The sequence below is a fragment of the Marmota monax genome, unplaced genomic scaffold (genome assembly GCF_021218885.2).
Source record: "Marmota monax isolate L192 unplaced genomic scaffold, Marmota_monax_Labrador192_F-V1.1 WCK01_AAM20220418_F8-fsc00038, whole genome shotgun sequence".
Lineage (NCBI taxonomy): Eukaryota > Metazoa > Chordata > Mammalia > Rodentia > Sciuridae > Marmota > Marmota monax.
Window position 1 is genome coordinate 12,734,226 of NW_026692498.1, and position 144,179 is coordinate 12,878,404.

At 39.3% G+C, this 144,179-nt stretch overlaps 7 protein-coding genes and 2 pseudogenes across 7 annotated transcripts; 2 read left to right on the forward strand and 7 right to left on the reverse strand.

Annotated features, from left to right (window-relative positions):
* Positions 1-6,499: 6,499 nt before the first annotated feature.
* LOC124092846 (olfactory receptor 4D10) lies at positions 6,500-7,435 on the reverse strand. Its single transcript, XM_046444656.1, has one exon. It carries the CDS (start codon positions 7,433-7,435, stop codon positions 6,500-6,502), a length of 936 nt encoding a protein of 311 aa, XP_046300612.1.
* Positions 7,436-14,235: 6,800 nt separating this feature from the next.
* On the reverse strand, positions 14,236-15,171 carry LOC124092840 (olfactory receptor 4D9-like). Its single transcript, XM_046444649.1, has one exon. It carries the CDS (start codon positions 15,169-15,171, stop codon positions 14,236-14,238), a length of 936 nt encoding a protein of 311 aa, XP_046300605.1.
* Positions 15,172-21,098: 5,927 nt separating this feature from the next.
* On the reverse strand, positions 21,099-22,043 carry LOC124092841 (olfactory receptor 4D6). Its single transcript, XM_046444650.1, has one exon. The coding sequence runs from the start codon at positions 22,041-22,043 to the stop codon at positions 21,099-21,101; it is 945 nt and encodes a 314-aa protein (XP_046300606.1).
* Positions 22,044-33,480: 11,437 nt separating this feature from the next.
* Positions 33,481-34,428, reverse strand: LOC124093357 (olfactory receptor 5A1). Its single transcript, XM_046445793.1, has one exon. It carries the CDS (start codon positions 34,426-34,428, stop codon positions 33,481-33,483), a length of 948 nt encoding a protein of 315 aa, XP_046301749.1.
* Positions 34,429-51,945: 17,517 nt separating this feature from the next.
* Positions 51,946-52,905, forward strand: LOC124093296 (olfactory receptor 5A2). Its single transcript, XM_046445698.1, has one exon. It carries the CDS (start codon positions 51,946-51,948, stop codon positions 52,903-52,905), a length of 960 nt encoding a protein of 319 aa, XP_046301654.1.
* A 15,106-nt stretch (positions 52,906-68,011) lies between these two features.
* On the forward strand, positions 68,012-69,883 carry LOC124092717 (olfactory receptor 5A1-like; annotated as a pseudogene).
* Positions 69,884-91,014: 21,131 nt separating this feature from the next.
* LOC124093074 (olfactory receptor 5AN1-like) lies at positions 91,015-92,713 on the reverse strand. The gene has a single exon (XM_046445235.2). The coding sequence runs from the start codon at positions 92,711-92,713 to the stop codon at positions 91,775-91,777; it is 939 nt and encodes a 312-aa protein (XP_046301191.1). The 3' UTR covers positions 91,015-91,774.
* A 32,585-nt stretch (positions 92,714-125,298) lies between these two features.
* On the reverse strand, positions 125,299-126,237 carry LOC124092997 (olfactory receptor 5AN1-like). The gene has a single exon (XM_046445057.1). It carries the CDS (start codon positions 126,235-126,237, stop codon positions 125,299-125,301), a length of 939 nt encoding a protein of 312 aa, XP_046301013.1.
* A 10,265-nt stretch (positions 126,238-136,502) lies between these two features.
* Positions 136,503-143,713, reverse strand: LOC124092718 (olfactory receptor 5A1-like; annotated as a pseudogene).
* Between the last annotated feature and the right edge of the window lie 466 nt (positions 143,714-144,179).

The following is a 144,179-nucleotide window of genomic DNA, read 5'->3' on the forward strand; positions in this document are numbered from 1 at the left end:
TTTGCTGCTTTTAACAAACTTTGAGCATTAGGACTTGTCCTCTAATACCCAGCAATATTAACTAAAATGCACATATAACAAGGGCTAGAAAATCTCAAGTAATCTAAGGTGCACAGATTGCGTCTTTATGCATACTTTCTCCACCCCACCCTCCCACCAGTGAACCTTCAACCTAATTTCCAAGACATCAAGTTCAACAATTCCATTCCCCTAAATGGCAACCATTTCGATGTAGTAATGAAAATTCTTAAAGGGCATTACTTTAACTCTACTTTTACCAGGTGTTGTGCCCTTTTAAACATCTGGAAAGACAAGATGTTTCCAACAAGGACTTAAAATATCACTAAATAGACTATACACACTTACTTAACAAAAGCTAGACATGGAAGCAAAAGCCCCCCTTTTTAAAGGCTAGAATTTGAAAGTGTCTTCCAAAGAGAAACATTCGGGTCTAGAATACTTCTCTTTGTCATCTCTTATCAACCCACAGGTTGGATATATGCATATAATGCTTAGAGATGGCTTTGACAATTTCACTTCCTAAGTGGTTTTAAGAACAGTCTTTCCTAAAAATTTTAGCACACAGTGTACTCCATGTGTTAGTTTACTAACTCTACTTTCGCCATACATTGGCAACCTCTTTAACATCTAGTTAGACCAGGTGTCCATTAGGACCCGATTTGTCTTTATATACATTATTTACACAGCATAGTAAAACAAAACCCACAGACATGAAGGACAATGGTCATTCTTGCTTAACAGAAAACACATTGGTATAAAGCCCTTTATAATTTCTTTTCCTTCTTCCTCCCTGAATTAGCAAACTATGACATACACTGCTCAGAGAAGTGTTTTGATCATCATTCTATTTCCAAAAGATAGTTATTCCATTATGAATTTTAACAAAAAGATATCTACAAAATGTTTTATTTACTACATCTACTTTAATATATAATATTAAATATATAATACGTCTACTATGCACATCTAAACATCCGGAAAGACTAGATGTTTCAAATAAGGACTTAAGTTTGTTCACTATGTACATATTAGTGTTGAATCAACTACATACATGTCACAATGGTTATATATGAAAGTCTCTTTTAAGTAGGATCATTCTGGCCTGGAATCCTTCATTTCTTCCACATCTTTTCCCCATGTCTCTTGTGATATAAGCACATGTGTCACTCAGATATGATGTTACAATTTCACTTCCAAAAGTCCTTCTCAGAAGACTGCCTTTTCATGAATTTTAACACAAACTGTACAAAATGTGTTGGTTTATTAACTTTACTTTTGTCATACATTGGCCACCTCTTTAATATCTAGAGACCAGATATTATAAAATTATGACTCCTTTGTCCAGCAGATACACAATATATACAGCACAGCAAAGTTAATGAAATGCATGTTACAGGGCAATAAGTAAGCTGAAAATTTCTAGCACACTCTAACCAAATGCCTTTTGCAAATTCTTTCCTCCCACCTCTCTTGACCCAATGAACAAGTATAGACAATATTCTGTTCAGAGGTGGTTTAATAATTCCAAACACAGTATTTCCCATCAGTTTTAAAAAGCTATTTACTAAAAGTTTTATCCTACTACTTCTACTTTTAAATATATCAAGCACTACTAAATATATAGAAAGACTAGATATCCCACATAGGTAAGAACCTGTCCACTATACACACAGCACTGGTAAATAAAATGGCACACGTAACAATGGTTATAATCTGAGGCATCTCCTAACTTGACCATTTTGTCCTTGAACTTTTCCCTTCTCACTTTCTTCTCTTTACTTTCAGTTAAGAGAACAAGTATAGGCATGTACTGCTTAGATATGGTTTTCGTATCCAAAAGTCATTTACAGAGGACATACTTTCCTACGAATTTTCAACACAAAACGTACAAAATGTGCCAATTTTACTAACTACTTGCTCACGCAGTGGCAATTTCTTTAACATCTAGAGACTAGATATTGAAAAATTGGGACTAATTTGCCCATTATATCCACTATATACACAGGAAAACAAAATGCATAAAACATTAAAACATGTATAACTGATATCAGAAGATGTGCAGTTATGAACCCACTAATATATTACCTTTTGCAATTGCCTCTCTCCCACCTCCTCCATATCACCAAGTACAAATAGTACTATACTGTTCATAGGGATGAAATCTCAGTGTAGTTTTGATTTGCATTTCCCTAATTGCCAATAATTTTGAACATTTTTCCATATATTTATTGTCCATTTTTATTTCTTCTTTTGAGATATGTGTTTTTAATTCATTGACCCATTTATTAATTAGGTTATTTAATATTTTGGTGTAAAGTGTTTTATAGATATTCTAGATATTATCCTCTGTCAGAAGAGTAGCTAACAAAATTTTTCTTCCTTCTGTAGGATGTCTCTTTGCATTCCTTTTTTTTTTTTGGTGTGCAGAAGCTTTTTAATTTGATGCCATCCCGTTTATGAACTCTTGGCATTACTTCCTGAGCTATGTGTCCTATTGAGAAAGTCATTGCTTGGGTCTAAAAGCTGGAGTGTTGATCCTACATTTTCTTCCAGGAGTTACATAGTTTCTGGCTTAATTCCTAATTCTTTGATCCTTTTTGAGTTGATTTTTGTGCAGGGTGAGAAATAAGGGTCTATTTTCGTTCTTCTACATAAAAATAACCAGTTTTCCCAGGACTACTTGTTAAAGAGGCTGCATTTCCAATGTATGTTTTTGGTATTTTTGTTAAGGATTACATGACTTTAGATGAGTAGGTTTGTCTCTGTCTTCTATTCTGCACCATTGGCCTATGTGTTTTTATGTTAGTATAAGACAGTTTCTGTTACTGTAGCTCTGTAGTATAAAGTTGAAGTCAGATGTTGTGATGCCTCCAGCATTTTTTTTTTTTTTTGGCTTAAAATTCCTTTTGCTATTCTGGGTCCTTTATTTTTCTGAAATAAATTTTAGGACTTTTTTTTTTTTTTAGTTCTGAGAAAAATGTCATTGGTAGTATTTTAGACCATTTATATGCAGTCTTGTTATGGATATGTATTTGTAGTTTCCCACCTTATTTTTTTCCTATATTTATTTCTGTCTCCATTTTCATTTAGTTAGTTGGTCTTATATTGATCTTTATTTATTTGGGAGAATTGGGGTTTGTTTTGGGGTTCGTCTGTGTGTAGTTTATCTTTGAATATTCTTTGTACTGCCAACTGGGTGGTCATGAATTCTTTGAGTTTATTCTTGTCATGGAAAGTTTTTTTAATCTCTCCATTGATTTTGAAAGACAGCTTTGCTGGATATAATGACCTTGGCTGGCAATTGTTTTCTTTTAGAGCTTGGGATATCTCATTCTAGGCCCTCTTTGATTTTAGGATCTGCGTCAAGAAGTCAGAGAAGTGGGACTTATTTGTTTGCCTCTAAATGTGAGCTGATGTTTCTCTCTTGCAACTTTTTTTAAAAAAATATATTCTTAGTTGTAGATGGACATTTATTTATTTATTTTTATGTGGTGCTGAGGATTGAACCCAGTGCTTCACACATGCGAGGCAAGCACTCTACCCCTGAGCCCCAGCCCCAGCCCCTCTCTTGTAACTTTTAATATTCTTTCCATCTTTTCTGTTAGGCATTTTAATTGTGATGTGTCTTGAAGAGATTCTATTCTTATATTGTCTAGATTGAAGTTCTGTATGACTCCTGTATGTGGATGTCTAGCTCACTTTTACTATGCAGAAAATTATCTGTTACTATCAGACAGAAGATATTCTTAAAGCCATTTGCTTGTATCTCCATGTTCTTTTCTATCCCAGTGACTCTCAGGTTTGTTCTCTTGCTGCTGTCCCAGAGTTCTTGTATATTCTGATCATGGTCTTTCCACCTGGCCCGCCCCTCTTTATTGCATACTGAGTATTCAGGTTCACATACACTGCTTTCAAGTCCTGAACTTCTATTTTTTTTAATGCAATGTAATCTTTTGGTGATGCTTTCAAGTGAATTTTTAATTTGATTTATTATGTCTTTAATTTCCAGGAGTTCTGATTGGTTTCCTTTCATTATCTCTATTTCTTTATTGAACTGGACTCTCATCTCCTGCATTTTCTCTTAATTCCTTAGATCTTCTTTTAGTTCATTGAACATAATATTAAATTCAATATATTAGTATTTGTTGAGGCTCAGTTAAGGCTAGAGTGTGTGTGGGGTGAGATCTGCTGTTATTGACTGAGTTGTGAGTATTGCTTGGCAGCAGGAATTTTACTCTTTGATCATGAAATATCTGAAATGTACCAATCAGTTTCCAGAACCTCTTAGAGAATGCAGGGAGCCAGGAATAGCACTAGCGCATAGCCTTAAGAAAAATGTCTAGTGTCTGCTTTGACATCTGTAACACTAATTGTTATAGTGTTAACTTGGAATTACAGTTAACATCAGCATCAACAATCAAAAACTGTTACTAGAGTAGGCATTGAACAGCAGGTGTCTACTACATCATCCACTGTGTTAATCATCACAATATGAATGACGTAGGTATCACATGTACTATATAATTCTGTTAGATATTGGGATTACAATTTCTCAACTATGGGGTAGGAAGGCACAAAATTTTGAAATATTTAAAAAAGGGAAGAGAAGAGAGGAAGGATATAGGTAGCAGATGATGGCTGTAAAGACGGGGAATAAAAATGAAGTAGAAGGTAGAAAATGAAAGAAAGGAGGAAGGAACAGGAAAATTTGGCTATTTGTGGTGGGAGAGAGTGAGGAAGAGGACAAAAACCAAGGTTTAAACAAACAAAGAAACAGGATCAAAACAACTCAAACCCACATATAATTATACCTTACCCAAGTCAAACCATGATTAAATAGTAAACAGGTGCAGAAAATAATCAATTAAAATATAAGTAAATTTATATGAATATTTGCATACCCATATCTATCTATCTTATAAACCTATTTGTGCAGTAAGCATTAACACTCCCCCCCAAAAAAATCTCATAGAACCAAAAAAACCAAAATATAATAATTGTTGAAAAAATATTAAAAAAATTAAAATAAGACAGGCAAAAAAGGGGAGATACAGAAAAGAAAGAATAAAAAAGAAAAGAAATGAGAGAGAAAAAAGAAAACATCTTAATGGGAAATAAAATGCTTTTTTCCATTGGTGGTCAAAATTGTTGGCAGGGATGGATTTTCATTCTTTCTGTTCATTGTTGACTCTGTAACCCTGGCTCAAGGGCTGGTGTTTGTGAAGTCTGATGTCTTTGTGTTCCTCACCCAGCTGCCAGCCACTGTGGCTAGGAGGCAAAGCTGGATGTGGTAGCTCTCAGTCTCCTGTCTTTCAGCACACGGTGCGTAGACAGGTGCATGCTGACAGATGGTGTAATCCTGCAGTGTGAGTGGTGCAGAGTTTGAACTGGAAGTTCCAGTAGTTGGGGTTTAGCTTTAGCTGATCTTTGGAACTCTGTTGGTGGTTATTTCGAATTTGATCCATGTCCTCCATTGCTGGGGAGATGCTGGTTTCTAATGGATCTCTGAAAGCCAGAGACCTCCAGTAAAATCCAGTTTTAGGGCATAAGGACTAAACCTCCAGAGGCTTCATATTTACCTCCATGGATGTGAATTGCCCAGTACCCACCCTGGAGTGCAACCTTTCCTGTGTGGCTGCTATAGGCATCTTCCCAATAGTTCTGATGGGGAGTCAGCAGCAAAGGGAGCTCTCTTTCCTTGGTATCTGGAATGTGTATTCTCCAGGCAGAATTTTCCATGTGCCTATTTCAGTCACTCTGGTTCAGGCACACTCTGGGAATCACAAATAGGCAACTGCTGGGTGCACCTGCAACTTCCTTTATGAGTTCCCGATTTCCTGACTCTGCTCATTGCTGTGCTGCAGTTATAAATAGTTCCTGTCAGACTGTCTGCTGTGGGCTGAGTGATTTCAGTTGATTTTCCCTGAACCACTTGTCCCACCAGCTCTGGGTCCATTAAGATTAACATGTGTCTCTATGCCACAGGTTCCTCCCCACCAAGCCAATATTTTAAATTCCATCAGCTTTTCTGTCTCTCTGCCTGTGGTCTCCTCCCCTCAGCAGCTGAGGCTCCCCCAGGAGCCAGTCAAGCTGGTGCATCTCTGATGCATTATTTCTTTTATAGTAAAAGTTTCTGACTTTCTGTGTCTCTGTGGTTTCTTTTGCCATCCAGTATTGGATTTCAGTGAATTCCCTTAGTGAGCCACCTCACTGATAGCACGGTTTCTGCTGTTTAAGTCTGGTGCTGAGCATTCTGGGAAGTGTATCCTTCCTCTAATCCACCATTTAGATTGTATTTCTAGACCTTAGTTGTTTACTTTCTTCTGGGACACGAAGCACATCTGTTTACTTTGGGGGCATGCTGATCAGAATCTTTGAAAGTCATGCTTATCTTAGTAGAAATAGAAAACTTAGAAATCAGGTAGCAAAGAGAGTCTACCTGATGTTCAACATTCTCAAAGGTGGGGACAGGAGGGAACTACTGGTCCATTCTGTCAGAAGGCCCAAGTCTTTTCCTGAGTCTCCCCATGGCTGACTTCATCTCATGGTTCCTCAGAGTGTAGATCAAGGGGTTCAGCAGAGGGGAGATGACAGTGAAGGTGACAGAGATGGCCTTATCTGTTGGGAGGGCAGTGAAGGGCCGGGCATAGACATAGATGCAGGGCACAAAGTGCAGGGTCACCACAGTGATGTGGGAGGTGCAGGTGGAGATGGCTTTCCTCCTGCCCTCTCCTGCCTGAGACCTTATTAATAATAATATGACCAAATAGGACACCAGGAGCAGGAAAAACCACAGTGTGGTGAGCATCCCATTGTTGGAAATCATGAGCAGTTCAAGTACAAAAATGTCAGTACAGGCGAGTTTGAGGACCTGGGGGACGTCACAGTAGAAAGTGTCAAGGACATTGGGTCCACAGAAGGGCAGTGGGAGCAAGAGGGAGATCTGCACAATGGAGTGGACGAAGCCCCCCAGCCAAGAGCCCACTATTAACCCAATGCATCGGCTTCTGTTCATGATGGTCACATAGTGCAGGGGCTTGGAGATGGCCACATATCGATCTAGAGCCATCACTGACAGAGAAAATACATCCACCCCCCCAATAAGGTGGAAGAAGAACATCTGAGTGAGGCAGCCATTGAAGGAGATGGTCTTCTTGTCAGAGAGAAGGTCCACCAGCACCTTGGGAGCTGTGATGGAGGAAAAGCAGATGTCGGCAATCGACAAATTACGGAGCAAAAAATACATGGGGGTGTGTAGGCGTGACTCCCAGGTCACAGTGACCATGATGAGAAGGTTTCCCAGCAGAGTCGTCAGGTATACCAGAAGTAGAAAAAGGAACAAGACAAAGCTCACGTCTTGATTCTGGGTGAGGCCAAGGAAAACAAATTCTTTTACCCTGGTGCAGTTCTCCATCTCTATGGAGTCATCCTCCTTTTGCTCTTTGGTTCCAAGGTGTGTCGTATGAAGAAAGGGCTATTTATTTTGCTGTCCTCTCAAGCTTCCCTGCATGGCTGCAGTGTATGCAGTTTGTTAAGCTTTCCATATTTTAAACATTGCAGTCAGATTGTTGAGCAAATCACATTTCACACACAGTACCATTCATTCCTTTTCCTATAGAACTATTTTGGGAAAGAAAGTCTGTTAAGTAGTGACATTTACATAGCACATGTAAAACATGAAATCACCAAGGTTGAAATTGATGCTTTGGGTACCAGCTTCCAATATCATAAAACTTTTTTGCATTTATTCTGCTTTAATAAAAAGACAATGCATGATAAAAAGGGAGATATGTTTTTTTTTAGAGAAGTAAAGGGAGATTTGGATAGCCAAGGAGAGAGGGTAGATGATAAAATCATTTCTAGCAGTAATAAAAGCTACTGTTTTCTGAGTGCTTTGTATGCCAGTGTGGCACAGAATGTTGATGTCTTTAATTCTTACCTTCACCCATTAGGTCAGAAATAGTGTTATTCCTGTTTTTCATGACATAGCAGGGATATCTTTTGGATTCAAGGAAGGATGCTGAAAATGGAAGAAAAGAAAGAGGATGGAAGGCAGTGCTATCTTCTTCCACATTTCCCCACTTCAATCCATGTAGGTTAAGATCTCACATTGCAAGGACATTTGAAAAAGTCCATCTGAAGAAACGCACTTGGCAGAAACCCTTCTTCCATTAAATTAGTCTGAGGAAACGTCACCAAGAAGCAACTCAAAGGTTCTTGGTAAATGCATGATGACTTTGCTCACACCCAGACTGTATTCTGCATCCTTCTTAACACACCCTCCCTCTTCCCAATGTTTGACACCCACCGTTTTGCTTGTCAGTGAGATGATCATCTTGGCTCTGCAGCATTTGCTATACCTGGAATATATTCAAGTCAAATTAGTGATACCTAATCAATAACAGCATCTTGATTTCAGTATGCATGCCTCCGCCTTAACTAGAAGTCCTATTTCCTTCAATCCAACTCCAACTAAAAGTTGTATGCTGTTAGGTACAGTGTGTAACAAACAGTAGCATTAATTCTTGAAAAAATTGTTTCCAAATGTAAAGTTCAATGGGGGATTAAACATCTTCTTGTCCTTGCTCCTTTTTCAGGAAATAAAGGACAGACTCCAAGAATCACATCTTTAAGTTTTTTTGCACTGTGTCCCAGGGTCATGTTCAAGCCCTTCAGCCTCAGGCTCAGTATGAGAATGGCAAAGGGAATATATTGGAAAAAAAAAGTTCAAGTCACATGGCTGATGGCAGTTTGTTGGTGTGGTTTCAGTGGGACTTATTAAAATGTTACCAAAACATGCGTGTGTGTGTGTATGTGTGTGTGTGTGTGTGTGCGCGTGTGCATACACAGAAGGACACATTTTTGTTGGTGTCCAAATTGTTTAGAGACAATAGAAACCAACCTGGTTTTTGGCTTCAATTTGTTCCACTGTGTCCCTGCCTCCGGTACTAGTCCCTTACTCCCAGGCCTATTAGGAGAGCTAGGGAGAGGGATATTTTTGGACAAGGGAGTGGAAAGCAAGTGGCTAGCTCTGGTGGTGATGGGTTTCTGTGGGAGTTATTAAGTTGTTGCTAATACGTTTGCAAACAATCCATTTACTGGAAAAAGTCCTTTTGGTCTATGTCCATGTTATCAATGGCAAGAGAGAAAAATCAATCCCCTTACCTTCCGCTCCATCAGTTATTTGTCAAAGCAGGTCGATGTACCTAAAATCTTTCCAACGTCCATTTGTATGTTTTGAAAAGTATAAAAGATGATGTGGTCGAACTAGATATATTTGTGAATAAGCTTGAAAAAAAGAACTGGACTTCAAGCCCTTTCATTGCCCTTTGTTTTCTCATCCAGCAGAGAAGTTGTGGCTCCTTACCTGGATGTCCCTTTGCACAGCATGTCGTAGGTGACAATTAGAAATGTACGCATGTTGACTGCTTCTCACATGATGTCATACAGGATCCTTTACTGTGGGGAGAGTTAAGTAAATACATAGCTAGATAAAGATCAGTTGGTAAATTGCTTACACAGTACCATTTGATTTTTTATATTAACTCGATTATCCATGGAACAGCAAGAGTGTGAAGTAACATCGTTGCACCTGGAATAGGAATTTTTGGTTATTGGTATTTCTAGGGTCATGGAGTCCGGTCCAGGAGATCCAGAATTCAGTGGATCCTTAGTTCTACTCTTTCCATCTCAGCCATTATTTACCACTTTAAATGAAAATCAGCAGACATAAAGAAAGGAATAGACCTACACATGGAAGGGACAAATATGTATTGTATGAGAAGAATCTCAGGTTGTCAACCCTGACATATTAAATATGCAAAGGAACTGAGTGGGGTCTTTGAACTGTGCCATGAGTTTTGCCGAAGAGAATTCTGAATCTATATTGGACTTCTTTTTTTTTAAATGAAGATGGAATTTAAAGGGTAAAATTAAATCAGAACAAGAATGCCAGCAAATGACATCATTTCATTTTTCTTTATAGCTGAGGAGAACTGCATTGTATATTTATATATTGCATTTTCTTTATATATACACAGTGGAGATTTACTTAGCCATAAAGATGTGTGAACTTTGGCATTTTTAATATATTTTAAACATACAGAATAATTTAAAAAAGCTAATACTCACTAAATAATGTTACTGAGTGGCTGCCATATACCAGGCAAACATCTGTAGGTACCAGAAATGTGAGACAGTAAATGTTCACATTCTTGCCTTCATGGCACTGACATCCTAGTGGGAAGATGTATGTGTATATGCATGTATTTTTTTCATTTTTTAAAAAATTATTTCTTTGTACCAGGGATTGAACCCAAAGGCACTTAACAACAGAGCCTCATCCCCAGCCCTTCTTATTTTTTTAAAGATAGAGAAGAGAGAATTTTTTAAAGAGAGAGAGAGAGAGACAAAGAGAGAGAGAGAGAGACAGAGAGAGAGAGAGAATATTTTTTTCTTAGTTTTCGGCAGACACAACATCTTTGTATGTGGTGCTGAGGATCGAACCCGGGCTGCACGCATGCCAAGTGAGCGCGCTACCGCTTGAGCCACATCCCCAGGCCGAGAGAGAGAATTTTTTAATATTTATTTTTCAGTTTTCAGTGGACACAACATCTTTTATTTTATTTTTATGTGGTGCTGAGGATCAAACCCAGTGCCCCGCACATGCCAGGCAAGCACATTACCGCTTGAGCCATATCCCCAGTCCTTATTTTTTATTTTGAGACAAGGTCTTGCTGAGTTGTTTAGGGCCTTGCTAAGTTGCTGAGGCTGGCTTTGAACCTGCCACCCTCCTGCCTCAGCCTCATGAGTTGCTGGAATACAGGCATGCCATACCGTGCCCAGCCAGGAAGACAGATATTTGGTAGAAGACAGATATGAGGATGGTGTCTCCATGACCTCCAAAGTAAGGGACTAGAGACAGCACATTTTTTTTTCTTTTAAAATGAAGCAAAATCTGAGTTTCAATCTTTCTTTTAATATCAGGCAACTGATGAACTGCATATAAATAATGTAGTGTGAGTTGTAGATGACCAGAACTTGTCTATGAGTGGTCTGCTTCTTACTAGTGAGTTAATGGTTGTCTTAGGTGGGTCTACATTCCTAGAACACAGAGATGACAAAATAAAACTTGTTTGTTTTCATTTATCTCTTTTTGGAAAGTGTGTTTTGTGTGTGTGTGTGTGTGTGTGTGTGTGTGTCACAGTGGCCAATTACCTTGTATCTTAAGTTCTAAGATGGAGTACATCTTTCCTTCATATTTTAATGTTCCTGAAATTAAGATGTGTTTAAAAGTCAATGAGTACATGTAATATATCTCATGAAAATGTTTCATCTTTATCACGTCTTAGTAAAAGTGACAAATTCATCTTACAGTGGATGGCATTTTCTATTTAAATTAGAAGGTAATTTGCTGTGTGAATACTGGAAATGCTGTTTCTGTTTGTCTTTCATAAAGTCTGGGAGTGGTTTGCTTGGTATCAAATAAATCAATCACATATGAAGTTTCAGAGTGTATGACCGACACGTCATATTCAAGCGCTCTGTTCCTTCCCATGTGGAGTCCATAAAATAGTGACAGCATGAGACTGGCTGCTCCAGCCCATGGCACTGCTGCTTGAGATTTGTGCCTGGGAACAGTGCACATTCCTGGACTCTCAGGCCACCCTTCTGGGTTGGCAGAGAGCTGCCCGCCCACCCCTGGCCCCTGCTGCTTTCATCTTTCTTTCTCTTCCTTTCCCTACTCACTTCCTGCTGCCTTTCGGCCTTCAACTGAAGCACAATCCTCCTGTTAGTTTTCTCTTGCCTCTGTATCACAATCATCACAAAATGAGGGGCTTAGAACAACAGTAACGACTTATTGTCTTACAGAAACCTGACACTGGGCTAAAGTCAAGGTGTCAACAGGCTGCTCTTTTTTATTTTATTTTATTTTTTTCTGGTGGAATCCATCTCCTTTCTTTTTCTAGCTTCTAGAAATTTACTCAGATTCCCGTCCCTCGTCAAGGTCAGCAATGGCAAGTCAAGCACTTGTCACATTGTAACACCCTGACATGGGACATTGTCTTCTAATTTGACCACTCTTAAGGACACTTTTGACCTTGGGTTCACATTAGGATAACCATCCTAATTTTATCCACTAGCAACATTAATTCCCCTTTGCTATGCAATATAACACGTTTGAAGAGACTGGGGATTGGGATGTGAGTACCTTTACAGGGGATTGTTCTGCCTACCACATACTACGCCCTCTTTTCCAGTCTCTGCCTGTGTTGCCAGTCATTCTGATATCTTCAGATGCTGAGTGTTGAAAGATTTTTAGGAAGTCATGAAGTAGTAGAGCTGGATTTGATCTGAACTAATTTTGAGTCAGTATTCGGTCTGAATTAATGTTTTGTTCATTGCACTTGGTCAGAGTATGTACACATTTTCCTTTGGAAATGAGTATGGGTATCAGCTGCTCCTTATTGGAGAAATAATTGTCATATATAATAATGCACTGTTCTGTCTTTCTAAAATCTAAGAAATTTAACTTCCAAAACCTATCTGGTCCCACTAAATTATATAGGGAATATGATTCTGTAATATTATCATTATTAGAAGTGGTTTTTAATTACATTTCAGTGAATGCCTTATCTGGATCTTGCTAGATTTGATGCTTTAGAAGGAGGAAAGAGGTGACCTATTCCATCCCTGTACATGACTCCCTTTAGTTCAGGTGTACTGGGGTTGTCTGTACATCCTTGGAGTACAGGCTGGTTGGAACTCTGGATGCATGAGCATCTGTGTGCACACTCATTTGGTCTAGGATATTCCTCTTCTTTTGTGTACATGGTCCGAACAAAGCTTTTGAATGTAGCCCTTAATTTGGTGGCCTCATGAAGACACACACAAGGATGTTGTATTCTTGAATAAAATATCACAATATGGGCTGGGGATGTGGCTCAAGCGGAACGCGCTCACCTGGCATGCGTGGGGCGCTGGGTTCGATCCTTAGCACCACATAAAATAAAATAAAGTTGTTGTGTCCACTGAAAACTGAAAAATAAATATTAAAAATTCTCTCTCTCTCTCTTCTTTCTCTCTCTCTCTTTTAAAAAAAATCACAGTACACTCTGATTTAGTCATTTCTATTTCATTTGGGTTCCATGAAGAAGTATCTAAATATTGATGTGGGGGATCAAACCCAGGGCCTCATGCATGAAAAGCAGGCTCTCTACCACTGAACACCCCCAAATCAAGTTAGTTTTAAATAGTAAAAGCTAAAGACTATAGTTTGGTATCATCTTCTACATGCATCATTTTGTTTCTTTCCATAGAGTCAACTAACATTGACTTAAAGCTTCTTATGGATCAAGAGTCCTTCTAGAGACTGGAAATAGAAAGGAGAAATAGGCTACCAACTTGGCATTTTAATACACCACAGGAAGGGAAATGACAAGGAAGTACATATATGAAAAATAAAAACATTATTGGGTGATAGGTTTTATTTCTTCAATGAGTTAAACTCGTTTATGGCTAAGGTATAGCTGGTATGAACGGTGGGGTAGATAGCCCCAGATCCTTGCCATTTCTGTAGTTATATATTGGGGATTTATAAAATTAGTCTTTATAAGTCCCAGGTCGGACTCAATTCTGACAAGGTCACAAGGAGCGAAAGACGATAGGAAATCCTTAAGAGTTAGGATTGTTTAACCAAATGGTTCTGGGGCTTGTGCTAGTACATGTCATAGGTGAGTTAATTTTAAAAAGGACTCCAAACTTACTGACAAAGCACAAGTGATAGAGAAGAATGTTTTCCAACAGTGTTGGGTACGTATTAAGTGCTGAGAAGTAGCTACAGAATTACTAGTGAAGAACTGGGAGCTAGCTGCTGGAGCCTTACTATGTTGAGACAGTTGTAGCACTGCCTGAACATCATCACAACACTAACCTTTATCCCATTGCCTTAACACCAAGAACTCCTCTTATATTTCAGGATTATGACCTGCTTGTTGTCAGTTGGTCTTCAAGGGCTGCATTTTTCCTGTTAAACTTTCTACTGGTATATATTTTTTTTAAAACCAGTGTTCCAAGTCACTGATCCTTTGTGTGTGTGCAATACTCTGCTAAAGTTAATCTGTGTGTGGCTGAGTCTCAACCTTCAATAGCTACTATTGTAAGAAAAGAATTCAATGATGTTACTCCCACCTTGGTCTGCAACCAATAAGTAGGCTATTCTCTTTCAGAGAGCAAGAGTCTTTTCTTTAGTCTCCTCATGGCTGACTTCATCTCCTGGTTCCTCAGGGTGTAGATCATGGGGTTCAGGACAGGGATGATGACAGTGAAGGTGATGGAGACAGCTCTGTCCATGGGGAGGGCAGTGAAGGGTCGGGCATAGACATAGATGCAGGGCACAAAATGCAGGGTCACCACAGTGATGTGGGCTGTGCAGGTGGAGATAGCTTTCCTCCTTCCCTCTCCAGTGTGTGACCTCAGCATGGTCAGGATGACTGTGTAGGACACAAGGAGAAGGACAAACCACAGGGTAGTGACCAGGCCATTGTTGGAAATCATCAGGAGCTCCAGAACAAAAGTGTCAGTGCAGGCGAGTTTGAGGACCTGGGGGACGTCACAGTAGAAGCCATCAACAACACTGGGTCCACAGAAGGGCAGCGGGAGCAAGAGGGAGATCTGCACGATGGAGTGGACGAAGCCCCCCACCCAGGAGGCCAGGATGAGGGCAGTGCATCTCCCCCGACTCATGATGGTCACGTAGTGCAGGGGCTTGGAGATGGCCATGTAGCGGTCAAACGCCATGACAGAGAGGGAGAAAATGTCTGCCCCACCAAGGAGGTGGAAGAAAAACATCTGGGTGATGCACCCATTGAAGGAGATGGCCTTTCTCCTTGACAGAAGGTCCACCAAGACCTTAGGAGCCGTGATGGAGGAGAAGCAGATGTCCAAGACAGAGAGATTGCGGAGCAGGAAGTACATGGGGGTGTGAAGGCGGGACTCCCAGGTCACAGTGACCATGATGGCTACATTTGCTAACACAGTTGTTGTGTAAACTATAGATAAAAAGAAAAATAAGAGCAAGCTCAGCTCTCGGGACTGGGTCAATCCTTGAAAAATAAATTCAGTCACCCTGGTGTGATTTTTCAGAGCCATTGAATGATGCTTTTTCCTCCATGGACACCTTTGAAGGAAATATTAATGAGATGGTGAAATCAAGCATGGTTTATCTCTTACACAGAAACAGAGCATGCATATACGTCTGGTTTTGTCATTGCCCCATGTCCTCCGGAACTGGCTGTATCACCTGGGAAAATCACTTGCTTCCCCTCCCCTTAGCTCCGTGGTTAGTGCACCTCATGGTTTGGAGTAGATCTCTTGTTTTCTTGCTGTACTAGGAGGGAGGGGGCCCATGGTTCTGCTAAAACCAACTTCTGGAATTTACTAAGGAAGGAACCTGAAGAAAGGCCTTGTGGAAGGGGCTCTGGGTTTCCTGAATCTTCCTGAATCAGAGCGGCTCCGATTTGATGCACTTTCTATTTTCTTTCTATGGCTTAAAAGCCATTGGAATGAAATAACACCCACCAACAACATGATGGGGATCCTTTTGAAAAGCACATGATAGTTTTTAAAAAGTAACTGCATTCTGAAATACAATAGCATCCCTCTGTGGTCTGAGGAAAGACACTATTATTCCCACTTCCGTAATACCAGAACTGAACACAGTAAGAGTAAGTCAATTTTCTAAGGCCATAGAGAAAATCAGTGAAGGAGAAAAAAATAAGACAAATTTCCTCCTGACTCTTCATTCTAGGATCTTTCTACTATCCCACACTGCCTGCCAATTTCAGATGCATAAATCAAAGAATAGTTTTTACAAAAAAGTCTTAAAATAACTTTTTTTTTTTGTGGTGCTGGGGATTGAACCCAGGGCCTTCTGCATGCTAGGCAAGCACTCTACCAACTGAGCTATATCCCTAGCCCTTAAAAAATTTAAATTTTTTAAAAAATTGTAGTTGTTGATGGACCATTATTTATTTATTTATTTATTTATTTATTTATTTATATGCAGTGCTGAGAATCAAACTCAGTGCCTCACACATGCTAGGCAAACCCTCTACCACTGAGCCACAATCCCAACCCTTAAATACATTTTAATGGTGGATTTCACCACTCCTTCAATTTTCTTTCTCAATCACAGTAGAAGTTTATGCCAGTGCCCTTCTATGAGCTTCACATAATATGTCGTGCAAATGACGTCTCTTCTCTTTGCTTTTTATTTCATTTCATGGCTACCCAGTTGTTTACATAAATGGTTTAACACAAAGAAGATGAGGTGGATGGTCAGAGAGAGGAGGCAGACAGCTCTGTTCATGAAGAAAGTTGCATGCAGATATGGAGGAATGACATGAAATGCAAGAATATCAGTGAGATAGGCAGTCAGGTCAAGATAGGCTTCCTTCCGCTCCCCTCCTATCTATGGTAAGCTGTGTTTGTTCAGCCTTGGACTTGCCTTTCCTGGCCCAGTGCAGATCTGCCCATTCACTCCAGCTCAACATGGAAACAAACACTGCCCACGAAGCATGTACATTTACATATTATGAACTCTTGGGTGGGGAGGAAGGGGCAGATGCAGCAGAGAGAATCATAAATCCCTTTTATTCCTCCATTTGAGTCAGTTTGGAGAGATCTCTTGTGGCTTCAGTGACATATAGAGAACAAGATAGCAAACTAATGGTGACATCAGTCTTTGACTTTCAGCCCAGGGCATTTTATATGCATGTCACTTCAAGAATTTCTTGAGGAGACTTAGGAGAGTGGCAGCATCACATAAGTTAACTCAGAGAAAAAAAGCCACGCTCAGCCTGAGCATCTGTCTGAGTCGTCTGTCACCATCACAGATAGAAACCTCCCCGGTCAGTGTCCATCTGGGAGGCATCGTGCGTGGACTGTGTCAAAGTAAGCTTTGGAGGATGATAACCTTGAGAAACCAAGTAGATAAACACACTGAGGCTACTTGTCTTATTCTCCGGTTCATTCAGATGTGAGGCACAGTCGTCTCCACCGTCTGTACTGACAGGTGGCACAGTTCATACAAGAGACTTGCCCTGAGCTACTCACGTTGCAAAGAACCAGGATCCCGTGCAAAATTAACACTTGCCTTGATTTGTTCCTTCTTCTTTATCCTCAGTTAAACCCTTATATTCTCTCTTTAGACTAGAGTGGGAGTTCCCTGACTGGTCTCCTTTTCCTGGGTCTACATCTTTAATCCATCCTCTCTGTTGTTTCCAGAAATATCTTGATGCCATAAATGGATCACTTTATTCCTTTATTTGAGAATTTTCAATGGTTCGCTGTTGCCTGCTGAACCAAGGTTAACTTCTTTTATAAGAGCATTCCTGAATTTCCTCCATCTTTGACCTGTTTCTTTTGATTTTCGGTTTTAATGGCTCAAACTTCATGCAACTTTTTGCAGTCTACTCCTTTGAATCTGTGTTCCTCTGGCTCCCTCTGTCCACCATCTCCTGCCCACTTTCAGACTCTCATTTTTCTGCCTTGGCAAACACCCATGTTCATATTCAAGTTCATGGTGTTTTCCTCTGTGAAAATTTTCATGACACCCCTTAACTAGATCCCGTCTGGGTATTCCTTTTTTATTCCCCGAACCCACTTCTCTTCTGCTACCTGTGACAATTTACTGTGACTGACTTCTTATATGCCTAGCACTATTTAATTCAGTGTCATTTCCCTATTAGACTCCAGATTCCTCCAGTCTCTTCAAAGTGTTGTCTATCCTAATGTTGTCAAAGGTTTGCCTAGTCTGAGGCACGTGTGAGGGTTCAATACATGCTTTTCAAATTAATGAATAAACCTGGGTAATAAATGCATCTCATGAATTTTAAACATTGACATTGGAGTCTGGATGAGAAAGATTAGAACAAGCACAGACGAGGAATCTATTCTGCTTATATTTTTGATTGGGTCTCAGGGATGCCAGGGAATTTTAATTTTTATTCTTTTTTTCCTGATGCAGGCTATAAATTAGCTCGTTGGCTTTGAGGTATCTGCTTTGCCTCTCTGTACCTCAGAACCTCAGTTGTGACACTTGGGAGCCATTCATTGTGAGGGAGTGTTGGACAATGTGAAGAGCTTTGAAAGGGCACAGCTGGGTTGGAATTCTGACTCTTGCTCCTTTGTTACCTGGAACAAATCCTTCACTTCCCTCCATAAGTCGGGAAGCACAATCCTTACTTTACTAGGTGACATAAGGAGGAAATATGACAATGTTTATGAAATACCTGACCTGTAGTAGACTTTCAATTAAATTGGTTCCTTTCCCTTTCTGAAAAACATCTTCCTTGCCGAACACAAAGCATTATGAAGATGTTTGCAAAATGTAAGATACTGCTCTATAAAAGAACAGTTGGTTTTCTTTGAACCAACTTGCTTATTTTTGTTTGAATGAATCTGCGTAAATTTACCAAGTGAAACAAAGGCTTTAGGACTGGGTCTGTGGGTTTGAGAATAGAGCTATCTCTAGATGAAAGGGAAAGGTGACTTGGTGAGCCCTGGGCATAGTATGCCTATAGAGTAGCCTTTGAAACCTCCATGGGTTTTAAGGGAACTTGGATTTTTTTTTTTTAAGAAACATGTATTTTGTAGACAGAGGCTTCATGATCCCTGCAGACAAATTCTAAACTGGAACAAAATCTTTTCTTTTTATGTAACTCATTTTGTTTTTTTTCACAGATGGGATATAATTCCTCATTTTTCTGAGTGTACGTGTTGTAGAATCACATTGGTCATGCAGTCATATACATACATAAAGTAATACGGTCTCAATTTTCCTATCAAAATCTGCCTTCTCTTTTACTGTGCTGACCCCATCTCTGTGGCTTCTTCTTTAGAAGACATTTTTCACTTCCCAATATTTGACATCTACTTCTCTATAGCCTGTGTTAAAGTTTTCCACTATTTCTGCAGAGTCTTAAGATATCTGGCACATTTTAGTGCTCATGATATTCATGTATAATATCTATAATATTAGATACTATAATATCTAATAATATCTCAGACCCAGAGTGTCCAGTCTCCTTACCCACATTCTTCAGTGTCCAACCGGTGCACATGATGGAGGGGAACTCTTGTGTTTGAGGGTGAAGTACTTCTGAAGAGTAGTTCTACCAGACTTCAGTGGCACCTCTTCACCTTGGGAAGGCAGACTCAGGGAGCCACATCATCATGACTCTTCTGCCTGCTCCCACCTGTCCCTGCCACGTGCTCTATTCTCTCAGGTCTAAGCCTAATGTAAGAATTAGCAAAGGGGATTTGGAAGTGAGTGTGGAAATGGAGTGGACATTCTTCTGAGAGTCAGTTCCAGAGGGAGGTAGTTAACAGTTTCCAAACGGTTACTGCAAGCAAGTCCACACACACACACACACACACACACACACACACACATGTTCACATTTCTCTACTTTCCAAATTTTTACAAGGCCCCAGAAGACATAAATCTACCTTGTGATTCTCTGGATTTTAAGGAAACATTGGTCTAAGAAACATGTAATGTGACATTATTATTAATTCTCAATGGGGACAGTATGTCCAAAGGGACAACCGGTTCTTGGTGAAAGCAAAAATATCTTGGCTTTTTCAATGACGTGTGGCCTTTAAAAGGGCCTCAGTACATAAAAAGATGCATGCTATATCTTTGGTATTAAATTTTGGGACAATTCAGAAAGCATATTTAATAAAGCTCCTTGAAGGGGTTATAGACTAAGAAAGACTGAGAAGGACTCTCATGTGATTGAGTCTTGGCTCAATGTGTCTGTCTTCTAGTATTCAGGGAGGATCAGAGATGTGTGTCACCTACCAGGACCTTCTTGGCCAAATATAAGTATATTATAACAGTCAAAATAACTGTTCAATGTGTTGCAATTTTCTGAGTTTTCTTACTTCTCTTGGCTTACATTTGAATGACTATTGGAGATTGAGGGGTGGGATCTGAGGCAAGCACAGAGGAGAAGGGAGATCCGTCATCCCTCTACATACCCACTCCACTGCAATCCTTCCCACTGGGAGAGAGGTGGCTTCCAACACAGGCCCAGTGGTCATTCATCAATGACCCTGTATACAAAGTGCTTCTTTTCTCTCCTGGTACCAAAAATAGGCCTCAAGGGCAGAAGGTATTTTTTGGTAGTTTTTTTTTTTTTTTAAATTTACAAGTACTTGTCTTGGATTGTCTATGCATACATTGACAAAACTTGTAGTTTTACTCCAGTTATAAAAGCTCTGGGGATAAAATGTGAAGTGGAGAGAGAGGGGAAAAGGAGGTGCAGGTTAACATAAAAGAAATTGTCATTGGGGATTTTATGCAGATATGCAGATATTTTATGCAGATAGTTTATACAAGTAATTTTGAGATTAATTTCAGGAGGCAGATCAATAGAACGGACCTGAGAATAGGAAACCATTAGTTTATGTATACATTTGTTCATGTTTGTATCTGACCTGGCACAGCTTAAAACATTCCTTCTCTTTCCACTAGTTGACAAAATATATTTAAGATACTGTACTCAAAATATAAAACCAACAAGTGATTTTAATAATTGACTGGAAATAACAGAGTTATCAGAAGATGCATGTGTGTAATGGACATGTCTATATGCTGTGTGCATGCATATTTGGGAGTAGAGGGAAAGGTAATTGGGAACATTCATTGAATGCTTGATTAGTGAGGGGAACGGTAACCTCCACAACTATCGTCCTCGTAATGATCATATTTCATTCTCAGGACATTTTATGAGTAGCTATTTATTTATAATAGGTGGTAAAAGGGAGGTCAGTGTCAGCAAAAGAGCAATAGGTAACACAAATATAATATCCAGGTTATTGATTTCAATCTTCTTCCCAGGCCACAAACCAGATGGCCCACATAGTTCAGTCTCATCTCTTCCTTGTTGAGTGGCTATAAAAGTATACAGTGGAATGATGATGAGAAAAGAGACAGCTCTCTCTTACTCTTGGGCTCGCAGTTGGAGGAAACTAAACCAGTCTTGGATTTCCAGCCTCCACGCACCTGCTCACCCCAGTTTACTGTTCACTGAAGGCACAAGCCTTCTCTGCAGTCTCCTCATGGCTGACTTCATCTCTTGGTTCCTCAGGGTGTAGATCATGGGGTTCAGCATGGGAGTGATGACCGTGTTGTTGATGGATATGGCCGTGTCCATGGGCAGGGTAGTGAAGGGCCGGCAGTAAATGTAAACACAAGGCACAAAGTGCAGGGTCACCACCAGGATGTGGGAGGTGCAGGTGGAGAGGGCCTTGTTCCGTCCCTCCCCAGAGTGGGATCTTAGCATCACCAGAATGATGGTGTAGGAACCCAGGAGCAGGAAGAACCACAGCAGGGTCACCAGTCCATTGTTAGAGATCATGAGAAGCTCCAAAACCAAGGTGTCAGTGCAGGCCAGCTTCACAACCTGGGGCACATCGCAGTAGAAGGCATCCAAGATGTTGGGTCCACAGAAGGGGAGAGGAAGCATCAGAATTATCTGGACAATTGAATGCAAACCACCACCCACCCAGGAAGCCACCACTAAGGCCACCCATACCTCTCTCCTCATGATGGTCACATAATGCAGGGGCTTGGCGATAGCAAGGTATCTGTCATAGGCCATCACAGAGAGGAAGAAAATATCTGCCCCACCAGCAAAGTGGAAGAAAAAGATCTGTGTCATGCAGCCGTTGTATGAGATGGTTTTCCTCTGTGATAAAAGATCCACCAGGAACTTGGGGACCGTGATCGATGAAAAGACAATATCCAGGACTGATTTATTCCTCAGGAGAAAATACATGGGAGTGTGGAGGCGGGGCTCAGAGGTGATGGTGACCACGATGAGAGCATTTCCCAGCACAGTTGTTAGATATACAAGAAGGAAAACCACAAATAAAAGGAACTCAAGCTCCCGGAATTTAGTGAGTTCCAGGAAAACAAACTCCTTCACATTGGTGTGGTTGATCTGGTCCATCGTAGGGGTGGCCCTCTTCCAAGTCTACCTAGGGAGAGGATGAGTTCGGGTTTGGAATGTGGCATCATGAAGTGGCAACATCATTTATCACATATGTTATAAGTCTCCCTCAAGCATTCGGATAATCCTGACTACTCAGGAAATCTGGGCTGGAGTCTTCCCTCTGTGCTCGGGAAATTCTTTATCCTTATGGTCCTTCTTTCCTGTTAAAAATACTCTGGGTTTACAGGCAGAATCGTCAGACTCTTACCTGTTCACTGGCTACAGAGAGATGAATGGACTATGGTCATTTGCCTGTGGTTTATCTTCTGACCTGCAAGGGTCTTTTCATATGTGCTAAGCTTTATACTTTACTAAGCGCGTTCACCTGCAAATGCAATCTTATCTTGACTGCTTCTCATGAAGGCTCTGTGAATGGTTATGATTACATAACCATTCAGAATGGTTATGATTACACCTACTTTGTGTATAGGGAAGCTGAGGCTTAGAGCAGTTAAAGACTTACTCACACACCTGCATAACTGCAGATGCATACCTTCTACGTGGTGGATGGCAACTCAAGGACTCAACTCAAGGACTCAAATCTAAATCATTTTTTGGCAAAGACTTCCTCCTTGTCCAAATTTTGGTTAACTTCCTCTGAACTTCTCAACGTGAGCTCAACCTTGATCTTCCACGTCTTTCCTTGCCAAGCCCAGTTTCCGCTAGAGTCCTGCTAAGTCAGTTTAGTGAGAATTCCCCACCCTTGGTATCTAGCCAAATTCTTCACCCTCCATCATTGATATGAAAACCCTGTATCCAAGTCCTTGGCCACTGTTAGCAAGAGTCCATTTAAGCCAGTTTAATAAACAACATCTTACTCTTAGTTTCTCCTCTTAGTGACTTCCTCTCCACTGACTCTCTCACCTTGCTTACTGGCTACAAATCTCCCCTTGTCCTTGTTATATTTGGAGTTGAGCTCCATCTCTCTTGTTGCAATAGTTGTGATAGCTTTTGCAATAGTTTTGAATAAAGTCTACTTTCGTGTATTTAATAAGTGGTCCAGTGAATAGTTTTCCATTAAGCTCTAGTAGTTTTCCACCATACCCCTCTTCCAAAGTCTGGATCTTATGTTGGTTTAATCTAAACACAGATAAGGCTTAAACCCCTTACTGAGTGGCCTCATTTATTTATTTCTCATCCCCTGACATAGAGGAAGAAAAGAACCAGACTCTCGTCAGAACTCCTGTTTGACACTTTGGGAAACCTGGATCTCATGGGGGCATGAGGGCTTTTGGTAGATTTGTTACCTACAATGATTGTTCAGGGCATGTTGAAATGTCATAGAAAAATTGATCATTAAAACCTCACAAGACTTTGGAGATGACAACCCACACTTTTAGTTTAGGAATGAATAGAGGAGGATACTGATTTGTCCGGAACCAAATTTGAGTCAGTAAACGATAAAGAATTTTAGCAAGATTCACTGACTTGTATTCCAAGGATTTTCTCCTATTACTATACCATGTCAAAAATAGCCTTTTCAAATCAGAAACCAGCCATCAGAGGACAAAATCATTTTCAATAAGAATATCTTTATGTCTAAGAACTCATATTCCAGATAATTTTTAAAAATTCAAATAGTTGAGATGACCAAAATCCATTTCAACAGTAGAAAGCAGACAACTGTATTTGAAGCAATGGAATCATGTCTGAAAGAGGCAGAATCACAATGAAGAGATTCTACCAGATTGAAGGAAAAAAAAAAAGCCCTTTCTCTGAAATAAAGCAGAGTACAGCAGTCCATAAACAACTTATTAATAACTGCATAGGTATTTATTTTTCTCAGTCCTGTCTATTTTATGGTCTAATTTGAAAGGCAGGGCATACAGAAAACCTCTTAAATAAAAACCTTGTGAGCTCTCAAGGTCCCTGATGTTCTTTCCGTGAACATGAGTTCACTCCTGTAAAAAATGAATTGCTGCTTTTGTCTTTCTTTTTCTTTCTTTCTTTTAATTTTAAAACTTTACAATTTTTGGTGTATATTTAAGGTATACGATGCACTTCTAGTTTAATATGCCAGCACCCAGTAATACATTATGTAAAGCTGGTTCTTTGGAGTTTTCATTCTTTTCTTTCCTTCCCTCCCATCTTCCCTCCCTCCCTCCCTTTCTCCTCTCTTCTCTCCTTCCCTTTCCTCTTTCTCTTCTCCTTCCCCCCTTCCTTTCTTCCTCCCCCTGCCCTCAATTCTTTCTTTCTTTTTCATTCTTTTACTGCCACCTAACAAGTAGCAGAGAGAATAAATTTGGAACATATTTATCAAGGGTATCTATAAGGGTGAACGCCCATCTTATGATTGTGTTGAGGGCAGGATCTATTCAATTTTCTCCATAAGAAATTTCATTTATTTTTTCATTTTATTGTAGACCCATGTACTGGGGACTCTCCTGGGACACCAATAAGATTCATTTTCTTAGAAAATGAGGATATTCTGACTAACTACATATCTCTGCTTTGCCTTCCATGCACTCAAGAGCATGTGTGGCTTCATTTCCTACTCTCTCTCTCTCTCTTTTTTTTTCCCCTGTGGGTGGCCTCTTTACAGTGTCTCATTTACATTATATTGTTTTATTGTGTGTTTGTCCTTGTTGCTATAAAGTCTCCCAATCCTTTGTGGGATGCGATGGTAATACGAGGCTTACTGAGGTGAGACAGGTTTTCATAGGGATATGGGATCCAGGCTGGTCTGACTGGCATTGGTGGGGAAGGCTAGAGTGGAATGAGCACCAGCAGGAGAATAGCAGTCCTGGGAGGAGGAGTCAGACTTTCTGAATATGCAGGTGGGAGGGGCCACAAAACTAGTATTAACCCCTTTAGTTTGCCTGGTTGAGCCCTAATTAGTGTTTTAAAATAATGTTGCACTAAACATTTTATAAATGCATTTTTGTGTGCATTTATGATTTTTTTTTCTTTCTTTTTTGTACCAGGGATTGAACCCAGGGCACTTAATCACTGAGCCACATCCTCAGCCCTTTTTATATTTTATTTTGAGACAGGATCTCACTAAGTTGTTTAGCACCTTGCTAAGTTGCTGAGGCTGGCTTTGAACTCACAGTCCTCCTGCTTCAGCCTCCTGAGCCACTGGGATTATAGGCATGTGCCACCATGCCTGGCTCATCTATGATTTCCTTAAGAAAAATTCCTAGAAATGGACTTACAAAATCAAATGATATGTCAGTTTTCTAATTTTAACTGATGATTAAGATACTATAAGGGGCCTAATTCTAATAGAGTTTACTTGATTTCTTTTTATAGATATTATGAACTGAAATAAATTGCCACACTTTTAAATTTCTCACAGAAAAGGGAAACTAAGGGTTTTTTCACTTAATAATAGATTCTTCCGTAATGATGGATTGATAAAGGTTAAGAAAAGTGGTCCTACCTTATTAGGACATAAAACATTGTGAGTTACAGATGGGTTTTCAATTTAGAATAACTGTATAGATAACCAGTGAAATAAGAAAACTATGATTTATTTATTATGGCTTCCCCATTTTATTTCATGTGTTTATTCATTTATCATTGTATTATGTATTCAATAAATATTATCAACTAATGATAAATTTTCAGGAAAAAATATAAATATAAACAATCAAAGCAAGGAAAATATTAGGAAAAAATTTCAGTAAATGTTTTCATAATTTTTAGAGTAAAAGAGCATTACACTAAAGATTATTATATTTAACTAAGTAAAAATATGAAACTTATGTTTCAAAAGCACTGTAAATAAGTTAACAACTAAATATACTTGAACCCTAGTGCTACAAAACAAAAATGCACTCAATATAAATGAAAAACTTGGCAAAATATCTGTTAAAAAACACAATATAAAACAAGCTTAATGTTTTTGATATAAAAGGGCTCTCATAAATCAATAAGAAACTGACAAATACTTGAAAACAAAAATGTATCATGAGTCACATAGAGTAATCATTGAACCTGCGGCCTTGAACATACTAGGCAAGTGCTCTATCACTGAGCTATAACCCCAGCCCTCTGTAAAATTATTCTAAGATGATTGACTTATTAAGGAAAGAGTTGTGGGAGGGAAACTATACCAGTTTTTCTCTTCATATGTTATGGAGCCATGAGTCATTGGCTTGAGGCCTTCTGTAGAGACCTGGGACCAGCCAACTTTGGTCTTTGAGAACTGGTTAAAACTAATTATTATTGGCTTCTCTTTTGAATTAATATTATTCTACTTGCTCTTCTGGTCAATTACCTTAGAAAGTTCTAGACTATTAGACTCAATAACAGGTCCGGATCAAATGGTGACATTTCTATAATTGCACTATCAAAACTAGAGGCAGTTTGATCAAAAGAGTTCAACCTTTGAAGTCAGGTGCAGGTGTTTGAAACTTGACTCCATGACCTGGGTCTACTTAACCATTATACTCTTCAGAATCTTTTTGCATGAAATGAGGAACATTGGACTTTCTTTGCAGTGGGATTTGCTTGAGATAATCTAGCTTTTTATTCCTCCTCCTATCACAATGTCTCTGTTTCTGTCCTTTCCTCCAGACGTAAGTTCCCTGAAGGCAGAACTTATTTTGTCACTATTGAATCTGTAGCTCCTACCTGGCATATATCAGTTATTCAATAATTCTTTTTGCACATGTGAATGAATGAATGGGTGTCGGTGTCTGATATGCAGTAGATCCCAACAAGGGTTTGCTTTGCTTTACCCCATTTTCAACCTCCTGCTACATCTACTATTCATTGGTGTTGTGTAAATCACCTAAATGCTTTAATGCATATGAGCACCATTGTAGACTTCAAAGCATTATATAAATATAGGCTATTAATATCACCATAATGTTATCATTGTTATATACTTGTGTTTCTTTCCTTGATACCAAGACACTTTCAATTTCTGTTTCAGAAAGGTCCCATGTCAGTTATTGGCCTATACATCATAGGTACTTAGTAAATGTTTATGGGATAAGTTTAAATATAAAAATTACCTTTTAATTTAAACATGTCTTAAGAAGCCCAATATTTTACATAAGAGGCAGAAGAATGTAATCATCCTAAAGCTGTTAGTTGAAATTGGATACATTTAAAGAGTTGCCCATGGCTATTTTACATTTCAGGAACTGAAAGCCAAACACAATCAAGATCATAATTTTTGATGTGTGCTGAAGTTGCCTACAGACCGTCTTCAGGATGCCCTCACCTACCTGTGCATTAGAAGGATGAGCTTGCCAGTTCCTCCATCTTCACTGAACACAGGCCCAGCTTAATGTTCCCACAGACAGGGAATTAGGAGTCTAATATAGTGTCATCACAGGGAATTAGGGTGGATATTTGTAGGAAATGCAATTTTCAATGGCAAAATTTGCAGATGCAATGGGAGGTATTAAAAAGTTACTAAGCAACACGTACATGTGCTCTCTCTCTCTCTCTCTCTCTCTCTCTCTCTCTCTCTCTCACACACACACACACACACCCATTATTATGGTAAGACATCTAATGAGGATGTGATGAAACTGTACAGGAAGCCTTAGGAATCCCCAAAGGCTGCTCCCCTAGGCTACCTCAACAATGAACTTTATGCAAAGTCCTCATATCATTCATACCCATTACAGCCAATTTTATCAACAATATTTAAGTCAATTCCATAGGACAAATGTGACAATGGTCACAACTGGATCACATAATTGATTTCCTTCAAAAGGATCAATTATAATCATCAATCAAAACATTTCTTTAGTGTTTTCTGTGCATCAAATGAACAAATATGGTCTCCCTTGTGGAGTTTGCCGTCTGGTGGAGAAACAGGGGTTATGTCATGTGTAATCGTAACTGGGGTGTCATGAGAATGGGGAGAGAAGAGCACAGGGGTTTAGCACAGTCCTGAGCGCCTGAGAATGTTTCCTTGGGGAAATGTTATTTGATAATAAGAATCCCTAACATTTATAGGTTTTTAATTTTTTTTCTGGGATATTTTAAAGAATCCATTCTGTTTTTTGGGCTCATAATAATCCTGAAAAGATCCAGGTTTGAATATGACCATCTTCATTATTCAGAAGCCTGAACTGAGACTATGGCAAACTGGGTTCCATTAGATTGGACCCCTGGCCCGGAGGCCTCTGGGGTCATGGGTGAGATGTCAGTGCAGACCTTGGTGGATGAGGCTGGAGGAATCCCAAACTCAGCACCTATGTGCAATCCTATGCCCTTCTGCTCTCAGAGGAGTAGCTTAGGCTGACGTGGCACCCCTGGTCTGTGCTCCCTCCTCCACTCAGCCTCTTCTAGGAAGGCAGGCAAGGCTCAGAGGGTGGCTGAGCTTGGGGAAAAAAATCAGGCAATGTAGCTGGGTCCCCTGATCTTTCTTCCATTTCTTTGGGATCTGCCTCTCTTTCAAAAGCATGTCAAATGTTTATTCTCAGTTACCTAATAAGCCCAGCAATGCAGGGCTGCTCCTGCTGGGTTAGCCTGACTAATTTGGGGTACAGAATTATAGGGTAGCCATTAGGCCAAATCAAATTTGTGTCTTTCAATAGAACATTATCAATAACTAAGCTGATATTTTGATTTTCATTTGCTTGTCTCAGGCTATTCTGAAACTTGTTAGAGTACAAGAAGAGAACTATGAGTTCCCTTACATTCCAAAGATCTCATTTCAGATGACATATGTTTTTTAATGTGTTTGTCATCTCCACTAGACCAACTCCTCAGAGGGCAGGAATCACCTCTCACTGATGGCCCTAGTGGACCTCAGTGAACCCAGGTGGATGTGCATGGTCCAAGTGAGGTGAGCCCTCAGGCACACTGGTGATTGCTTGCATTTTCTAAAGCTCCTCTCTTCCTCCTGCCACTGCTTCTCTGAAGTAAAATAAGAACAGAAACACAAGGTATCTATTTAAACTGCACCTATTTAAGACTTTCCTACATTATTCATTTTTTCCTCCATAGTCATTTCCTGCTGCTACCTGAATATATCCCAGGAATGTAAGGTATCCATGTCACCTCAGTGCTAATATCATTTATAAACGTGTGTTTCCAAGACATCGGGAGGAGGGAGAGTGCTGTTCTGTGAGGCAGGGGCAGGAAAGACAAGCCGGAGGAACATAGGGACAGATGACTGAAAGAGGAAAAGGGCCAAATTCTGCCCCCTCTATCCTAACCCCCGCAAGCCCTGATAATAATCTTTCCTTTATCTCCATAGTTTCCAGGATGTCATACAGCCAGACTGTGCAGTGGGTAGCCTTGGCAGACTGGCTGTTTTCATTTAGCAATATACACTTAAGTTTCCTTTTTTTTCCTTTTTTTTTTTACTTGATAGCTCCTTTCCTTGAATAACATTGAATTGTACATATGGAACACTGTTTAGCCATTCACCCATTGAAGGACATCTTGGTTCCTTCTAGTGTTTGGTGAGTATGGAAAGATACTATTATAAAGAGGGTCTTTGGCCAGGTGCGGTGGCACATGCCTGTAATACTAGCAGTTTGGGAGGCTGAGGCAGGAGGATCGCAATTTCAAAGCCAGCCTCAGCAATTTAGCAAGACCCTAAGCCACTCAGTGAGACCCTGTCTCAAAATGAAGCATAGGAAAGGGCTGGGGATGTGGTTCAGAGTTTAAGCACCTCTGGGTTCAATACTGATACCCCCCCCCAAAAAAAAAAAACCCACCCCCAAATAGATTCTTTTGGTACCTAAGATATTCATGTGTCAGTTCAAGGACACATTCTTGACTCACTTCAGAGTGTGTGATTGTTCCTCCTCCTCCTCCTCCTCCTCCTCCTCCTCTTCCTTCTTCTAATGGTTGGGGACTGAGCAGGGAAGTGATGTGGGGGTTTGGCAGGTATGAGTGTAAGTTATGACAGCCAAGTCTAAGGAATGATGTGACACTAGTCAACCTTTAATAAATAGGTGCACTGAGAAGAGATGTTAAAAAAATTCAAAGACATATTCTAGGTAAGTGTGATTTAAAAACACTTTCATAGAACTTGAGAGAGGAATAGTGGTTCCAAAGAGACTGAGGAGAAGGAAGGAACAGGGAAGGGGGAGCCCATCAATGGGTAGCTAGGAAGAGCAAGCTCTGGTGCTCTGTGTCACAGCAGGGTGAATGTAATTAGCGATAATACATCAAAGATCTCAAAATAATTAGAAGAGAGGAATTTGAATGCATTCACTACAAAGAAAGGATAAAAGTTTAAGGTGATAGCTATGTTAATTTTCCTGAGTTCGTCACTACCCAATGTATACATGAATCAAAACATCACAATGTGCCTCATACATATGAATACATATTATATGTCAATCAAAAGAAAACTAAAAAAAAATATGCAAGGACATGGGGCGATTTAGTTCAAAGAAGAGAAGATTTCACAAAGATTTGATCTTGTAATTTAAAGACTTCCTTTTTATTCTGACTTCCTCATGATGCTTTCAAGATTTGACTGCTAAATGATTAAGGTTACCAAAAATAAACTATTACTCTCTAAGGATCCAAACATCTGAGTCTTAAATTTTAAGAACGTTTGGGTTCTACTTCCCTAAGGTCTCTCCTGTACCATTTGCCCATTGCTGGTAGATGGAGGCAAGAAAACTTCAGAAAGAAAACCCATAGTAAATCTACACAAAAAGAAGGAAACAGAAGTTGGAACACACTGGGTGGCGTATTTTAAAACTGTGCTGAAAATTTAACCTGAAGCCCTCACCTGCCAAGATTGTGAAATGTTGCAGGTCAGACACTCTCTTGTCTGCATCTCCTTCTTTCTTGCACTGTCTGATATGTACCAGGTGCTTAATAGCTGTTGATTGAATTGCTACTGTTACTACTGCTGCTGCTTCCTCTACCTTCACCTCCATTTTTATTAGCTACCATTTTTTGAGTGCTTATGTGCTGACATGGTGATAATAATTTTTGAGCATTATGATTAACACTCTGATTTTAGCCCTGTTAGACATGATGAGCTCCTAATTCTGGATGACTAGGGAACAAAGGGGCTAGGTGTGAACTTATGCTGCTCTGACTCCAAAGTACTTCCTAATGATGCCTGAATAAACCAATGAAATAATTCAAAACCAAGTGCAGTGAAGATTAGAGAATTTTCCTTTCTTATATTCTTTTTTTTTTTTTTTTGGTGGTACTCAGGATTGAACCCAGGGCTTTATGCATGCAAGGCAAGCACTCTACCAACTGAGCTATATCCTCAGCCCCCTTCCTGTATTCTTTCTTAAATTTCCCCTCTGATGTTAAAACACCTGTAAGTTTGGGATAAAATCACTTAAATTTCTGTAAGCAATTATCTCAATCTACAGACTCATTATGGATTTCATTCTTTGCAGTCTCATATACCACTCTAATAGCAGTTGTTCTTTAGTTCTAGTCCTAACTACAAGTCCCAAACTACAAGCCAGCACTAACTATGGCCACTGCACATGGGCCTGCACTAGGGAAGGTGGCCATGGAAAGATGGAGGGGTGAAGGACTGTAATTGGAGAGGAGGAACCAGGAGGTGAGTTTCTCTTGTATTTTCCTTGGATGGTATATTTGGCTGCCACCAGAAAACATCCACCATCAACCTAACCATGGGCTCATTGGAAGGCAAGGTAACAAAGTGTTGAAGAATTTTTGTCATGGAGTCATATTGTTTGAATCTGAAGTCATATTTTACTCACTGGCTGTGTATTTGGGGAATCAAAGGGTTAATGTATGTAAAAGTATTTAGAATAGGGCTTGGAACACAGTAGGCACTCAAATGTTAATGCTCTTCTCTGTGTGCACACACTCACACTCACACACACACAGACAGTTGTCCCTTGCTATCCATTGATTCCACATCCTTGCACTTAACCAATCATGGAATTGAAATATTCAGAAAGAACTGCATCTTTACTGAACATGTTCAGACTTTTTTCTTGTCATTATTCCCTAGACAATACAGTACAACAATTATTTACATGGCATTTACATTATATTAGGTATTATAAGTAGTCTAAGAGTCATTTAAAGTATATGAGAGGTGAGTATAAGTTATAGTCATATACTATGCCATTTTATGTAATGGACTTAAACATCTGTATTGGGGTTTTTTGGTCCTGAAACAATTCCTCATGGATACAACAGGATGACTATATGATCTGTAGATCTTATTCTAAGTTTTCATGGTCTTGGATGGGAATGAATTTAGGATACTAAAGAATCCAGAACACCTGAGACATGCATGGTCTCTCTCTTCATGCATGGTTTATGCTCTTCCAGAAATAATTGATTTTTTATATGAACAATAAAATCAAATAACATCTCTGCATATCCACTAGATGTACTCTCATGGAAAAGTGAGTGTGTTGGTAGCAGCTAGAACTACAAAGGATAGACAGGAGGGTTTACCAGGAGAGAGAGATCTGTGTTGGACAAATCCACCATGGAGGAGTAATCCTCTGGAGGTGAGGGCTGAGATAGGCCTTCCTGAGATGATGGTGAATAAATAATGTCTGATGTGGGGCTGCAAGTGTTAATCCATTCGGGTGAAGAAACAGGGATTATATTGGAGCCATGGGTTCAGACAGAAGAGAGTAAGAGGGAGTTCAGGATGTGCTCATCAAAACAGACACTGACTGGGAAATGGAGCCTTTTCTCAGTGCCAAACAGCTGAAGGATCAGTAGGGTTAAAATCAAGGAGCTACCTGTTAATTAGGTGACCAAGATTGATAAGAGACAAATACTGGTGTGATATCACCAGACTCAAATTTGCCAGGCCCTTGCAGAGCTGAGATAAAGAGAAATCACAGCAAAGGGTACTGTCCTTCAGCATCTGCTTAGCAGATTATTCAGTTGCCATTAAGGGAATCCAGCTGAGTCTTTGACTCAGCTAGACACAGTGGATCTTTTCAAGTTTTACCAAATGCTAGTAACAAGAATTATACCCTAGTACACATTTAGGGCTGCTATCTGTTGAATGTGGAGTGCTACAGCATTTGGGCAGAGCGTGGTCTCTGGAGTCAGGAAGACCTGGACTGGATCAGAGTTGTGTCCCCTGTATGGTGTTGAGCAAGTCAGTTTTCCTGCTGACACCTTGTTTCCTCATTTTGTGACATAAAATAGTGCAATGGGTATTGTAGCATTGCAATGGATATTTGATTAATGGTTTTTCTGCTTGGTATATATCAAGTGTCTGATAAAGCCTAGTTGTGATTATTATAACTTTATTCTGTTATTATTATTATTTTTTTCCTGAAGAAATTCATTTTTATCTTTGGCCACAAATAGTGGCATCTATAGGCAACTGACCAGAAAGAACAATGAGAGGTATCTGGTGGGGGGAGCCTCCGTTGTCAAATAAGAACATAGGAATGTCTCCCTTGGCTAAGGCCCAGGTGGAGGTGATACCATGGATACTGAAAGTCTCCAGTGTGGGGGGAAATATGTTTCCATTCAGGACCTAAGAAAATACTTTCTTCCTCCCCATCACCTTCCACAGGGCGTCCTTGATCTCTCTGTTCCTCAGACTGTAAATGAGGGGGTTCAGCATGGGGATCACCAGGGAGTAAAACACAGACACCACCTTGTCTCTGCCAAGGGAGTAACTGGAACTGGGTCGCAGGTACATGAACAGGGCCGTCCCGAACAACAGCGTGACCACTATCAGGTGCGAGGCACACGTGTTGAAGGCTTTCCACCGGCCTTCCACCGAGCGGATCTTCAAGACAGCAGATACTATATAGCTGTAGGAGACCAAGAGGATGAGAAACGACGTTCCTCCAACTGCAACCACCACGAGGAAATTCAGCACCTGAGTGAGGAAGGTGTTGGAGCAAGAGAGTGCCAGGATTGGTGGGAGGTCACAGAAGAAGTGGTTGATGACATTTGGTCCACAGAAATGGAGCCGAAATATGGAGCAGGCTTGGATCAGGGAGCTCAGGAAGCCACCCATATATGCCCCGACCACCATGCGTGCACAGAGGCCCTGGGACATGATGGTGGTGTACAGAAGGGGGCTGGAGATGGCTGCATACCTGTCGTACGCCATCGCTGTCAGAAGGAAGCACTCGGTTAGACCCATGCCAACAAAGAAGAAAAACTGAGCAGCACAACCCATGAACGATATGGTCTTTTGCTCCTGGAAGAAGTCAGTGAGCATCTTGGGAGCCACAGTGGAAGAGTAGCAGATGTCAATGAAGGACAGGTTGCTGAGGAAGAAGTACATGGGTGTGTGCAGATGAGTGTCTCCTCTGATCAGAAAGATGAGGGCCAGGTTCCAGGCCAGGGTCACGAGATAGATGCTCAGGAAAGTCACGTAGAGGAAGTCTTGGAGTTCTGGATGGTCTGTGAATCCCAGAAGGATGAACATGGTCACAGATGAGCTGTTCCAGGCCTGCGTCATCAACATGCTTCCCATGGACCACAAAGTCCAGATGTGGACCTGGGCTGGGGATAATCCACATCACAAGTGGTGTCAAAAAACAAGCACAGGGGCTGGGCTTGTGGCTCAGTGATAGAGTGCTCGCCTAGCATGTGTGAGGCACTGGGTTCGATCCTCAGCACCACATAAAAATGAAATAAAGATATTGTGTCCACCACGTACAACTAAAAATTAATATAAAACAAAACAAGCAAACATACAAACAAAAAAACAAGCACAAATGTATGAGAGAGAAGGCAGAGAACTGTAGACTTACACAGGACTTACACAAAGATTCTCTTTCTCTGAAGGCAATTGCAGTCATTGTTTTAAATATCTGGGCATTAACTATTGTATAGCCGATGTGATTTTAGACTTTGAGTTCAGACTCTCTAGAATCAACACCTTCCTTTGACATTCACTATTTGTGTCCCTTTGAACGAGATACCAACATCCATTTATTTAAAAGTTCACTTATTTATTTGCAGTACTGAGGATTGAACCCAGGGTGTCATGCATGTTAGGCAAGTGCTCTACCACTGAGCTACAGTCCCTGATCAATACCTAACACCTCTTGCTTCATTTTTTCCCCTTTAAACTGGATGTTAGTAATTGCCTCACAGATTTGTTTTAAGAACTGAATAAGGCAACATATGTAGAATGCCTGGCACACAGTAGCTCACCCAGAACACCTGGAGCTGTCTACCACCTGTCAACACGGGGATGTTAGCAGCTCATCCAGCTTTACTGAGCTTCCATTTCTCCACTCGTAAAAGAGCAGTAACAGTGTCTACCAACAGAGTGTGAGATTATTTAGGACAGTGTGTAAAATGCTCTTGGGTGTTGAGATAAAATGTTGGTTTAATGAAATTGAGACTGTGGTTATTTATTTATTTTTTTTGGCAGCAATTACTCCTTAAAGAATTATTTAGAGAACTGACCCTTATTTTGGAAATACTTCCTCCCCGTGTTGGAGGTGGAAGTGTGCTTATCTTATGGAAATGAGAATTCACTGATGCACTCCACAGGATTGTAAGGGGCGTTTGGAATATGCTTGAGGAATTTAATGATTCAGGGAATTAGTGGATCAATTGAATCTGTTTTAAAGGGTGCCAGGAATTTTTTTTTTTTTTGGAAGTGGGAATTAAACACAGGGGTAATTGGCTACGGGGCTACATTCCCAGTACTTTTTATTTTTTTGTTTTGAGTCAGGTTCTCACTAAGTTCCTGAAAGCCTCAGCATGTTGCCCTGGCTGGCCTTGAACTGGTAATCCTCCTGCCTCATCAGCTTTCAAGTCAGTGGGATTAGATTACAGGCACATGAAGAGAGTTAGTTTAAGGGAATGGAAGGGAATGGAAAACTTTATGTTGCTGAATCCTGCTCATGTGGAGGCATTACTTGCCTTAAGAGAGAAAGGAAATTCTCTTCCCTCTTGCAAGTAACCTCAGGGAGGCTCAGTTTGGTTTGAGTCTGAACTCCCTAAAGTTTTGTCATGGTTTGAATGTGTTTTTTTCCTCACCAAAATTTGTTACAATTTGGTGGCCAATGCAGCACTGTTGGTAGGTGGGACTTTTTTTTTTAATTTTTTTTTATTTATATATGACAGCGGAATGCATTACAATTCTTATTACACATAGAGAGCACATTTTTTCACATCTCTGGTTGTATACACAGTATATTCACACCAATTCGTGTCTTTATACATGTACTTTGGATAATAATGATCATCACATTCCACCATCATTTCTAACCCCATGCCTTCTCCCTTTCCCTCCCGCCCCTCTGCCCTATCTAGAGTTCATCTATTCGTCCCATGCTCCTGCTCCCTACCCCACTATGAATCAGCCTCCTTATATCAAAGAAAACATTCGGCATTTGGTTTTTTGGGATTGGCTAACTTCACTTAGCATTATCTTCTCTAATTCCATCCATTTATCTGCCAATGCTATGATTTTATTCTCTTTTAATGCAGACTAATATTCCATTATGTATATAAGCCACATTTTTTTTATCCATTCATCTACTGAAGGGCATCTAGGTTGGTTCCACAGTTTAGCTATAGTGAATTGTGCTGCTAATAATATATCTATACTCAAAGGACTTAAAAACAGCATACTATAGAGACACAGCCACATCAATGTTTATAGCAGTACAATTCACAATAGCTAAACTGGTAGGTGGGACTTTTAAGAGGACTCGTATCTTTCTTGGGAGATCGAATTAGTTCTCACAGGACTGGATTGCTTCTGGCAAAAGTGGGTTGTTATAAAGTACCTCTCTCCTTTGTCCCTTCCATTCCATGCAGGCTGGCACATTTTACTTTCCCCTCCACATTATGAAGTAGCATGAGGCCCTTGCCAGATGTAGGTGCTCAATCTTGGATTTAAAGCCTCTGGAACTGTGAACTGAATTTTGTAAACCTATTTTTGTTACACATTATTTGGATCTCAGGTATTCTGTTATAGCAACATTAAATGGACTAAGACAAATCCCATGATTTAGGCAAATCAACCAATTTTACACAATTGAAGAGGCAGAATCTGAGAGACACAGTGACCTCACTGGATTCCCAGATGCCGGAACTGCATCTTTTGCAAATAATGTGAAAATTTAAGAATACAGTAAAATTAAGCCTCTAGCACAGCATCTTGCCCATAGAAGATACTCAGTAATTGATGGAGACTGATAGAGTCTATTTAGAGTCAGTTCCATCAATATCTGCAACAAGGCATTAAGCTTTATAATCAAATTTGCCTGGTTTAAACTTAGATCAAGCGGGCAACAGAGGATGACATGGATTAATGACAAGGCCAACCTCAGTCAAATTGTGGAGTTGGCAGTGTTCTGTGATTTCCCTGTCTGTCCTGATCTGGGCTCCACCCTTCTCTCATCATGCATCCTCCCCTACCCTGCAGGTTCCTGGGTCCCTCAAGGGCTTGCTCTTGCAGGGCTTTCTTTCATCTAAATGTACACATGACTGATGAAACAGAAGGAGTCTCTCAATGTGGGGAGACAGTTCAAAAGGGGCCAAGGCTTTAATCCAGGAATTAAGACTCAGATGGTCAAATTCAAAGCATCCATCAGAAAAGAGAAGGAGGATTTGAGAGATTAGGGATTTCTGCAGTGTTTAGAAAATCTCCTGTATGACCTCAGTCTGGATTGTAGCCCTTCCAAACTAATTTTCAGACTACTTCTTAATAATCAAGGCTGTGTTCAAGGGCATAGAAGTTCCTTCTGAAATTTCACTGCCTCTTAATCCTCTTTCTAATGGCAAGAGCTCAAATAGATTTCAGAAGCCCATCGAAGAAGCAGTAAAGCAGAATCAAAATTGAGCTGTGATTGTAGAATCAGACTCTTAAATGCCAACTCTGCAATCTTTCTCAGATTATTGTGATGAGAACATTTTTCTGTTTGGAGTAAACTTGGTTTTGGAAAGATTGTTTTCATAATTTGTTTCATGTTAGCATGCCAATTTGTTTGTCACAAAATTTCTTTTTTTCATTATAGATGAACACAATATCTTTATTTTGTTTGTTTTTATGTGGTGCTGAGGATTGAATCTCGAACCCAGTGCCTCACATATGTGAGGCAAGCGCTCTGCCTGAGCTACAAACCCAGCCCTGTTTTTCACAGAATTTCTAATGAACAACTTGTGCATTAATAAAATTAGTGATTCAACTCATGATTTTCTGAACTTTTAAAAATGCTACTGAATATTTATTAATCAACTAATTACCAGTTGAAGAAAATGTGTTTCTTTTTGCTCTCTTAGTGACCTTGCCTCTAAAGACATGATATAGAATGGTGTTCAGCTTATATGCACATATTAATTAATAGGAAAACTATTCCACTATTAACTGAATTATTTGAGAATTATCTCAGAATTACCTGAGATAGAGAAGAGAATTTAATTACACAATGAATTTCTCTATCTTATTCTGAATTTCAATATTGCATTGAATCCAAGAAAGCTCAAATTTGAGAAAAATAAAAATAAAAATAGCATGAGTTTTTTAAGGTTTTGCAAGAATAGTCCATAAATTCAATTTTTCCAGATTGTCCTTAAGAACACAAATGATGTTTGGGAACCCTTGAAAAAAAAACATATAGATTAGACATTTTGAAAAGTGACACTTAAAAAGAAAATAATTATCTAACTATGAAAAAATATGAAGGTACCTTGATGTGTATTGCTAAGTGAAAGAAACCTATATGAAAATATGACGTGATATGTAATTCCAAATTTATGACATTCTGAAAACTGCAAAACTATGAAAACATTAAAAATATCAGTGATTGCCAAAGCTTAGAGGGAGGGATAATAATAGGGAGGAAATGAATGAGGTATATGGGAAATCTCTACCTTCTACTCAGCTTTGCTGGGAACTTAAAACTGCTCTAAAAAATAAAGTCTATTCCTAAAATAGTACCACCCCCTCAAACAGATTAGTTTAAATGTGAGAAAAAGCAGAGAGAATTGAGAGGTACCAAGAGGAAAACTATAAGCCAAAGTACTGCTTGGATTTGTAGATCTGGGGTGCTCTATAAGTGACAGTAATCTGGGCATAAAGAATAAAAATAGAAGATGAAAGACTACGCTTACCTTCTTTCTCCTGTTCTGCTTGCTTTTAGCTGACACCTGTCTCGAGTTGTCCTGCTTTGGAGAGTTTAATCAGATTTCAGCTGCTGCTTCCAATTCCCAAGGTAGAGTAAGTTTGAAGAGGGAACTTGGGGATGGTTTGTCAAGAATCAAAACATCTTCGTGGTGCATAGAAAGCATGTTTGTGGATAGAGTAAAAGAGGGCAAAGATAGGCAGAGAAAGGAGGGGGCTGTCATCTTTGGTATCCACTAATACTTCTGTTTGGGGTTCCTTTTGGAAAAGTTGTTTCAAAACTGGGGTAGCGGGTGAATGTCGAAGAGGAATTTTTCCCCTCTCTCCTTGGAGATGTTTTATTGCATTTGCCCTGGAGGAGCTTTACAAAAGAGGAAGAAATGCATTTCCCAAACTTCACAGCTTTGTGGTTAATTGCTCTCTGGGGCTGTCTATAACATAAACTCATAAAATGCTCCAAAGACAATGCTTATTAAACTTGGTCTCTTTGGCCAGGTCCTCCAATCCCCTAAGGCTAATCAAGATATCTTCTGGTAGTACATCACCAAGCCCAGGAGCACAGTGGAATGTAAAAACAGGATGAACACTTACTCCACTGAAGAAGCAAGATTGCCCATACATAAGTATCTATTATACTAATCCTCTCTTGTTTTGCCTAGAACCTGCTTAACCTGAAATATGCTTAGTTGATGGGAGTTTACTGAGCTCCTACTGTGTGCTAAGCACTGTACTTCATGCTTTTTTTGTGTTAACTCATGAAATTCTCTAAAATCCCCCCTTGCAGAGAAGAAAACAGAAATTCAGAGAAACTAAATAAGTTGCTCAAACTTTTACAACTAATAAGTCATTGAGTCCATTTCTTGGTTCCATTATCTCAGCAAGGTTAAAAATAACCCTGCAGAGCTGGGGGTTGTCACTCAGTGGTACAGCGTGTGCCTAGCATGCATGAGGCACTGGGTTCAATCCTCAGCTCCACATATAAATAAATAAAATAAAGGTATTGTCTCCATCTAAACAAAATTAAATAACCCTGTAGCCTCTCTATATTTTGCTTAGACATTTCCTCTGTCAGATATGTTAGTTAATGACAGTTTGACGTCAAAATCTGCATATGAATATATAGCACTCATATTTATTTTGGAACTCAATTGCACATAATTGTGTTGATGTGGTCAATCATATCTCTCAATTTATAAATCTAATTTCTTTTCACAGAAACCTACTATCTTGAAGGGAGATGATTCTATAAAAGGAAGGGATTCAGGGAGAAGGAGAGGGAGAGAGTAGGGTAAGGGAGGACAATTGAGGGTAGATACGATCCAAGTATGTGACATTCATGTACAAATATCCCATTATGAAGCCCATTATTTTGTGTAGTTAATGTGCACTTAAAAAAAAAGACAAGAAAAGAAACCTACCATCTTCCTCCAGGAGAAAGATATTAGGCATGGGGCCTTTTCTTCTTAAAAAAAGTTTTAAAAAACTTATTCTGATATGGCATGATGAAATGTAAAGATGTAAGACTTTTTTCTACAGAGGGCCACATACAAATAAAAAATAATATCAGTCCATAATTCAACAGAAGGCAAGTCATTAATGCACATGCTTGGGGGTGAAAAGGAAGAAGAAAATGATTTGGTTCACTCATTTATTAAACTGATAATACTGAATTAAGGTCTTTTTAAAAATAGCCACAATGAATAGTGGCTGATTAATCTTAATACCATGACCAGTTAAGAGAAAGAAGTTATTTAACCAGACAGAAAAATGGAGGAAGAGACAATCAGGGTAGTGAAGGAATAGGATTAAAGATAAAAATATAGAAAAGGAGAAATCATTCATCCTTTTTCTCTGTACGTATATATTTATTTATTGGAGTTAGGTTTTTTCATGAACACATTCATTTATTTACTTTAATTGACAAATGGCAAACTGTGTATATTTATGGACACAGGTGATGTTCTGATGCATATACACATAGTAAAATAATTAAATTAGGCCTGTTAACATATCCTTCATCTCCCCTACTTATCATCTCCTAATAACCTGAGGACCTCTCTTTAGATCCACCTCCTGAAGGTTCTATTGCACACACTTTCCTTTCCAATAGTGGGGCCCAGCCTTTTAACATACAATCTTTGGGGTGACTTCATTCAAATTGTAGCAGGTTGTATTATGCCTCCAACTTTGTTCTTATTCAAGATTGCATTGACTATCTATGGTATTTTGTGGTTTTTTAGAATGCTTTCTTTCTATTTCTGTTAAAAATACCTTTGGAATTTTTATAAGAATTGTATTGAGTCTGGTTATAACTTTGGGGAATATGGATATTTTTACAATGTTAATTCTTCTAATCCATATTTCCATTTATTTGTATCTTCTTCAATTTATTTTATCAACATTGTATAGTTTTCAGTATACAGATTTTTCACTTTGTTAAATTTACTGTTAAGTTTTTTTGGTATGCAACTTATTATAAATAAGATTGTTTTCCTAGTTTCATGTTTGGATAGTTCACTTTTAGTGTATAGAAATAGTACTATTTTTTTTTGGTGTTGATTTTGTATCCTAAAAAATCCTGAATTTGTTAGTTCTAATGGCTTTTTTTGGTGGAGTCATTATAATTTTCTAAATATAAGATCATATCATCTGCAAACAGGGACAGTGTAACTTCTTCCTTTCTGCCTTGAATATCTTATTTCTTTTCCTTGCTTAATTGCTGTGACTGGGATTTAAAGTACTATGTTGACTAGAAGTAGGAGCGGGCATCTTTGTTTCATTCTTAATTTTAGCAGGAATGTTTTCTTCTTTTCACCATTGAGTATGGCTTCGGGCTTGCGTTACGTGCACTTTATTGTGTTTTGTTACATTCCTTCTATATGTAACTGCATGAGAGTTTTATTATGAAAGAACATTAAATTTTGTCAAATGTCTTTCTACATTTATTAAAATGATCATATAGTTTTTGACCTTCATTCCATTATTGTGGGTGTATCACATTTATGGATTTGTTTATGTTGAACCATCCTTACATTCCAGGGATAATTCCATTTGACGGTGGTGAGTGATTCTTCCAAAATACTATTGAATTCACTTTGCTACTATTTCATTGAGCGTTCTGTAATTATTTATTTATGACTATTCTTGGCTAGGTATTGTGTAATTCACTAGAGACATGTAAGAACTTTGCATGTGGGAATGAAGGGAAAGGAAGAGGGATTGGATAGGGAAAGACACTGAAATGAATCTGACCTAACTTTCCAATGTATATATTTGAATATACCACAGTGACTCTCACCATCATGTACATCCACAAGACAAAAATTAAAAAAAAACTATAGCAAAAAGCAGAAATATCAGTAGAGTAGAAGGGGAAAAAGAGGAGGGTGGAGGGGAGGAGAAGGGAAAGTGCTGAGGACTGAATTAGAATACATTATATTCCATGCTTTTGTAATTATGTCAAAATGAATCCTACTGCCATGTATAACTAAAAAGAACCAATAAAAATAATTTGCTCATATGATGCTTACACGATAATTAAGTTTCTTAAAATGAAATTCTCATTAAAGACAATCCTTGGAAAATCAAGCAACTGCTACACCTGATCATTATAGTAGTAATGATGATACCATAACTCTTAGATGGCTGGATATTTCTGACTTTACTGGAGCACTTAAAGAAATAAAGTAAAAAATTGGGATTTTAAACTCAGTCACTTCCCAATTAGACAACTATAGAGCCTCTATTGAATCTCCAAAATGAATATTTTATTTTTTGTAGGTTCAGAGTTGGTAAGATGTAAAACAAGCTCAATTTTTTATGGTGCAAGTCACAGAGCCTATTACATTAAATTTATGACATGTTTGAAAATATTAAGATCCTGAGATTTGGAATGAGGATGTTTAGGTAGACCCAAAGAAAGATGATCACCTTAAACCCTCAAGTGACTGATCCTTCCTAGCCATGGAAACAGTCTCTCTTGACCTGAGAAGAGGAAACCATTCCTTCCTTGATGATTATTTCTTAAATTCATATGAAGCAATTTCTTTACAAAGAGATACCTATTGATCTCAAGATCCACTAAACCAGCCCTGGTTGTCGCTGAACCATAATTAGGTTCAAATATCAGCATGTTCCAGGAGGACAAGAGTATGACCTTTGAGAAGAGAAATTATTTCTCCCAAGCTTGAAAGATATTGCAAAATTATTTGGGGAGTATCTTGGGAGAACATGTCCAGCAGGCTATAAAAATGTTAGCAAGAAGGACATTTTCTAACATTAGTTTGGGTACAATTTATTTATATACTCTGTATTTTGTATTTAATGTCTTAAATCATCTGGGAGTGGCTGTAGCACGGTATTTACTGGATTACATAGTAACCACTGCTGAATAGATCATTATGCCTGATATTTCCTAGTATAAGTCAGTGGAAAGAATCCAAAGTTTTAGGGAAATAAGCATATTAATTTGAGTTTATTATGCATAGTCTCCATACTATTTCCCCTCCAAACCATGTCTACCTACAGGACTAAGAGTAGGGCATTGAGGGGAAAGTGAGAGAAAGGAGAAGCAACATTTTTTTAAATTAGATCATTATAATTATAATTGGATTTATTTATTTATTTGGGAACCAGGGATTGAACTCAGGGAGACATTGCTACTGAGCCACATCCCCAGCCCTATTTTGTATTTTATTTAGAGACAAGGTGTCCCTGAGTTGCTTAGCTCCTCGCTTTTGCTGAGGCTGGCTTTGAACTTGTGATCCTCCTGCCTCAGCCTCCCAAGCCACTGGGATTACAGGCGTGTGCCTCCAAGCCTGACTAGGTTTGTTTTGAAAAAATTATACATCGAGGGAATTTAATATCAATCTCCATTCCCTTTTTCCCCCTCCCTTCCTCCTCCCCCTATTCTTCCTCCTCTGCTCTACTAAACTTCCTTTCTTTTACATATACATAAAGATGAAATTCCCTTTGGTACCTTTATATATGCATATAATGTGGTTTTATTAAATTCGTCCCCCATTTCCTCCTCTCTTACTTTCGTTCTCCTTCTTCTACTCCACTGATCTTCCTTGTATCTCTATGATATCCAATCTCATCCCCACTTTCTTTCCCTTGTGTTGCTCTAGCTTGGGCATATGAGAGAAAATACCGGACCCTTGATTTTTCTGAGTCTGGCTTATTTCACTCAGCATGATTGACAGCCCACATTTTTGAGAAGCACTGTGGTGGGAGGACAGTAACAGATGCTGTTATTTAGAAGGTTCCCTGATTTTGCTGAAGACAAGTGTCAGAGATGGGTGGACAAAATTAATATTGGAAAGCAGGAAAAGCTGTCTGAGTCTGTTTTTGTTTTCCACTTAGTAGCATGCATTTGAAATTCTCTCATACTGTTCTTGTGTGTCATTAGCAAGAATGAGTCCACTCATTTTTATTGTTTTATAAAATTCTATTGTATAGATAGAACACAATTTGTTTAATCATTCTGCAGTTTAGGGACATGAATGGTTTTTAGTTTGGGACCATTATGAACATAACCATAAAAACACTTTCAAACAGGTTTACTTGAGATATAGATTTTTATTTTTCTTGGGTAAATATCTAGAAATGAGATTGCTGGGTCATATGGCAAGGTTTTCCAGAGTGGTTGTATCATTTTCCATCCCATTCCTGTGTATGTGTGTGTGTGTGTGTGTGTGTGTGTGTGTTAGGGAAACAGAATGAGCATGAAATAATTAATTGTATTTTTCAATGATTCTCCCTTCCTCCCCCCCCGCCCCCATACATGTAGCTGGTATTCCTCAAAGTCTTGTCTCTAGTCCTCCATTTTCCACCCTCTGTACCCTCTATATCCTCTTTGCTCAGAATTGAAGTTAATAATGCAGTGTTAATCAATGTTCTTGCCCACAACAAGTGGAATACTAAAACATGACCATAAAAGTAGTCACAAAAGACATTTTCCAGGATCTTAAATTTGAATTCCAGATTCCTTTGAATTTCTTTTATTACCTTATATTCCTCTAAATTTCTTTTAGTGCTAGGAACCATTGGGGGTCTCTCGAATGCCTTTGTATAATTATCTACCATTGCAATATCTACCATTTTGCTTCTTTCCTGGTGTGGACTGGGATGGATTTCTACAGATACCCATCATATCACTAACACACCTTCAGTTTCAAGGCTGAGATGCTGGCATTGAAGACACAGGCATCTGCTCTGAGAGCATCATCCCCTGGTTCTGTCCAATTGGCCAGTATCAGCACTATTAGCAATTCAGTATCGCCAACACTCCTCAGTCTCTTCTCTCCACCATTCTTTTTCCAGTCCCTTTGTGTCAGGACTCAGGGATGTGAATCTGGGCTGGGCTGGAGGTGATTGAAGTGGTAGAAAACTGGCTCTTCCTAGAATCTCTTCTCCTTTGAAGCATGACCATCATCTTGAAACCAGAAGAGTTTCCTTTGGAATGCTCCCTTTGACTGTTCCCAAGGGAAATTCAGACCTGGGGACATGTAGTTGGAGGTAATGTTCAAAGATTTCTCAGAAAATTCATACTCAAGAATTGATTTAGAGGGAAAGGGAGAGAGAAGGGAAATTGCATGGTAATGGAAGGAGACCCTCAGGGTTATACAGTGGAGGGGGTAGAGAGAGAGGAGGGGAGGGGAGGGGAGAGGTGGGGAGGGGGGAGGGTGGAGGATGGGAAAGGCAGCGGAGCACAACAGACACTAGTATGGCAATATGTAAATCAATGGATGTGTAACTGATGTGATTCTGCAATCTGTGTATGGGGTGAAGGTGGGAGTTCATAACCCACTTGAATCAAAGTGTGGAATATGATATGTCAAGAAATTTGTAATGTTTTGAACAACCCACAATAAAAAATTTAAAAAAAAAAGAAAAAAGGAAAAAAAAAAGAATTGATTTATATGTGTCTCCAAATGACTCAATCTGTAGGAAAAATTTTGCACTAAAATTATCTTAAATCTTTATTACAATGTTTACTATAGCACTGATTAAGGGTGTTTTCATTTGATTTAGGAATCAACACCTAAAATATCCTAATGTTTCCTTTTCAGTTTAAGTCTTAGCTGGCAATTCCAAAAGAATCTAATCTCTTAAGTGCTTTTCAGGAGCATAACATTTACATTATTCACAAACAACTAGTTCTCATGAGATAATTAGGTATTTGAATAATAAAAACAACAAGTATAGCAAAAGTGTTATAAAAATAGTAAGATTCACTAAACCTCAAAGTCTTTTTAAAACCTCATTCAAGTTAGATGGCATTTTAATTAAAATATAGAGTTAGCTGGTATTTAATAAAAACGTATATATTAGCTTGGAACAGCAATTATATATTACCATCACCTTTATCTAAACATATTTTCTTATTATTTCAATGCACCATTTTCATTATGTTCAATAAGTTGCCCATCTCCCTGGTTTGGTATCTTCCTTGAAATTTAATTGCACAATCATATTGAGTTCAAGTGCTCAAGGAGCATCCGAACGGTTGTTGGAGCACAGTGAGCACATTATGGGTTTGGAGATGGTTTGATCCCTATTTGAGATGCTGGGATCTTAAGTTTTAATTAAAACTGACTACAATTTAGGAACACTTCCAATAGGTGGCAGCAGCATTCCACAGGGATCTAAACCAGCAGGGCTTTGTGCAGATAATAGTTTGCTAATATAGTTATCTTAGATATAATCATACTGTTTGGGATTTTTAGAGGTCATTGCTTTACCTCTTCAGAGTCAAAAAGAAGCCCAGAGAAATCAATAGCCCAATTTGTTACAGTATAATGGGGAATAGAATTCACATCCTCTGATTTCTAGGATGTGAATGTTTTCCTCTTTGCATATATATTTAAAAGATTTCTAAAACTTGTAAATTCACTTTTATCTTGGATTTAGTAGGGCTGCCTGGTAAAAGACTCTGGATCTACGTTGATCTGAAGTTTTTACTAGTTGCTAGTGGAAGAAATACAAACTGAGATTACGTTTCAAATTCCAATTTGAGAATGAAGATAGCATTTTACTGCTAAGCATCTCTGGAGTTTTCTGTGGTCTTTGCTTCAAAGCAACTCAAATAAACTCATTAAAACAACTACTCTAAAATGTTAAATGAACATAAAAGCAAATCATCTTTTAGGAGAATCTGCCAGAGAACATATTCTAAAGTACATGGAATCTTAGCAAGATAAATTTTGAGCTCAATCTTGAAGCACTGTTTTTTTTTTTTTTAATTTTTTTTACTGCTAAACATTTATAATTCTATGGGGAAAGTATTTGCCTTCATTTGCTGTTTGTCTTGATGCTCATTTTCCTATGATAAAACCACATAACATTAAATTAACACAAGGATTAGTCAGAGTTCTCTGGAAAGAACAACTTGGCTGTGTGTGGACGAATGGATAGATAGATAGATGATGGGATTTATTAGGGGATTTGACTTATGATTATGGGATGTTAGACAGTCCCACATCAGGTTGTCTGGAAACTGGAGAACCTGGAGGCAGTGGTTTATTCCAAGCCTGGACGCCCCACAACCAGGGAAACTGATGGTTACCTCTTAAGTCTGAGGCAAAGGCCTGAGAACCAGGGTTGGGGTTGGGCTGCTAATGCAAACTGCTGAGTCTGCAGGCTGGAGAACCTGGAGTTCTGATGTTCAAGGGTGTCTCAGCTCCAGAGGAGATATATAGAGAGAATTCACCTTTCCTCTGCTTTTTTTGTTCATCCTCAGCTGGTCGAATTATATCCACTCTCATTGGTGAGAGCAGATGCCCCTCATTTTGTTTAATGACTGCAATGTCACTCTTTTCCAGAACACCCTCACAGATGAACCCAGAAATAATGCTTTACCACCTATGTGGGCATCTCTTAACCCAGTCAAGTTGCCGCCCCAAATTCACCATGACACCATCTGAATCATTTTCAGGACACACTGAATAATGTTAAGTATACATGATGTTTTGCAATAGACTTGCTTTGCTACTTTTTGATATTTACTGAAACTTCTGTTATTTTAATCAAATTGGATTTTTTTTAAATAAAAGTATGCTGAGTTTATAGTTTTGTTCAGGGAGATTTAATAAGGTGACTTTCTTCCTCATTCTCAAATTTCTTATAGGATGGGTTGACAAATACATTGCATGTTTCTACTCTTCATTTACACATCTAATGGGAACATTGTTATATTTACAGATTGCTTTATAGTCTTAGGAGTCTTCAACTTTTATCTATTTTGCCATGACAGATTAAACCTATTGCTATTCTTTCTTATTAGCTTTTTCTAATCCTAAGAAAATGTCCAAATAAAAATTATGGGGTTCACTTTTAAATTTCTCAGATCTTAATTAACTTTTCATTGTTGGCTTCACCCTCTCAGCCTTGGGATCTCCTGGGCAATTTATCTCTAATCCTGGATAAGAAAGTTTATTTTGGCAAAGTTGCATGTTCATGTTCACAGTTGATTTGGGAAGTCATTGACCTCTTTTTATTTTAATGATCTCAGTTACTCAATTTCTTTCCATAAGTTAGCACTATTATCTTGTATATCAAAGGTCTCAGGAATGGTATTCCTTTGTAGAGAGTATTTTTGTCATTTATTCTTATCTTTTCAGACTAAGGATGGCTAATTTGATTTGCATGAAACAGAATAATTTTTTTGGGGGGAGAAAATGTTATTCCTGAAGAAAATACTTATCAAAACACAAAACTGATGTTTTAAAATATCAGACTTTCAGAGCTTCACAGGTCCTTGGAAAATGAGCACAATCTGCTCAGCCCAGAGGAGCTAATTCACTTTCCCGTAGTGACATGTGCAGGTTGTGACAGTGCCTGGAGCAGCACCCAAACCTTCAGGAGAAAGTGCATCATTGTCATCACATGGCCAATGAGTCACCATAAAACGTGAACTGCAAGAAAGATGCTTCTTGGCCAGACCCAACAGATGAAGTTAATGACACGTTTACATTCTTTCCATTATGAGTTAAGCCTTTCTTTTTTTTTTAAAAAAAGTTTTATTTGTAAAAAAATTTTATTGGTTCTTTTTAGTTATCCACCACAGTAGCATCCATTCTGACGTAATTGTACAAGGATGGAATATATTTTGTTATTCTTATCCACATCTTATTTAATTGTCACAACAACCCTCCTGGGGTAGTCATTATTATTATACCAGTTTTTGAAATGAAGAAGTTGATATGAAAGATTAAGCAACTTCACACGTTTATATTGATAAGATAGCAGCTTCTCAGTTAAAATTGAGATTTATATTGACAAGATAGCAACTTTCACACGTTTATATTGATAAGATAGCAATTTTCTCAGTTAAAAATCGGTGTCATTAACCACTGTTTTAGTACAGTGTGTGTTTTGTTTTTTTTTTAACTTCCAAGAAAAGGGATCATAAAGTAGAAGATTGCCCACTAACATGAAAGGAAGTAGGAAGTCTTTCTGAATCCAAATCAGTGAAAACTCAAAGGAGAATAAGACAGAGGACTGGAAAGAAGGTTCTGGTGGTTGGCCCCTTTCACCATCGCTCTAGAGAACAATTAGTCTTCTAACGATTGCTGGGATTTTTGCATTGGACCCTGGAGTGAGTGACAGAGGGTAGCCTCTTGGAGAAAGAGTGTGGTGACCTCTGCCCATTAAAAATAATGAACTCCCATAGGTCATTAGGAAGGCTTGGTAACAAGGATCCTGGATTCTACAAGCAGGTGTTTAAACAGAGGCCAGTATATAAAACATCGGCAGAACCAAAAAGCAGGCATAGAGCAGAAAGAAATGCAGATTAACTAAAGTTTTCAAAAGATGTGAAGGTTGCAAAGCAACCGATATATTTTTTTTTCTCTTGTAGCACAAGATCTCAGGACACTTCTGTCTAAAATAATCCCGTAAGTCCAGTTTATTTTCTCCTACCTCATTCATCCAACAAATGACAACTATAAATTCTCAGTCTATTCCACCTCTTATTTTTTTTTGAATTTGTTAATTTTTTTTATTATTGGTTGTTCAAAACATTACAAAGCTCTTGACATATCATATTTCATACATTAGATTCAAGTTGGTTATGAACTCCCAATTTTACCCCAAATACAGATTGCAGAATCACATCAGTTACACATTCACATTTTTACATAATGCCCTATTAGTAACTGTTGTATTCTGCAACCTTTCCTTTCCTCTACTATCCCCCCTCCCCTCCCCTCCCATCTTCTCTCTCTACCCCCTCTTCTGTAATTCATTTCTCTCCTTGTTTATTTTCCCATTCCCCTCACAACCTCCTCTTATTTTGTAAAAGGAGAAGAGTAGTTGCCACTTCCTGAAGCTGTGTGGAGAGGTAAATGGGTTTGTATAAATTGAGTCAGAACAGTGTCTGATACACCATAAGTACTAAATAAGTGTTCGTATTTAATTATGATTATTATATTATTATTTTTGTATTATATATTTTATTATTATAACAGATTAAATATAATAATCCATAGCCACTCTATTAAACTCTGAGAAAAAGCAATGAAAAGAATTAATTCATTCAATAAATATTTATTGGATTCATACATCCAAGACACTGTTACAGGTAGATAGATCCATAAACAGAACAGACAAAACTTTCTGAGAGAAGATTTCATTAACATAAGAAACACCAAACTCATCTTCTTTTCTTTCTTTTTTTTTATGGTCACAATAGATTGATGTCATGGTGAAGAACAGTCTTGGCTTTTTTCAGCTTTGACATTCAATCGGTGATTTATAGAGAACTTTCAAAGTTTTAGAAACTACAAAGTGAGAAGCAGTTTTTAATATGATGAGTGATGGAGAAACACAATCAAACAGTTACACTCAACCAAGCACGCATGGCCAAATTCCATACAAATGAAATACCAGCAAATTCCATTTTACCAATGAGTCCTCCCAGGGTACTTCTGCCTTTTTACACCCATTTATATTTCCTCATTTTGATCTCACATCAGGCCTTGCCCTGTCTTTCTCAATTGTCAAATGCAATGGGCTCACCTCATGTTTTCAAAGTGATAATCTGATGTGGCCTTCTAACATCAAAGTGGTCTTCCGCCGATCATTGTCCTTAACTATTTAACAAACCCTCTCTTCCCCCAGCTTTTCTTGTTAAGGAAATATAAGTTCTTGACCACCATGGTCAGCCCATTTCAATCAGCTCTGGGATGGCTCCCCATCTCTAACTCCATGATGGAAGCCAACTGGGCCAGTCCAAGTTTTATCTTTCTATGAATTTTATGTGAATTTTATTGTAAATTTGTCTAGTCCTTACCATATACACACAGATATACATATTTTTTTTTCTTTTCATTTTGCAGTGTAGAAGAATGATTTGGATGATTGGATTTCCTTTCCCCAAATGGAATACGTTAAAGATTATAGGCCATTGGAGTTCTTATATTGAAGATGTATAAAGCATAATTTTTTTAATCTTAATTTGGTTTATATTTTTAAGTCAGAAAGTCTAAGAGAGCCCCTAGGAAATCCAGTTCTAAAAGGAAATTGAAACTCCTCTGACTCAACCCTGCCATCTTGAGAAGTGAGGCTTTTAAGGGATGCGTGGCTTTCCACCGTCCTCACCTATGTAGGAATGGAGCTGAGGACAAAATCATCTTTCTGATCCTGGCCACTTTCTACTTCATTCATCAGAATCTTTTTTTTTTTCCAAGAAGACATATAACATAAAAATTTAAAATAACACCAAGGTATTATTTAACCCTGGCTTGCTCTGGGAAGATTTTTCTTGGAAGTTGGCGGGAATTGAAACGGGGTATTGACTGTACAATCTTCTAGGACATTTCTGTTCTTGTAATAATGAACACAATTGATCTGACACAAGGTTTCTTCTTTTCTTCATGCAGGACACCTATGGTGATACAAAGGAACAACACAGTTGTGACAAAATTCATCCTTCTAGGGTTCTCAGATCATCCTCAAATGAAGACTTCCCTTTTTGTGTTATTTCTGGGGATCTACCTCCTGACTGTGGCCTGGAACTTGAGTCTTATTGTCCTCATCAGGATGGACTCTCACCTGCACATACCCATGTACTTCTTCCTCAGTAACTTGTCCTTCCTGGACATCTGCTATGTGTCCGCTACAAGCCCCAAGATGCTTTCTGATATCATCACAGAGCAGAAAACCATCTCCTTTGTGGGCTGTGCCACACAGTACTTTGTCTTCTGTGGCATGGGGCTGACTGAATGCTTTCTCTTGGCCGCCATGGCCTATGACCGCTATGCTGCCATTTGCAACCCGCTGCTGTATGCGGCCCTCATCTCCCACACGCTTTGCTTAAAGATGGTGGCTGGCGCCTATGTGGGTGGGTTCCTTAGCTCTTTGATTGAGACATCCTCTGTCTATCACCATGATTTCTGTGGGCCCAACATGATCGACCATTTCTTCTGTGACCTTCCTCCGGTCCTGGCTCTGTCCTGCTCTGACACCTTCACCAGCCAGGTGGTGAACTTTATTGTGGGTGTTGTCGTTGGAGTGATATCTGTCCTTGTGATCCTCATTTCTTACGGTTATATTGTTGCTGCTGTCCTGAGAATTAGCTCAGCTAAAGGTAGGACCAAGGCCTTCAGTACCTGTGCCTCTCACCTGACGGCTGTGACCCTCTTCTATGGTTCTGGTCTCTTTGTGTACATGCGACCTAGTTCCAGCTACTCCCTGAACAGGGACAAGGTGGTATCCATATTCTATGCTGTGGTGATACCAATGATGAATCCCATCATCTACAGTTTTAGGAATAAGGACATTAAAAGTGCCATAAAGAAAGCTGTTCATATGGACAATGGGCTTTCTCAAAGGCATTCATTTTTTTGACTTTGGGCTAATATTCACAATAAAGCCATGAGCTGGGTCAGTGGTGCAGACATTTATGTGGTTTTGGACTATTGAATCTATGTAGTGATTTGTGTGGATCAAGCTCTTTTCCCCCTAAGACTCTATTAACCAATTTATCTATTGGTGATTAGAAAATAATTTGTCCATCGTTGGTTTCCAGAATTAACAGTGTTGCATAGCACAGTGTTTCCTGTGCTTGAGAATCATGGTGACGGTGAGCCAGTGTGTCTGATGGGGCTGTGTTAATGCTCTTTAGAGGTATTAAGGCAGCCAATCTGGTTTGAGCCTTACTGACTGAACATGTGGGGCAATTTCTTGATCAATTCAATCAACTACACAAGAAAGTAGTCACTCTAATCTAAATTTGAAAAATAAAACCAAGGAACTATTGTTTAACTCCAAAGTGACAGTTTTCTAACTAACATTCAAAGTTTGCTGAGGATTCTAAAGAGAAGCACATCCCCATTTAGGATGAAAAGCTCTCTGTTTTTACCAAGTTTGTGATCAATTCTATTTTATTTACTTACATTTTATGTGGTGCTAAGGATCAAACCCAGTGCCTCACGTGTCTAGGCAAGCACTCCACCACTAAGTCACAACCTCAGCCCCTTGTGATAAGTTCTAGATGAGAACTTAGCCAAGGAATTAAAGACTGTGATTTTTCTCTTTCACCTTTTCTCAGAATATATTATGTGTCTGTGAATGGGCAGTTAAGAACTGATAAACATATTCAGCTATGGTGTTTCTTGGGTACTCACTAAATAAATGAGAAAATAATATCTGTGTGTCCTTGGACAAGTCCCTTGGGCTGTGTGGGTCTCAGTTCCTCACCTATAAAATAGGAGTAATTGTAACTGCAATTATCCTCTAGTCTTATGAAAAATTAAATGACTCATTCAAATAAACACTTAGAATAGTGCCCTGCATACAGTAAGTGTTCAAGAGATGCTGTTATGATGATGTGATGATTTATTACAGTCTAAGCCAAAGGAATAGAAACATTTTATGGCTATTTGAAACAAGATAAGACATGAGTGTCTTTAGGGAGGGCTGGCTAGCAGGAGAACTCACTTTAGTGAAGCTGCCGCAATCCAGGGTGTGGTTATCATTTGTGCAACCTCCTTCAAAACATCTTTTCCAGATGGACTGGAGTTAACCAAGTTCAGAATAGCTCACTGCATAAGTCAGAATGCTATTTTTAGCTTTCAGGGAAGAACAAACTGCCAAGATTGTACTTGTGGGAGGGGTATAATTCTCCATATGCTGAAGAAACCACACAGGGAGGCAAATTACAACTAAAATCCTATTTGGAGAGAGAGGAATCAAAGCCACTTGGATAGGTGTGTCAGCACCTGATATGCCCAACGTCAGGTCCTTCCAGCTAGAGTCTCTAGGCCAGGACGCTGCCAAGTGTTCCCAAACATTCTCTTTCCTCTCTCCCAGAGGACTATCTTCCCTTCTAAGCACTGCACTATGAATAGATAAATGAATGGACAGTTTTTCATTATTTTGTTCAAGTAATATCTTTTTCCTGTTATGTACTTTATTTGTCTGTGATGGGCTGATTTTATGGTTTGATCTGGAGAGTTTTGCAGACATCTGATTGTTGTCCCTAGGTACCACTAGTGTTCCCTGAACTTTTTTTGTAATTCTGCATAATTACACACTCATGAAATAGTGAGTGTGTTTATTAAACAGACTCTGATGAGGTTTTTACCTTTTTTGCTTAATATGAATAGTCTCTCTTTTTTTTAAAGAGAGAGAGAGAATTTTTAATATTTATTTTTCAGTTTTCAGTGGACACAACATCTTTAGTTTATTTTTATGTGGTGCCGAGGATCGAACCCAGCACCCCGCACATGCCAGGTGAGCGCGTTACTGCTTGAGCCACATCCCCAGCCCAATATGAATAGTCTCTTATCTGTCTCATCCTTAAATTAGACAAACCTGGAGCTTGCCTATTCTTCGATGTTCCACACAAATAAGGTATCACTTCCATTTTACTTTTGCCTGTGTTCAGATAACTGATCTGGACCTCCCTGACCTAAAACCAAGCAGGAACAGCCTAACTGTCTTGCACATAAAGAGATATACCATGCACCCTAGTTTTCCCCCTTCAGCTTGATCTATGACTATCTTTACTGAATTTTCAGTGTCTTGTCCACGGAGATAAACCAACTGTTGCTTCGTTTCCATCCTCTCTTTCCTTTATTTCTGACTGACACCTTTTATTGTGCCATGTTGTTTATGAGGTCCCGTTTCTTACAAGCAAAGAAAAAGCTACAACAGTCTTTTGCGATCGTGACTTGGAATCTGCACAAACTGGATGTGGCAGTATCTCCCTTCAGTTTCTAGACCAGATGACTGGCACTGTTTAGTGGGAAGACAGACAGACCACAGCCTTTGATGGGACCACATTCTACAAATAAATAGGCAGCCAAGTTCTGAAATAGAACTATGATCTCAGACTGGACTTTGATCCAGTCAGCATCTGTAGAAAAATCAGCATGCATAAATTGTCACTTTGGTATTGTATGGTACTTTTGTGTTTGTTCTCATAAAACCTTTTGTGAAAAAAGAGGTTGGGTTGTTTTCATCTTATAAAATCCTTAAGGAGCAAACTGGATCCATCTGGTCCAGAAAGAGGAAGTTGGAAAGTCAGACATACACTGAATTTCAGTTCATGTTCTACCAACTGTTAAGCTAAGGATATAGCCTGGCAGGGGGGCATCTAACTTTTCCCTTGACCCTCAGTCTGCAGCACAATTGGAGGTGAGACTCCATTTGGCCTGGGCTGCTGCTGGAAAGTGCCCTGTGACTCAATCAATAAGAAGTGGGAAGAAAAGTCCTGCACCAGCCCAATCTTTCCTCTCTCCTTTCATGTATCTTGTGATGGATACTCTTGACAATGGGCTGTGTTGTCTGTATTACCTGCATTGGATGCTATTTTTTTTTAAAGCTCCTTTTTTTACCAGAAGGCAAAGCAAGAATTTTTTTTTTTGTTTCACATTCTTATGGCTTTCAGCTCTTGGAAGGTTCTGGAATTGTTTTTCATCACCCATGCTATCCCTGGTAGTTTTCTAACAAACAGGAGCTTGTGCATGAGGTTTTCCTGCTTTAGCCAGTTTAGCACCTTTATTAGGAATTTTTGTCCTTCTTTATTTATTTAGTTTAATTTCATAGTTATAATTAGCTTTAACTCACCATTACATTTTATTTTTAATTGATATTATTTTAATTGATAGATCATAATTACACATATTGACACAGTGAGCTTCTCTGTTGTATGTGGAATGATGAAATCAAGCTATTCAACATCCTTATGCTTTTTTCTGGTTGATATTCATCACGTGTTATGTTTTGGATGACTGTCCTCCAAGGTACGTGTGTTAAAGGCTTGGTACCCAGGAGCGTGCTGTTAGATGGTGGTGGAACCTTTGAGAGATGGGGTCTAGTGGAAGATCACCGGCTGAGGGCATGCTTTGGAGGGGGATTTTGGGATTTCTCTGTCTCTCTCTCTCTCTCTGCTTTCTGAATCATGATATGAGCAGTTTGCTCTGTTAATGGCATCTGGAACTCCCGCCAGAGGCTCAAAGCAATGGTATGGCCCAGTCTTGGACTATACTCTCTAGAAACCATGAGCTAAACAAACCTTTTAGCTTTATAAGTTAATCACTGCAGGTATTCCATTGTAATAATGAAAAGCTAATATAGCATGACTAATATACAAGCTGAATTTGACACTATCCTTTTTGTATTCTCAAAGTAAGTGACCTCTTGGAGTTTGTAATGGGGTTTGGAGTAGAATGGGGAGGAATCTTGCTTCAGTAAATCTTTCTGTGATATTATCTACCTGTTTTAGATTTCAGAGAGAAAGGGGAAGGGAGGAGGGAAAGGAAAGGGAGAAAAATTGGGGAATGATATTATCCAAAATACATTGTTATATTATTTGCATGTATGAATATGTAACACTGGATCCCACCATTATGTGTATCTATAATTTACCAATAAAAATAAGGAAAAATTTAAAACCTTAAAAAAAAAGAGGAAGGGGAAGGTGGTTTCAATGCACACTCTTGGTCACTGTGGCTTCTATCACTAAAGACTGGATTTTTCTGTTCTGAAATTTGAACAGTGTCTGCCACATCCTGTGGGCTTAATCAACTTTTGCTGAATAAATGAATTAACCTTTGTATTCTAATACAAATCAGTATTTTGGTTCATACTGAGTTAAAATTATCATATTACTTTTACTCAGCAAAGTTCCTGCAAGTGTTAACAAACAAATAAAATGAAGGAAAGTTTTTGGTAGATTTCTGAGGGAAATATGGTCATCATGACTATTTAGTTTTAGGCTATATTCGATTACAACAACGTGTATCCATTTTCCATTTTTTTGTTGTTTTAAAAAGAGTTGGCTTTTTATAGTGAAATTAATCAAAATTATTTATTAGTAGGGCTTGTCTTTCAGATCAATTAAAGAGTGTAAGTAAAGTTATTTTGGATCCTATATTTACGATGTAGACTTCTTCAGTTTTCTAATCTACTCTGATAAAATGCAATTTAGTTTTTAAAACTTTAATTATAATTTTAGGATGAAAGTAAAAGGTGATTTTCTCACACCTTAAGTATTCATACACACGTACAATACATAGTTATTATTCAGGAATCAGTGCTTAAAAACATTACAATATGCTTTTGAGTAAACAGGGATGAGAGTAGTTAGATAACAGTATAAACCAATTTTTATGAGCAGAGATGATAATTAGAAAACCAGGATGAAATGAATGTGATTAAAAATATATAAACACACAAAAAGTTCCATTTCAAGGGCAATAAAGGGAACTTAAAACAATTTTTCTACCTAATGATATATCAGTAAACAACAAATATTAAAATAATTTAAAAATCACATTAGCTGAATATTGGGGGATATAAAGTGAGCAATGGGGTACAGTCACCTATTTCTAGCAAGAATATGAAATGGTCTAAAATTTTTGAAAATATCATTGTAATATTTGGTTACAAAACATAGACCAAATCCACAAATTATTTCTTTCTGAAGTTTGTCTAAAACGACAGTAAGTTTAGAAACCACCATGTTGTGGAGAACAAGAGAAAAAATATCCCAAATTGGAAGCTGGAAAGTGAATGTATGGGAGATAACGAATTCAAGATTCAACAAATCCTTGAGCTGTGGTGCGGGTGTGTGTGTGTGGGGAACCAGGAAGAAGCAAGTTGATTCTCATTGCATGACCCCAGAGAGGATCAGAAGTGGAAGGTACTAGGAACCTGCATGGAGCAGGTGGTGCTTACACTAGGGGTTTAGTTGAAAATCTACCAAGAAACAAGTAGATTGGCACCTTTCTCAACCCCTATCATCCCTCCAATGCTGTAGGAGAAGACTTATTCTAGGGAGACTTATTTCCTAGAGAACTGAAGCAGGGACTGTGGGCTCCAGACCTTCAGCTATACCTAAGGGGGAAAGGTAAAAATAGAAGCATAAGATTGTATCTACATAGTGAGATGCTTGAGCCTCCCGCCTCCTCACAACACCACACACCTTCCATCCACTCTATCAACTCTTAGAACACCCATGACGAGGTTGGTATTTCCTAGACAGAATGCTGGAGGATTCAATTCAACACAGAGGAAAAACCTTCCCCAGAGAAAACAACTAGTGATGCGTACAGCAGAGATCCATCAAAGCAGTTGAAAAGCCCCTGCCAATCACCTGGCAGAAAGACCATGAGGGGACAATTGCTGACCGTGAATAGTAAGCTTCAGATTTTCTTTTTTTTAAAAAACAGGCATTATTTCTAAAAGCAGTTTTAGTCTCAGAGCAAAATTGAGCAGAAGGTACAGAGATTTCCTAGATATTCTCATCCCTACACACGCATAGCCTTCTCCATTATCAACATCCCCCACTAGAGTGTGACTTTGTGACAACTGATAAACCTATAGGGGCACAGGATTATCCCCCAAAGTCCATAGTTCACATTAGGGAACCCTCATGGTGGTGTTCATTCCGTGGGTTTTAACAAGTGTATGAGGACGTGCATTCACTATTACGGTTTCACACAGAACAGGTTCACTGTCCTCAAAGTCTATTGACAGGGAAAAGTGCTCTGTCTATTCATCCCTTTCTGCTTCCTCAGAACCACTGATCTCTTTAATGTCCCCATAGTCTTACCCTTTTCCTGGATGTCATATAGCTGGATGTACTTTTGTAGCCTTTGCAATTGGCATCTTTCACTCAGTAATGTGCACTTAAGGTTCCTCCATATCTGGTTTATGTAAAACAGTTTAATGTTATATTCACTTTTCTTTCTTTGTTGAAACTTTTAAATGATTAGGCAATGCAGGTAGCAATCTGTTTACAGCTAAAGTGGAATGAAACTATTCTAATTGGGGTTTTTCCTTTTGTAATATATTTTTAAGAACAGAATATGCAACACCCAACTATTCTACTATGGTTTACTATAATGGGGATGAGAATAGAACTGTTTTATAGGAGTGTGATACCAGATCTTCTTTTTAGTACCTCAATCTGCAATGTGAAAGCATAATTGAAGATCCACAGATTTTATTCCCCCTATAAAAACAGGGAGAAAATGAACTTTTGACAAAAATTGACATCTAGGAAGTATAAGAATGTGTAAAGAGCAAAATTCCAAAGTTAATATAATTTTGTACTAGAGAATTTAAATTAAAGGTGATAAAAAGGGTGCTATATATGAAACACGTGGAGATGGAACCAAGAATTTTTTTCATTTATAAGCATTAAAACTACTTGATTTTAAAATTATGTATAATTGATATTTATTGCATAGATAGCTAAATTATAAAAACGTAGTGGTTCATCAATAATCATTCTCCCTGAAGAGTTCATTAAAACTTTTTGTGAGGGAAGATTTTTTTCCTATTCTCAGTCATCTTTCTTTGACTGGGATCAGATCTAACTCTGAGTTCAAAAGTGAATTCAAGAGTCAATAAATCCGCAAGTTGTGGGTTTAAGTCAGTCAACAATAAATGAGTCAACAACAACAAAAAAAATCAACATATAAGTCAGTCAACAAATAAATGACTATTTGCTATGGTTTAAACAAGTGTCTCCCTGAGGTCCACATGTAAAGACTTGGTCCACAAGCTGTCAGTATTGAAGATACCATGGACCTTTGATAGGTGGGACCTTAGGTGGTCTTTTGGTTATTGGGTATGTGCTCTTGGAGGGCCTGTGGGACCCTAGTCTCCTCCTCTTTCTGCTTCCTGGCTTGTGATGTGAACACTTTCTCTGACATGCCCTACCATGATATACTTCCTTTGCCAGAGGCCCAGACGTATGGGGCTGCCTAATCTTGAATTAGAACCTCCAGATGAGGAGCCAGATGAAATCTGTCTTTACTTCATCAGTGTCAAGCATTTCATTATGCTGATCTAAAGTTGACTACCCTTTCAACTAGCTTGAGGTGGACCATTGGATAAATGAAGTAAGAAAGAAGCAAGGAGATGTTCACTGTAGCATCTAGAAAACGTCTTATCTGTGGTTTCTATTAGAAAAGAGGTTCTTTTCTTTTGCATAGGTGATACTGAGTGTTATGGTTTGGATGTGATGGGTTCCCAAAATCTCACTTGTGAGACAATGCAAGAAGGTTTAGAGGAGACAGGATTGAGTTATGAGAGCCTTAAACCCATCAGTAAATGAATCCCCTGATGGATTCACTGGGTGGTAAATGTAGGCAGGTAGGTGTAGCTGGGGGAGGTGGGCCACTGGGGCCTGCCTTTGGGGTATATATTCTGTCTGTGGCGAGTGGAGTCTTTCTCTCTGCTTCCTGATCATCATGTGAACTGCTTCCCTTCTCCACACTCTTCCACCATCATGATCTACCTCATCTCGAGCCCTGAGGAACGGAGCTGGCTGTCTATTGACTGAGACCTCTGAAACTGGGAGCCCCCATATAAACTTTTCCTCCTCTAAAGTTGTTCTTGTCAAGTCTTTCAGTCATAGCTGTGAAAAAGCTGACTAAAACAGCGAGGCTAAGATCTGCAACTTATACACCAATTTTGCTAATACGAGGGAAATTTGCAATAGGATGGAAAAATTGTTGCACAACTCATACGACTAGTATTTGAACCCCTAGATCAGATGTTCTCTGATTACCTCTGTTTCCTGAGTCAAGAGATTCATTTTATTGTTTCAATAATAAGTGGTCTCTAGTCTCAGTATATTAATTGTCTATTGTTCTACAACAAATTATTACAAAACTTGGCAGTTTAAAACAACAAGAGAAGAAAAATGCCTAAGAAAATTAAGGCATAGACAATTGGTCTTTATAATACACCCATTGAAAATTAATAGTTATAAGGAACTCAAGGAGTTTTGACACACAACTCATAAATTCTGATATTCAAGAAACAAAATTTTCATTATCATTCCGTAGTTCTATTTCTACTTTGTGCTCTCTCTCTCTTTTTTTCCTACTGGGAACAAAGTAATCAATTTGAGATAGTTCTTACAGTTTTGTGTCTAGGGTTCACATGGCTTGAATGAGGCTTGAGCATTGGGGGCATTTGGTCCTTGACCTCTCCATATCAGCAGTTCCTCATCAGGTTGCCAGCTGCCAAGTCACAAATGGGTTGCTGCTAAATTCCCTTCATTCCCATTTTCAAATACTATTAAATCTGATGACTGATGCTCACAACCATTTTTTTTTTAAAAAAAATTTTAGTTGTAGATGGACACAATACTTTTATTTTGTTTATTTATTTTTATATGGTGCAGAGGATTGAACCCAGTGACTTACCTGTGCTAGGTGAGCACCCTACCACTGAGCCACAATCCCGGCCCAATCACAACCATTTCGATTCAATGAGAATTGTTCTGTTTCTTCCATCCTTAAAAATGTGCAGGAAACTGAGAGATGCAATACCTCCCTGCCCGGCACCATCTTACCTGGATCCTCCATGACTGTATTTTCTGAAGTTCCTGCCTCCTAACCCAGGCCCTAAACAAAAGATGAGGACCTATTTGCTCTTGGTGTCTCCAAACTTAGGTGATAGTTCTGCCATCTCTCTGGGATCCATGAACCATTCTGAAGACTCACTTGTGATTTTGGCCTTATCACTTCTTTTCAAGAGACGCTGTCACATCTTTTCCCTGAGGCTTGAGAACTGAACAACACACCTGCCTAAAGAGAGAATGGTCGTAAATAGTGTTCTGTTACATTTAGCAAAGTAAACATTTTTAAAAGAGTGTTGGATGGAGATAAAACAGGAGATGAAAGCCATGTTAGGATCCTGAGGAGAGCTGAATTTTCATCTATCTCAATAAGGTTGTTTCATCTTCTCCATAGCCTTGACTCTTTCACTCCAAGATGTTCTTGCCATGTAGCATCCAGTGTGTTTCTAAAAGAAAAGCCAGAAGCTGAGTACCAAAGGACATGAGCTTAGTTCCTGTTAGCTGTGGGTTGCAAAGCGAGAGTCTCTTCTCTTCCTATGCATCTGGAGACAAGATGGCGGGTCTGGTGGGGGGATGTGGAAGGGGTCTCTTTGGGGTATGTTTTGAGGATAGTAAGTATTATTTTATCTCTCCAAGACTTCCCACACACTTTGCCCAGTTCTTCCTCTTTTCCTCCTTGTCTCTGCCCTTCTTATGCTCCTTCTCTTTTTCTCTAATTTTCCATCTCCCCCCGTTCTCCCCCATTTTTTTTTAAAAAAATCCTTTAAACCAAGTAGCTAGTGTCTGGAGAGAGAAGAAGTGACCTGTTTATATTTTTCCTTGCCTACTCCAAATGTCTGTGAAGTCTCTGTGAACATGATCCATCTATGGAGTTCCATCTAAAATTAAAGAAAAAAATTTAAAAATTGGCTCAGAATTAGAAAGCAGAGAATTGAGAATTCATCTGCTGCAGATTCTGACTTAGAATTGCTGAGCATTTCTACTTCCTGGTATTTTTTTCCTAGACAGAAATTTATGATAATAGCTCCTATGCTGAGGTGACATGATTTACTTTATGTATAACAAGGTTGAAAGTTATCAGCCCCTTGATTCCTCTAAGAGGGAAGGAGGGTTCTTTGATATCAAAATGCCTCAAAAGATTAACACCCTCTGGAGAGATGGTGGAGCCTAAGCAAGGGACCAATTCCTAGAGTTGGTCTCTCCTCTATTACCCAGGAGAGCAGTTATTTACACCTTGCTTGATTTTAATTGATACTTATTTGTTGCAAGTTGTGCTCTCAAATCCTTTCTTAGATGTGGTGGAGAAAGTTCATAAGCACTTAAGGCCCTCTTCTTCCATGACTGTATCATTTCTGAAGGAGTTTGGGTGAGTCATTGCTAACTATAAACTATGGGCTCAACTCAGCAAATGGCAAAATGAGATGCTCTCAGAACCTGGGAGGTAAAATATCTGTTGGCCATTTCTCAATACCTGGGAACACCATGAAGTAAAAGGAGGTGGATCACAGAAGAGGAAATCTTCAAAACTCTTGGGTGAGTCCCTTAGAGATTTTGCAATAAGGAATGTCAGGGACCTAGGATCAGGTGGAATTTCACAAATTTACAAATCACTTAGTTTTATTGTCCTTCAAGTCCAAGTTTCATTAGGGAGCCACTTTAATGGCTGCTCCTTCTGTCTGAAAAGCAGATCTGTGATCTGTGGAAGGATGAGCTAAATAGGTAGGTGGTATCAATACACTAGCACACAAGGAGCGGACATGGGCTGGAAAACTTTGGACTCATTTAAAGTGAGAGAACACAGAACCAGAAGAGTCATGGGTTATTTGTGAGGGGCTTATCCTTCCTGACCTGTTCCATTTAAGAAGTTAAATGTGAGCTATCTATGGAAGACTCTATGGAGGGTATTGTTCTTGAATCAAGTGGATCCATTGAGGCTTGGATGAACACCGCGTTAAGTTCTAGAAGTGTAGTATGCCTTTTGCTTTGGCACATGAGGGTGCTTACAGATAACCGTAAAGTACTGTATATTTCAAAAGTCCAGAAGAAACAAGTTGAGTTTATATCATAAATGATAAATGTTTGAGGAGATAAATATGTTTAATCTTATTTAACTGCTGTATAATGCGTATGTATATTGAAACATTACATTGTTCCATATCAGCATGTAACATTTTAATGTTTTATGCATTGATTAAAAAAACTCATGGCTAACAATGAGGGAGCTTCCTTCCTTCCTTATTTCTTGAGATGACATCTTTCTGTGTTGCCCAGGCTGTTCTCAGACTCCCTCTCTCAAGTGCTGGGACTACAGGTGTGCACCACCTTGCCTGGCTATGAAGGACTGCTAAACTATTAAAATGCTGACTGGGATTAGAAGATAAAAAAATAAATGTTAACATGTGGTCTTTTGAGACTGATCCTGCTCTTCTAATTTCTAATAGATAAAGTTCTTCAGATTTTGTTTCTTGGCCATGTTTGGTTCAAAGATGTTGAACTGTTTCAAAATCCACTAAGTAAATACTAGGAAAGGCTGCTGATAAAATATCATAAAGAAAATGAGCATTTCAAAGTGGCTACTTTTTCATATTATCTTTCAACTTCTTTTGTTTATCATTTGCTAAGCAAGGTCAAATGAAGGGTGGGTGGGAGGACAAGTGTATTATACTAAGAACAGTATGGGAAAAAGCTCAAGGAAGACAGCCAAGATAAACTTTATCCACACCAGAAGAAGAAGAAAGCCGAGACCTCCTTCATAAATAAGAGGCAAGGTTTCATTAAAATGGTAAAATCTAGAATGAGCTGAGAAAAACACTGCGGCAATTACAAGGTCCCTCTAAGATTAACAGCACATAGCTGGTTTGATGCAGTTCTTGGTGAAAATTTGATAATTGTCTCTCTTAGACATCCATGGGCATGAAGTTTATAGTGGTTCCCATCTGGAAGCTGAGACTTCCCTGCTTCTCAGTTATACCAGCAGATTGTTGCAAAAAATTTTAATACCTGATCATCTCTTCTTCCTCAAAAGAGATACATTATCTTCCAGTTTATCTCACTTCCTTAATGCTTTTCTGTTCATTTTCTGGGAGTATCTATGTAAAGAGGTGAGGTGATGAGGTTATTGACAGCATGCTCAATCCCACCAACATTGCCCTGTCTGTTTATACAGGAATATCTCTGAAATAGGTTGCCATGCTGGACACCTGTTGTGAGGAATTCCTCCAAGAGTACAGTTTTCTGTAGCCTCTAACTTCCTGTCTATGTGCAGCCAGTGGTGACCCACAGGAGTCGGTCTCTTTCATGCCACACATCATCTTCTGTTGGTATTATGCCTCTGTGCTGGGCTATTGGCTTTGTTTGAGAGGCTTTGCTTTATCCCAATCATCAAGCTCTGTAGGCTGTGCTTGTTAAAAATAAGATCACTGAAGGAATTAATTTTACTGAGGTAGTGGAAGGCAGTCCTTTAAAATGTGGTTCTGGAACTAAGCCTGGATATGATCTGTAGAAGGATGATCTGGGTTCATGGGTTGGGTGACCCTAGGCTATTTATTTCTTTGGCTCACAATCACCTTAGCTATGAAATGAGAACAATAAGAGTATATTTTTTCACAGGGATGTTGGACAAATTAAATGAGAGAAACTGTAAAAGGATTCAGAATATCACCTAGAATAGAGTGTGTGTACTCAATGTTAGTTATCTAATACTATGCCTTGAGTTTAAGTGAATTTAATCATATGAGTAGGAAAATATAAAAGTAAATCAAAGAGCTTGAGGTTTTGAGAAAAATTGGCCAGTGATAAGCTGAAATAATTACCAAATCTTACAAGAAAATATTTGTAGATATATTTCTGGGATTATAGTAGATTACATATTCATGGAAATTACTAAGAATACTTGGTGACACTAAAACAGGGACTCCCAAAGGATGAAACCTCAGTGCATAAAATTGGAACAAACCTACCCCACAAAGAGAGACAGTGAAATGCACAATTTTTGGTTTTGGGGACAGAGACAAAGATTAAAAGTCCCCAATAAATAGGTGGAACTGGAGAACATGACGCTAAGTGAAATAAGCCAGACTCAGAAAGTCAAGGGTCAAATGTTTTCTTTCATATGTGGAATCTAGAGAGAAATAAGGAAATAAAAAAGGAAATGGATCCCATGAAAATAGAAGTAACACCAGTGGAGTAGAGAAAAGAGATTGAGGAGAATGGAGGAGGAATGGGAAAAGAGAGGAACTGTGGAATGAAATTGACCAAAGTATATGATGCACACATATGAATATACTATGGTATATTCACCTTCATATATATATTGAATATATATTTATTGACTTTATATATAAAGTCAATAAATAAGCAGAAGGAAGACCAGTAGAGTAGAAGAAGGGGTTTAGGGAAGAAAAAGTGGAATTTTTTGGTATTTAAATAGAACAAATTAAAGTCCATGCATGTATGAATATGTCAAAATGAACCCCACTATTACGAAAAATGCACTAAATTGTTTTTGGAGTTCCTAAAAATTATTAACCTCAAACATCTATTTGTTTAGCTATGCATCTTAAATCTTAGTGAGGTCCTGAAAAAAAAATAAGTGAAATTTTTTGTTTAAAGGTATTTTGGGTTAGTATTGCCCCCAAGGTACCTGACAGAAGTAAAATGAATCGTTCCTGGAGGAGCCCACATTAGACCCAAGCCTCAGCAAATCCTGTGGATGGACTGCACATGAACTTCTGATAAAAATTCACTCAACACACAATGGGGCACCTTGAACAAGAATCAGCAATAACAGTAAACTGTATAATGAGGCTCACATAACCAGTTAAATATGTTTAAAGAAAGAATGTTATTGAAAGTACAGTGAAAGAACAAGAGAAAATAAAAACTGACTCCTTGGGAGAAGAATAGAATGGAACCTCTAAAAGAGAAAGCTAAATGTTATGATTGGAATCTGAAACTCACGCCTGAGTTAAACAGCTAATTAACAGGATTTGTGATAGAAGGATTTGAATAGAAGAGAGAGATACAAAAACGAAACAGAACACAGTTGAGACATTTGTACAGTTAATGTTTTGGTGATGTCAAGGATAGGGCAAGAAGATCCAGTGAGATTCCAGAGAGATACAATGAAAATATAGAGGCAATTTCAGAACACTAATACCATGCTTAGTAAATAGGTACCTAGGCCTAAGGTCACCATATCAGATGAGTGGAAATTAGAAAAACTTGTGCATATACTTATAATTATAAGGAAATCTCTCTAGATTATAGCTGCTCAATAAGTCATTTTTTCATCATAACCATTGATGATGATGATGATGAAAAATGTAATGAATATAATTTTCTACCCTTTTCCCATAATATTCTCTTCTATTTAGTCTCACCATGGACAGTACCACCTCAAAGATTGGGATGGTAAATATATTGCCTATCTGCTATCATTCTCCCCTTCCATACTAATGGCAAAGACCTTGACTTTCTTTTCCAGTTAATCACCTTATTCCTTCAGAATTCTTCTCAAAATGATGCAACAAGAAGCAATGATCCATCTGACTTTGGGAAAAAAATACTTTGATTTTACTGAGTATATCTTTATGCTTCAATGGAGGTTTTCTCTTTTTATCCATTTTTGAAACAAGGAGAATGGAAAATGTTGGGGAGAAGGAAAGCATTTTAGATGACTAATGTTGACAAATATTTGTAGTTCATAGTCTATTCCATTCATATAACTTTTCTCAAGGGAAATATCCAAGACTTTTACTTCTCCACGTAGATACAACTCCTACAATATTTGATAGGTATTTTCTGCCTTTCAAGGCTTCCTGTGATTTTCTAATTGAGTTCATCTGAATGGAAATGTGTTCACTTGGCGCTAATAGTTATCTAGACATTATGATAGTCATAGCATCCAAAAGCATATGGTACCGCATGCAAAAGCATTCTTTTAGTTCATTAGCATTTGGTTGGAAGGATTAGTGGTTTGCTTTCCCTAGACTGGTGTGAAAAAGAGAGAGAAAAGAACTCCCCCAAATCTTGCCTCAGTCTCCTAACCCTCATTTAATTCCCCAAGCATCCCAACTTTTATAGAAGTTAAAGTCATGAGCTTTTGTAGAAGTTTATAATCCGGAAATGAATAGTTCGTGGGTAACGAAGAATCCAATAAAACTGTATACAAAGGTGGTAAGTGGTTGCAATCTGCTGAGTCAACAGTTCCCAAAAGATTTTGAAAAGATTTTTGAAGGTCTCACTGTCCCCCCCCCCCCAATGACCAAGAGTTATTATCCTAGATAATTTAATTCATAAGTGTCTCTGACTTGAGAAAAGAAAACAATGCACTCACAAAGAAGAAGGGGGCACAATGGCTTTTCACACCTTTCCTTATCAAGAACCTTCCTAGGGCCATTAAGTTGGTTCCATCACATCCCTCTCCAAGCTGCTTTGTGGTAGGTCACTTTCCATCATCACGGTACTTTTTCTTAAATTGCTCCAAACTTTGTGAAAGTGGAAAGGCAGTTTACAATGGTCAGTGCTCTCTGATTACAGATTAATTCAATGTCAATTTTCAATACATGTTAAAGGGCATCTACTCCAGTATCTTCATTTTACATATGAGGCCCAACTTGATTCAGGTTCTCTCAAGCACTGAGTCAATAGCAGGGCCATACCTGAGTAGAATCACCCTATTTTGCCATACAGAGAAATAACAGCATTTTCCCCAGTTTGTTCTATCTCAAGACTCTGATATATTTGTAAAACCTGACAGAGTAAAACAAGAAATCAAGATGTATTGGAATATATCATGCTGACGATGTCCTTTTAATGTTTTTTTTTTGTACCCAAAAGAATGATAGTACTTATCCAAGAGAATTTTTCAGTTAGAATTAGTGATTAGAAGGCTCCAACAAACTCAACAATAAGGATCCAAGGTCATATATTTATCCAGCTGCATGACTTGAAAAACAATGAAGTCTTCCTTTTTCTGTTTTGGGAGTCAAACCATTTTCCTTCTTTCACCTTTTTTTCAGCAGATGACACCAAGCAGATACATGGAAGGGATGGAAACCATACCTCTGTGGCCATGTTTGTCCTCCTGGGACTCTCAGATGATAAAAGAACTGCAGCTCATCCTCTTTCCAGTCTTCCTGGGAATCTACCTTGTGACTCTGATCTGGAACCTGGGTCTTCTCATCCTCATCAGGATGGACTTCCACCTGCAAACACCCATGTATTATTTTCCCAGTTTCCTGTCCTTTATAGACATCTGCTACTCTTCTTCCATTATCCTGATGCTTTAAGACTTCTTAAAGATGAGAAAACAATTTCCCTCCTGGCCTGTGCCACTCAGTACTTTGTTGTGCCCTGGATGGCTATGGCTGAGTGCTGTCTCCTGGCCACCATGGCCTAGGACAGATGTGTTGCCATTGGTAGCCCTTTGCAGTACTCAGCCATCATGGCCCCAGGCCTGTGACAGAAGAGGGTTGTTGGGGTCTGTGGCCGTGGTTCCTTAGCAGCTTAGTTCAAACATCTCTTTGCTTTCATCTCTACTACTGTGGGCCAAATATTATTCAACATTCCTCTGTGACATACCTTGGATGACTCTCTTGTCTTGCTCTGATCCCTTCATCAGCCAACTGATTCTTTTTCTGGCAGCTATTTCTGTAGGTTTGGTTCTTTTATTCTCATCCTGTTGTCCTGTGGCTTCATTGCAGCCTCCATCCTGGAAATATCCTCATTCAAAGGCTGTGCCAAGGCCCTCAGTACCTGTGCCTCCCACCTGGCAACAGTGACTCTCTTCCATGGCACAGCCCTCTCTGTGTGCACGCACCACAGCTCTAGCCACACCACAAAGCAGGCAAGGTGCTGTCAATCTTCTGTATCATCCTCATCCCCATGTTGAACCCTCTGATCTACAGCCCTAGGAACAAGGAGATCCAAGAGGCCCTCAAGAGGGTGATGAAGAAAGTAGCAAGAGTAACCGTGGGCAGGTATGACAGTCTGTAAAAGAAAGACAGAAGTAAAAAAATGATTGAGCCCCTTTGTAGGTCACAGGGATAGCTAGGCGGAGACAAGAAGTGACAGCCTGGCATCTTTAATGCCAAATGTCATTGTGATTGTCTCCAAATACCCTTTGGAGGCAGTGTCACTGACATTGAATACAGTTTTAAAAGACAGTATCCTCCATTAGCTCAAGGATGCTTTCAGACTTCTTAAATCTGGAGGAAAAAGAAAGATTTTTCTCATTGCCTGTGCACTGAATTCTTTGATTAGAAACAGGGAACATAAAACCCCAACTGTGATTATATTTTAGAGAACAGATTGTGTTTGAGAGATATTACATGTGGAGAGATGACAAGAAGTCAGGAGGCCACCAACACTGTTCTTTTCTTTTTAGACCATTCTCTTCTTCTTTGCTTTTATTTCTTTTCAAAAAAATTTATCTATTTTTTTACATACATGACAATAGTGGAATATATCACACTCATTATTACCCATTTACAGCACAAGTTTTCTTAACTCTGTATATGAAGTATGTTCATGACAAATTATGCCATTATACGTGTACTCTTTTTTTTGCATTAAAATTTTTATACATATATATACCACAATTTTTTATTTTTATTTATTTTTTTTATTGGTTGTTCAAAACATTACAAAGCTCATGACATATCATCTTCCATACATTTGATTCAAGTGGGTTATGAACTCCCATTTTTTACCCCAAATACAAGTTGCAGAATCACATGGGTTACACATCCACATTTTTACATAATACCATATTAATGACTGTTGTATTCTGCTACCTTTCCTATCCCCTACTATCCCCCCTCCCCTTCCCTCTCATCTTCCCTCTCTACCCCATCTGCTGTTGTTTAATTCTCTCCCTTGTTTTTTTTCCCCTTTCCCCTCACAAACTCTTATATGTAATTTTGTGTAACAATGAGGGTCTCCTTCCATTTCCATAGTTTCCCTTCTCTCTCCCTTTCTCTCCCCCCACTCGTCTCTGTTTAATGTTAATCTTTTCCTCATGCTCTTCTTCCCTGTTCTGATCTTAGTTGCTCTCTTTATATCAAAGAAGACATTTGGCATTTGTTTTTTAAGGATTGGCTAGCTTCGCTTAGCATAATCTGCTCTAATGCCATCCATTTCCCTGCAAAATCCATGATTTTGTCATTTTTCAGTGCTGCGAAATACTCCATTGTGTATAGATGCCACAGTTTTTTAATCCATTCATCTATTGAAGGGCATCTAGGTTGATTCCAAAGTCTAGCTATTGTGAATTGTACCACAATTTTTTATATCTCTGTTTGTATATAAGGTATGTTGACACCAAATTCAAATCTTCTTACATATCTTTTGTATAATGATGACCATCACCTTCCACCATCCTTGTTATTCCTCTTCCCCCTCCCTTTCCCTCCCACCCCTCTTCCCTATCTAGAAATAATCTTCTTCCCATGCTGTCCCTCCCTACCCCACTTTGATTTTTAATTGTTAATCATTTTTATATAATAATTAAATAAAATAATATGGTATAAAATAACTATGTACAAATTAAAAATACATTGAAAATGAATATTTTGTAACTTTAATCTCAAAGACATGGAGAATGAATAAGCGAGAGAGATACAAAGAGGGGAGGAGAGGGAGATGTAGTTGGGATGGGCTGTATTTGTCTAGGTTTCCTCAGTTCTTCAGAATATAGAAGGAAGTGAAAAGGGGTGGGAGAAAGGATGGAAGGCAGGGGACACTTTTAAGATCAAGTGTTGGAGAGATTCCTAGAATCTAGAAGAAGCCAAAGTTTTGGGTCATGCGTGGGCCTGGAGCATGCTCCATGGTAGGTTCCCAGAGACCGTGGAAGAATCTCAAAATTATCATCATGGTTTGTTCAGGGGATAAAACCTGAGTCCTAGAGACTAGGCCAGCATTTCCTGAACCGTAAATCTGAGCAGAGAGCAGCATACCTGTCAGATTTGGGGATACCAGAGTCCACCAAGAGAATTCACAAAAGTGTAAAGAAATATTTCTTCGGGCCAGAGTTTATGGAGTGAATTTCATGCACATAACATTAGCATTTATAAAACACTTTGCACTCCATGTAGGTACATCACTTAGATTTGATTTTTTTCTTAACTCACATGAGGTTGGTGAGTGAGAAGCTACCCCTATTTTATAGACAGAACTTTGGGGCATATAAAAATCCTGTGTGCTGTTGCCAGGGTAGACAGTGAAACTCCACATCATGGGAAACTCCACAAATGGGATTCTAATCAGAATAAGTCATATTCCATGTATGTACAGGATGTCAAAATACACTACTGTCATGCATATCTAAAAATAACAAATAAAAAATAAAACAAAATTGGGAACTTATTGCAAAACATCTGTATAAACCTAATAACTAGCAGGATATGTGAGCTCCTATCTCCACAATCCATCTTCCCTCAAAAACCTAGTGTTGGTATGAATTACCTTAAGCAGACATTGTGTAGTAGTTTTCTTTTTGTGTCTGGCTTATTTCACTTATTGTAATGTCCTCTAGATCATCCATATTATGGCAAATAACAGGATTGACTCCTTTTTAAAAGCTGAATAATATTCTACTGTGTGTGTATTTATTTACCTATTTCTTTATCTATATATTCACTGATAAAGAAATAGGTAAATATATATTCACTGATAGACACCAACATTGTTTCCACATCTTGCCTATTTGAATGATCTGCAATGAACATGGGAGTGACAATATCTTTATGAGGTTGTTATTTCATTTCTTAGTGTTTTCTATAATGCATGCACCAATCTCCTTCCCCATGAATGGTCTATGAAGTTTCAGTTATTTTTTAAAATCATGTCGTTAACAGATGTGAGGTGATCTCTCACAGTAGGTTTGATTTTCATTTTCATACTGATTAATGATTTAGCTGTGTAAACTTTGGGCAAATCCTCTAGTATCTCTGGCCTCAGATTCTCCACCTGGAAATTAAGATTTAATGATTAGCAAATCCCTGTCTCCTTTCCAACTCAAATCACTCCAAGGTTGGGAAAGAAAATTTAGAAGCCTGAGATCATAAGAAGACGATGGGTAAGTAGGTATAGATCTAGTAGGCACATGGTGGCAGGGGACTGGCGTCAACAAGGAAAATCCTCCATGACAACCATGCCAAAGAGCAAGTGCCTGCAGTGCTTTCTTCCCCAATTGGATTAACTCCTTTTACCTCTCTCTGCTTTCAATGGCACAGTTAAGAGCATCCCCAGTTGTGCCATCTCTCTTGCTATAAGGGGACAGGTAGTTCATGATCAAAAGCACCCAAATAGGAGTGCAGTATAACCAATTGGAAAACTCTTTGGAAAGGAAATAGGCAGTTTGGCAAGAACTTTTGGCAAGAATTGTCTTCTTGTGGGATCCTGGTCAAGGTCAGAGGCAAAATATAGAACCGTGGATTCGTGGCATCTCATGTGGTTTTACAATAGGACCCCTGTGAAACAGGTTTATGGAAATGAGGCTCTCCCCTTCTTCACCTCTCCCCTTCTTCACCTCTCCCTTCTTCACCTCTGTCCTCTCCCCTCTCCCTCACTTCTGCACCTGCACTTAGAGTTTTTCTTTCTTGAGTTCTATCTCTGCTTATCCAGATTCTCTGCCCTTCAGTAAATAGAATAATCTCAACCATAAAATTTCAGGTGTTACTCTGGGGCAGGGGATGGATGTTGCATTCTTAGGGATATGACCTTGAACTCTGTTACTCTTTGTGTTTTTTACAGAAAATGAAGATACTATGATCATGTTAAAGAAATAGGCAATTTCAGCTGTTAGCAAGAACTAAAGGGTCTTATCTTCCTGGATCTGGTTCAGGAGACAGAGAAAATGGTAAATTCCATGCTGTCTTAATGTTTCTTCCAGTAAAACCCACGTGGAAAGGATTTATTAAACTCCACATCTCCCATTGCTGAACTCTTCCCCCTCCTTCTTACTTTCATAACTTTCACTTAGGACCCTTTCTTGAGTCTTTTTTATCCATATTCAAAGACCTTAGTGAAAAGAATATGCTCAACACATTCTTGGTATTGCTCTAGGGTGAGAAATAGGTGCTGAACGACAGTTTGGCAATTCCAAAGGAAATGACCTTGAACTTTGTCACCTTCTGTTTTTTTTCTGCTATAAAATAGGAATACAAGGACCATCTAGAGCCAAATGAGAGAATGCTGTCTACAAAGACTGCCATTTTGTAAAACTAATAATTGAGAGTTTAATCAAAAATAGAAATTTACTAAGTTTCAGGGGAATTTCCAAAGATCAAAACATGCTCATCTGTGTTTCCCAGTTTTCTTCACTCCAAGGACCATGTGGATCTGACTTTTGCCTTTGAGGATTTGTTTTTGGAAATAATTATAATTTGATTTCCATTTAAAGACACAACTTTTATTCCTGACTTCTGAGCAGTAAAAGACAAACTTAGTCTTCACGATTTGACAAGAGTTTCCAGGGACAGTCTATTAGACCTGAAATACTTCAGATAGCTCTCACTGTCATCTTTGGTGGTTCTGGGAGTCTGAGGACACTGTCCCAGGCAACACAGATTCGAAGGTGCCTACTCTAGGTACCCAGAGCATTGGCATAAATGTCCCTTTAACCTTCATCATTTCATCTTTACCTTAACTTTGTTCCTCATTCAAGAATATTCCTGGCTTTACCTGATTTTGTACCTGGCACACTTTCTCAGACAGAATTTGTTTTTATTAGCTCAGAACTGGAAAGGTCTTGATTAGCTATATCCACCTGGTGAGACCTCCAACCAATATTTGGATCAGTCCATTTTTTTCTCCCTCAATTGTCTTGGGAGATGACGAACACATGCAAAATGTTAATTAAAGGAAGTAAGTGTATTTAGAATATTTTTTTTCCTTTTCCACTCTCCAGATTGTAGTAAGATAAGTTATTAGGATAAAATTTGTTATGAAGGATTAAAAAAACAATCCACATCACTCTTTTCTTGGAATGATGAGGTTACACAGAATACACTTAACTGTAACTGTCAGTGTCACCAGAGTGCAATAAAGAGCGATGAATTTCATGTAGCTGATGGACCTACACTTTGACTTATTTTCACTGAAATGATTAATTGCACCGGCGTTTGGGGGAGTTGTAAGAGTTCACAATTTCAAAATATTTTCGTTAACTCATAGTGGATAAAATATCTGAGAAATTGTAATAGCATCACTCTAAGAGTAAGCAGAAAGATTTCTAAGTTCACAAAACCATAACGGAAATTAAATAAAAATGAAATTCTTAGTTTCAAAGCCAATGGGTAAAGGAACCATTTACTAATGTATTTAACATGTATTTATCGAGATATGCAGAGGTTATGATGCTTAACATTGAGTAGTGGAACATCTCCACGAGTCTGAAGACTGTATCCAGCCCGTGCTGTCTGTCTGCTCAGCGGTAATTAGAGGAAATGGAGCATAAAGGAGGCATTAGGAATTTGCAGTCTGTCTGGGTGGGAGACAACACAATACTGCAAGATAGAAATAAGCATGCTGACTTATTAACAATATTATTAAATCTAGGCTAAGAGACCACCGAATTTCTGAAATAATTTTAAGATCTCCTTGATACTTCAGTGTCAGTTCTATTCACTTTTACAGAGAAGTGATCATGGGGATGACAGTTAATAACACTTATTGAGTTCTTACTGCTTTAAGCCCTTCACATCATTCAGTCTCTGCTGCAACCTATACAGTGGTGAATACCATTGTGTCCATTTATCCACTGAGGCAATTGAGGCACAGAGAGATTAATAACCTGCTAAAGGTTACACTGACAGTAAGTAAATGTCAGATGAATCTAAACTCTTTCCCTCTGAAATTTTTTCTTGTTTTCTTCTTTTATATAAATAGGATCTGTAGAAAATAGAGAAAATACAGATAAGCATAAAAAGTAAATATCGTACACCTATTACACTTAATGCTTGACATTGTATACAGTCTGTACATAGTATGTGTGCATGTGAATGTGTGTGTGTGTGTGTGTGAGAGAGAGAGAGAGAGACAGAGAGAGAGACAGAGAGACTGAAAGACTGAGAATGAATGAGTGACAGATTAAATACATTTTTAAAAAGTATTTATTTTTTAGTTGTAGTTGGACACAAACCTTTATTTGTTTATTTTTATGTGCTGCTGAGGATGGAACCCAGGGCCTCTCACATGCTAGTGAGTGCTCTACTGCTGAGCCCTAGCCCCAGCCTTACCTTTTTTTTTCCTTCTAAAAAGGAAGAACTCTTTTGGGAGCTAATCTTTGGTTTGTTTGTAAGTCATCTTTTATATTCCAATCCTTACTATATTGTCCTCTTTTGGTAATTGTGACTATTTTTCCTAGTTCGTAATTGCATTTCAAGTATGTTTTGTATAACTAGATTTTTCCATCATAACCAAGATTTTAATTGATTTTTTATAGTTTTCTTTTTGCTTTCTATTTGGTGTTATGGTTCAGAACTATATTATATAAATATGTGTCTATTTAATCTTGTAATAACTTTTTTTACCCACAGTCCCACAGTAAGTTCTCATTTATTATTTATTTAAGGAAGAGTTTGTCATTTTTCTATTAATTTAAAATATTAACTTTATCATATATAAAATAACTACTAATGCTTCAATGCTTAAAGAATTTGTTTTTTAATATCTTTTTTTTGGTACTGAGGATGAGACCCAGGAGTACTCTACCACTGAGCTACATCCCCAGTCCTTAGATTTTTCTTTTGAGACAGCATATCTCTAAGTTGCCCAAGTGGGCCTCAAACTTGTGATCCTCCTACTTCATTTTCCAGAGTTTCTGGGATTAAAGGTTTGTTCCCACCGTGTCCAGCATCTATTTGTTCTTTTGGTATATGTTTGTTATTATAAGAATAATTAATAACAATGTTCATAATACATTTTGATATCTGAAAGTGCAGGTCATTTCTAATTATTGATCTTTTCTAAAATGTTCTTGTCTGTTAATTACTGATGAACTCATCTTAAGGAAAGACAGTTTGGCCTGGAGCATAAACAATAAATGATATCTAATATAAGATGTTATTGAGTTCTAGCTTACTGATTTCCTGATTTAAAACAAAAGAAAACAAAACAATTCCTCTGTAGTGTTTTGGAAATTAAATATTCACATCAACCCTTTTTCTATATCAAGGCCCATCTTATTTTGATGTTGGCTGTTCTTTAACTCTGTGTTTCCAAGGGCAAGGGAACTAAATAGAAAATGCTTGTGTGGCTTAAATGACTTCAAGGTCCTGGGTGATTGACCTGCATGGACCCCTGTCTGGAGGAAATAATGGCTCACAGTCTATAAGGCTTGTGATGTCTCAGGAAATTCTTTATATATATATATATATATATATATATATATATATATATATATATATATATCTCCTCTCTGGCATTTTCATTTCATTCCTAAGTACAGCAGTCAGTCATGATTGTTGGTAAGCAATCAATGGTAATAACAACAAAAATCTACTAAACAATGACTATGTACCTGATTGTTTGTTAAATATTTGCATGAATTTCTGCTTATAACTATCATAGTAAACTTCAGGTACAAGGATTCTTCTTGTTCTCATTTTTCAGTGAGTAAATCAAGCTTAGTGTGTTCAGACCACTGGACTATTTGCTAGAGCAAGAGTGTGTCAGAACAAAAGCTCCAAGTCTGAACCCTTATGTAAGTTATCATGCTGTCCCCCAAGAGACAAAATACTCTAAAACTGAGACAACCCTTGGGGGGCCAAGAGTGCACTGTACTTGCCTCCTTTTGGAGCACTTCGTATGAAGGATCCCCTAAGAAGGCTTGTTCCATGACTTTATCGGGCACACAAACTTCTGCTCTACAAAATATATTTGAATTATAAATTATAATATCATTTTCGAGGCTAGTTTGAAGACGTAGTATTAAATACATTTGTAAGAAGTTTGAGAAGTTATTATTAACAGGGTAAATAATTTTTCTGAAGAACAAAGGGAAAAAATTAAATGTATTTAAATGACAATCCATGACAGGTCAATCACTAAAATTTATTCTGGAAAAATGCCACCTACACTTCTTTTATGATGATAAAGCAGGAGATACCTAATGAATGATAAGAAATGGTTTTTTAAAAATTTATTTTGATCAAAAAATTAAAAAAAATTATTTCAATGATCTTTACATATAATAATCAAAGCATTTCTGTCGTACATTTTTTCAAAAGTTCCGGTCCACTTTTTAAATCTCTTTGTTAATTCTTACGAGACTCCATGAATTACTTGAGAGCCTGGAACACTGAACAGGCATTGGGTGATAATTTGAGATGCAAGGCTAGAGTCTTTCTCCACAGCAGTGAACATTTCTCTTTTCCCAGTGCTCGATGGAGGGAAAGATGGATACACAGGAGGGTGGAATTGCTATAATTACTCTGAGTTTTCAATGCATTCTCTTGTCTACTCTCTGATACTGGGAGCACCAAGGCAATGACTGGGGGAAAAAAAATTCTCCAGAGACCACCCAGTTTATCTCCTGGGGTTCATCAGGCACTTCTTGTGAGACATGCCCTAAAACTGTCAAACTTTCCTGCATTGACACATTCTTTGTGCAAGTCCTGACTGCTCTATAAAAATCTTCTTTGGGATAGCCAATGTCCTAGTTTTCCTTACATCCTGTGGCTATATTTTCACGTCCATCATGAAGATCATGTCTGCTAAAGGCAGGCCCAAGGAATCAATGCTACAGAAACACAGTGTCCTTGCATCTTGGATGCTCACTATTTTTGTGTTATATCAGTTTGTCCTCTTCATTTATTAATCTACTGACAAGTATTTGTGAAACAGAAAAATTTAGAAAAAAGGTTTTTGCTTCCACAATTGAAGACTACTCAAATCAGGATTCTGTCTCTAAAGAAGACACTTGGCTGAGGCCCTTAGGACCCAGAACTATTGCCTTCCAAATGCTATGCCACAGTATTATAAAGAAATGGTGGTGCTATGGACTATTCTGTTTCCAGACTGAGGCAGAAAAGCAGACATAGAAAAAATGTACTGTTTGCCAGAAATAAAGACGTACATTGTCCTGGTTGTGTCTCCTGGAAAGACTTAGCTGAGATAGCTATTTTGTCTTCAGTAAATCAGTGTTAATTCTCTGTTTTGGATCCTGTGTCTGTCTCTACCAGCTACAGCCTAAGGAAAGAGAAGGCAACCTAAATCATGAAGAGCGATATGGTTTCTTCAGTTCCAGTTACTTAGAAATCTGATGATTTGAATCTTACATCTAGGTTCCAGTGAGGATCTATGATGGGGTTGATAATTCAAAGCCTAAGTCACTGCCTGTAGCAATTCCTGATGTCATGAACCCTGACCTCTCTCACCTTCCCCCATTACATTCAGACAATTACCCTTGATTGACACAGTCAATGGGATCTCACTATAAAATTATATCTGATATTTCAGGCATTTATTCAAGTCTGGTATTAGAAAGACTTGTGTGGATTCACTGCAATAGTGGAGTCACTGAATATTCAATGTTGCAGAAAGAAACAACAAATATGGCAATTCTTTCTTATTGCCATGTATGCTCAGCGTTTTATGTTTTAGAGTTTGGTTGCACAGAGTGATACAACGGATGAAGTGGAGTAACACAGTTTCATGCTTTTTAGGAAGTTCCAAGGGTCAGGAGAGGAAATAAATAATGGCACAGTCTGGATTCTCCTCTCTGTGCAGTTATCTCTATCTTAAGGAGGACGTAAAGCATGTGGTTTTAGTGCTCTGGTTAAAAAGAGGACTAAGACGTATAACAATGACTATTGATAGGCTGTATTGCTTAGATTCACACAAACTCTTAAAAACCAGAGGCTATTATATCTACTCTTTCTTCTTATTATTTCTGATGTTATTGTTATTATTATTATTATTATTTTGGTGCTGGGGAATTGAACCCAGAGGTGCTTTACAACTGAGCTACATCCCTAGAACTTTTCATTTTTTTGTTTGGAGACTAAGTTGCTTAGGGTCTTGGTAAGTTGCTGAGGTTGGCCTTGAACTTGCCATCCTCCTGCCTCAGCCTCCTGAGTTGTTGGGATTACAGGCAAGTGCCATCATTCTTGTCTATATATTATTTTTGAAGATTCATTAGATTCTTAACGTGCCTTGGAGTCTCAATTTTGATGAGTCGAGTGGATTATCCTACTTAATTAGGGAATGTAAGCGGAGAGGTATTTTAGTGCTTTGCCAAATCTTCTGTGAATTCACACATGGCCAAATTGAGAGAATGTAGAATTATGGAAATGATGAAAGAATGGGAAAGCTCACCCATGTCAAAGAAATGATGCAATATGAATAAATGCTGTGATAGTCCATCCAGGCATAGTTATGTGCTTAGAAGCATGGTTCTCTAAAGGTGTGTAAAAATGTATGAGGAGTGTGTTCCAAAAGGGCCATGAGGTCTTAAGTAAGACATCACTATGCCAGGGCTTAGCAGACAATATCCGCACCTCAGGGACCCATCCACCTCTTGATGGGCTCAGATGAGTTCAAGGAGGTGATTCACAGAAGCTGCTGAGGGGATTTGGAAGCAGCCTTCTGGGAGATGGGGCTGATGGCTAAGATCCCTTCCAAGAACTGACTCCACGGGCTGCTGTTCAGAATCATTATCTATAGGTCCAATGAGTGATATCACTAAAGTATGACCTTGAAGAACAAAACAGGGCAAAGTAAAAGCACAGATATTCAGACTTGCTCCTGAAGATTTGGTATGATGGTATATTCCAGATTGTACTATCAGCTGAGCCACACATTCTAACCCAGGCCAGATTATGGGACTAAAAAGACATTTGAGCTTCCTCCCTGTAAATTTCCCTGAACGGTGTAGAGATTTGGCCATATCATATATGTGGGGAAATAGTTGATCTGCCATGCACCCCCAAGGGTTAGCTAGATAAATGGTTCAAGGTGGGTGGTGAAGATGAAAAGAGAAATAAGAAAGGATTCCTGTCCTTATATCCCGGTGGGAGCTTGACCCATGTATGAAATAATAATCTACAGTTTAGGAGTAGTTCCGTGTAAGAAGATTGAAACAGACTTACAGCTAAGGAAGGGGACAAGAATCAACAGCTCACAGAAATTAGCAGGGTTCAATCAGAGGTTAAGTCAAGTGAGGGAGTTTGCAAGATTAATTTGGACAAGAGGAGTTCATTCCCAGGAGGGGAGTAAGTAGCCAAGTTCAGTGACCTGAATGTTCAGAAGGTTTTCATTCAGAACTGAGTAATGTAAAAAATGAAAAGAAAATGAATATTAATTTTAATGTAATGGTCCAGAATTTCACTTTGAAACCACAAAGAGTCAAAAAGCCAAACTTAGAGAGACTCTAGGAGTGGTTCATTTATCTCCATTCTCCTTTCTGATCTCTTGGCTTAAATAATCTTCCTAAAACAAACCTTAAGTCCTTCTAAGCCACCGAATACTTCCGTCTTTTTCAAATACTTTCAATGATGTCCTATTAAAGTATTTTAAAGTAAAGATCAAACTCATTAGGTCATTAGAATCGTTTTATAAGACTATTTGGACTGGGAGACTGATTGTGAGAAGGAGCAGAAATCTAAACCTTAGGAAGCTCTGTTGTCATCCACATCAATTCTTTCTTGTAGACACTGTCAAGGTCTAAATAATAGAGGAGAGACAGAGCTTTGGAGGACAGAACTAACTTGAGACATGTATAATCTCTATCTACTGGATCCCAATTTTCCAGGATTTTAGATTCCTGAAACATGCAGCTGTGTCTGTGCACACTGAGATTAGAATTTGGTTTTTAGTCCTTGTGGGGAATGGGTGATTGAAATTGTGCTTTCTACTTCACAATCAACATTTTACCAACCCTAATCCTACCAACAGTGTCATTCAGATTTGTCTGAAAGATGTATGGATGACATTGTTGTAGGATCAGAGTTAAAATAACTCTTACATTAAAAGAGTATTAAACATTGCCTGCTGCCTCCCAGTGCTCCACCAACCTGCAGATGTCACAAGTGTTCCAATGGCTGCTTACTGCTATATGCTCCCCACAAGTGGGCTGCAAAGCCACTCGCAAGCCACCAACCCTGGCCTCAGCAGTAGGGTTGAGCTTCTGCTGGAACCTTTTCCACTAAGCCCCTTCACCTCTGCCAGGGGCCACGGCACGCCATGCAGCCTGAAATCCACATAAGAGAGCTCACGTCTGGTTGGATTGCTCTGGGAGCAACAAGAAATGGGTGGAATGAGGTTTGTGTGGATAGATGCCAAGGCGGAAGTTCTGTGTCATTTTTGAAGGAGAAAGCTGAACCAGGTTCGGGGGGAGGTGCTAAATATTCAGTTCCCCTTCACTCCAGAAAACATCAACAAGGACATGCCACAGAGGTGCAGGCATTTACCACCCCTCCCCACAGGACAGAACACAAAAATGAAAGGCCCAGTAAGAAATGTCTCCATCTGATATAGCTCGGCAAGAAATAATCTAAGACTTTCTAATGCCCCAATAAAAACTTCAAAAAACATATTTTAGTTTTGTTAAGCTGAAAATATGTTATATTTTATAGAAGGTGATTCTTTGACATTTTTTGGCAGAGATGGTGCCTCTTCCCATGTGTCTTGCTTATTCCCAATTTTAAGTTCCCATGAAAACAACTGCAAAAGTTACAAATAGAGAACAATGTGATTAACTGGGAATGAGAGATAGTGAACATCCATGGACCAGAAAACGTGAAAAATTGTAGTCTCTGTACTGATGGTGTTTGATTAAATGGTCTTGTTTAAGTGAGGGGAAGCTTTGGGGATTCTCCAGTGATTTCCTCTACCTATAATTGCAAACATGCTAAGTGAATGCAAGCTGAAGAGCGAGCAGGAGAACTGTAACAATATAGTAATAATAATAAAATACAACCAATTTCATCCCACCAGAAAGATCCATTTGAAAAGATGCAAGAACAAAAAGGAGACATAATTGTTAAGACATTTAAGGTTACATGGTGTGTGTGTGTGTTTGTAACTCACTCATGAGTATTTCTTACTAATGCAAGAAAAGTAGCGTTTAAGGGAGTGAACAGGTACAACTGTTAGAAAAAGGGTGCCTTTGGTAGAAAAAAATTGGTCACCCCATGTGGACAAAGCAAGATGAAATTATGAAAATAAATACCCTGACTTTACTCCCCTTCCATCTTTTGTTTGGTCAGCCCCTCTCAACTCAAAGGCAAAGGATTAGGAAGACCTGTGAAGCTGTCCATACTTCATACCCAGGGTCAGTCTGTTTAATTGTGATACCACTTACCACATCATGGATCACCAGTATCTCATCTCCCATTGGGAGACTCTCAGCCTGAGGACGCCATCAAAGCAACATAAGAGCCCTTTGAGGTCTATTTCTTTGGATCCCACTCCTCATCCTAACTTCTACCAGCCAGAGTCTAGTCAAGGAAGAATGGCAGTGATACAAGTTAGCTGAACTAGGCCAACTTGATCCTCTAGTCCAACACTTACACACCCTTGCTGCAGTTCATGTGACGGAAACTTGGCCCTCAGTATAAAAGTGCTGATGGACACTTTAAGAGATGGAGTCAAGTGAAAGGTCCTACATCACTGGGGAAATGTTCCTAGGAAGGGAATGATGATTTACTGAGCTGAAAGTGAGAAGTTATTACAGAATAGGCCTGACCCCTGAACCTCTCTCTGGCCACCTGTTTGGGGATATGATCTCTCCTGTCATATATGCACTCCTGCCATCCACCATGAAGTGCTCATCGGAGCCAAGCTGGTGTTGATTTTGTGCCCTTGAGTCTCCAGAATTGTGAGCTGAATATACCTCTTTCCTTCATAAATGTAGCCAGCCCTACATATTTCTTAATAGTAATACAAATAGACAAATACAATCAGTCACTCACCACTTTTTCCTTATTCTCTGCTCTGTGGCATAAAAATATTGTTGAAAATGTAAAAAAAAAAGTGCTGTGGGTAATGTTGATATGAAAAAGAGGGACATTTATGTTTATTGACAACACAGAAAACCAAGCTGTTGGAGAAACTGGACAGTGCAACATGAAACACCTTAGATATATATACTCTGTTTACATGAGTTTGACTTCTTTACGCTGCACACATTCAGTGAGATCCTGTGGTATTTGTCCTGTGTGCCTGGCTATGTCACTTAGTATGGTGTCTTCAGGTTCATCCACTCTGTTGCAAACAAATGTATTGCCTTTTTAAAAGCTATATGTTTTAACTGAAAAATAAGAGTATATGTTTATGAGGCACGGTGTGATGGTTTGATGCATGTACACATTGTGGAGAGATCAGGTCAGGCTAATTAACATCCAGCCTCGAATACTTGGAATTCCTTGGTGCTGAGAACATTTAAAATCCAGTCCTACTGCTATTTTAAAGCATACAATATATTATCATTATTAACTTTGCTCACAGCACTTTCCTGTGCTGAACATCAGATCACGAGAATCTATTCTTTCTAACTGATACTTTGTGTCTTTTGATAATAGCTCACCTTTTCCTATCTGGCTCCCTCCAGCCCCTAGATGGCAACAATCAGCCTGATTTAATCATTCCTCACTGGAAACATCTATCAGAGCATCACTGTGTACCCCATAAAAATGTGCAACTGTTATTTGCCTGATAAAAATAAATTTAAAAAACTAAAGATAAAACAAGAATACCTTTCATATGCCTTGTCTTTTTCCACATTAATTTCCTAAGTAACTGTTAAGTCTCTGCAAATGTATTGGCATTTTGATGGGTGTTTCATAAAATCATGTTCTAATTGGGGAGAATAGCTTTTTTTGGGGGGGGGGTGGCGGGAGAGGGTACCAGGGGTTGAACTCAGGCACTGGTCCACTGAGCCACATCCCCAACCCTATTTTGTATTTTATTTAGAGACAGGGTCTCAGGGAGTTGCTTAGCACCTTGCTTTTGCTGAGACTGGCTTTGAACTCGTGGACCTCCTTCCTCAGCCTCCCAAGCTGCTGGGATTATAAGTGTGGGCCACCGCTCCTGACAAGTTTGGAGCTCTTTACAATATTGATTCTTTTATTCCATGACATCAGGCAGTAACAGGAACAAATCAGCTTTAGTAAGTAAAAACTCATGACTCTGGGCTCATGAATAGACTTCTTTCCTGCCAGAGTCATTTTGATCATGTGCTTAATGATCAAGGCTGGTTGATGTCAAAAGGCCCAGTTGGTCTGTGCACTTGGATGTTGAGTTTCTCTTCTGTGGTGAGTTACTTTATTGGACACAGATTTTTTCATACTCATACCGGCTCCTCTATGTCAGTGTTCTGAGTTCACCCCAGCCCATCCTGTCTGCAGTCTTCCAACTTTTCTCCTTCCAGGTCCCTGGGCAGCCATTCAGGTCTTTTACCACTACCCACTTGTCCACATGTCAGTTCTGATCTGAGGCTCTTCTTCCACACAAAATGAATGACCTGGTTTTTTTCTTCCAAGCCCCACCTATGAAGCAGGATTTCTGACCTTAATACTATCAGAATTGGTACTAAGTTTGAGTTTCCCTTCTTCCCCAACAACTTCTTGTTTGTTTCTCTTGAACCTATACTTGTCAAAGAGGCATCTACCAGGATAATAGAACTACAACTTTAAAACACATTGGTAGCCAGGTGCAGTGGTGTAAGCCTGTAATCCCAGCAGCCAAGGCTGAGGCAGGAGGATCATGAGTTTGAAGTCAGCCTCAATAACTTAGTGAGGCCCTAAGCAACTCAGTGAGAACCTCTCTAAATAAAATTCAGTTGGGGATGTGGCTCAAAGGTTAAGCATCCCTGGGTTCAATCCCAGTACCAAAAAAAAAAAATGGTAGCTTTTAATCTTTTTAATTTCCTGGAAACTCCCCCCAAATCAGCACCCATAAAGCCAACAAAGCCATTTAGCACAATAGGCTCTTTACAGAAAGTTATTTGATAGCTTCCATTTTAATCTTCCTGTTATTTGTCCACTTTTACTTTCTAGTTTTTGATTCAAAATTTTTATGAGCATAATGATAGGAATAATTTTGGTTTTCTAGAAAATCAATAAAATTATCATCAATGACTTATATCCTCTAGAAAATTATCATCAACATACTTTTCAATAAAACTGTTATTAATTTCTAGGAATTAGAATATTCTAGGAAATTTCATCTATTTTTATCTTATTATCTCACCATCATGGATATATTCTTTTAAAATTTAAAACCTTATTCATTCTTAGAACCTTTTCTAAATTTGGATGTTGTCTATATTTTTTTTGCACAATATTTCATAAGCCTGTCTACGTCCTTGAAGACCTGTCACATTTAGTTATAAATTCTGTTCTCTATCCCCAAAATATTTCTGCATACTATTTTTTCCTCAAGGTTTGAATTGACATTCTTCTTTCAAGTACTTCAATTGAGACCTTTGTGATATTGTTTTCTTTTCAAATATGATTATTTTCTGATTTTAGTATTGGCTGCATCTCTAAATGTTGCTACATTTTATTCATTTTCAGTATTTCAAGAGACAATTTGAACATTACACTGTCTTACACATGAACTTTTGGGGGATACATCATATCCAAACCATAACAATAGTGTGCCTGGTTTTTGTCTCTGTCTAAAAAATGAATATAACACATTCACCACTTAACCTTAAATGTTTTAAATATTAAATTTAATTTTTGTTCTTGCTTCTTTTTCCATGACTCTTTCTGGTAGGCTGGTGTTCATTAGAGGTTTTGTTTTCTTCTGACTGTGTTGTTATAGCTCTCCCAATTACCCTTCAGCTTGCATTCACTTGGTGTGTTTGCAATTCTGAGTAGAGATCTGAGCTTTCCCCTCATTTCTAATACAAGACCATTTAATCCAAGACCAACAGTGACTATAAATCTCTCACTATCGCTTACCTCTCTTGATAATAAACATGGTTCTCTGTTTGTAACTTTTGCTAATCATTTTTTAAATGTTTCATTTATTTATTTTAAAAATTTGAGACAGCGTTTTGCTAAGTTTCCCAGGCTGGCCTGGAACTTGCCATCCATCTGCCTCAGCTTTCTGAGTTGCTGAGATTAAGGTGTGTTGCAAGCCATTTTAATAGGAATAAGCAAAACACTTGGGTAAAACCTATCATCTTGTCCAGAAATTTCCAATACTTACAATTTTAAAAAGTACGACACATTTTCAGTTTAAAATTACAAAATTACAAATATGCTTTTAATGTATAGTTTCTTAACTCAAATTTTGCCAATGATGTCATTCACAAACCTTTCAAATAAATTTGAATGACACTGTTGGTATGATTAGAATTCACGAAGTACCACTGTACAGCAGAAAGCATGATTTTAATCATCTATCTCCCCCACCTCTGAGGGACTAAAATCCAAATCCTCATCTTGGTGTGTACAGACACAGCTGCTTATTCCAGGATCTAAAAGCTGGACGCACTGGGATTCCGTAAGTGGAGATTAGGGATGTCTCAATTGAGTCCTGCTCTCTCCTCTGTTATTTAGATCATGACAGTGTAAGGGGACAGATAGATGAGGGTGGTGGCAACACACGGTTAGGAGAATAATTATATAAAATGGGCCCACAGTGCTGACCCCTCACTTGCTTTCTTTGCCAAGAAGCAATCTGCCTGCAGCCCTGCCTGGCCTGGGTGAACAGGATTTGTCACATTCCTCAGCAAACTGAAGGTCAGGCAGGCAGTGTGGGTAATGAATGGCGGGGTTGAGAAAGGATGAGGGCTGATTATTACTGGTTATCACACCAAGAGGACAACGGGTTGGTAAACTCTGTGATCCTGCTCCTGGGTCCTCTGGTTGCTAACAATTAACCTTGTGGCCTGTCCCTGTTCTTCAGCACGTAGATGGAGAAGAATGAGAAGGCAATAATTAAAAGGGGTTCTGAGGCCTAGGAAAGAGCAAGACACAGCCTCTCCCATGGACTCTAAGCTCTGGGTCCCCTTCTCCTAGGAGAAGTCTGTCTCCTAAATAAAATCTATTTCCTAAATAAAACTTGCTTTCTGTGTTTGCCTGGGTGTTTTTCGGGTATTTAGTCATCGACATTAGGGAAGAAGGACCTGGTTTCTGATCCCCATTCCTGGTCTCCAAGGCCAGTATCAACACTGTGTGTGAAAAAGAGAGAATTAAATTGGAGGATACCAGAGTTTCCTAAGGTTCAACTTTCTGCTCATTCTCAAAACTAATTTCCTGGTCCAAATAGTCTTTTTAAAATAATTTCTTAATGGCACATTATAATTATACATAATAAAGGGGTCCATTGTGCCAGGTACTAACATATTTAGATTAATTTAGTTCCCCTCTCCCCACACCCCTTCCTCTACTTTACAGGTCTTTAGCTTCCACATATGAGAGAAAACATGGACCCTTGACTTTCTGAGTCTTATTTCACTTAATATAATGTTCTCAAGTTTCAATCATTTTCCAGCAAATGACATAATTCCATTCTTCTTTATGGCTGAATAGGACTCCATTGTGCATATATACCACATTTTCTTTATCCGTTCATCAGTTGATGGACACCTAGGCTGGTTCCATAGCTCTGCTATTGTGAATTGTGCTGCTATCAACATGGTACACACAGTATTGTCACAGTATGCTGCTGGTCCAAATAGTCTTAATTCTAATAAATAATGAGTTTGATCTTTATTTCAAGCTATTTGAATAGAACATTATTAAAAGTATTTGAATAAAACAAAAGCATTCAGTATCTTAGAGAACCATCCTAACATCCCACCCGCTGTGAGGCTGTCCTCCTTTTGGGAGACCCAGAGCGTGCCTCCCTGTCTTTGGAACCAGCCTGCTGCCCTTCCAACCAGAGCCTGTGGTCCTGTCCTGCTGCATGCTCCTTCAGCTACACAAGCAGCCTGGAACCCTGTTCTGACATCCCCTAAGCTGGTGGGCATGCCTTAGTGTGCTCCTTTATCTTAAGAAAAAGGCTGGAGTCCTCCCTGCCTCAAGGACACCCCACAGCTTCTGCAAACTCCTGCAGTCTAGGCCAGTGGGTCACTCCCAGGCCTCACTGATGTACCAACAGCTGAAGAATCTGCATGAAGACTACAGTGTTGTGCTGACTCAGAACCAAGGAGAATGCATGTCTGCCAACCTGCATCCTGAAGGAGGAAGCCTTTCCCTAGGAAAGCCCCTCTGTGTAATCAGAAGAGATGACCATTCCAGCAGGGGCACAGATGTGAAGGGAGCGATGCAAGAAACATGACCCAGGAAGAAAACCTGACACCACCCAAGGGGCACCTTGATTCTCTAGTAACTGACCCCAAGGAAAGGGAAATTTCTGAATCACCCCCCCCCAAAAAAAAAAAATTAACACGGCTGGGCATGGGGGCACACTTGTAATCCCAGCAGCTCCGGAGGCTGAGGCAGAGGATCAGGAGTTCAAAGTCAGCCTCAGTAATTTAGTAAGGCCCTAAGCAACTCAGTGAGACCCTGTTTCTAAAATAAAATACAAAAAAGAGCTGGGATGTGGCTCGGTGCTTAAGTGCCCCTGAGTTCAATTTCCAGTACCAACACACACACACACACACAAACACACACACACACAACATACTGTTCTTAAGGAAACTCAACAAGATACAAATAAATACAGATAGGTGATTTAGTGAAATCAGGGAAACCATTCATGATCTAGAGGAGAAATTCAACAATGAAGGAAGAAATCAGGCCCTAGGATTTTCTTTGGTGGGATATTTTTTTTACATTACTGATTTAATTTCTTCACCCAGTGTTCATTAACATTTGATTTTAAAAAAGGATGAAATTCTGTCATTTGTGACCACAAGGATGAGCATGGAGGACACTGTATTAAGGACAATAATGCAGACACAGAAAGACAAATACCTCATGACCTCAAAAAAATCAAAAAAAAGAAAGATCCTATAGAGGCTGAGGGTAGAACAGTGACTATGAGACTGGGTGGGCACGAGGGTTGGGGATGGGAAAAGGCGGGTGTGCAATGTTGTGGAGAGGAGGAATAAACTGTGGTATTCTATTGCACACGAAGGTGTCTATATTATATATTTCAAAATAGAAGATTTTTGAATATTCATATCACAACAAATAATAAATATTTAGGGAGATGGGTAAGACGGTTACCCTGATTTGAACATTGCACTATGTATACACATATCAAAACATCATGTTTATTTTTAAAAATACTTAAAAATTTAAGATATTAAAGAATTAAATCTGTGCAATATTATGGAAATATCCTCCACTTGCTCCTAAAACATGTGTGTCTCCTATTGAAGCCCTTGTGGTCCCTTAGGAATAGATTTCTCTCCCACATTTTTACACATCTGTAAAGAGCAATGTTTCTAAGCACAAGCCCCTCTCTGGAGGACTGCCTGGTGCCCTTTATTCTATGGCTCTGTTTCCTTGGCATGGGATGAGCCCTTACGTTCTCTCAGAGCTTCTGCCATCCCCTCTTCTCAACCCTTGCCAACTGTAAACTCACGACAATTTGGCAAAGCCTTTGAGCATCTCTTCATTTATAATCCTTAATTAAACAGAAGAGCCTACGTGACCTTAACCAGAATTGGATTCCCTAGGCAACATTAAGAATTCAATAAATCTCCAGAGGTGATACATAAATATATTATCTGGCTTATTTCAGTATGCCCACATCTGGACAACCTAGCATAACAATAATCATTATCATAATCTTGATCCACTTTATAACCCAGAGAACTAGAACCACATTCTCCGTAAGACAAAGATATGCGTACAGAAAGAACCCCATCTGAGTCAGTAGCACTCTGAGCTCTTGGAGTTTCCTGGAAGATATCAACAGTTATTCTATTTCACCCATTGTATCATCTCACCCACCTTAAAACTCTCAAACACAAAATATTGAACATAGGCAGTAGAAAGAATGTATATCAGTTCCCTGTATTTATTGTTAGTCTTTATTATTAGAATGAATTCACACAGGTTTCTATTATTCAGTGACTCTTTATCATTACAATCAATTCATACAGGTATTACACCAAACTTGAACAGGTTCCTGAAACATTAGAAACAATTCAACTGATGAGATTCCACTGGTTGTGTCAACCAAGGGTAAATTGTCTGGATTGAATGAGAGATGGTAAGAGAGGTCAGGGTCCCACATCAGATCTTGCTATTGCCTGTGGCATGAACTGTGAATATCTCCTGTGGTATATTCTCACAGAATCCTGGGTGCAAAAACTAAACCCTAAGTAAGTGGCACTGAAAAAATCATATTCTTCTTTCCACCATGATTCAGATCATTTCTTTCTCACCTAGACAACAGGTGGTGGAGAAGGATAAGACCATCAACTTGTTAGACAATTAGCTATGAGGAATGCCTTAGACAAACGTGGGCTATCTTGATTTGGTCTTTCTTGGCAGCCCAGTCAAGCCAATCTATAGAGCTTCATTCCCCCCATACCCCAGTGGTAGATTCCCTCTCTCTATGCATTTATATACACCTGGGCAGAAATACAGAATAACCAGTGTCAGCACCATGAAGAAATGGCTTCAGAGTAGTTAGGAGACAATGTTTCTGGATCTTGCCAGGATGTTTCCAGGGGGCAGAGCTCTGATTAGAGCTGTCTTGAACTGTAGAAGCCCAAAGAAGTAAAAAAGTGCTGTTTCACAAATACTTGTGGATAGATTAACAAATTAGGAGGCCACCCTTGATGTAGGGTGAAAATAATGAACCTCCAGAAAGTTCTTTTTTGCAGCGTGGAGCCCTATTAGCATATTGTCCATTTCACATTGAGCCTTCATCCAAGCTTGATGTGAATTTTGTAGTGCTCCAGTCACGTACATTTTAGTCCACTTTATCCCAAATCTGTCAGAAATCTCAGAATCCATGTTCTTAGCAGTAGCCTATCTTTTTCTGCAGCCTCTTCAAGGCGTCCTTGATTTCTTTGTTCCTCAGACTGTAAATCAAGGGATTCAGCATGGGAATCACCACGGTGTAGAAGACTGAGGCAAATCTGTCAAAGCTGGAAGAACCACCAGAACTCGAACTCAAATAGACAAACATACCTGAAGTGTAGAAGAGGGAGACCGCGGTGAGGTGAGAAGCGCAGGTGTTGAAGGCCTTGGACCTGCCTTTGGCAGAGGTGATCTTCATGATGGACATGACAATATAGCCATAGGATATCATGATCAGTAGGACATTGGCTATCCCAAAGAGCATTGTTAGTACAGCAGTCAGGACTTGCACGAAGAAGGTGTCAGTGCAGGAGAGTTTCAACAGTTGGGGCATGTCACAGAAGAAGTGGCTGATGACGTTAGGCCCACAGAAGTGGAGCTGAAGCAGAGAGCACACTTGACATAAGGAGGCAGTGAGTCCGGCCACGTAGGATCCCAGCACCATGCGAGCACAGAGGGAGGGTGACATGATGGAAGAGTACAGCAGAGGGCTACAAATGGCAGCGTACCGGTCATAAGCCATGGCAGTCATGAGATAGGATTCGCTCAGCCCCATGGTTGAGAAGAAGAAGTACTGAACAATGCAGCCCACAAAGCTGATGGTTTGCTGCTCCTGGAAGAAGTTGGATAGCATCTTGGGGACTGTGGAGGTGATGTAGCAGAGATCTATGAAGGACAGATTGCTGAGGAAGAAGTACATGGGAGTGTGGAGGTGGGAATCCACCCTTATTAAAACAATGAGGGACAGGTTCCAGGTCAAGGTCGTCATGTAGGTCAGCAGGAACATCACAAAGAGCACTGCTGTGATTCTGGGGAAATCTGAGAATCCCAGGAGGACGAACTGGGTGATCTCTGTGACATTTCTTCCCCCAGTCATTGCCTCAGTGCTCCTGGTATGAGAAAGGGGATAAGAGAATGCGGGGTGATTCAGGAGGAAGCACAGCATTACCGTTTTCATAGGTATCCGCCTTTTCCCCCAGTGAGTGCTGGGGAAGGGGACATATTTCTCTGTCCTGCACTGTCCCTTAAATTATCATGAAACTGCTCATTGTTTTAGGCTCTCAATTACTTTGTTGTCTTGTACGAATTATAAGAGATGTGTCAGATTTCCATTACTGTGACAAAATGCCTGAGATAAACTATTTAGAGGATGAAAGATGGGTTTGATTTATAGTTTCAGAGGTTCTAGTGCACAGTTTCTTGTCCCTGTCTCTTTGGGCCTGTGGCAGCACAGTGCAGCAGGGTAGGAAAGGCTCTGCCTCCTGTCTGTTCGCTTCATTGTGGCTGGAAAGTGAAAGAATGAGAGCAAAAGCCCAAGGCAGAGAGGTCCTCCTGACTTTAGAGCCTTCGTATCTACCAGCAGCACCACAAGCTGGCCACCAGTTCTTTAGTCTTTGGGAGATATTTAAGAGTCAAACCATGACAAAAGATATTTAAAATTGAAAAAAGGTCATAGTTATATACATACATAAGGCAATAATTTCTGATTCACTTTACTATTCTTCCTATCCTCATTCCCCCTCCCCTCCCTTTAATCCCCTCTACTTAATCCTAAGTAACTCTGTTCTTCCCTAACCCCACCCGCATTGTGAATTAGCTTCCACATACCAGAGAAAACATGCCGTATTTAGTTTTTTGGGATGGGCTTATTTCACTTAGTTCGATATTCTCTTCTCCAACTATACGACCAGTGTGATTCTACATCACGTACAACCAGAAGAATGAGAAACCATAGCCCATTATGTATGATGTATCAGAGTGCATTCTACTATTGCGTATAACTAATTAAAACAAATAAAAAAAATTTTAAAAATGCCATAGAAATGCTATGATTATTGTATATGAGACTGAGATCACTGATTAACTAAAACGCTTTTAGAACGTCTCTGATAATGCATTCTATACCTGCTGCCACAGAGTCATGAAAGCAGCAGTGGTGTTTTTCCAAAATAAATTTGAAAGAGTTTTCTTCCAAACCTCTTTTGATTGTCAATTTAGATAGACTTTAAAAATTTAATCTTTACCTTTAAAAATCATATACCCTATTTACAATAATTTTTTTAAACACTTTAGAATTGAATTTGATACATCTTTAAACTGGCCTAGAACATAATGTCATAATGTATAATTTTGTTATATTTTGGTGGGGATCAGAAGCATGTTTGCCCCCCAACATGACATGCTCCAAAGGAGGTAAGTACATATACTGTACTCTTGGCCCCAAGGATTCTCAGATTTAAGGTATTTTGCTTCTTAGGAAACATCCTGGTAATGTGGTACATAATTTGGACTTTGAAGTTTGGATCCTTTCTTGCACTATTTTAAAATGTCCCTGTGGCCTAAACATGCCGAGCTTATTGTGCTCATTATAAAGGAGAACAATAAGCGCTCTGAACTCTTCACTGACGCGGTCATGAGTACGTGTTCGCACACCATCAGGCACACAGTAATTCTTCAGCAATCAGTGGCTGTTGTGAGTATCATGGATGGCTTACAAAACGTCATGACAGCTGTACCTGCAAAGATGAGTGCCAGGGCTGCGAGATTCCTTTCTTTCTTTGGAATTTCTGAGACCTATCAGCCCCGTGGACAGGCAGGCGTGGATTCAGATCCACTGCCCACGCAGGTCAACCAGCCAAGGCCATGAAGGTATAAGCCACATATGTCATTTTCTATTTAGTTCCCTTGACTTTGGGTACACAGGATTAGGGACAACCAGTGTCAAACTGTGATGAGTTTTTATATAAAGTTAAAATGAATAGTTTATTTCTAAATTGCAACACACACACACATACACACATACACACACTGGCAAAGATGATCAGCAAGTCAGAGCTCAGTAGCAGGTTCTTAACTGATAGTACATATTGTCTATGCTCCATGCCCAGAGTGTCCTTCCTTGAGATGGAAAAGCCAATCAGTGATACCATCTTTTTGAAAAAGATGAATAATTAGGAAGGACATGCACTTCCAGACATTAGGCAGTTCTATTAACATTGATGACTGATTAGCCCTGCAAAACAAATGTGCAACAAGAGAACAAATAGACATCTCAGAACTCAATTTAAGTATTGGTAAGAATGTAACATATAATAAAATATGTTAAATGAATGGGGAAAGGATAAACTCCTTCTTAGGTAGTCTATGAGACTTGACTCACTAAGGATAAAAAGTGTTAGAGGAATAAATACAGATGCATTTACATAGTCTTGGGATGGAAAACTACACAGATTAAGAGAAACACAGAACCAAAACAGATTAAGAGAAAACGTGGTTATTCTAATCTTAGTTATGACATAAAATCCCACTTATAAGACACAGCTGAAATACAGCTATTAGCTGGGAAAATAGCCATGGAATATACAAGACAATATAGCAACGCCTTTGATGTACAAGATAACTTCTGAATCAACAAGAAACTGTCCCCACACCACTGATAAGTGTGCAGAATGCTTCTGCTTCTCTGGGGGAAGACTTGCTTATGTCATCTCTCTCATGTGTTCTCTCTCTCTCTCTCTTTCTCTCTCTCTCTCTGTTCACACACACACACACACACACACACACACCATATTAACCACTTACATTGCCACACATTAAAACCCAAATTTTAAAAGTAATAAGTGGTATAATTTCAATTTACTTCTTCATACTTACCTTTATTTTCTCCAGCTCTTGTGGTTGTAATACTAAGTTATTAAGGTACATAAATCCTTAATAGCATGGAGAGAGAGGAGTGGGGGTCAGGGGGAGAGGAAGGGAAAGGGAAGAATACATACTTTTCTGACATTTACTTATTGGCTGTGTAATCTTTAGCAGGTTATTAACCCCTCTGTTCCTCAGTTGCCTCATGTACAAATAGAGATAATGCTGTTTACCTCTTCATAGGACTGTTCCAGGAATTGAATGGCATAAACACCTTAACACAGTAAGGGCTCAATAAATGTTATAAATCATCATTCCCCAGCATTGCTTGTCTCTGTAAAAGAGGAAAAGGGAAGATTTAAAATATTAAAGTAACAAGGAGCTCTTGATAAAATGATTTCCTTAATTAGATGGTCTCTAAGCCTAGACTCAAGAATACTGTTAAGAAATTATTCTATTAGACAAAGGGGAATGAGGGGAAGGGAGAAGGATGGGAATAGGAAAGACAGTGGAAAGAATCGAACATCACTTTTCTTTCTTTCTTTTTTAGAGAGAGAGAGGATTTTTTAATATTTAATATTTTTCAGATTTTGGTGGACACAACATCTTTATTTTATTTTTATGTGGTGCTGAGGATCGAACCCAGTGCCCCACGCATGCCAGGCGAGTGCACTAGCACTTGAGCCACATCCCCAGTCCCTCAAACATCATTTTTCTATGTTCATGTATGAATACATGACCAGTGTAACTCCATATCATGTATAACTGTAAGAATGGGATCCTAATTAGAATAAGTTATACTCCATGTATGTATAATATGTCAAAACATGTTCTACTTTCATGTATGTCTAAAGAGAATAAAAAAACATTCTATTTTGATCTTGTATTACTGTGTTATCTCTACTCAGCAGGATTGCAAATTCCTGCTGCTAGTTTTATATCCCACCACCAAGTACCCTGGAGCAGGCAGCACTGAGTAGATCCAGTACACACACTAGCATTACCTGCACTAAATTTCTTCCTTTTAAAAAATTTATTTATTTCTTCTAATTTGCTATACATGACAGCAGAATGCATTTCAATTCATACTACACATATAGAGCACAAATTTTCATTTCTCTGGTTGTGCACAAAGTCGAATCACACCTTTCGTGTCTTCATAGGTGTACTTAGGGTAATGATGTCCATCTCATTCCACCATCTTTCCTTTATATTGCGTTCTGTTGACATAGGAAGCCACACTTAAGTGTCTTATGTGTAACCCACCATACCCAGAAGAGAGTAAGAAAATGGGGATTGTTTTTCTTATTCATGATAAAATTTATCCTGACAATTTAACTTGTTAAAACTTTATAAGCTAGAGAAAAAAAAAAACTATGAAGATACTCACTATTGGGGATCCGTGTTTTGCAGGTGTTCACCATCTGCCAGGACAACTGGAGAAGAAAGCTGACTGATATAAATTTGAGTTAGAGAAGTCACTAGGTGGGTATAGCTAATCAAGACCCTTTCCAATTCTGGTCTCATAGGGACATGGTCAGTTTAATGAAATGTGCTAAGTATAAAATCAGTTAAAATCAGAAATTTTGCTGAATGAGGAAAAACGTACGTAAAACAAGGTTAAAGAGGACATTTAGATCCATACTACCTGTGCCTGGAATGGGTATCTCTGACATCTCTGTGGCCCAGGCTCATGTGCCTGACCCCCAGGGTCAACAAAAGTGACAATGGAGAACTATTTGAAGCTCTCAAAAGGTCTAAAGGAATTGTAGACAAATACTCTCTGCTATCATTAAGACTCGGTAAGAAGTAATGAAGTTAAATCATCAATTACTGTATTATTTCAAAAACTGAACCCTGAAGGGCTCTAATTGCATTTAAAGGATTCTGGGGCTGAAGAAAATTGGGGAAAATAGGCAAGCATGTTTTTTTATCTCAGGAAGTTCCCCCGAAACAAAGTAAAGTATTATTATTGTCCCAAATTTCCATTTCTGACTTTTAAAATCTGTCAGGCTTTATAGACGTCATCTGGTCTGACTGCAGAGGATCCTATTAGTCCCATTATACCAGTGAGAAAGCAGAGAGCAACAGAGTTCAAGGTCACATTCTCAAGAATTCAACACTCACCCCTCGCCCCAGAGTAATATCTGAAAGTTTACATTTGGGATTCCTCCTTTCACTGAAGAACAGGGAAAGAACCCGAAGTGCAGAGTGTGGACATGAGGGAGGGGGAGAGGTGAAGGGTGGGTGAGACTGATTTCCATAAACCTTGCTCCACGTGGGTCCTAGTGTGAAACCACAGGCATCTCAAGACAGCTCTAAGTCTTGCCGGCTGACCTTGACCCAGATCCCCCGCAAAAGACAGAGTTCTTGTCACAAGTTGAAACGGACTATTTCTTTTCCTTAAGATATTTCTGAGTGGGCCGGCTCCACTCCTCGCTGGGCCATGAACCTGGCCGTCCACTCGCAGCCAGTGAGGTGGCCACACGAGGCCTCCTCTTAAATGTGCCACTGAGAGTAGAGGTGAGAGGGGAGAAGCCAATTAGCGGGAGAAAACACAGCAGGTCCTTGCTCTCTGGTGTTGGGGTTGCCCGGGAGTTTTTGTCCCTGATGATTTCATGGGTTTGATTCCCAGAACCACAAAATAAATACATAAATCATAGAAATAAAGGAAAGATTTAAAGTGACATCAGCCAGATGTCTGATTGGAGAACCCTGATGCTCATGCCCCCACCAAAAAGATCCAAAACAAGAAGTCAGCACATTTCGATCCTGCGCTACAGTATAGCAAGGGAGGGGCAGAAACCCCAGGGAGTGTGGAGCTCTGGATGGCCACATAGACCAGGGAAAGGAGCACCTTGTCTTTGCTGTCCCATTGCCCCCGTGGGGACCAGCTTGCACCTGGAGGGACTTCTCCCTGTGGGGAGGAAGTGAACAGGAGGTCCCAGAAGTCCTTGTCACTGTCGTGGATACCTGCACTCAGCTCCTGTTGTATTCCCCAGTCCTCACAGCCCCTGAGCCCACTTAGGGAGTGGACTGGAGGTTCAAAGCCTGTACTGACTACTCCAGAGAAGTAGCCCATGTGGTGTCCCATCCTCTGTGGCCCAAGCTGCTCCTGTGCTGCCCCATCAATAAACTGGACCCATTGTTCCTGAGGCTTTTGGTCGCTGCATCCTTTCATCCCTGATGACCTGCCATAGTCATACTACACTCACACGTGGGAGCGTGGCCTCTACCAGCAAAGCCGCTGCCCTAGAAACAGGCTGCCTCAGACATACTCCATCCCCCATCCCAGGTGCCCCCGGTAGTCCCACAACTCAGAGCCTAAGCCCAGCAAGTCACCATGTCCCCCAGTGCTTCAGTCACCATAGAGCCCTGCCCCTGGGATCCTGAGTCCATCTCAGCAGAGCAGCCACGTCCTGTTGACTCAGCCAATATGCTACCCTGTCCACCAGGAACCTTAAGGCCCAGCCTAGAACAGCCCTGGACCCAGAGCCTCAGCCAATGTGTTCGTCCTTAGGAATCTGATCTTGAGTCCAGTGGATCAACCACATACCCAGCAACTAAGTTCACTCAGTGCCCCATCATTTAGTGGTTCATATGCTTAGTTTGCAGGAGCCCAGACCTATGACCAAGGGGAGCAACAACAAACACAGAGCCAAGGACCGACCTTGACCTCAGAAATCTAACCTGCTATGGTGGTGCTCTGTCTCCACCCCACCAAAGAAACACAACCTTGGCTGAACTGTTCCAACTTGTCCTCTGGACATAACAGCCGATGCTCCACCTCCCTGGCTCTGAACTAGCTTTCTGCAGCCTGAGATCCTCAGGCACCTCTTCACCCTGGGGAGCTGGTCCTTGTTCCAGCACTCCACATGTCCTTCAGAGCAAGCCATCAGTGTGCTCCATTATTCCAGGTTCTTGTTGCTGATGCTCTTATCTTTGCACACCCCGGGCCACTAACATGTCCGAGATTTCAAAGTCTAGAATCACTACTATGCAATATGCAGTCTCCACTTTAGCACTGTATCCTGTTGGCTCTGGGATTCAAATTGCAGTTGGGCCCTATTTCTTAAGACCCGAGACTCTGGAACACTCCTTCATCCCTAGAGTCATGCCATTATTGAACCATAATCTCCAGGATCAGAATCACAGCTACACACCTACTTTCTGACCCCTAAGCTACTGGGGAGTGCCACAAATCACAGTCCCTGTATTTGAGGGAATGAAGCTGAGCTTGTATTACAAGTATCTCAGCACTTCAGCAAAATCTGACGCTATATCCACAGCTTTCTCTGAGTACCAATGTCCTGGAAGTTGGCTTCATGGAAGCTGCTTTTGAGCTGTGACAGACAACACAAGGGATCTCCTCAGCTATGTCTGTCTCATGGGGGGAATATAGAACAAGAAGACCCCTAAAATCTTGCCACTGAGAGCCCCAACAAACAGCCCTGCTAAAACCACTGCTATCAAACTCCTGTACCTGGGGTACAGAGGTACCCATAGCCGTTACTGACCTTGATCCCAGCTGAGAAGGCTCATGGATAATACACTACTGTACCTACCCAGAACCAGTGCCAAGGCACCCTTCCCCATCAATACTCTAGGACTCAAGCAGTGAAAGTTTCCCTTTAAAAGTCACTATGAATTTGGAAGAGTGAATGTTCCACCAGAGGCAAAGACATCGGTACAGGAATTTCAGAAATATGAAAAAGCAGGAAAATTTTATACCACCAAAAGAATATACTAATTCTCTTACAACTGACCTCAAAGAAAAGGAAACTCATGCACTGCCTGAAAAGGAATTCCAAATACTGATTGTAAGGGAACTAGTAAGATAACAAATGAATACAGGGAGCCCATTTGACGAAATTTTAAAAAATGAGAAATTCAACCAAAAGATAGGTAGCATAAGAGAGAAACTAACCCAATTCATAGTGTTGAAAAATTTAATGAATGATATAAAAATATAATAGCTTGAGAGCAGAATATCTCAAGCAGTAGAATGAATTGTACAGAAAGACAGGTCCTTTGAAACAACCCAAATAAAAATATTAGAAAAAACAATGAAAAAGAATTCAAAGACGGGTTACAGGACTTATGGGAATCCACTGACTGAACAAATTGCCATATCATCGTAGGTCCAGGTGAAGAAAGGTGTGGGAATATTATTTAATGAAATAGTTGCTGAAAACATCCCATATCTTGGAAGAGATAAAGACATCCAAATCCCCAAAATTCAAAGGTCTTTAAACACATTCAGCCCAACCAGTTCCTCACCAAAGCAAAGGGTAAAAGTGTCAAAGAGTAAGATCTACAAATAAGAAGAGAAAAGTGCCAAGTGACCCAGAAGTGAATCCCCATATGATGATCTGTGGATTTCTCAGCAAATCTTGTTTGTCAAGAGGGAATGGAGTGAGCCACCTCATGTGCTAAAAGAAAAGAAAAAAAAAATTGCTAAGCCAGAATAGGATGCTTAGTGAGGCTGTCCTTCAGCAATGAAGGAAAACATCTTCCAGAGGAGCAAAAACTGAGGAAAACTATCAGCACCTGACTTACTTTACAAGAAGTGCTGAAGGGAGTTTTTCAACTGGAAGCAAAAGAATAGTAAGTACTACTATGAAAATACAGTGGTTGAAAATCCCTAGTGCAGCTAAATACAAAGTCTAATTCAAAATACCCCATTACCAGAACTGTGGTGTGTGAATCTTCAGAACTTGAGTAGGAAGGAGTAAAGTCAAAATGGCCAAAAATAACCACAGCGACATTAAGTTGTTGAGAAGTAGTATAATATAGGAATATGTAAATGTGACAACAACAAAAAAATAAACTTTGAGTAGGAAGGTAAAATCAAGGGTATTTGTATGTAACAAGTTGTGATCATCAGCTTAAAATAGTCTATTATGATCCTAAGATTTTTTCTAAACATAAGATTCTTCATATAAGCCAATAGAAACCACAAAGCAAAAACTATAGCAGATTCATAAACAAGAAAAAGAAAGGAATTGAGTCTTAACAGTTCAGAAAACACAAAGGCAGACAAGAGTGTAATAAAGTAAGAACGGAACTATAAAACAACGAGAAAATGATTTGCAAGCAACAGGATAACATTGAATAATAACATTGAATATAAACGGATAAATACTCTAATCAATAACATAGACTGGCTGAATGAATTAAAAAATCAAGGCCCAATTATATGTGGCCTGTGAAAGATCCATTTTAGCTTGAAGGACACACAGAGACTAAAAATGAGAGAATGGAAGACCCTATTCCATGTATACAGTATCCAAGGGAGGGCAAGGATGGCTTCCAGTCTAAAACTGTCACAGAGATAAAGAATATTAGTAACAAATATTACTAGACATGAAAGAAGAAACAAGTGGCAGGAGGCTTTGACAACTTGCTTTCTATAATAGATCAGTCAGACAGAAAATGAATGTGGAAAACTAGACACAGACTGCATGTTGGACTGATGGAGGTAGCAGCCACTCACAGAACATTCTATCCAATAGCAGCAGAACATGCATTCTTCTCTACCACACAGGAAACATTCTCCAGTATAGACCATATGTTAGGTTGCAAGAGACATCTTAATGAACTCAAGATTATTAAATCATACACAATATGGTATCCAGTCATAGCAATAGAAAACTAGAAGTCATCTGGTAGAAGCAGTTTTGGAAAATTCACAAGCATGTGAAAATTAAAACAATGTGCTCCTGAATAAGCAATGAATCAAAAAGAAATTAAAAAAAAAAACTTGATACAAATGACAATGGAAACACAATACATCAAAACACATGGGTTGCAGGAAAACCATTTCCTAGCAGTTCATAGCAATAAATGCCACGTTAAAAAGAAGAAAGTCTTCATAAATTGCCTGACCATATGCCTCAAGGAAGTAAAAATTTAAAAAATGATAAACTAAACACAAAATTAACGCAGGGAAGGAGATAATAAAGATCAGAACAGAAATAAATAGACAGAAAAACCATAGAAGAAAATCAATAGAGTCAAGAATTGGTCTTTGAGAAAACAAAATTAGCATTCCCCTCACTAGACTAAGAAAAATACAGAGAAGACTTAGATATAAGCAGAAAAGAAGGAGGAGACACTACAAAGCACCTCAGAAGTAAACGAGATCACAGCATTAGTGGGAAGAATTTCAATCTAGAGGAAGTGGATAAAATACTAGAAAAATGTAACCTACCAAGATAGAACCAGGAAGAAATGGAAAGTTTGAACAGTCAAATTGAAAAGAAAAAAAAGAAAGAAAAGATAATCAAAGCAGTCATTAAAAATCTTTCAATAAAGACAAGGCTAGAAGCAGATGGCTTCACAGCTGAATTTTACCATTCAATGCAGAATTATTACAGATATTTCTCAAACTCTTCCAAAAAGTGTGACTAGAGGAAATACTGAAAAAAAAAATTTAATGAGGCCAGTATCACCTTGTTAACTAAGCCATATAAAAACGCCGCAACAAAACTACAGGTTAATATCACTGATGCAGAAATCCTCAATAAAATACTGGCAAACTTAATTCAATAGCACATCAGAAAGATTATGATCATGTGGAATTTATTCCTGGTATAAAAAGCTAGTTTAACATATGCAGATCAATCAATGTGATGTCTCACAGTAACATAATGAAAGATTAAAACCACATCATCATCATCTCAATAGAACAGAAGAACATTCAATATCTTTTCTTGGTAAAGCTGTGAGTAGTTTGGGTATAAAAGGAAAGTTCTTCAACATAATAAAAGCCATTTATAAAAACCTCACAGCCAACATCATAATCAGTGGGAACAATTGTTATTTTCCACTAAGATCCAGTACAGGGCAGAGATGCTCACTCTCAGGACTTCTATTCAACCAAGACCTTGAAGTACTTGCAAAAGCAATCACACAAGAGAAATAGCTAAAAGGCTTGTACATTGAAACTGAAGAAGTAAAATCATCTATATTTGTAGATGGCATGATCTTATATATTGAAAACCCCAAGGATTCCACAAAGGACTCTTAGAACTAATAAATGAATTCAGTAAATAAACAAAAGGTTATAAGGTAAACAAACAAAAGTCAGTAGCATTTTAATGCACAAATAACAATCTACTTCTGAGAAAAAAATTTCACTTATGACGGCACAAAAACTTATGAATAAACAATTGAGGAGGTGAAATATTTGTAAAAAAAAGTTTAAAAATGTTGATGAAAGAAATCAATAAAAAACACTAATAAATGGAAAGATATCCAGTGTTCATGGATCAGAAGAATTGCACTGTAAAAATGTTTCTATAACCCAAAGAATATAAAGATTCAATGAAATTAATATTAAATCACCAATGTTATTATTCATGGATATACGAAAAAAATCTAAAATAACTATGAAACCACACACACACACACACAAATTACTGAGATTGGAAAAAAGTTGGAGTCATCACACTTACTGACTTAAAACTATATAGCAAGCAGAGCACACCACCAGTGAGCCATCTAAAGACTAGGGAAAATATTTACAAACCATATGTCCAATAAGGGACAACATTCAAAATTCTTAAAGAACTCTTTTAACCTAATAACAGAAAAACAAATAACACATTTAAATATGGACAAAGGACCCAAACAGAGATTTCTCAAAAAGAAGACTTAAAAAATAACCAAGTGGTATAGACCAAGTTGTTTGAGATCACTAATCATCAGGGAAACGCAAATTAAAATCACTGTAAGATATCACCTCCTATATGTTAGGGTGCTACCTATTACCAAAAAAGGAGAAGAAATAACAGAAGCTGGAAAGAATGTTGATAAAGGAAAAAAGCACTTGTACACTATTCATGGGAGTGTAGATTGGTGTAGCCATTTCAGAAAACAGGAGAGAGGCTCAAAAGAATTAAAATTAGAGCTATCATATGACCCAGCAGCCCTCTGCTGGGGCCATATTCAGAGCAGATGAAATCACCAGCTTGTAAAGTCATCTGTGCTTCCATGTTCCTTATTCTCCATAGCCAAGATATGGAAAGAATGTACATTATCCCATAATTTCTGCTGTAAGTTTTAAATAGGTACAGTAATTTATTTATCTGATAAAAAGAAGATAGGTGAAGAAAACAGCAGGTGGTGTGACAACCTGGGTGCGTGTCATTTCTGTACTTATAATACTTATCAGCACCTCTGTTTTCAAAAACACAACCACCAATTAGGGTTTTATCTACCAGGATTCTATTCATGGAAACTGGCTTTTAAAATTGTTTTAGCTGGGCGTGGTTGCACATGCCTATGATCCCAACAACTAGGGGTAGGGGCTGAAGCAGGAGGATAGTGAGTTCAAAGCCAGCCTCAGCAACGTAGCGAGGCCCTAAGAAATTTAGTGAGACCCTGTCTCAAAATAAAACATAAAAAGGGGATTGCTTCAGTGGCAAAGTGTCCCTGGGTAAAATCTCCAATACAAAAAGATAAAAGGAAAACCACACAGCACAAACAAAACAAACAAAAAAAAAACTGTGTTTAGTGTGGGTCTCAGATGGCACAACGATTCCAGGAAATAAGGAAGCCTGGTTCATACATTTCTCTATGTAGCTCCAAAGGATTGAAAGGTCTAACATATTCTTATCACCTTATTCCTTTTAGAGACCATCATCACTGTTACTGTTGCTGAGATAAAGATGCCACTTTCTTTATGACCCTCGTGAGGGCCTCTTGGATCTCCTTGTTCCTCAGACTGTTAGATCAGAGGGTTCAACATGGGATGAGGATGACACTGAAGACTGACAGCACCTTGTCCTGCTTTGTGGTGTGGCTAGAGCTGTGGTGCATGTACACAGAGAGGGCTGTGCCATGGAAGAGTGTCACCATTGTCAGGTGGGAGGCACAGGTATTGAGGGCCTTGGCACAGCCTTTGAATGAGGATATTTCCAGGATGGAGGCTGCAATGAAGCCACAGGACAATAGGATGAGAAGGAAAGAACCAAACCTACAGAAACCATGAAGCAGCTTAGTAAGGGACGTAACAGAAACCAATTCTAGAAAGTCCCCTGAGGAGTTAGATAAGATGAGGTAGAAAGAACCACTGTGTGCACTGTTCCCTGCAGGGAGTTACTCTGAGATAAACTGCCTAAAATGGACGAATCTTGAATTTCTTGGTTTCTTTTGGATCCCTGGACTCTGCACCCAGGAAGATCAACACTTAGACTTTTGCACGCACTGGTTTGGGATTCTCAATTACCCAGAAGCTCACTGTGGTTCATAGGTTAATAACTCATGCTGTGAGGGAGCATGACCGGAGCTCATGTAAGGGTAGTGTGCTTAAGGGAGCGCTTGGATTAGGAAACTGAGGCAGCATTTTGAGAAATTCGTTTCCCTTTTTTACCCAGGAGCCAGTCTATGGAAGGTAAAGCACCAGGTCTTCTGACCAAGTGGTAACTAACTGAAAGAATACTTCTCCACGGGCCACTGTATGTTCTCTTCCAGATGCTATGGCTATCATGCTGTCTAGATAGTAGAAACCCCTAAACCAAACACATTTTCATTTGGATTAACTCAAGTTAGGAAGAAAATCATAGGAATCCTTGAAAGGCAAAAATTAGCTGTCAAACAGCCTGAGTGTGTGCCTAAGGTAGTAAGTGGAAACCTTGGGCATTCACCTTGAGAAAGACTGTGAAATGTCTGGAATAAACTATGTCTATGAAATACCACTATTTTTCATTATCTGACACTGAAAATGTCTTCCTTCTCCCCATTTTCCAGTCTCCCAGTTCTAACAGTGAATAAAAACAGTAAAACTCCAAAGAAAAATAAGGCTATGCCCAGAGAAGTTAGAACAAATTGTGTTCCCAGAATTAGTTCAGTTATTGTTTCCTGAAATACCATTTTGAAGAATATTTGGGAGTATGAAGTGATTAATTGGAAAAGAAGGTCAAGGTACTTGTCATTGATATGGAAGGGGTAGAGATAGCATAAGGCTAATGCATTTGCCACCCCAGGCTGAGAGGTGGTTCTGTCCATAATGAGACTAAATAGAGAGAGAATTTTGTGGAAAAGTGCAAAAAAATCTATTCATTATCTTTTTCATTATCATCACCACCAGCAGTCATGAAGAAAAAGTGACCCATTGGGCAGCTCCAACACATTCTGATTCTCTCCATCTACTCATGAAAACTTGCAGAACTTTCTCTATTTCCCATTGATGCAAACTTAGGCCTTGTGTTGTTTGTTAAATGTGGTGCTAACATTCACAGAATTGCTCCTATGCTTCTATTATGTAGCTCTTGACTCTCAATTAAATGTTTGTTGGGTCTTCTTGCTCTATTCTCCATAGCACTGAAATACCCATTATTTGTATTTCTGTTCTGTGTTCTGATTAATTTTATGTGTCTCTACTCCAATAAATTCATTATATCATAATTGAGTTATCTGCTTATTTAACTCATCCCTGGAGTTGTAAATTTCATCATAATATTTTGTTTTCTCCTTGAAAGGTTCCATTCTATTCTTTTCCCAAATATTCAATTCTGATCATCTCTTATTCTTTTATTATGCTGTTAATGGTATCATTTATTTACAGATATTAAACAAACTTATTTAAATTATTATTTAAGGATTTAAAACATCCAACAATTTAACATGTTAAATAATTCAAAGTATGACCTAATGATTTAATTGTGTAGTTTTACTTGTCTAATTCTATCTTAATGTCATTGCTGATTCTTGTTCAAGGTGCCCTGCTTACTTGTGTGTTGAGTGGATTTTGATCAGAAGTTCATGTTCTTATGAACTTTATCCTCAGGACTCATTGAGGCTTCAGTTTATTTAATGTGTTCCTCCAGAAATGAAACATACTAATTCTATCAAGTTTCTTGGAGGAAATATCAACCAAGATTCTTTCTAAAAATAAATTGTGTCTTGTGCTTTTCAGTGGTGATAAGATGTGGTTACATATCTAAATAAGTAGATGCCTGAGGTTAGGAACTCGGGACTTTCTTTCTTTTCTTTCTTTTTTTTAACTTTTTATCAATAGATAAGACTGAGAAATATCTCAGTCTAAATCTGAGGGCGTTGTGCACATCACTAATTTTGTGGTGCAGGTTTTCCCCCAGAGATTATCATCTTTAGGGGGTATCTGCTTCAATGTCATGAGATCATCAGGCCTCCAGCTGCACAGACTAAATTCTTCTACTTTTCATACACATGTCCATGAAAAACCTGGCATTAGGCCACTAGGTTTAGTAGACTCTCCTGAGAAAATGCTCACCCCAGTCTACTAACCTCTAAGTTCTGTACTTTCTTATCTAAATCCAGGAATTTATTTGCTTTCTCATTGACAGAACCATAAAAAAAAGGCATATTAGATTTATGGGTTTTGTGAATGTAAAAATCCATCATATTCCCAGAAACATGCGTTAAGCAATATATTTTGAAAGTTTTTGTTATTTCAGCATAGGATTGGCCAGTTTTTCTAAAAATTATAAGCACTTTGATTTATTTATGTTTGTTTTCTCTCTGTCTTTCTGGAGCAGGGACAACCTTGCTTCTCCCCTTGAACTTTAGAACTCTGGGTTCTCTGGGCAATGCACCCAGGACTTGCAACAGTGGCCCTTAGGTTTTCAAGTCTTTGGCCACAGAAAATTACATCATTGCCCCCCCCCCACACACACACTTTGATCCCACCTTACGTATTTCTCTTTGACTGATATCCTGTTGGTTTGGCCTTTCTGGAGAACTTTGACTTAATATATCAATCAGTGTGGAAAGAAACCATTCCTAGCAGCTGGGACTATGCATCTTGTACTTGCCTGATCTTGACAGTGAGAACTTCATCAAAATTTTCATAATAGGTGCTTCACCGAGCTCTCACTCTAATCCTGACCCCGAATCTTAGGACAGAAATGAAGGGCTCAGTTGATAGTTTCAGATGGTGGTGAAATGGTTTCTTTATGTGAGCCTTGGGCATTTGCAAACTACTCCCTTAGCAGGAAAATCATATTCCAGGCAGTCACCTTGGAGGAAGTCAGCTGGCTTGTGCTCCCTTCAGGGCCCTGGAGGCCAAGGGGGAAAGTGCCTGGCAGTGGACCTGTGTGGGTAGGCATGGCTTATGGAAACGAGACCTTACTGTTTGCACCTACACATCAACACAACATTTCTGTGCTTCCTGTAAAAATCTTGGTAATTAATAATCTTTAATACTTAATATCAACAATCCCTGTTGGAAATTAGGGAGAAAATTAGAAGGGTGAAAATTTTTCTTAAAAGCAGGGTAGCAACCCAGAACACAATTTCTGATCGTGATTGCAATGACAAACTGCAATGACCTGGAGAACATGCTAGCATTTCTAGGAGTATTTTCCTAGACCCATCAAGGGGAACCTAGGAAAATACTGGATTTATGTAATCATGCACAATGGGAGCTTACATTATTAAATTTTAATCAAGAAATGATAACCTCATTCATGTATATCTAAAAGGAACAAATTTAAAAAGTGGAAAAAGAGAAATTATAACCTTGGATCTCAGAGTTACATGAGCTAATTCTGCCAGTGAATTTTGTCTCATACTTGTGGAAGTGAGAACAAAGATCTGAGTTATATTTACAATACTCAAAATTTGATTAGAAAGCTGAATGAAGCAACAGAACGGACCAGACATAACTTCTGTATGTTCCTATATGAAAAAAAGAGCAGTGAAACTCCCCATCGTGTTCAACCACAAGAATGGGATCCTAATTAGAGTAAGTTATATTCCATGTGTGTATAATATGTCAAAATACACACTACTGTCATGTAGATCTAAAAAGAACACATTAAAAAAGAAATCTGAAGGATGAGTGATGTTAACTAAACTGTGAATGACCATCAAATAGCAGATCACACAGACATTAGCATCAGGGCAATGAGGCATTTTAAATAACTTGGAATGTGACCATGGAAATAGAATAGTTCTAATTTGTACAAGTAATCCCTACCAAAACACTAGAAAAGGAATCATGGTACCTTTTACTGGGTACTAAGAAAATTACAGTTGCACTTACTATGTTCCAAATGGTTATTAACTCATCCTTAACCATCAAAACCAAATAGGTCCCTTCTAGTTCTGGTTAGAAAGGAAACGTGGAACTTGGTATGCTTAGGCAGGAAAGCACACTAGGTGAAGAGTAGCTCTGGTGCCAGACTGCTTAATTTTGATACGTGGCTTTGCCACTAACTGGGGAGGTGGTCTTGGGCAGACCACTTAATACCTCTGTGTCTCCAGGGTTCACATCTATGAAATCAACATAAAAATCAGCACCCAGCCTTTTAGTATTGAGTTATTATATGTAGAGTGCTCATAATGTCCATGCTTTTCAGCTCTAGGTGGGTGATAATTCTTAATTGGATCTTGAGGGGCCCATAGAAGAATGCAAAAGGGGAACCCGCTGAGAAAATCTCCCAGTCACTTTCTTCATCCAACACTCTTGAGAATAATCAATGGAAAATGTTGTCTTTTGCTAATTGCTTCTCTCTTCTCATTGGACCCTAAGGACTCCTTTAGGGAACTCCCTGGCTAGAAACTTGCCTTCTGCTTTCTGCTCTCCTGAGGGCCCAGGGCAAGGCGGAGATACAGGACAGGGACAATCCAGCAGTGTTGGCCATGGGCCCACATTTTTTCCAGGCAGAGATTGTGAAGAACACCTTTGCAAGTGACATAGGCGAGGGCATTAAGATGCTTGGGACAGGCACCCACTTCTGTTGCATGCGTTCAAAAGGCTGTACCAAAGGAAGACAAGCTCACAGCAGTTTGTAAGCAAGAATGAAAGAAAATACAGAAAGCATTGAGGAATCTAGGGACTTGGGAAGTTAGAAAAGAAAGTTGATCTTCATCTCTAATGAAAACAGATAAAAATGAAAGTAACTGTGATCAGAAAAGCCCATTATAACTCAGTCTGGAAGCAACAGCCAACTGCAGGCTGTGGTCAAATATGGTCATTACAGTCTATTAGTAAAACTTCCATGATGCTCAGTTATCTCTTCAAATTGACAAAATGTTTCATAGAATGTAAGTTTTTAAAGAGTTCAACTTTCTGAAGTGTTCAGATAGTCTTCAGGTACTTGAAATTAAAGAGAGCAAGCAAGATCAAAAGAAATAGAGAACTTATCTCTGTATATAGATATATCTCTATGACAGAGAGAGAGAAAAGAGAGAGGAACAGAGAGATAAGCGATATCAGGAAAAGATTCTGAATATGGCTATTGATCTGTAGGACTGACTTGTTTAAGTAGATAAGAAAACAACTATTAAATCAGGATGCACAAAAATTTCCCTGTGTTAGACTGAAACAAATCCTTGGTTCATCAGTCTTCAATGGCCAATGAGCAGACTCAGCTTCTTAAATGTCCAACATGCAGAGATTCTTCAATTTCTGCTTTAAATATGGCCGAGGTGGATAAATGTCAAAGTAAAAGCTTTACAGGAAGTGGAGCTAAGTGGCATGGAAAGCAAGAGGCTATGGAGAATGAAAAGTCTCTAATCACCCAATAATCTGCACCCCTGATGTGGGTGGTTCCTTATACAATCTGCTGGGTAGACTTTTGGCATTGTTATGGACCACTGAATGCTACATGTCTTCAGTCTTTCACTTTCTAAAGAGAAGTTTTATTGTCATTATTCTATTCATGTTCCACATTAACTAATGAGTGTGTGGAAGACAAATAAATTGTCTTTTAGTTTACAGTTCTCCAAACCCAGAAGAACTATAGAAGTATCACCAAGAGACTGCTAAAAATCCCTCAAAGATCCTGACCCTTGAGCGTGAAGCAGTGCTGGAAAGGAGTTTGGACAGTCTCTTTTGTAGAGGACATCAGTAGAGTCTTTGTGCCTCTGGGAGTAGGAAGAGACAACTAGTGTGTGATTAGAAGGACAGACGGGAGTAGGTTGTACTACTCTTCCTCCATATTTACCTTCTTCTCTATTGCCAGAATTATAATTTTTAAATTTTCAGAATAACTTTTGACTGTGAGATATTTCTGACCAATGAAATAAGAGCAAAGATATTATGTAGGTTATAGGAAAAAGACTTAAGAAATAGTTTATACTTTGCCATGTGTGTTTTGCCCCTTTGTCACTGAGATGGGTCATGTTGATGGTAGTGGCTGTTCTATTAGGGGTGGTATTGGAGCTGAATGGAGTAACTGACCCCTTGATGGAATGTAGTGAAAGAAATAAACTTTTGTTTTTTGAACTACTATTTTCTTGGTTTGCTGCAACAGAATAAAGCTTATATAATAATAATAATATAAAGCTTATATAATAATGATAATAATAATAATAAATAATAATGTATCAGACTATATTAACTAAGCCTTGATGCCTACATAATTGGAAGTAAAAGTCTGATTCAGTAGATTCATAAAAAGCTAAAGATCATAAATTCTGAGTACTAAATATTTATTTTTAAATAATAAATTGTGCCAATGAAAGTCTAACCAAAAATCTCCAATTGTTGTTGGAGATTTTATATGACTAGACACCATGAATATTTTTGGTAGGTAAGAATAATTTACTTTTGGTAGGTAAGGATATACAAATGGAACTTCGTGATGTCCTCTTTTGTCCTAAGCTTAGATGTATCAAGGAATGTAAGTAAATAGATTCCCAACAAATCCAGAGGGGATATTTACAACAAGTTTACCATCATCTGGGATATAGAAAGGGTCTTTAATATATTCTCACCTAAAAACATAGCAGGAGGTTTTATTGCTATCACCTAAGTACATCTTTTAAGTAAATTAAAAATAAATTATTGAATAAAATTCATTGCAAAAGTGTAGAAAAGATAGGAAGGTTTTATTTCCCTTTAAACTTAAGGACAACCATTTTTTAATATCCAGACTTTATTTGTGTACCCCAAAGCCACTGGAACTGTGTCTACCCACAGCCAATGTCATACTCGCTGGTGAAAGTTGAAAGCTTTTCTTCTGACCAGGAATAAGACAGGATGCATGCCCACTGTTAGTGGTGGGATATGAGGTGTCCTCCAACGACTCATGGATTGAAGGCTTGGTCCCCAATGCAGCAATATTTAGAAGTGGGGCTCCTGGGAAATGATGGTATCATGAGAGCTCTGACCTCCTCAGTAGATTACTCATTAGAGGGAATTATTGGAAACTGTAGGAAATGGGACCCGGTTGAAGAAAATGTCCCTGGCGTGTGCCCCTGTGGACTGTCGCTTGTACATGGCCCCTTTCCCTCTTTCTCTGTTTCCTGGATGTCCTGATCCAGGGGTGATGATTCCCATTCTGCCATGATGTTCTGCTGCCGCGTCCGGCCAAGGGAGCCGAGTCCGGCGAGGGACGGCGAGGTTAAAAGACACACAGGACACCAAGGTTCTTCATCCAGGAGTCAATACTCTTTATTGCTAACACACCTTTATTTATACCCCAAGCAGCAGAAGTGGAAAACTACCCAAAAGCAGGAGGGAGGAGGGAGAAATTTAGTTTCAACATCTATTATTGTCAGGTACCGAAACCTCCCTTAACAATAAGTCCATCAGACCAGAAAAGGTCAAGGCATTCCCGTGGGATACATATGTCTCAGACGGACAAGCAGGAACAGAAAAACCGCAAGTTCGCCATGGCCTTGTGAGCTGGCCACACTGGCATGCAGAACAAACTAGTGGAGGTAGGGCTCCAGGGGCCAGGGTGGACCTGTTGCCAACAAGTCCCCCTCTTTTGTTTTTTGCATGCCAGTGGGAATCAAGTAGCCCCTGTCTTAGGTCGTTCACAGCCCTTGCGATGCTTACCCGTCTCTGGGAAGGCCCCGATTCCCTGGCTTAGGTCGCACAGCAAGCGTGAAAGTTGCCCGTCACTGGGTACTACAAGATCAGCTCAAGGTGTTATGACCTATCAAGACATTATTGCGGTAAACGCTTAACCGTCTCCACCTACGGGACCCACGACTGTCACCACCGAATGGCAGATGTGATTGGACCGAGAGATTAGACAGCAAAGATCCTAGTACAGGAAGGCAAGAGGGAGAGGTATGCATAGAGAAAAGATATGGCAGGAGTTCTTCTTTTAAGGAGGACACTCATCTTTGGATCGGTCTGAACTATATCTCAGAGGGGCGATCATCCATCTTCAAGCGTTGATAGTGAACCTGTATCGGCTTAGAGGCTAAGATATTAATTTGATCCTTAATGAATTGTACTATCTTATTTACAATGCAGGGTCTTATTGCCACTACTAGAAGGAGGCCTAACAATGGTCCCAATAAGGGAAGAAGATAAGGCAAAAATCCATTAAGTCCAGTCCAGAGAGGGTTCTCAAATAATTCCCTCCTCCTTTTTTCTAGGTCTTCTTGGAGTTGTTTAATTTTTGTACGAACTATGCCAGACTTGTTAGCATAAAAACAGCACCTCTCCCCAAGGGCTAAACAAATTTCCCCTTGATTGGCAGTAAGCAAGTCTAAACCCCGCCTGTTCTGAAGAACTACTTCTGCTAGGGAGTCTATCTGATCTTGTAGGTCTTTAATGGTTCCCGACAGGGTTTGCACATCATCTATAAGCTGTTGAGATAGGCGGCGGTAAGAATGTATAGCCGTACCCAATCCCGCCGTGCCTGTACCCACAGCAGCGGTTATTCCAAGGCCAACAAGGAGTGGTAAGGCCTGCACAGCTCTCTTGTGTCTTCTAACTAAGATGTCTAGGCTAGGAATGGGTAGGGGTTCATCTCCTGAGACAATCGTGATATCAGGAAGCAGTAATGCGAGAACGCAACCACCAGTCCAATTTGCTGGGAGCCTGGGAAAAGCTAAATTTCCACCACACATAAAAACTGTACCATTAGGGGGACAAATGGGCGGAGTAGGTGAGGAGTAATTCTTTACTAATGAGCAGTTTCCAAAGGAAGAGACTCCAACATCAACATCATAGGTATTATTTTGCATCATGCCCAGAAGGCATGACATAAAACCACCTAGAGGCTGCACCTTAAAGGGTAGCCCAGATTGACATGTGTTGTCATCATCAATGGTATAATTGATGGGAACCGCCAATGGCATGACTGCACCTGCCGTCATGCAGAGCCAGCAATCACCAGCAAGGGTAGGGTTGGAACTGTTAAGTAAAGAAAAGGTAGTTTCTAGGATATCTAATGTATTGGCATCTAAATCAGGAAACTGGGATTTGGGCAATATCAAGGGGTGGTATGTAGGCTTAGGGATCTCTGGCTTTAAAAGCTTAATCACCTGAAGGTGTTTGATAGCATCGGTGGGTCCCCCTCCATCAGAGACTCCGATGGGGGCCTGCATGGGCCAGCAGGAAGGTTTACCCACAACGCCCTCACATCCCGCCTCCGTTAACCGAGTCGTGATGCCTTCCCCTCCCCGGTCACCAAGAAAAGGAATATAATTATAAGTGGTCCCCCATTCTCCACGGGTGTTAGTTAGGATGGCCTCAAAATACTGTTTTTCTTGATTATTAACACAAATTGAGGCTGATGTATAACAAGAGATGAGAATTGCCGGGGTGTAACGACAAGTGGCGGGACAGCTTCCAAGAGTCTCGGTCGGATTAGGGACAACAAGTCCGGGCTTATTAACACATACCCATTTTGGTTTCTTAAATCCTCCGATGTTTTCATTGAGTTCAGCCGCCATATAGGCTACTTTAGTCCCACAATCAATGCTCTGGATATAACCAGAGGGGGCCGAGTGCCGGGGCCCTCCCTTACACTCACAAGGGGCTCCAAAAAGATATTTATGAATATTCCCAGGTGGGGGGTCAAGCCCTCCTTCAGCAAACCTATCCAGAAGGAATGCCACAAGCGGGGTCCAGCTCATGAGGTGTGTCTCGGCACTCACTTGAAGGGGTGAGAACAACAGCGGCAGGATCAGCCATCTTGGGAACTTCATTTTGTCTTGAATTTTCATTCACCGGTCTGGTGCAGCGCTCCGGGATCCAAATGGGCTTCTCAGTTCCTGGGGGAAAAACACATACAGCTCCCCTCACTCTAGCTAAGAGTGGAGCCGGGGGTTGCCACTTTCCGGTGGATAAATCTTTCCACCTTATGTGAGCATCTTGTACAGTGGGAGGGGAAAAGTGGCGTTGTGCAGCCATGCGCCCTCCAGTGTCAGTGAGTAAAAAATTTAAAGTAAATAGGGTTATGCTTAGAAGTGCTTGTGGTCCCTGACAATTCCGGTATATCTCCCCCTCTTTTGTTTTTTGTAAATAAGTTTTTAAATGTTGATGGGCTCGTTCCACGATAGCTTGTCCCTGTGGATTATAAGGGATTCCAGTCTTATGATTAATTTCCCATTGGGTGCAAAACCGTTGAACCGCCTGGCTTACATATGCGGGACCATTATCGGTTTTGAGGCATCGTGGGGTGCCCATGGAGGAAAAGGCTTTTAGAAGATGACTGATTATATCCTTAGCCTTCTCTCCAGTATGTAAGGTGGCAAAAATGAAGCCAGAATATGTGTCAGTGGAAACATGTATAAAGGAGAGCTTACCAAAGCTAGGGAAGTGTGTAACATTAGTTTGCCAGACATCATTAGGTTGTAGTCCTCTTGGATTAACCCCAAGGGAAGGAGAATGAATAAATGGTGCACAGGTTGGACATAATGAGACAATTTGTAAAGCCTGGTCTCGTGAACATCCTGTGTGGAAGCGTAAAGACTGTGCATTTAAATGAAATTTGTTATGGAATTGTAAGGCCTTATCATATTTGGTCGTCACACAGGAAAGGCCGACAGCATGAGTAGCAGCGTTTGCTTTTGCGTTGCCCTCTGACAAAGGTCCAGGGAGCCCTGAATGGCTTTGGATGTGGCCGATGTATAGAGGATCTCGTCTAGCCCAAATGAGAAGCTGTACTACCTGTAGTTGTTCTGTGATGGTGGATTGCTTTCCAATATATGATGCTGTTTCTATGACTAGAGCCAGATTGGCTACATACAAGCTGTCAGTATATACATTAAGAGGAATAGAACTATAGACTTTGAGAGCTATGATTAAAGCTTCAACTTTCGCCTTTTGGGCCGACTGACCTGACACAGGTTGTCGGAGAATTTGAGATCCATCAAAAACGACGGCAAATCCATTTTTGGCCCCATCTGTATATATAGTTTGGGCCTTTGGAATAGGTTTTTTTTTCATAATCTTTGGGAAGATAATGGGACACCTTTTAAAGCCCTCCAAAAGTCTATGTTTAGGGAAGTGATTATCAATCTGACCCTTGAAGCTGCACAGGAAAAGACACCAAAGGTCATGTTTTTGTTGTAACTTGTGTATCATATCTTGAGTGTAAGGTTGAATAAGTATGTCAAAGGTTTTTCCAAACAATGTATCACCCAAATATTTAGCCTTCGAAATTAAGTTAATAACTAGCTCATAAAAGGGAGTCAATACCCGGGGGTTAGAAGCCGGCAAGTGGACCCAAAAATGGGACCCGTTTGCCAGAACACTCCTGTGGGAGTAATTTTAGAAGGTAGAACTATAAATGACAAGGGCAGAGAATAATCTATCTGCGTAATCTGCATGTCCTGCAGAGCCTCTTCTATTAGCCTCAGTGCTCGTAAGGCTTCTGGTGTAGGTACTCTACACGACGTAGGAGAAGGATCTCCTCGCAAGAGGTCATACAGGGGTTTGAGCTCTCCAGTTGGAATATGAAAGGACGGGCGCAGCCACTGTATTTCTCCGAGGAATGTCTGCCACTGATGTAAAGTTTTGAGCTGATTTATCTGGAACTGGGGTCTCTGGGGAAAGATTTCTATGTTATTAATGATGTATCCCAAGTAATTGTAAGGGTGTTGAAACTGCACCTTTTCGGGTGCTATGACCAGCCCTGCCCCTTTTAGAAGGGATTGGAGGACTTTATAAGATTGAAGAAGCCTTTCTTTCTTGGGCCCTGCCAGTAAGATGTCATCCATATAATGAATGAGGTAGAGCTGTGGGAACTGCTGTCGAAAGGGTAGTAAAACCTCAGCTACAAAATATTGGCACATTGTAGGACTATTAGTCATCCCTTGAGGTAGGACGGTCCATTCATACCATTGGTAAGGTTCCCTAAAGTTTGTGGAAGGCAAGGAAAAAGCGAAACGCTTTCGGTCTCGTGGGTCTAAGGGGATAGAGAAGAAACAATCTTTTAAATCTATAACAATAAGGTGCCAATCCTTTGGGATCGCAGTAGGAAAGGGTACACCTGGTTGTAAGGGTCCCATGGGTTGCATAGTTTTATTGATAGCCCGTAGGTCCTGAAGAAGTCTCCACTTCCCAGACCCCTTTTGTATAACAAAAATAGGGGTATTCCAAGGGGAGGTAGAGGGCACCACGTGTCCTAACTCAAGCTGGTCTTGAACTAATAGGGAAGCGGCCTATAATTTGTCCTTAGTTAGGGGCCACTGTTCTACCCACACAGGGTCATCTGATAACCAAGTAATGGACAGTGGAGGTGGCCGCACTTCAGTGGCCCCTAGGATAAATTTCCCAGTCCTCTCCGGTCTCTTCCCCGCCGGGTAACCTGTTCTGCTGGATCCACAGGTGATATTCTGCCCTCAAGTCTCTTTCCTAGTCCCCTTCCAGGGATCCACCCCATGTGTAGCACTGAATCATTAACAAAGTTATTATTTTCTTTTAAAGTCTGTGTAGTAAGAATAGCCCCCATTTGATGAAGCAAGTCCCTCCCCCAAAGATTCGTGGGGAGTCCAGTCACCACATAAGGCTGGAAATGGCCACTATGTCCTTCGCCATCTCTCCATTTTAAAAAGGAGGCACTTCTTTTTGGTCGGGTTTGTCCTATCCCCTGTAATATGGCCGAGGGACTCTGGAGGGGCCAGGCAGGTGGCCATTGTTTTTCAGAAATGACAGAGACATCCGCCCCCGTATCTAGTATTCCCTTGAAAGCCTTGTCCTGTATCTCAATGGTCAGGTTGGGACGCGAATCCAAATGAACTACCCAAAAGGCCTGGGGAGTTTCAGTGGAGCCAAAGCTGCCATCGCCCCGGGACCCACGGAGGGTGTGCCCAGGAATGGAAGCTAAAGGTAGCAGCAGCAATTGAGCTATACGCTCCCCGGGGGGAAGAATAACAATTCCTTGGGTAGCTTCTACTACTATCTTTATTTCTCCCTGATAATCAGCATCAACAACCCCCGTAAGAATCTTCAAGCCCCACTGAGTTGCGCTACCTCGTCCCAACACTAGTCCCACTGTCCCCTCTGGCAGGGGTCCAAAAACCCCAGTAGGCAGCGTCTGAGGTCCCATTTGGGGAGTTAATACCGCTCGGGAGGTGGAACTGAGGTCCAGTCCTGCGCTTCCTGGTGTTCCCCTGGGGAGTTCCCAGATAGAAAGGGGTTGGTCAGTGGGAGGCGGCAGAGACGCCCACTCCCTGGGGCACTGTTCTGTCCCTGCACTGCCCCATACACTTTGGCTTCCGGGGCCCGGGGCGGGCCCCTGCTCCCGTTTCCCGACGGTATTGGGTTACCCTGGATGTCAAATTTTGACCTGCACTCACTGCTCCAATGATTTCCTTTATGACATCTAGGACAAAGTCCAGGCATCCCTCTGCGAGCACCCTCGCTCCTTTCCGGGCAGTTTCTCCTTATATGTCCCTCTTTCCCACACTTAAAACACCCCTTAGAGCGGGTTCCCCTGTTATCAGCTTTTTGCATTCCAGTCTTAAGGGCAGCAGCCAAAACCTGACCAGTAATATGAGGCCCATCTATATCTTTGCATGCTCGAATCATGTCATCTATACTTTTGGCCCGGGAGGACTTAATAGCATTTTGGCAGTAAGTGTTAGCGTTTTCATATGCCAGTTGTCTAATAAGTGGCATAGCCTGTTCTAGATTAGGGAATATTTTTCCAGCAGCCTGCATTAGGTGGGCTATAAAGTCCGAATAAGGTTCAGAGGGCCCTTGAGAGATCTTGGAAATTTTTGCTTCAGTCGTAGAAACGGGCAGGGCTTTCCAGGCATGGACTGCAGCTGAGGCTATTTGAGCATAAACACCTGGGTCGTAATTAATTTGTTGGCCTATGGTGGCATACTGCCCAGTTCCTGTCAACATTTCAGCATTTCGCCGTTGATGGCCCGCATTCAGGTTAATCTGAGCCAGCTCGCGGCACCTTTCATGATATTCACTTTTCCACAATAAGAAATCCCCTCCAGATAACACAGCCCTGCAAAGTTGCTGCCAATCATTGGGTATCAGTTGACTGGCTGAGAAGGACTCAAAGAGGGTCAATGTGAAAGGGGCATGAGGTCCATAATTAATGACCGCCTCCTTAAGCTGTTTTATGTCCTTGAAGGCTAGGGGGACATGGGCTCTGGCCGGCTGTCCATCAGCATCGGCGTTTTCAATCATTGGAAAAACCTGAGCAGCTCTAGAACCCCAGTGGACCCCGGCCCGTCTAGTAGGGGCGTCCACATTCCAATCAGGATTATAGGGAGGAGGTGCGGCAATTGAGGGGGCTCTAGGCGCCCTCACATTTGCCCTTTTAAGGCGATGTTCTAGTTCCTCTATCTCCCTTTCTAATCCCTCCTCTTCCTCAGAGAGAGAACTGAGGTCCTCAGGATCATTTTTGGGCTTAGAAATCTGGAGGTGTTTCTTACCCCCCGAGCCTGAGTCCTCAAGAGGACCCTCATCCTTTAAGGATTCTGCCATTTGCTCCTCCTGCACCTGATTAAGGGCCTGTTCACATTCAGCAAGCTGATCCTTGATCTTTACTTTATCTGTTAATAAAGCATCCTTTACCAACCTCCATAAGGAAAAGGTGGCAACTGGGACACTGTCCGAGCCCTGGTCCCTCAATAATTTCTGAAGGTCATGTCTCACCAGGTCCCAGTCACTATTATTAAGAAATCCTCCTGTCAGAAACCAAGGACAAGCCTGGGCAATAATTTCAACGAATTCGGTTGCAGTCTTAGTTTTTATTCCTGTTCCTTGTGTATTTAACAGCTCTTTTAGTTCGTTGGCCAGACGAACCTTCGCTGTTGAGTTACCCATGGTACATACCCTGTCTCTTTAAATTATCTTTAAACCAATCCTCCCCCTTCTTTCTTAGAAGGTGAGCCCCGTCCGCTTACCCCTGCTTTCCGGATCTCGGTGGGAACCTCCAATTGCCGCGTCCGGCCAAGGGAGCCGAGTCCGGCGAGGGACGGCGAGGTTAAAAGACACACAGGACACCAAGGTTCTTCATCCAGGAGTCAATACTCTTTATTGCTAACACACCTTTATTTATACCCCAAGCAGCAGAAGTGGAAAACTACCCAAAAGCAGGAGGGAGGAGGGAGAAATTTAGTTTCAACATCTATTATTGTCAGGTACCGAAACCTCCCTTAACAATAAGTCCATCAGACCAGAAAAGGTCAAGGCATTCCCGTGGGATACATATGTCTCAGACGGACAAGCAGGAACAGAAAAACCGCAAGTTCGCCATGGCCTTGTGAGCTGGCCACACTGGCATGCAGAACAAACTAGTGGAGGTAGGGCTCCAGGGGCCAGGGTGGACCTGCTGCCAACATTTTGCCTCATCTGAGACCAAAAGTTACGGAAGAATAACACAACAGAATAGTATTCATTCATAAAGAAGAATGAAATCCCGAAATTTGCAGCAAAATGGATGGAACTGAAGCATCAGAAAAACTCAGAAAGGCAGCTACTATGAGTTCTCTCTCATCTATGGAAGCTACCATGATCACAGTACAGTATAGTGACGTCTATGCAATGACTCACAGAAATTTCCCCCAATGTTCTTACATAGGAGACTTAAAAATCACAAAACTATTCAAAGGCCCAACAGCAGGTAAATGGGTGAGCACACAGTAGTGTGTATATGCAATGGAATGTTACTCTGTCATTAAATGGAAGGAACAGCTGAGGAACTCAAGTTCTCGGAGGAATCTCAGAAATATAAGTGAAACTAGAGATAATGAGGACACGCTGTTTGAGTCCATTTGAAAATCTAAAGAAAGCAAACCTCTTACAGAGTGACAGAAAGCAGATTGATAACTCCTAAAACTAGGGATGAAGAGAGAAACTGGTGGAATAAGACAATAGTTTTTTTGGGGGGGGGCACGAGGTGGGGTACTGGAGATAACTCAGGGGTGCTTAACCACTAAGCTACATCCCCAGCCCTTTTTATTTTTTATTTTATGACAGAGTCTTGATAAGATGCTTAGGGTCTCACTAAGTTGCTGAAGAGGATCTCAAACTTTTGATCCTCCTGTCTCAGACTCCCAAGTGCTGGGATTCCAGGTGTGCACCACCACATCGGACAAAAGGGAGGAGTTTAATGAGAACAAAATGTTGTATATCTTCATTGCTGTTGTGTGCAAATGGGAGAACAAATTAACTACACACTCAAGGCTGATTTATTTTTATTGCGTATAATTGTATGTAATATAATTGTACATAAATTTATATTATTTTTAATTTTTAAGACGGATTCCAAAACTTGACTATGCTTCTCCCTTCATAACACTGGTTAAATCTTTAAGGCAGAGATTTATAAATCGTGTTGGTGAGATTTATTTCACATTTGACTTATTTTTACAGTTTAATTCATACAAGGCCACAAAAGACCCCAAATAGACAAAATGATATGTAAAAAAGCAATTTTAAGCTGGAGGCATCACAATACCTGACCTTAAATAGACATCACTATAGTGAAAAAAAATCATGATACTGGTATAAAAACTGACATATTGACCAAATGAACAGAACAAAGAGCCCAGAAGTAAATCTGTACATTTACAGTCAACAGATTTCCAACAAAAGTGTGGAGAACACACAACGGGGAATGGTAAGTCTTCGATAAACGGCACTGAAAAAGCTGGATATTCACATGCAGAAGAAATAAGAAAAGTGAATGTTTGTCTCTTACCATATCTATTACCTTAGTCTAGAAAAGGATTTAATTGATAAAACCCCAAAAGCATGTGCAACAAAAGCAATATTCAACAAAAAAGAACATCAAACTAAAAAGCTTCTTCATGACACAGAAAACCATCAACAGAGTGAACACAGTGTTAGACCAGGACGCAAGAAAAGACCACTGACTCCAATTAAAATCAAATTAAAGCAAGCTTATTATTTCGACCAGCTGGGCTGCCTCTCCCACCCAAAACCACGGGAACAAGACAGCAGCAGCATCTTTCCTGCAGCCCAGCTTTATAGCCCAGAAAGTTACACAAAGTGGGGTTACAGATAACAGAACTCTCACAAGCATAACACTAATGGTAGTTTACATTTTTGCTGGCCCCGACATCAAAATTTATGAAGGTCATTAGAGCCTCAGAGAGGGTCATTATCTGGCCAGGGAAGGCCAAGATTTGTGAGGTGTCACTAAAGTTTTAGAGAGGGCTGCTATCTGGTCAGAGAGCCAGGCATGGGTGAGTTCAAGGCACAGGCAGACATTCCAAGCAGGTTCAGAATTTGCAGTAATTTATAGTAAAGCTGAAATTAGCTTTTCATGGCTTTGTGGTGAGATGGCTCCCAATTTTAAGAAAAGATCAGGTTGGGTCTATCACACAACCCACAGAATGGGAGAATATACTTGCAAACTATATATCTGCTAAAGGGTCAATGTCCAAATAATATAAACAGCACCACACAGTAGAAAAAGTAACACGGAGACAAACTTAACAATGGGCCCTGTGGACAGCGGGAAATGAATCCTTGCTTTGAACACTGGCCTCGGACAGCTAGACTGCCCTTTTGGGTTTCTGGCAGTGCTGAAAGACACGCCCATTTGCAGGTAGCTGCTGTTAATGAGGCAGATTCCGTGCCTGCATGGGATTTATGGGTTCAATAGCTTTGAATTCAGATGCTGCTGCCCTGGAGTGAAAGAAATATGGGCTTAACAGCCTCGAGGAACCAGTTGTCCTGAGCAAGAAGATATTGTGCAAATAGAGAAGCCCCGTTAGCCTGATCCTGCTGCCTCTGTTTACCTTGCAGAATACTGACAATAAATCCCTTTGATGTGCTTCCCTTTAAATAAAGGATCCGCAAGCTTTTTCCTTTGTTAGACATTCAACTCATCAGGTCTGAACCCCCCCAACCCATGCCCCTCATTTGAAACTATTTTCTGTGTCTTTTGTCTTTATTTCTAAATATTTCTTCAAACTTTTAATATCCCAGGCAGTGCACCCCCCATTCACTTTACTAATCCCTGGCTGCACAGGACATAGCACAAGGCCCTAAACCAGATCAGATAGTTCTCAAAAGAAGACAGGCAAAGGCTGGTGGGTATGCAGGGGGGGATGCCCAACATCACTAATTCTCAAAGAAATTCAAATCAAAACCATAATGAGATCACATCTCTCCAGTTAGAAGGGCCATTAGAAACAAAGGAAAGACAAGTGTTGGTGAGGAGGTGGAGCAAAGAGATCTTCTATATGCTGTTGGTGGGAATGCAAATTATTATGAAAAATAGTAAAAACTTCCTCAATAAATTAAACAGAATACCCACATGTTCTAGAAATGCCACTACTGGACATATAGCTAAAGGAAATGAAATTGGTATGTCAAAGAGACATTTACAAAAAAAAATTGACATAAAAAAGAGACATTTCCATTCCACAAGTATTTTGTCACTGTTTGAAACAGCACAATTATCTAGAATACAAATCATAATAAACTTTGCCAAGGAGGTGGGGAGAAGGAACACTCATACATTGTTGGTAGGACTGAAAGTTAGTGCCACTCCTCTGGAAAGAAGTATGAAGATTCCTCAAAAACTAGGAATGGAACCACCATTTGATCCAATTATATAATCCTTTGGTACATATCCAAAGGATTTAAAATCAGCACACTATAGTGACAGAGTCACATCAATATTTATAGCAGCTCAATTCACAATATTCAAGCTATGGAACCAACCTAGGTGCCCTTCAACAGGTAAGTGGATAAAGAAAATGTGGTATATATACACAATGGAATGTTACCCAGCCATGAAAAAGAATGACTATGGCATATGCCAGCAAATGGATGGAAATGGAGACTACTGTGCTAAATTAAATGTCTGCCCTAAAAAGTAAAATGTTGAATATTTTCTCTAATATGTGGAAGCTAGACCCAAATGGTGGTGGGGGTGGAGAAAAGGGGAAAAATTATATGAATATAGAAAAGAGATTAGTGAAGTAGAGGAAGGGGATTGGGAAGGAGGGACAGGACAAGGAAAGAACAATGGAATGAATCTGACCTCACAATCACCCTGATTTAAGCATGACACAGTGTGTGCAGATTTTAAAACACCATGTTAAAAAAATCATGTTGTACTCCATACATATGCAGATATTATGTTGAAAATCCAAAATTACAAATCAATTGATTCAATATTATGTAAAAATTCTCATTTGAAACCTAACCCATGTACATCACCATTGAAGCCCTTATGATCCTTTAGAAACAGACATATACATTTTTATACATTTTAAAAGAGCAGTGCTGCTAAGCACATTCTTAAGCTTGCTAGGGCTACGGCATGTCCTTTAGTTATATTGGACTGTGACGTTGGCATGCTGTGAACTTTACAATCTCTCAGAGCTTCTACAATTCCCCTTTCTCTCAACCCTTTCCAACTGTAAACTCGTGGACGATTTGGCAAAATCTCCAGATATCTTTCCACTTAAGTCTTTACCTAAAACAGAATGATCCATATGACTCTCATCAGAATTGAGAGAATCGAACAAGAACTCCAAAGATGATATGTAAAGGCAGTGTGGCCTGCTTATATCAATCTATCCAAGTATGCACAATCTGACATAAACAATTTTGTGGGTGTCTGGGGATGTCGTCTGTGAGAATTTATACTTTCATTGAATTTAACCTCAGGACCTGTGTCCTCAGCAGTAGCCTATCTTTTTCCGCAGCCTCTTCAAGGCGTCCTTGATTTCTTTGTTCCTCAGACTGTAAATCAAGGGATTCAGCATGGGAATCACCACGGTGTAGAAGACTGAGGCAAATCTGTCAAAGTTGGAGGAACCACCAGAACTTGAACTCAAATAGACAAAGATGCTTGATGTGTAGAAGAGGGAGACCGCCGTGAGGTGAGAAGCGCAGGTGTTGAAGGCCTTGGACCTGCCTTTGGCAGAGGTGATCTTCATGATGGACATGACAATATAGCCATAGGATATCATGATCAGTAGGACATTGGATATCCCAAAGAGCATTGTTAGTACAGCAGTCAGGACTTGCACGAAGAAGGTGTCAGTGCAGGAGAGTTTCAACAGTTGGGGCATGTCACAGAAGAAGTGGCTGATGACGTTAGGCCCACAGAAGTGGAGCTGAAGCAGAGAGTATATTTGGGAAAAAGAACCTGTGAGTCCGGCCGTGTAAGTTCCCAGCACCATGCGAGCACAGAGGGAGGGTGACACGATGGAAGAGTAGAGCAGAGGGCTACAAATGGCAGCGTACCGGTCGTAAGCCATGGCGGTCATGAGACAGGATTCGCTCAGCCCCATGGTTGAGAAGAAGAAGTACTGAACAATGCAGCCCACAAAGCTGATGGTTTGCTGCTCCTGGAAGAAGTTGGACAGCATCTTGGGGACTGTGGAGGTGACGTAGCAGAGATCTATGAAGGACAGATTGCTGAGGAAGAAGTACATGGGAGTGTGGAGGTGGGAATCCACCCTTATTAAAACAATGAGGGACAGGTTCCAGGTCAAGGTCGTCATGTAGGTCAGCAGGAACATCACAAAGAGCACTGCTGTGATTCTGGGGAAATCTGAGAATCCCAGGAGGACGAACTGGGTGATCTCTGTGACATTTCTTCCCCCAGTCATTGCCTCAGTGCTCCTGGTATGAGAAAGGGGATAAGAGAATGCGGGGTGATTCAGGAGGAAGCACAGCATTACTGTTTTCATAGGTATCCGCCTTTTCCCCCAGTGAGTGCTGGGGAAGGGGACATGCTTCCCCATCCTTCTGGGAAAGGCTTTGGCTTTTCTTCTCACATTGTCAACAAGAACCGTTTAGTATTTCAGGTTTCCAATTGATTCATGGAGTTCATGAGCATTAAAAAAAGATATTTAGAAATTTCACTGGCAACGTCCACAAAAGTGCCCTCCAAAGGCTGTGATGGACAAGTATGAGGTAGAGACCACTGATTGGAATAAAAGATTTTCAAAATCCCTCTGATAATGCATTCTACAACTACTGCTCCATAATCCTGAAAGCACAGGTGGTATCTTTCCAAAACAAGGTGAGACAGTGTTCTGTCCTGAATTGTCATTTTGTTAGATTTAAAAAAAATTTTTTTTCTTCTTCTGCCCCAGAGAAAAATCATTTACCCTTCCCACCAGCCGGCTAGGCTGGTGAGATGAGCTGAGTTCAAAGGAGCTGGATTCAGCAATAAACTGAGAAAAATTCGAAGAAACCATGCAAAACAAGAACATGAGTTTCTAAGAACGAGGGCAAGAGCTTAAGGGTCAGCTCCATGCTGGGCAGAGCTGAAAGGGAGCAAGAGAGAGTGCACCCAGAACCCCTCTATTTATTAGGGAAAAGATATTCAATAGAATATTCCACCCAAATAAGGCAAGGGATAGGGTTTTGAAAGGTAGAGTATTGCTTTGTGATGTCTTGTGGTCAGCAGATTAGTTGACATCTTGGCATGTCACACCCATCTCAGGTGCTGTGTGGGATCACAAGCAGAGCAAGAGGAAAGCCGCACTCATGTCACAAAGCCCAATCAGTGCGCAATGCCACGGTCCCCTCGTATTCTCAAATGTGCATAGCTCACACACACAGCCCATGGATGGCTTGCAACATACCCTGTTATAAGAAGTTATGAAAGTTTTCCTATGAATACATTTAATGCAATATCCTAACTGGCCTGGAACATAATATCATAATTTATACTTCTGATATGCTTTGTTGGGGAAGAAGCATGCGGGTCCCGAAATGTTATTTAAGAAACCCTCCCGGGCAGCCTTCACATGTGCTCCAAGGAGGAGAGAACAGAGCACTCTTGGCCCCAAAGACTGTCTCAATTTTAGGGAATTTTGCCTCTTGGGAAGCAGAATCATAATATGCCCAAGGAAGGGACATTCACAGCATTGATGAGTCCTCCAAATATTTCTACATTTCTGGACCCAATTTGTTTTTTTATAATCCCTCTCATGTGTGTGCCTCAGGGGTCTCATGCATACAGAGAACTAATGATACTTACCACCTCACAATATTACTACATTAACTGTATGGTATAAAGAGATTAACACAATAAGAGCTCAATAAATGTTATAAATTAAATCATCTCCAGTATCACTTGTCTCCATAAAAGAGGAAAAAGCAATGATCTAATAATACTAAAGTATTGAGGAGCTCTGGATAAAACAATTTCCTTAATTAGGTGATCTCTAAGCCCAGACTCAAGAATACTGTTAAGAAATCCTTCTATCTTTTTCTATCCTGTTTTACCATGTCATTTCTACCCAGCTGGAATGCAAATTCCCACTGCCACATTCATGTCCCACTACCACCAAGTACCCTGGAGCAGACAGCACTGACTAGACACATTGCACAGACCAGTGAGTTTCACTACCCGACACTAAGCATCAGGTGCACTAAGCATTTGTATAACTGAATATTGATTACATTAGTAAATAGTTCTTTTACTCAGAGTTCAGTGTGAAATGAAGAGTATCTTATTTTAATTTCCATTATTATTCTATAAACTTGGAGATTTTTCTGTTATAGAATAGGGTGATTTCAACTTAAGTTTTCACATATTTTATCCAAGATGAATTAAATTCAGTGAAAATATTTTGAAATTATAAACTTGCACATACAACATCTCCCAGACACCCACAAAATTGTTCAATTCAAAGAAAATAAATCAAACTGGAGATCCATCACCTGCACTGAATTTCACCATGTTCTTTACTGCACTGTTGATATAATGAGCTACGCTGAAGTGTATTGTATTAGCTCCCAGTTCCCAGAAAGAATGAGGAGCTGAGAAATGTTTTTCTTATTTATGATAAAATTTGTCCTGAAAATGGATCCTGTTAACAATTTGGTGAACTTGAGGAAATTAAAAAAAATAATTGAGGGTACTCACGTTTTTGAATAAATGATTTGCAAGTATTCACTAACTCTCAGGATGATTGGAGAAGGAAAGCTGTCTGACATAAATATTGGTTAGGAATTTTCCCAGGTGAATGTAGATAACTAAGACCGTTTCCAGTTCTGATCTAATAAAGACAAACTCAGTGTGAGAAGATGTGCGAGGAATTTTACAAAATTTTTCAAAATCAGATAAAGCCAGGAATGTGCCTGAATGAAGACTGATCTAAGTAAAACAAGGGGGACATTTAGATCAACACTGTTTGTGCCTGGAGAAGGCATCTTCAATATCTGTGATGCCCATGCTAGTGTCTGCAGACCCCCATGTTTAACAAAGCTAGCCATGGAGAACTATTGGAAGATTTCAGAGGGCCTAATGAAATTCCCCTGAGTAACTGGGATATGGTTAACACTGTGTCTCTTACTGCTCAGCAGTTATGAATCAATCTGTACCTTTATGTGGAAATGACTTTAATTATTATTATTTCAAAATCAAAATCCTGAAGTGCAAAACTGAAATGAAAAGGGTTCTGGGGTGGAGAAAATAGGGAAACATAGTAGGTAAGCATGTTTTGATCTTAGGAAGTTCTCCAGGAACTCTAAATTATTAATTTTGATTTAGCAGTCAATGACTGTGAGACTTCATGGGAATTGCCTTATTTATACTAAGATGATCTCATTATCCTCATTTTACAAGAGAAAAAACAGAAAGTGGCAGAATTTAAGGTCACATCCACAAGAATTCAACACTCACCCCTCGCCCCAGAGTAATATCTGAAATTTCAGGTTTTAGATCATTCTTTTCGCTAAAGGGCAGAAAATCTGGCTAAGAAGAAAGATACAGAGAAAGAACCTTAAGTGAAGGGTGAGGACGTGACGGATGTGGGGAGGTGAAGAGAGGGAAAGACTAATTTTCATAAACCTTGCTCCATGTGGATCCTACTCTAAACCACATGGACTTCAAGATAGCACGGAATCTACTGCTCCAAGTCTTACCCTCTGACCTTGACTCAGATCCCCCAAGAAGACAGTTCTTGCATAAAGTTGTAACTGCCTATTTCTTCTCCAAAGACCTTTCTGAGTGGGCCCGTTGCACTCCTGGCTGGGTGCTGTAGGCCATGAACCTGGCCCTCCACTCACAGCGAGTGAGTGGCCACACGAGGGATCCTCTTAAATGTACCACTGAGAGCAGAGGTGAAAGGAGAGAAGCCAATTAGAGGGAGAAGGCATTGCAGGTCCTCACTCTCTGGGGTCATGGTTATCATGGAGTTTTCTCCTCTGTTGATTTCATGTTCTTCTTTGCCAAGTGGATCAGTTCCTTACTTCCCTGTGGGAGTACATCATAGTCTGACAATTGTAATTTCTATTCCCCTGACATTGGATAAATGTAAGTTGCAGAGGACATGGGGATTGTCCACAACTCTCCACTTAGAGATGAAGAACCTGAGGTCAAGGATGTTAAGAGATTTTCCCTCGGGGCACAGTTAGGTGGCAACAGCATAATAACAATAAATTAGATGTGCATGCACTTCTGTATTAACAAAACATTTTTATTTTTTATTTATATATGGCAGTGGATTACACTTCTTATTACCCATAAAGAGCACAATTTTTCATATCTCTGATTGTATACACAATATATTCACACCAAAAAAACAAATGCCAAATGTTTTCTTTGTTATAAGGAGGCTGATACATAGTGGGATAGGGAGGGGGACCATGGGAGGAATAGACAAACTCTAGATAGGGTAGGGGGGTCGGAGGGGAGAGGAGGTAGGGGGTTATTAATGATGGTGGCATGTGATGATCATTATTATCCGAAGTACAGGTATAAAGACAAAATGTTTTTTTATTTTTTATGGACACACACATACACATTTCCTCAAACACCTGACCTAAATCAATCACTGCAGTAGTCCTGTTAAGTCAGACTTGGTATTATTTCCTATGCATATGTGAGAAAATCAAGGAATACACAAATACTAATTAATGATAGAGACATAACTTATCCTGGTCATAATTAGTATTATACAATTTGGGTTGAAATCTGGCTCTGCCCCTTGCTGGTGGTGTGACCTTGGACAAATGAACCTCTCCATACCTCAGTATTTTCATCTATGAAACGGGGCTGACAGTAGTAGTAGGTTATTCATAGAGTAGTTCTTATAGAGGAAGTTAAAGATGCCAAAGCACTTTAAGCATGTCGTATACAGTATGCCTTCTATTTATTAGTGTCACATACAATATTTGTGCTCTGATTTGGAGATCCTTCCTACACGTTATATTGCATTTCTAACCCTTAAAATCCTTCATTCAGTATATCTACCTAAGATCATTCCTACAAATGTTGTGGTTTCTTTTTGGAGGAGATTTTGAGCAAGATGGAGGAATGTCATATGTCTTGACAGTTACTTTCAATAAAGACATGTTTTGGTCAAGGTCCATTGTTGATTTTCTCTATTTCAGCCAATATTACGTATAAGGAGAAAGATAAATTATTTTATTTATAATTTATCTTATAAATATAAGATAAATTATAAATAATTTTTATAATTTAAAAATTATTAACTAGTTGTCCAATAATTAATTATTTAAATTGATTAATTTAAAAGTTATTAACTAGTTGTCCAACTAGTGAGGACAACTAGTTAATAATTTAAGTCTTATTATTGGGTTAATATATATTTTTCCCCTGATAATATTTTAAAATGTTTAATCCTTTAAACTAAATAGCTTCCTTTTTTCAATTTTTATTTTATATATTGAAACTGTACAACATGATATTGTGAGACACGTGTATTGTTTCATACCTGGTGAAGAGCATGGCTTCCATATGTTATGGCTTCAATAAGTTATGGCATCAATATGCCCAAATTTTATGTCTGTAAATTGGGGGTAATTTTTCACCTGCTAACATCAGGTGGGAAAAGAAAAAAATTAATCCTTATGTGATGTAGCTACATGAATCCTAAAGTATTGTATTAATGTTAATGTTTCATGTCTGAACCTCAGTTCATAAACTCTGGTCTGAAGAAATATCTATTTATAATTATTTTTAGATTTATTTCCAAATATTTACTTCTATTGAGGTTTTTGTGAATGGCATGGTTTTTACTGATTTCTTTCTCAATAGATTCATTATTGGAGTCTAGGAAAGCTATTGATTTTTGTGTGTTGATCTTGTGTCCTGCTACTTTGCTGAATTTGTTTATGTCCTTTAGAAGTCTTCTGGTGGACTTCTTAGGTCTTCTAGATATAGGATCATGTAATCAGCAAACACATAAGTTGACTTCTTTTTTCCCTCATTGTATCCCTTTAATTTCCTTCTGTTGCCTAATTGTTTTGACTAGAGTTTCAAGAAGTACTTTGAATAGGAGTAGTGAAAGTTGACATCCTTGTCTTATTCCTGATTTTAGGTAGAATAATGAAACTAGATTCCTATGTTTAATCCTGCACAAAAGTCAAAGCAGGAATTAGACCAGAAATTTTGTAACTGCTAGAAGAAAACATATAGGCATACTCCAACATATTGGCTCAGGCACTAACTTTCTTAACAAGACCCTTAAAGTTAAAGAAATAAAACCAGGAATCAATAACTTAAACAGCATCAAATTAAAAAACTTCTGCACAGCAAAGGAAACAATTTAGAGCATGAAGAGAGAGTCTACAGAGTGGGAGAAATCTTTGCCAGCTACTACTCTGACAGATTAAAATGCAAAATAAATAAAGACCTCAAAAATCTTAACACTCATACTCACCCCCCCCAAATAATCCCACAAATAATCCAATCAATAAATAGGCAAGGAACTAAACGGACATTTCTCAAAAGAAATACAGGGCTGGGGTTGTGGCTCAGCGGTAGAGTGCTCACCTAGTGAGGGTGAGGCCCTGGGTTGGATCCCCAACACCACATAAAAATAAATAAATAAATATATTAGCTTTGTAATTAGAACTCTGTTTCAAGGAACAAAATAATCCACTAACTCCTTTTTATTCACCAAAAGAATTATTAAACAATGAGGGCAAAGGCAATAGGCCCATGCAAATATGCTAAATAATAGTTCATAGATTGTAAAATTCCTAAGCTGTCTCTTAAGATCTTTATCTCATCCAAATAAAAATAATTTTATCTCTTTTTAGATTATAAAATAGTAAATTTTCAATTTAAAAATTTTTCATTCAACAGAAATAAAGAATAAATATAAAATCGACCTTGATGTGTACACCCAGAAATAAATTCTACTAATATTTTCTTTTCATACATCTTACCACATATAGATTTTTTAAAACTAAAATTAGATCAATTTTAAACATTTTCTTTCATCTCACTTCTTATATATATCAAATTTTTTAAAAAAGAAATACAAATGACCATAAATATGTGAAAAAATGTTCAACATCCCTAGCAATCAGGGAAATGGAAATCAAAGCTATATTCAGATTTTGTCTCACTCCGATTAGAATGGCAGTAATAATAAATGTTGCAAGGATGTGGGGAAAAGATACATTCATACATTGTTGGTGGAACTACAAATTAGTACAACCTCTCTGGAAAGCAGTAAGGCATTTCCTCAGAAGATTAGAAATGGAATCACAATGTGATCCAGCTATCCCACTCCTGGATATTTATCCAAAAGATCTAAAATCAGCATACTATATGGATACAGCCACATCAATGTTTACAGAAATTTACAATAACCATATTATGGAACCAGCCCAGGTGGCAGTCAATAGACAAATAGGTAAATAAAATGTGATATGTATACACAATGGAGTTTTACTCAGCTATAAAGAAAAACAAAAACTTGACATATTTATACAAACATGGAGTACACCTTATTCTAATTAGGATCCCAGATTTGTGCTTGCACATGATGTGGAGATTCATTGTGGGATATTCATATGTGTACATAGGAAAGTTAAGTCAGATTCATTCCACTGTCTTTCCTGTTTTGTATCCCCCATCCCTTCCCTTCATTCCCCTTTGTCTAGTCTACTGAACTTCTTCCCCTTTCTCCCTTATTTATTATGTGTTAGTGTCCACAAGTCAGAGAGAACATTCTACCTTTGATTTTTTGGCATTGGCTTCTTTCACTTAGCATAATAGTCTCCAGATTCATCCATCTTCCAGCAAATGTATAAATATGTCAAAATATACTCTACTGTCATGTATAACTAAAAATAAAAATATGATAAAATTTCGTAAGTTTCGGAAATGCATAAAATGTAAAAATACGAAGATTAATAAATGTGTTCAATATGTTACAAGAAAAGAATGAAATTATGTCATTTGCTGGTAAATAGATGGAACTGGAGAACATCATGCTAAGTGAAAACATCATGTTGCGGTTTGGTTGTGAGGGGGTCCCCCAAAAGTTCATGTTCAAGAAAATACAAGAAGGTTTAGAGGAGAAATGATTGGGTGATGAGAGCCTTAACCCAACTGAGTTGATTCCCTAATGGGATTAACTAAGTGGTAATTAAAGGCAGGTAGGGTGTGGCTGGAGGAGATGGGGCATTGGGTGTGTGCCTTTGAGGTGTATATTTTGTATCTGGAGAGGGAGTCTCTCTGTCTCTCTCTGCTTCTTGGTCATCATGTGATCCACTTCACTCCACCAAACTCTTCCGCCATGATGTACTGCCTCATCTGGAGCCCCAAGGAATGGAGCGTGCTGTCCATGGATCGAGGCCTCTGAAACCATGAGCCCTTACATAATAAACATTTCCTCCCCTAAAAGTGTTCTTGTAGGGTCTTTTAGTCACAGCGAAAAAGCTGACTAAAACAAAGCCAGACTCAGTCAAGGGTTGAATATTTTCTCTCCTATGTGGAAGCTATAGCAAAATAAGAAAAAATAAAGCAGGGATATCCCATGAAAATTTTGGGACAGCTGGGATTGTGGCTCAGTGGCAGAACGCTTGCCTCAGATGTATGAGGCACTGGGTTCAATCCTCAGCACCATGTAAAAATAAATAAATAAAATAAATGTACTGTGTCCATCAAAACTAAAAAACTAAAAAAAATTTTAAAAATTTTTGGGGATATCCGTAAAGTAGAAGAAGAGGATTGAGGGTGAGGGAGGAGGGATGGGAAAAGAGGAACTGCAGAATGAAATTGACCAAATTATGCTAGGTACACATATGAATATACACGGTGAATTTTACCTTTATATATATCAATAAAGCGCCAATTAAAAAACAATAGATGAATAGAAAACCGGATGAGTAGGGGAAAGGGAACAAGGGGGAGGAGGGGGAGGAAAAGAGGAAGTACTGGGGACTGAAATGGAGCAAATTATATCCATGCAGGCATGATTATGTCAAAATGAACCCCACTATGATATATGACTCTAACGTGCTCATCAAAATATAAAAGGTACAGTAAAATAAGACTCTTCTAAAATTTTCTTGATGAACACGGGCACCCCAATATCTGATTAATCTGCTGCTCCCCTGTCATGTTGAAGGCTCTGATTCCCCTGGAGGCTCAGTCTCTGGGACTTAGGTTCTGCCTCCCTGGTCACACCTCAACAGCCATCTTTCTGAGGTCTAGCATGGTCTCTGGGAACCTACCATGGAGCATGCTCCAGACCCACTTATGCCTAGAAATTGCTGAGTTTGGTTTCTTTCTAGACTCTAGGAATCTTCCAACTCTTGACCTTAAATGTGGCCCCCTGCCTTCTAATTCCCCTGTCCCCCTCATTTTTTTTTTTTTGGTACTAAGGATTGAACCCAGAGGCACTTTACCATGGAGCCACATACCCAGCCCTTTTTATTTTTTGAGACAGGGTCTCTCTAGGTTGCTGAGGATGACTTTGGACTTGTGATCCTCCTGCCTCAGACTCCCAAGCCCCTGGGATTAGAGGCCTGTGCCATGGCTCTGTCATACCTTTCCTCTTTTCACAATTCACTCATTCCATAGTCCAAAGGGCTGAGGTGGAAGGAACAAGGTTATTTGGGGAGACAAACACTGCTCACCCCCCACCACAACTGTCCCTTTCCTCATGTCTCTCTCTAAGTCATTCACTCTTTCTATGTTTCAGTTTTAGACGAAAATCATAAAATATTCCTTTTCAACTTGTTTTTAATTTTCATATATTTATTTTACATGTTATACCATTTTAATTCTATTACAACACAAGTAAATGATTAAGAATTACAAATCAAAGTCATAAAGTAGTGAAGAAAAGAATAGTCTATGTGAGGCGTCCTGGCTTCTTGTCATTTCTTCACATGTAATATCTCTCAAACATAATCTGTTCTCGAAAATGTAATCACATTTAGGGTTTTATTCACCCTGGTTCTAATCAAAGAATTCAATGCATAGGCAATGAGAGAAAATCGTTTTCCTTCTTTTAAGAAGTCTGAAAGCATCCTTGGGCTCATGGAGGATACTGTCTTTTTAAACTGTGTTCAATGTCAGTGACACTGCCTTTCCAGGGGTCATTTGAAGGCAACCAATCACAATTGTTGAGAGCCACAGCCAAAGGGGCCCCAGCAAACTTCCAGCTGCCAGCAAACTTCCAGCTGCCAGCAAACTTCCAGCTGCCAGCTGATGATTGGCTCACAGCGGCCCCAGCAACTTCTAGCTGCCAACTGATTGGCTCCTCTGCGGAGATGCTCATTGGGCTGTTTCCCTGCCCTTTCAGACCACGGAGCTGCTCATTGGGGGACTTTTTTGGCTCTGCCCACACGACCCAGCCAATTGGCCTCAAGAGCAGGAGGAGTGGGGGAGGTGGAGAAGCTTGTGGGATGCCGGTGGTGGCAGTTGGGCTCTGAAGGTTTTTCCTGAGGAGCTGTGTGGTGTGGTGTGTGTGGTTCTAAAAATAAAGTTCGTTTCTTTTGACAAGTGGCTCCTGAATTATGCCCAGCCAGACTGCGGCACACAATGACATCAGGAATTAGAGAAGCCAAGTTGTCACTTGCCTCCATCTAACTATCCCTGTGACCTACAAAGGGGCTCATGAATTTTCTTACCTCTGTTGTCCTCTTAGGGACCATCATACCTGCCCACGGTTACTCTTGCTACTTTCTTTATCACCCTCTTGAGGGCCTCTTGGATCTCCTTGTTCCTAGGGCTGTAGATCAGAGGGTTCAACATGGGGATGAGGATGACACAGAAGACTGACAGCACCTTGTCCTGCTTTGTGGTGTGGCTAGAGCTGTGATGCGTGTAAACAGAGAGGGCTGTGCCATGGAAGAGCGTCACCGTTGCCAGGTGGGAGGCACAGGTATCTAGGGCCTTGGCACAGCCTTTGGATGAGGATATTTCCAGGATGGAGGCTGAAATGAAGCCACAGGACCACAGGATGAGAAGAAAAGAACCAAACCTACAGGAACAGCTGCCAGAAAAAGAATCAGTTGGCTGATGAAAGGATCAGAGCAAGACAAGAGAGTCATCCAAGGTATGTCACAGAAGAATGTTGAATAATATTTGGCCCACAGTAGTAGAGATGAAAGCAAGGAGATGCTTGAACTAAGCTGCTAAGGAAACCACTGCCACAGGCCCCAGCAACCCTCTTCTGACACAGGCCTGGGGCCATGATGGCTGAGTACTGCAAAGGGCTACCAATGGTGACACATCTGTCCTAGGCCATGGCGGCCAGGAGATAGCACTCAGCCATAGCCATCCAGGCCATGAGAAAGTACTTAGTGGCACAGGTGAGGAGGGAACTTGTTTTCTCATCTTTAAATAAGTTTGAAAGCATCCTCAGAATGATGGAGGAAGAATAGAAGATGTCTATGAAGGACAGAAAACTGAGAAAAAGTCCACAGTATGTTCAGGTGGGAGTGCATCCTAATGAGGATGATATGACCCAGGTGACAGATCCTAAACACAAGCAAATATCCTAAACATTAGAAAGAGGTTGAGCTGTACTTCTTTATCATCTGAGAGTCCCAGGAGGACCCACTGTCTACAGAGGGGTGGTTTCCAGCGCCTTCTATAGATTTACTTGATGATATCTGCTGAAAAAAAAAAGTGAGAAAAGGAAAAGAAAAACTTTCATTGTTTTTATTTTTCAGTCAGTCAGCTTTATGTATGATCTGGAATCATCAAGTTTGACTTGACTTGAGCCTTCCAGTCATCCACCTTCACTGAAAAATTCTCTTGGACAAATATCATTCTCTCTTTGGGAACAAGAGACATTAAATGGGATTCATTTGTGTGAAATCTTTTAAAATGTCTTAGCATCATATTTTCCCTTGCTAGGTTCTGGAAATATATGAGACTGTGGAGATAGGTTAAATCAATGAAATACTGTCGTCTTTCTAGGTGGTGAAGCAGGGTGATTCTGCTTAGGCATGGCTGGAGAAGTTTGAAGAATCGTGCTGGGCCTCACATGAACATTTAGGATGGTTGAATAGATGCCTTTAAGAATCTCTGGAAAGCTAACCTTGTATTAATCTATATTGTATTAATCTATACTCAGGGAATGTTGACGATTCCGTATCAGTCTTTCTGCTTTCATGGTGCTGGAGCTCTATCCAAATAACAGGACTGAATGATCGGTGAGAACTCACCATGAAGCAGCTTGAACATGAATGTGATGGAGCCAACATAGTGACTTTAGGACTTCTGATGTGATATTAGATAAGAGAGGAGGGAGGAGCCATCATGAGCCCTCCCTTGTAGGTGGATATCTGTCTTTTCTTAAACCAGAGGTATTTGTGAGATAAATTGTTTAATGATTCTTGATTGTGTTTGGCTCAGTGATACTTTAAAAATCTTTTGGGGCTGGGCGCGGTGGCACACACCTGTGATCCCAGTGACTCGGAGGCTGATTCAGGAAGATCTCAAGTTCAAAATTAGCCTCAGCAAATTAGTGAGGCCCTAAACAACTTAGTGAGAACTTGTCTCTAATAAAATATAGAAAATGGCTGGGGAATGTGGCTCAGTGGTTCAGTGCCCTGGGTTCAAGGTTAAAGACTTCTTATACAAGGGTGATGACTTGAAGTCATGTAAAGGTTAGGATGTTTAGGCAGTTACATCGGGATTTGGAAACGGAGGCAGGATGTGGGGGAGTTCTTTTTTCTTTTCCATGTTGAGGCCAGTTCAGGAAAGTGATACACCAAGTGTTCAGACCAAATGGAAAATAACCAAAACAACATGCATGCATCAGACACTGAATGCTGACATCAAGAGGTTGCAGCTGCCATGGTCTCTAGGTCAGTTCCATGGACTGTCTACCAACCACAACATTAGTATGCTGAAAATTGCTTCTGTATTTCTATTATTTGTCTCTGGAACGCCAATTAGACATTTGTTGGATCTTCTTTATCTTCAACATCACTGAAAAATCTATTCTTTTTAAAAATTTTCTACTGTGTTCTGCGTAATATTTATAGTCATCTCTTCCAGTAAATTAATTCTATCACAAGTCATGTTAATTCTCTGGCTATTTAATCCTCCATTGAATTTCAAATTTCAATCATAAGGTTTTGTTTCTCTTCTAGAGGTTTCATTTTGTTCTTTTTGTAAATAGTCAATTTTGTCTCCTTTCCTTTCACCCCACTTTCAATAGCATCCTTTCTTTAAACACAATAAATATACTTATTGAAGTTATCAATACATAATAATTAAAATAACTAGTTTTGCAAGTCTAATTCTGTAGTCTAATTATTGCTGATTATTGTTCAAGGTGCCCTGTTCACTTGTGTGTTGAGTGATTTTGATCATAAGATTCCTACAAACTTTGTCTTCATGACTCATGGAGATTTAGGTTTAAAATGTGTTCTTCCAAGAATACTGTTTGTTATTTCTGTCAGGTACCTTGGGGTTAATACTAACCCAGAATCCTTTTAAAAAGAAATTGTGACTTGGTTTTTTTTTTTCAGAACTACAATAGTACAAACGGGTAGGTTATGTATATAAATAAGTAAATGTTTGGGGTTAAGAATAATTAGGGATATACTGAGTGTGACTGTACATGCCTGTAATCCCAGAGACTCAGGAGGCTGAAGCAGGAGGATCATAAGTTTGAGGCCAGCCTCAGCAATTCAGCAGGTCTTAAGTGACTTTGTTATACCCTGTCTCAAAATAAAGAATAAAAAGGGATGGGTATGTACCTCAGTGGTAAAGCAGCTCTGTGTTCAATCGCCAGTACCTAATAATAAAAATAATACTAAGAAAAGATATTTTTAAACTTCTTCTCTGTCTCCCAAACTGAGGCTGAGAATTTTGCATATTACTGTCTCTTGTTTCCCATGTTATCCCCTGAGGTTGTCACCTTTCAGGAGTAACTTTTCAATGTCATGGGGTTGCCTTCTAACATCACATACCTTTTCTTCTATCCCTCAAATGTATCCCATTAGAATTCAGGCCTCAGGCCACAGCATTTACTAAATCCCTCCTGGGAAACTGAAAACCAATTCTCTACCCTCTTAAGTCTGTGCTTTCTTGTCATCTCTGCCTCCAGGGATTTATTTGCTTTCTCACTGACCAAGTCATAAAAAATATGCTTTATATTTCATCTAGTATTTTTAGTGCTTTCTGTGAATGTATAATCCACTATATTATAGAAACATGTCTATAAACAATATTTTTATGAAAGCCTTAGTTGTTCTAGCTTTTATAGGATTAAGACCAGGTTTTCCAAAAACTCTGAGCTCTTTTGTTTTATATTTGCATCCTCCCTCCTCCCCCCACTCCCTACATACCCCTCTCTCTCTCCCCCCACCTCTCTGTTTTGGAGCTGAGACATCCTTCTTTCACTTCCCCTGGACTTCAGAAGTCTAGGTTCTCTGACCTTTGAATGCCAGGACTTATACCAGCAGCTCTTCCGTTTATAGGGCCTGGGGCTTATCTATGGGTAAATTTAACAAAGGAAATAAAATATCTGTACATTTAAAACTATAAAACATTGATAAAAGATATTGGAGGTAACACAAACGTATGGAACAATATCCCCTATTCATGAATAAGAAAGGATTAATACTGTGAAAAAAACTGTGATTTGTAGATTCCCAAAGTGATCTACAGATTCAATTGAATCCCTACCAAAATTCCTTATCATTCTTCAAACAAATAGGGAAAAATAATCCTCAAATTCAGAATACCGCAAATGGTAAAAGCAATCCTGAACACTGAAGAAGTTGAAGAAGATACTAAAAGGTTGAAAGACCTCCCAGGCTCATGGATTGGAAGAATTAATATTGTCAAAATAGCCATATTACCCAAAGGAATCTATGGATTTAATGCAATTGCTATCAAAATACCAATAACATTCTTCACATAATTATAAAAAGGAATCCTAGAATTTATACAGACTCACGAATGACTCCAAATAGACAAGACCATCTTGAGCAAGAAAAGCAAAGCTGGGGGCATCACAATATCTAGTTTTAAGACACTGTAGAGCCATAGTAACAAAACAGAATACTATTATCATAAAACATTCACATAGACCAAAGGAAAATAATAGAGGATCCAGAAATAAACTCATGCCTCTATAGCCAGATGATTCTCAACAAGGTACCAGAAAACATACATCAGAGAAAGAAGAGCCTATTCAACAAATAGTGCTATAAAAACTTAATATCCACATGTAGATTGAAACTTGAATTTATACAGGCAACAATAAATATTGGCAAGGATGTGGTGAAAAAGGTACACTCATACATTGCTGGTGGGACAGAAAATTGGTACAACTACTATGGAAAGCAGTATGGAGAGTCCTCAGAAAACTGGGAATGGAACCACCATTTGACCCAGCTATCCCACTCCTTGGTTTATACCCAAAGGACTTAAAATCAGCATACTATAGTGACACATCCATATCAATGTTTATAGTAGCTCACTTCACAATAGCTAGACTATGGGACCAATCTAGGTGTCTCTCAATAGATGAATGGATAAAGAAAATGTGGTATATCTACTCAATGGACTATTACTAAGCTTTAAAGAAGAGTGAAATTATGGCATTTGCTAGAAAATGGTTGAAGTTGTAAAATATCATGCTAAGCGAAATAAGCCAATCCCACAAAAGCAAAGGCTGAATGTTTTCTCTAATATGCGGATGCTAATTCACAATAAGGTGTGGGGCGGGGGGGGCACCAGGGAAGAATAGCGTTACCTTAGATTAGGTAGAGGGAAGTGATGGGAAGGGATATGAGGATAGGAAAGATAGTAGAATGAAACAGACATTATTATGTATGTATATATGTGACTACATGACCAATATGATTCTGCAACATGTACACTCAGAAAAATTAAATTATCTCTCATCTATGTATGATATATCAAAGTGCATAAATGCATTCTATTGTCATGTATAAATAATTAAAATAAATAAAAAATTTTTAAAAAAGTAAAGTCGATCAAAGACTTGTAATATAAGACCCCAAACTCTGAAACTAGAAGAAAACCCAGTGGTTTTGTGGCTGGAATTCTAAAAAGCAAAGGAAGCAAAGCAAAAATTGATAAATGGGGTTGCACCAAATTAAAAATGTTTTGCACAGCAAAGGAAACAAGAGTGAAGAAATAATCCACAGGTCGGAAAGAAAGTATTTGCAAATCATATGTATTAGTTAGCTTTTTATTGCTGTAACAAATTACTGAGAAAAACAACTGAGAGGAAGAAAGGTTCATTTTGGCTCCCAGGTTCAGAGGTTTCAGTGAATGGTCAACAGGCTCCAAGGCAGAAACATTGTGGTAGAAGAGCATGGTGTAGAAAGCTGCTCAGCTCAGGGCCTCTGGGAAGCAGAGAAAGAAACAAGGGGCAATAAACACCCTTCTACACATGTCCCATGTGACCTTCTTCTTTCATCCAGGTCTCACCTTATGGGGTTTCCACTGCCTTCCAGTATTCCATTCAGCTAACAATGGATTAACCCACTGAATCTTCATGATCCAATCACTTCCCCAAAACTCCACTACTAATCACTGCTTCACTGGGAACCAAGCCTTATATACATGAGTCTTTGGGGGACTCTTCCTATCTAAACCATAACATCATACATCAAATATGAGCACCACTCACGACAGCTGAGATATAGAATAAGCCTGAATGCTCATCAACAGGTAAATGGATCAAGAATATATGCTGTGTAAACACAATGGAATACATTATTCAGCCATAAAGAAAAATGAAATTCTGTTATTTGCAGCAAAATGGATAGAACTGGAAGACATCTTGTTAAATGAAGTAAAAACAGATACAACAAGATAAACACCATATGTTCTCTTTCAATATGTAACTATAAAAAAAAAAGTCAGCCTGAAGTATAATAGTGATTACTAGGGACTGAGAAGGGTCCCAGGGAGGAGTCAGGGATAAAGGTGGAGAAGAAGTTGTAGGATATGATCAATGCATTCTGGATGCACACGTGGAAATATCGCACTGAATTCCATTAACATATAAAATAATGTGTTAATAAAAATTAAATCTTGCCATTTCAGAAAAAATAGATGAACATAGAGCATGACGAGATGAGTCAGATCCAGATACAGCCTGGAAATTGTGCCAGGAAGGAGGATACAGAGAGTTAGGACAATGAATATCAAAACACACTGGAGTTTCATAGCCCAAGGAGATAACTAGAGTTCACAATAGCCTATTATACATTCTCTGAAGAGCCAGAGGAGAGGAGCTCAGATGATTCAAACATAAAGAAGTGACAAAGAGAAAAATACTAATTACTCGGACTTGATTAGGGCATGTTGTGTGCATGTGGTTGAAATACCACAGTGTATCCCATTAGTATGAATAATTGTCACATGTCAATAAAAATGTAAAGATGGAATAATCATACCTATGAAATCATCATGGCTTTTGTAAAAACTATGGACAGAAAAAAATGTAGAAATTAAAACAATGACATAGTAGTGATAATAAAATTGTTAGCATATATTTAGTGCTTATAGGCAATGACACAGTGCACAGGTATTATCTTATCAAAATCACCACAACCATATGAGGTGGTTGTTCTTTATCGCATCTTACTGATTAAGAAACAGGTAGAGTGAGATGGAGGAAAGCAATCAATGTCACATTGCTTGTTATTGGTGGAGCCAGAACTCAACTGCAAACAAGTCTCTCCAGAGAATGAGCAGGTACGTGACTAAAGCCAAAATAAATGGCAGTTTTTAGAAAACCTTGAAATCTTGGGAAACCCTGTTACCTGCATTGTCTTAGACAATCCTGCTTTAGGCTTCTTTTTGCTTGTTGTCTTCGCACAGTTATTAACAACTTCCCTTTTCATGCCCTAAGTTATCCAGTTTGGATAATAAATGATATGGTCACCTTGACTTGAGAATCCCTACCAGAGGACATGATTATAAAGTCTGCAAAGGAAAATTGGAACTTGATTCCATTGGGCCAACAGGGGCTCATGATAGTGGAGAAATGGAGTCCTCTGGCAACATTTATCCATTTGTTTTCTGCCACCATCACTCTTGAGAATAATTAACTGAATAGGAGCCTCTGCTAATTGCCTCTTCCCTCTCCACACTGAAACCCAAGGAAACATTTAAGACAATCTTTAGTTGGAAATACGTCTCTGGCAGCTATGGCCAGTAGGAGCCAGGACTCAAAGTATAGGCTGGATGCTCAGATTATGAGGTTTGTGGCTTCCGGTTTCTGAGAGGACCCTAAGCACGTCTGGGGACTACAACGCTGCCCTGGAGAAGGAAGCCGAACCCACAGTGCCTCCCCGACCTCTCCAAGGC

Excerpts from the sequence above, each read along its gene's own strand:
- LOC124093074 (XM_046445235.2), bottom strand. The coding sequence starts at position 92,713 with ATGACTGGGGGAAGAAATGTCACAGAGATCACCCAGTTCGTCCTCCTG.
- LOC124092841 (XM_046444650.1), bottom strand. The coding sequence starts at position 22,043 with ATGGACCAGATCAACCACACCAATGTGAAGGAGTTTGTTTTCCTGGAA.
- LOC124093357 (XM_046445793.1), bottom strand. The coding sequence starts at position 34,428 with ATGTTGATGACGCAGGCCTGGAACAGCTCATCTGTGACCATGTTCATC.
- LOC124092846 (XM_046444656.1), bottom strand. The coding sequence starts at position 7,435 with ATGGAGAACTGCACCAGGGTAAAAGAATTTGTTTTCCTTGGCCTCACC.
- LOC124093296 (XM_046445698.1), top strand. The coding sequence starts at position 51,946 with ATGGTGATACAAAGGAACAACACAGTTGTGACAAAATTCATCCTTCTA.
- LOC124092840 (XM_046444649.1), bottom strand. The coding sequence starts at position 15,171 with ATGGCTCTGAAAAATCACACCAGGGTGACTGAATTTATTTTTCAAGGA.
- LOC124092997 (XM_046445057.1), bottom strand. The coding sequence starts at position 126,237 with ATGACTGGGGGAAGAAATGTCACAGAGATCACCCAGTTCGTCCTCCTG.